The 144,179-nt window shown below is 43.7% G+C and overlaps 1 protein-coding gene across 1 annotated transcript; it reads right to left on the bottom strand.

Annotated features, from left to right (window-relative positions):
- Positions 1-30,140: 30,140 nt before the first annotated feature.
- Positions 30,141-76,064, bottom strand: PLAC1 (placenta enriched 1). The gene is made up of 3 exons (XM_004587791.2): positions 75,947-76,064; positions 36,500-36,562; positions 30,141-30,930 (listed from the first exon to the last, which is right to left on the bottom strand). Exon 3 carries the CDS (start codon positions 30,873-30,875, stop codon positions 30,255-30,257), a length of 621 nt encoding a protein of 206 aa, XP_004587848.2. The 5' UTR covers positions 30,876-30,930; positions 36,500-36,562; positions 75,947-76,064; the 3' UTR covers positions 30,141-30,254.
- Between the last annotated feature and the right edge of the window lie 68,115 nt (positions 76,065-144,179).

Here is a 144,179-nt window from a genome sequence, read left to right on the forward strand (position 1 = left end):
AGTTAGTTCTGTCCCTTCCTTAAAAAAAACCATATCTTAAATATATGTGTGTGTGTGTGTGTGTGTGTGTGTGTGTGTGTGTGTGTGTATGTACTTGGCAGAGTTACGGAGAGACAGAGAGAAAGAGAGCGAGACAATCTTGCATTTGCTGGTTCACTCCCCAAATGGTTGTCATTCAGGGCTGGGCCAGGAGAGGAGGCCAGGTACTTGCAGCCATACTGTGCTGCTTTTCCAGGCACATTAGCAGGCAGCTGGATCAGAAAAAGGAGCAGCTAAGACTTGAACCAGTGCCCATACACAATGCCAGCACTGCAGATGATCACTGAACCCGCTGTGCCATGGTGCCAGCCTCATTTTCCTTTGTAAGTATGCAGATGATGTCTCTGAGTTTTTGTTACTTGCTTGCAGTTTCCTGTGCAGCTGAGTTTCCTGTTTTGTATTTGTTTGCTTATATTAGATGTATTTGAATGATGCCTTGGACAGACCAGGGCCTGGGGAGGGGGGGGGCAAGTAGAAGGGGCTGATGTGATGGTGATGAGATGAGGGGCTTTTTTCTTCTGGCTGCCCCTATGAGGCAGCAGTTCAGCTCATCCCCAAGGGATGGCCTTGGAATTCCCTGCCTACTCTTAAAATGGGCCTCCAGGATCTTCCAGTCTTTGGGGGGCATAATGGTGCTGTTTTTTTTTGCCTATGGCATAAAACCTACGGAGACACGGCCTGTGTCTTGCGACAGGCTGGGCAGTGGCTTTAAAGCTTCTTGTGCTGGAGAGTGGGTGGGAGCCCGAGAGGGTTAGCACACAAGGCTTTCCAGAGCCCTGCAGTGGGTATGTTCAGTCCCGAGTGACAGAGCGTGGATTGTTGCACAAGACTTTGTCAACGGTCTCAGTGTTTTGTCTTATACCAGGACGCATTTCTTCTTCTTTTTAAAGATGTATTTGTTTTTCTTGGAAAGGCATATATACAGAAAGTAGTATATGTATACATATATACAGAGAGAAAGATCTTCCATCCACTGGTTCACTTCCCAAGTGGCTGCAATGGCTGGAGCTGAGCTGATTCAGGAGCCAGGAGCCTCTTCCTGGTGTCCCATGCAGGTGCAGGGTCCCAAGGCTTTGGGCCGTCCTCTACTGCTTTCCCAGGTCACAGCAGAGGAGCTGGATGGGAACTGGAGCAGCTGGGACACAAACCAGTGCCTGTATGGGATCCCAGGTGTGTAAGGCGAGGACTTTAGCCACTAGGCTACCGCGCCAGGCTTACCAGCACGCATTTCTCTTAGGCTCTTACCACAAATCCTCTCTAGCCTCCCTGTGAACATGCTGAAGAAAACACAAGCGGAGGCTGCTACCAATTGTTACAATAAACTAGGTGTGAATCAGGACTGTCCCAGGGAAAGGTTCAAGAGGTCCTTCTCCCGGAGCCATGTCGGGCTCAATCCCGTCAGCCAGCCTGGAGGCAGTGCTGCACTGAGCCCTGTGCGGGGGTTTGTTGGAGAAACAGAATGTTACTTGCCCTCCTAGGGCTTTCTACTAAATTGTAGGAGACACACCTGTAACCATTTCCCACATTCTGAGCAAGTGCCTGGACATCAGACATGGCAAGAGTTCAGGAGGGGCTTGGCACGGGGGGTGGGGTGGGGCCGAGGAAGGAAGTCCTCCGGAGGAAGCACTTGGAATGGGTCCTAAAACATGGGGGCAATGAACCAGGGCGGGGCAGCCTTCCCTGGAGCTACATATGCTGTTGTCAGTAGCTTAGGCACTTCATGTGCGGATGGGCATTGGCAGTGGGGGTGGGAAGGAAGCCAATGCCAAGTGGCCTCCAAGGCCAAGCACTGGCACAGCACACAGGCCAAGGGCAAGCATGTGGAGTGAGTTGGGAAGGTTTAACTAAAGCTCTCAATGAAAGAGGTGGAGAGGGCCTGGAACACTTTCCGGAAGCACTTTATTTTAACCACTATGCCACCACGCCGGGGCCGGAAGCACTTTATTTTCCTCCAGAACTGGATTGCATCCCAGGCACCTGGACTCATACAGGCCATTTTCTTCACGAAGTGTTTTGAAAGACAGAGCAAAGCTAGGCCTTGGGTGGTGGCACTGGATCAAGCCCTGACTGCTCCACTTCCTATCCTGCTCCCTGCTAACAGCCTGGGGAAAGCAGTGGGGGATGGTCCAAGTGTTCTGCCCCTGCATCCACATGGGAGACCCGGATAAAGCTCCTGGCTTCAGGCTAACTCAGCCCTGGCCATTGTGGCCAACTGGGGCGAGAAACTGTGGGTGCAAGATTCTCTCTGTTACTAAGCCTTTCAAATCTATTTTGTAATGAAGCGAAACAGTCCCAGTCTGCACACTTTTTCCTAGTTCCTGTTCCAACCTGGGCCAGCCTCAGATCAGCACCTTCGTGAAAGCTCACTCGATCCCTCCGTGGGAAGATTTCCCGTCATTGATTGCAGTCCTTAGACTGGCATGTAAAGTCTTCTGTGGTCTGGCAGGCAGCACTGTTTCAGCTGCAAATGACAGGTGCATAACTCTATCTCGCATGAAAAGGTCATGCGAGCAGGGTCTCTGCCTCTTGTTCACTGCTCTATTTCCAGACCCTGGCATGACCCATGGCATTTAGTAGGTCCTTGGGGAAAGTGCCTGATGAATGAGACAAGCTTAAACAGAAAGGAGATGTGTTCCAACAACAGGGGGAAGCTGGCATCAGAACCACCAAGGTCTAAGGTCTCACCCAGCCAGCGGCTTTCTCTCCACCCCATCCCACTGCCGGTTTCCACACACATGAAATTCTTGTTAACTGCTGCTGGGCTTTCTCTAGCAGTGGGTAGTACAGCAGGCTGAGGGAGGGTGTAGCCACATACAGCTCCAGGTTTATCAACTGTAAAAGAAAGAGATTTTCTGCAGGGGCTGGCGTTGTGTTGGACTGAGTAAAGCTATCACTGGCGATGCCAACATCCCATATTAGGACTGATTCAAATCCCAGCTCCTCCATTTCTGATCTAGACCTCTGCTAATGGCCTGAGAAAAGCAGTGACAGATAGCCTAAGAGCGGACCCCTGCACGCACGTAAGAAACCTGAATGAAACTCCCAGCTTCAACCTTGCACAGTCCTTGCTGTTGGGGCCACCTGGGAGTGAACCAGCAGCTGAAAGATTCTTTCTCTCTCATTTTTGCTCTCTCCAGCTCTCTCGCTCTCTCTCTGTGGTGTAGCTCTTGCAAATAAAACATCTTTTTTAAAAAATAAAAAAGATTGTCTAATTCACATAGCATATTTATAAAAAGCAGTAACTCCTAGGCAAGTTCTCTAATTAGTCAGTCAGGGGTCACATGAGCTTTCTCTAGGGCCATCAATGTAGAAAGGAGGATGGGACAGTGTGATTGGCCTGGCCTGGGTCAAGAGCCTGGCGGGGGGCACAGAAGTTTCCTGTGATCAGCAGCCCTTCCAGAACTCCATGATCGAGGTGGAGGAGGAGCAGTTCACCGAAAAAGAGAGCCAGGAAGCAGACAAGGAGGCCCGGGTACTGGTAGGAAAAACAAACAAAAAGCCAAATGTCTAGAGACGAATGCATAAATCCTCCCTTGGAATGAAGCTGAAGTGGGAGGCCGGGACAGCCCAAACGAGCAACAAACTTGAAATGATTTTCAGATCTCAGTTTTATCTTTATGAATCTGTGTAGTTTTTATAAACAAAACAACACCACAACTTCCTCACTATTGAATCAAGTTGTGCTGTGTATATGTGGCTTGTGGCTGTTTGCAGCCCTAGGGGACACTGTCTTTTTACCTTCAAGGGGTTGCATGGCCCATGTTGAGAAGCAAGATTTGTTTTTATAATAAACTTATCTTTTCATTGCATTGTTACAAACTTTTTTTTTAAAGATTTATTTATTTTATTACAAAGTCAGATATACAGAGAGGAGGAGAGACAGAGAGGAAGATCTTCCGTCCGATGATTCACTTCCCAAGCGGCCGCAACGGCCGGTGCTGCATTGATCCGAAGCTGGGAACCAGGAACCTCCTCCGGGTCTCCCACGTGGGTACAGGGTCCCAAGGCTTTGGGCCGTCCTCGACTGCTTTCCCAGGCCACAAGCAGGGAGCTGGATGGGAAGTGAAGCTGCCGTGATTAGAACTGGCGCCCATATGGGATCCTGGGGCGTTCAAGGTCAGGACGTTAGCTGCTAGGCCACTGTGCCAGGCCCAACATTGTTACAAACTTTTTTGTTTTTAAAAAAGACCTCTTTGTGTGAAAGACAGAGTTACAGAGAGAGGGTAAGACAGAAACAGACCTATAGATCGTCTATCCATTGACTTGTTCTTTAAATTGTCACAATGGCTGACTTTGGGTCAGGACCTTAGAACTCCATCTAGATTTCTCAAATCAGTGGTAGGGGCTGAAACACTTGGGCATTCCTCCACTGCCATTCTTAGGTCATTATCAGGGAGCTGGATCAGAAGTGGAGAAGCTGGGATTCAAACTGGTGCTCCTGTAGGACTTTGCTGATGATTCAGGCAGAGGTTTAACTTGCTGTGCCACATGACTGACCCCAAGAAGCAAGACTGAACAGTTTCCTCCAGGTGAAGTCTTGCTTCACCTGATGACACACCAGCTTGCACCTGCTCGCCCCGGTGCTGTGTTTCCCTCCCCTGCCCCTGCTTTCTCCACCTCTCCTGGCCTCACTCGCCTTGGAAGGGGTTCCTCAAGCCCCATACTCTTCCCAGTCTCTCTGAGTCACTCCCCTGCTCCTTTAGCCCTTCTGTGCTTGAATGGAAAGAGACAGCCACCAAGATTCAAGTTCTAACATCTCCATCAATTCTCTGCAGGACCTCTGTGCCAGTTACTCCTTCTGTGACTCAGTTTCCTCTTTTTCAGAACGAAGGGTTGGCCCGACCCTAGCAGCAAAGCAATGCTCCCGGGTCCTTGTGTGCCTGTCGCCTCTTCTTGACACCCTTCTTGGCATACACCCATGTGTGCTTTCTTTGCTGGCCAAAATCTAACGCCTTTTCCTGACTCTCCAAATCTGGGGCTGAAGCTATTTTCATTGGTAAAAGATATTTAAGAGCAGGGTCTGGTGCGGTGACCTAGTGGCTAAAGTCCTCGCCTTGAATGCACCAGGATCCCATATGAGCACCGGCTCTAATCCCAGCGGCCCCGTTTCTCATCCAGCTCCCTGTTTGTGGCCTGGGAAAGCAGTCGAGGACGGCCCAAAGCCTTGGGACTCTGCACCCATGTGGGAGACCTGGAGGAGGCTCCTGGCTTCTGGCTTCGAACTGGCGCAGCTCCGGCCATTGCGGCCACTTGGGGAGTGAATCATCGGACAGAAGATCTTTCTCTCTGTCTCTCCTCCTCTCTGTATGTATCTGACATAAATTTTTTTTTAAGATATTTAATAACAGTGGTCAAATCAGGCCTGTTTCCTTTGCATCTCTGTGTCTCTGTTTCTCAAGTTCCATTTAGGACAGGATCCCTGCCACTCTGTTTCATAGTTTGTCTCTGAGGGGCCAGGGGAAGCCTGGCACGAAGGAGACCACTTGGGTGATTCACTTAGCCGTCACTTAGCTATCAGGTACTTTGCGTGATTGCCCAGGCTCACGTGACGGTCAAACACACAGCGTGAGCAAATCTGCAGATCTCCGTGCTCAGTGGCGAGCAGAGGGAAGGATTTGTGTGTCTATGGCCTCTACGGCTCAGTATCGGCTTACTCCTGCTTTTCTCCCATCTGCCTTTCACCTGAGTGACAAGGACAGGGCTGGGTACCCACCGAATACGCTCTAACCGAGAAAGTGCCATGGAGCAACATGTTTGCGAGCATCACGCATTTAAGCAAGAGGACGTGTTTGGCAGGACAAGGGCCCAGCATCGGGAAAATTGGAAGAATGGTCTCAAAGTATGTTGGCAGGTGTGCATTTTGGCTTCCTAACTGCAGCTTCTTCTTTAAGGAGTACCGTGGCTGTATTGCGAGTACCATGGAGCATGGATTTGCTGAAGTGTTCTTCTGTAGGGGAAGAACAGTTGCCCAGACTATTTCTGAAAGGAGGTGGGGTGGGACCCTAGCTCCTCTTTCAGGGTGATGTCTGTCCAGTGCAGCAGTGAGGTGACACTGAGACCCTGAGTTGGTGCCTCAGGACTCGATGGGGTGAACAGAGGACACCTCACTTGGGCTGTCACGCGTGTTCCCCAATACCCAGGTCGTCATGAGCTCGGCAGAATTTGTGGAAAACTTCAGGGACCCTTGTCTACGTTCACAAAAAAGTTAGCTCAAGGCAAGTGGGCTTTCCATGAAGTGCCATCCTGACTCGGGCATGTCTCAGACAGGCCGGTGTGTCTTCAGGCTGCCCTCCTGAACTGCTCCTAGAGGAAAAGGAACCTGCTCCAACTCTTCCATACTCCGTAAAGCATTACTTTGATTAGACAGCAGATAGCAGCCTGTTTAGCAATATTGCGATTTCTCTGTCATGATTATATTTTAAAATTACACTTTCTTTTTCCTTTGCCAAGAGCAAATGAAAATACATGTTGCACTGTGGATCCATCTGAAGGTGCAAACTGCTTTTCCCAAATCCCTCTGAAATCGATTCTAGGCCCATAGCTACCCACATAGGAAGTGTTCCCTCCTCCCCCACCTCAGGTCAGGGGTTCATACATATTTTTAAATATAAAAACAGCAAGCTCTTTTTGAAAACAAGTTTTATTATTTCTATAGAAGTAATGCATTTTGTGGTTTATACAAGTATTACTTTGGAAATACATAAAAGTATGCAGAGAAAAACAATCAGCTGTAATTCTAGAATACCAGGAATAACTATTAAGGTTTTGTTATATTCCTTTGTACACCTTGACAGATGCAAAATGATGCAAAATGTCCCCAGTGCACTCATATCACACAGTCGGGAATTTATCACAAAAGAAAAATACAGATACCTACTCTTGGGTCGTTGGCCTAGTTCTTCTATCATTCTGTCCGTACACTGACACAAAACTATGCATGCAAAATGTTCCCAATATAGTTATAGTGCATATTAGGAACATATCGCAAAAACAGTTTAGCATCTTTCTCTATTCCCCTATGGTGTCATAGCTCAGACACAACCATACAACTACCTTTAGACTTTGGGTGCTCTTCCTCCCAGCCTTTTGTCCGCATTATTGATACAAAACTATGAATGCCAAGTGTCCCCAATACAGTTACATTACATATTAGGAACACATCGCAAAAATAGTTTAGCATCTTTCTTTGACCATGTTACTACACTACAACTTAGAGATGACCACTGTAGTGTTCCTATATATTTCCTGCTAGCCTCTTACCTGCACACTGACACAAAACTATGCATACACGTTTTTTTGGGTGCACAGCAACTTGTACTCAATGGGTAATCTACAGTCACTACTTTACAGAAATACTGGGTCTTCCCTAGGAAGTGTGCACTCAGGAAGCAAAAGGCCACCATAAGACTGATCAGTTTAGGAGGGTCTCTAAACCAAACTTACTAGTTCCACTTCATTCCCTACCCTGCTCATTCCTGTGTAGCTGCTGCTGGACAGGTAATGAGGTAAGAAGCTGGAGAGTTCTGGAAACACAGGGCCCAGGGAAAAGAAGCAGACATTATCTTTTCCCTGTAGGAGCCTGTTTTCTCGCCTGTAATTGTTTTTCTTTTTTGACTGCCTGACTACTTATCTTTCAAGGGGGTTCAAAATAGTGAACCAAGAGCATCTGGAAAAGTATGTAAAAGCCCCTTATAAAGACAAGATGCTGGGATTGTTACGGCTCCCATGATTGCAGCTCTGTGGCCAGGCCTTGCAAAGGTCTGGTCTGGCTGGAAGGTGGGGGTTGTGGGAAGCAGTTGCCTTGGAAGGCGAGACCCTTCGGTGGGCCGTACCTATGATCTCCCCCACTCTGCACCTCCCCCAGCTCCCGCCAGTGGCTTAGACACCCATCAGTCTGCGCAGGGGAGTGCTCCAAGGCTAGAGGAACCGAAGTGGAAGTCTTCCAGGGCTCCTCCCTTAACGGCTTGGTTTACCATCCTCGCTGTGCTTTTAAATCTTTTTGACCTTGCCTAAGGGATCAGTTGCAGAGGACAGAAGGGGAGGCTAAGGTAGCACATTGGTAAAATATCATGCAAGAGCTAGCTAGCAGATCCCTGCTCATTTACTAATGTGGGGAATGAGTGAGGTATGGGGCTGGGGTGGCGCAGGGAGATACCTATTTATACAATTGGCGTGCATTTTTTAAGAGGAGTGTGATAAATTAAAATACAACCGCATATACAAAGCCCTAAGGTTATGAGAATAAGCAACATTGGAGGCCAAAGGAGAATAAATTTTTGATTTTCCCCAAACAGGCTTTGTGAGCCTATTTTTATTTGCATCTTGAAGCTTCTCAAGAAAGCTGCCTGTAACTCCCACCTTGCAGGATCATGTTTGCTCCAGGTGTATCCCTGAGCTCCCTAGTCTGGGGTTCAGGAAGCAATCCCAGGCCCGCCCCACCCACCCCGCCTCATCATCTGCCTTGAAGAGCTAGATGATAGGTGTGGTGTTCTTCAAAAAAAATCAGCAAAATAATTTGCACTGCAGAGTTCTTATTTTTTTTAATTGGACAGTTTCCTGTGTTAACGGAAATCAAAGCAGCATACAATCATTCAATCTCCCAGCACTGGAGGCTAGCAAGTTCTTTTCCTGTTTGGAGTTCTACTTTTGTCTTTAAATGTGCGCATAAACTTTTACAGAGTTACCACCACTGTGTCTTTCTGTGGCCCTGGTTATTGACATCTAGTTTTCCAAGCAACAGCAACATACATCTGTCCAATTCCATTGAGGTTCCCTTCACAACTGATTTCTTTGGCGGGACAAAACAGCATTGGGTATTGAGGAGTGACAAGCAAAAAGACGGAGTGGGAGAGATTCTTTTGACTTACACACCATAAAACATTGTGCAATAACACTTTTAAAGGATGTATATGAATACATTGAGTGATGCATTCTATTTGACCCCCTTTTCTGGACTGCTTGGGGTGGTTTGCAATACCTAGTGAGTTAAATATGCACAGAAATGACAGCCTTTGTGGGATGCTTGTGTTTTCGAGACAGGAGTCTTCCGTGTCCAGAACCCCGCCACGCGTGTTGATGTATTGTCCCTTCTTGGGGGGCCGAGGGGTCAGCACTGCGAACTGGAGAAACTGGATGCTTTCCAAAAATACTCCTGCGATTGAAAGTTTTAAAAAATTATATTCAATTCTAGCTTATCACAGTAACCTGTACATCTTGTCTCACAATTTACAGAAATGTTGAATTTTCTATTTAGAGCTAGACTAAGCTTCTTTTAAGGGCTGCATCTAATACACTTTATATAAAGCCACGTGCACACAGTTCCACACTAACAAATAACATGTGTGTGCCGGGGGGGGGGAGGGGAGCAAAAAATAATGAAAAGGTGGGTCGGTTGAAGTTGGCTGGGTCAGTTCACAGCCGATTCTCAGTTGATTTACTTTATACAAGTCTCCCACACATTCTGATGTACGTTTAGCAATGATGAAAAAAATTTGAAAAAGTACCTTAGGGAGTTGTTAAAGAGAATTTATAGTCTGGAACGAATTGCCATCTTCTTAACTGACACAGAAATGTTTGGCTAAAATATCGCTTCATTCACATTTTTGTTCTTGGAGGAAAATCTAGGCGGGCAAACAGCAACTTGCAGCATGTAAAGAAAAGCACAGAAAACATTTTAAGTCAGAAAGGGGGCTCCCATGCAGTCTGTGCCCCTTGGGGTTCACCCACCCAACCCTTTTGGGTCTCCAGCAGTGGCGCCTCACCTGGGTAATGCAGGCGCCCACAGTAGGGAGCCTGGTGGTGTGGGCTGTGGGTCCTCCAGCGCCGGGTGACGCGGGACTCCTGGCTCAAGGGGGAATCGGGAGGAACAGGGAGAAAGGGAGACCTGAAGACGCTGCAAGGCACAGGAGTCGGCTCGAGGTGCCCCTCCCAACCCCCAGCTGTAAAAGCAAGCCAGTTGCAGGAACCTGTTCGCCATTCGCATCTGCGGGCCTGAGGGGCCCTGGGTTGGCGGGGCGGGAGTATCCCGTGGGCGCCTAGGTAGCTACGGGAGCCCGGGAGCCGCAAAGGCTGCCGGGTGAGGGGCCCCTAGGAGCTGGAAGGGACCCACGCAACTTCCAAGCACTGCCTCCATGCAAGGCAGTCTAGGAGAGCAGGCGATTCGGGCAGCTAGAATCTGCCTCCTGGAGTACCAGGAACCCCAGGCCTCCCCAAACTGAAACGCTTCTGGGGGCCCACACGGGATCACCGGGAAGCCCAGTTCAACACTATTTAAGACATATGTGGTGTGTTTTCCGTTGTCCTTAAAAATGACAAAAGGAAAAAAAAAGATGCAAAGGACCCCACACTCCTCTTTGTGTTGGCCAATAATCTTTACCTGCCCATTCCCCAGATCAAAATAATCAAGTGACTTGCAAGGGCAAAGGAAAACAGATAAGTCAAAAGCCCAAAGCCACAAGGTGACTAGGGATCCCCTTTTGGCAGCACAGTCTCAAAAGCGCAGCCCAGCAAGGGGCGAAGGTGGTGTTGTCGGAGGGCGGTAAGCGGGCAGGGATAGTTACTTCGCAATCAAGCCCGCAGTTTGGGAGGCAAGGAGGACGGCCAAGTCCCCAAGTTCCTACCACTGGGGTTAAAGCTGCCTCGGAGGCAGCGCCTTCTGGGACCAGATTGAGGGGTGGGGGTAAGGACAAACAGCCGCTAGCAAGGCCGAGCCTCACCATGGAGCCACTCCCTTAGATCCCTGCGCTCCTGCCGGGCCTCAAATTCCCAGCAGGCAGGTCAGCGCCTTTAAGACGCTGGGTCCCTAAGCCTGAGGGGCGGGGGGGGGGGGGCGGACGGGGCTGCGCGCTGCACTTGTAGTGGGGTAAGGATCTCCCAAATCCTCTCTACCTCCCTCCCCGGGAGGATGGAGCTGGGGGTCTCCTGTTTAGCAGGAACCGCAGAGACTCAGGGGGCTGCACCTCGGCTGGCTTCCTTTTTAAATCCTCACTTCTCCCCCCTTCCTTCACTTCGCTGCTGGGGACTGAAGGCGGGCTACCACCTTTCTCAGTCACCTATTGAGACTGGACCTTTGACAAAGTCTAGCTACTCTACGGTGAGCTAGCGCCAGCGCGAGCACGCTTTGGACAAACTAATACTTTACCTGGCGGCTGGGCGCGTGCTGAAACCTCAGGCTTACCCTGGCAACGGAAACAATACTCCAGGATACCGACCTCACTGCAGTACTGTTCCCGCTGCTAAGGCACGGCTGAGAGTGGACTCCGGCTCCAGCCGACCACCCCGCGGGGAAGGGCTACTCTCCCTGGATTTTAGCCCTGTAAAGAGGCATTGATGGCCCTGAGACACTGGAGTTCACTGCCCACATACCTGCTCCCGAGCCTGCCTAGGCGCAGGAGTGGCGGGGGAGCGGGGGAGAAGGGAGTTGGCTTGTGGTCACGGGAACGCGTGTCCGCAGACTCCCACCTTCTGCCTTCCCCACAAGGGGATATAGCAGCGCCTCACGTTTTGAAGGAGTCATAACACTTCAAAACATGAATTGCTGCTGTACCCACTTGCAGTTAACGAAGGGGGGTCGCTCTCGAGTACCTGTGGGGAGGGGTTGAAACAAAGACTCCTTGATTGGAAATAAGCCCTGACCCGCCCCACCCCAGGAAGCAGAACTCTGGGCGCTTCTCTCCAAATGGGTGTACTTCTAATAACTTCGACCCTTCACATCTAGGATCTGCCAAGTGGACTGGAGGGTGTGGCTCCCAATTTTTTTTTTTTCCTCGAGGATGGAAAGTGTAGTAGTGAAAAAGCACAGCGTTGGGAAATAGAAGTCGGGGTGGGAAGGAAGTTAACTTGTACAAGTACATGAATAATAACAGTAAATAAATTGGGGCCACTTGGCAACACCTGGAGCACTCTTGACAGCTTCTTAGTCTCGTTGAGCCGTCGTCCAGCTGCATATTGCACGCCTCATTCACTGCCCCTGTTTTCTAAGATTTCTCATTTATTGGAAATACAGATGAAATATGGATTGACTGATAGGAACATCAGATATTCTCTACTTCACTCCCAGTATTTGCATGCATAAACACTGCACTTCAGATTATTAAGGGCAAAGAATAAGAGCCAACTATTTGTGCAGGATGGAATACCTGGATATTTACATGCTTAATTGGGCACTCAAATTCATAAATAAATTGATGTTTTGATAGCTGACACTGATAGACATGAGAAAGCTTTTATGCTTGATGTCAATTACTACTTCCTCTCTCAAGCAGCTCCATAGAAACTTTTATGTCCTAAAATGGCCGACACTGGCCATACCCCTTAATCATTAACTCATTAAATACTACTTTTCCTTTTTAAAATGGACACCGATTAGCACTAAGTTACATGTACTCCCTTTTCATTTAAGCAAAACACTCAATTAAGCATAAGGGGGGAAAAAAGCACCCTGAAGCTTTCCATCACAAACCTGAAAGTTAAAACAACACCACAAGGACAAAACTAGAACAGTTCTGAAAGTCAAAACACATTGCAGCACAAGTAATACATTTAAAGTACACAGCTCCGTTAACTGTTTTTGTTTCATCTGAAAATTTTAACATTTTCAAAACCAGGAGTGTTCTATTTATTAACAAAATGTGCATCATACTTTAATGAGGCTAATTACAACATTTGTAAAACCAACGTACTTTTCTGTAAGGATAAACAACGCCATTAGTAATAGCCCTTCTCCCTAAATTGGGGGCATTCAATGCCGCTAAATTCCATTTTGTTTTGATCACAAAATTTACAATCAACCTTTACACTGAGCTTTGAAAGTAATGGAGGAACACGCCGCTGGTTGCCCTTAAAAAGAAAAAGAGGACATGTTTAGTAAATGTTAAATTGTACTTTAGCCCCCCCTCAATTTCTCCCAGATAGTTTATATTCGCAGAAATAAGATGACCTCTAAAGTCACCTCCAGTTGAACATTTCTTCAGTTGTCTTTGAAAAAACACAGTTCATTTGAAATGGCATGACTGTTTTGTAACCTTGCTGGAACCGAATTCATGTGCGATTTGCACTTAACCTCAACCACTTATGTCCCTAAAGAGCCACCTCCCCGTCCCGGTTTACGTATCCGCCCCCCCCCCCCGAGCAAATTTTACTTACGAAAAATTAGTACAAACAGGCCTCTTGTCAATTCCGGAGAGGGTCGCTTGCTGACACAATACACAAAGATCCATAACGTTTTAGTCGCCACAGCCCCACCCCCCTGCTGAATTGCGCCAACAACGTTAGAGCCAAATACGTCCCTTTCTCTGCTTCTATTTTATAAAGTCTTTTTCATTCTGTAGGTGCCCTGTCACCCGCCCCCCCCCCCGCACCCTGAATACAGGCAGATTCAAGCCAAAGTTTCTCAATGTCAAGTTTCCCACAGTGAAAACAACCTTGAACATTTTCATTTGGGAGAGACAATGTCAAAATCAATCACACATTACCTTTCAAGACATATTTTACTGCTGGCAAATAAGAATTATGAAACCTGCATCCATACTCAGTTAAAACCAGTCACTCCCGACCCTGGTGAGGCTGATGGTCGCCGCCCCTTACTCAGTTTTCGCTTCTCGACCCAGCCCCGTTTCCCTAGAATTTTCCCCGCCCGCACTCAATTTGCTAAACACTTTAAAGATCTGTTTCGCCTCCACCCACAGCCCCAAACGCGATGTCACCACCGCAGCGCGACACAGAACTTTCTCAGAATCCCGCACGAGATTTTCTCAGTCGGACACAACTGAAGTTACAGTCAGGAAAAACGCGAGTCTGCAAGTCCCTTTTTAAAAAAATCTTATGTCACCTCTCGCTGCACTTGAAAATGGCGCCGAAATCGAAGAACTTCTTAAATTTCATTGTAAGCTTTTTGCAAAGGTTTCTGGGATTTTCCTGCGAAGTCGCTCCGCCGCGTTAGAGAGCAGCGAACGGGGCCAGCAAGCGGGGGGGGGGGGGGGTGGTAAAAGAAAAGAAAAGAGAAGAATGCGAGAGGGAGCAGAGAAAGATCGCCCACCCGCCAGCCAAGCGAGAGGGAACGGAACCTGGGCCGGCGGGAGGGCTGGGACCTGCAAGACAGCGAGGTTAGAGGGCGCGAGGTGGCGGGCACCGCGCCACCGGGTCGAGGAGCCGGGAGCCAGGGTCCGCGGCTAGGAGGGCGCGCTCTCTCTGGGGCAGCGGCCGAAACTCGGAGAGCAGCGTGGCGGAAGCAGAGCGGGCGGAGCGCTCGCAGCGACCGGAGCGGAGCGGAGAGCAGGGCTGGAGCTGTGCGCACCCAAGGAAGCGAGCGTAGCAGCCAGCGTCCAGCCGGTCCGAGGGGCCCTAGAAAAAGCCGCCCGGGGAGGGCGTGGCCAAGGCGGGCTCACATTCCCCGCCCTCCCCCCCGCCCTCGCCCTGCTCCTCCGGGGGCCCGGGGCGGAAGGGGGGAGGGGAAGAGAGGGAGCGGTTGGGAAGGAGGGGTGTGCAGGCGCTGGACGCCAGCCTTGGCTCACAGCCAGCGAGGGCCAAGAAGGGCACATGGGCGCCCAGAATAGGCAATACAGAGCTGAATAGGGGCGGCGGGGCTGAGGTGGGGGGTGTCAGGGAGAAAAAAAAAGGGCGAGTCGAAATGCCAAGGGCACAAGGTAGCACAGCGCACACCTAAAGAGCCGTTCCCTGGACGGAAAGCTGGCTCTCCGGCCCCCACGTAGTGTTTTTCGAGCTGCCAGCTGGGCGCAAGGTGGTTGTGCGAAGCCTCCAGTACTGTGCTTCGCTGGGGTGCCAGAAAAAGTTTGGGGGGGCTCATCCTACTCGAAAGTGTAGGTTTCCACAGGCGTTTGAGTCCCCTGCCCTGCCACGCTCTCCAGCAGAGGTCCCTGGTAGTGGTCAGAGCGATCCCTGTAGGCGCTGGCCCTTCGCTGTGGGGCGCCCTACACGGAGGGAGGGCAATATTGTTTCCACGTGTGCGCAGTTCAAAAAGGGAAACTGAGTTTCAGTGTGCCTTTCCGGACCATGCTGTGTATGTGAAAGTAGTATGGCGGGCAGATAGGGTGGTGTTGTTAGAAGATACATACAGAAGGGTGCAGGAGTGAAATGGCAATGATGTCTGCATTTTTCAAATGATGCAGTCAACATTTACGCGCGCGCGCGCACACACACACATTCACCCACGGGGAAGGCGGGGGGCGGGGGGAGAAAGTAATGTAGTACGTTAGCAGTTGTCTCATCATAGTATATGTGGGTGGGCGGGGGGATGACAAATGTTTGTACTACTGTTCTTTCAACTTTACTGTATGTTTGTAAAACATCATAAAAAAGATTGGAGGCGCCTATGAAATCCAGCCTGAACATTAAGAAAATGAACGCGACTTCTTTTTCTCCCCGTCCCGGGTGGGACAAATCTACGACCAACCAGAGATCAAACCCGGTGGGCTCTGGGCAGGAGCAGCACTGCGTAGCGCTTGCCTACAGTGGCCACAGCCTGGGGCACTGACAGCTGGCCAGAGGGGGCCAGGACACCTCGGGGCAGGTGGGCAGCTCGGGCATCTGGAGGTGTGGTGGAGCCGCGGGGAGCGCTCGCCCAGGACGGAGGTAACCCGGGACTTCCCAGGCAGGATTCAGCCATGCACCCGCCACACTCGATATCCGTATCACTATGGAGCGAGGAAACCCGAGTGCTCCGGGAGCTGAGCTGCGCGCCCGCCGCTGCCACCGCCCCAGCCACCCTGGTGCCCTGCACTGTCCGAGGGCGGCCGAAGTTGTGTCCTGTAGGCTGCCCGCAGGATAGCAGAGAACCGCTTGCGGGCGCCGGAGGGAAAAAAAAAAAAAAAAAAAACACCACCACCACAGATTAAGTGTGGTAAGAAAGAATGACCACAGCTGAAAAACACGCACACACAAGCACGCTCACACTTGTGGAATCAGTGTGTAAAGTAAAATACAACCCTGGCCTCCGCCGCACTCGGCGTTGGCGTTCCTTGAACTACTTAACTCTTGAGCGCATTTTAAACTGTGATTTCCCTGCCGAACTGTAAAATCCTAAGCTGAATTTCTCTGCCTCGTGTCGCAACCCTGCAGCACAGCCTTTCGCTGGCTGTTTTGGGGGAGGAAGCTGGTGTGGGAAGGAAGGAGAGGAGAATTTTCTAGAGTCTGCAAAGCTGTTTGCGAAAGTTAAAGCCAAAATAGTTGTACACGTCAAGGGTTTCTTTTCAGGAACTGCTTTGGAATGGCCGCTACTTGTAGGGGCGTCATGGGCAATGAAAACTCTTAACACTAAGCTTCGCTTTCCTTCGGAACCCTTGCTAGACAAGGGCCAAGTTTGCCAGGCTGGCAGACGTGACTGAGCAAGCTTCTAAGTCCTCAGCTAGGTCATTTATAAAACTCCCGAGTCCTCGGGGGTGAAAGGCTTGCAGGGCCCTTGGAGACTTGGTTTCTTGTGTTCCTTTGCTGGAGTTGCTGCCTGGAAGCGTTCTTTTTCCCTCCCTAACTAAATTAGTAGAAGGGTAGAAGATTCCAGGGCTATAGGGTGAAAGTTGAGTTTGTGGCGAGTGTCCTCTAAAGAAAAAAAAAAAAAAAACAAACAAATTGCAGCAGCTTTCTTTATTAAACTCCTTTTTGCTACATCAGCAAATTAGAGAGCCAGTTGAATATTGATGAATTCTTTGAGGGTGAGTAATATGGCTACGGGGCTGGAGAAAGTGAGGGAGGGCCGCTTAAGTATTTACTCAAGTGAACGGTGTTGAAATAGTTTTCAAACAGGGTGTCTCAAGGAGTTTCTGAACACCTCTGAAACAAACCCTGATTCTACAAATGGTTTCTCATTCACTAGGCCCTTCCTGATTTGACACATCAATTGTCCTTGGGAGTGCCGAGACTGCTCCTGGTTTAGAAGCAGGGCAGAACTCAGCCCCTACCCCGTGGGAGTGTCTGGGAGGCCTCCAGTTAGCAGCCTGGCAACTTTGGGCAGCTAGGAAGGTGGAAGGAAATAAACACCACCTATTGTTGTCACTTGAAGGATGCTATTTCAGAGTGGGTTTTTTTTTTTTTTTTTGAGAAAAATCGCACATATTTTGCTTCCCATTTTCTTCCGTGAACCATTCAGAAATTACCTTGATAAGAAATCATTAAAGTCAGCAGTGGGAGGAGATGTTCGCAATGGCTTTAAAGCTCCGAAGGCGCAGCTGAGAAAAATCAATCAGCCCAGCACTGGACATAGCAAGGAGGTTATGCCTAATGAGATATTTTAAATGGAGTCAGTTTTGGAAAGTGCTTTCTGCAAAAGCAATGGTCAGTGCAGCTCTGGAAATAGGTAGGAGGACATCCTTTGAACTGAAACTCTTGTTTTGCAAAATTAAGAATTTCTAGAACTTCACCTTTTAATTGTAAATAGAAATGCCCTTTATGAGTTTAGTTTTCATGAAGGCCTTGAACTAAGGAAATCAGACTTTCCGTATGTTGTAAATATCCACAAGTCTTCAGAGAGATAAAATCAGGATAGGGTTACAGATTTAACAGAGAGGAAACAACTGGAATTGTGTTATGAAGCTTCTAGTGTGGTGTTTGTAGAAGCCGTTTTTCAGGGTTCAAGTAAAGGCTAGTTGTAAGTAATAACCAACAATCCTTGCCCCGTGATCAGGTTGAACCAAATGTATTTTTGTTTGATTTTAGGAACTTATGCTAAAAGATTGCTCTTTGCAAGACTTCGAACTTTGAGGGGGGGAAAAAGTGCTTTCATCTTAACGTCTCCCACACCATGATGTCATCAGGAACCAGGAGAATGAATTAGTAGTTTTCCTTTCTGCTGGAGAGGAGCATAGTCAGCGATGACCGCTGCTTTTATTTCTCCATGGCCCTCCCCCCCTTGAAGGTGCTCCACTGCCCCCGATGCTGCTAGGATTTCTTCTTTAAACACAGCATGTTTTCCTTGTTGGTGTGTGCTAGTATTGTCTCCATTATCTTTGGATTTCGGCCCATTAAATCAGACGCTATCTCAGATGACAGAAATGACAGAAGTTTGTGAAAACGAGGACCAGGAAGAGGTGGGAAGGGGCGCAGGCCTACTTTATTCTCTCTTTACACCGTGCCGGGCCGAGAGTGACACTGGCTTATGCCTGAGCATGACTTGCTGTTCTTTGCAGTGAGTGTGCACTGACAGACTAAAGCATAAAGATAGGGGCTTGCAGATGGAAAGCTCATCCTTTGCATGCCTTATAGGCATAATGGAAGTTCAAGTGTAGCCATCAGTTTCTGGGGTCATTAGTTTCAAATCCTCCACTTATGGCAGTTTCTTTGAGCTTCACATACGTACAATACGCCTGATGTAATCATGGTGAGGGAGGCTGAAGTGCATTAGGACAGGTTCCATTTGTATCCATAATAGAAACAACAACAACCTCAAAAGTCACAAGCACCAAGGAGGTTCTATGAAAAAGAACAGAACTCGGCCAAGTTCGAATGCATGACATCCTTTTCAGGCTTACTGTATAAAGGGGCAATGCTCCTGGGGGTAAATGCTATCTTTAGAGCTGGGTCGAGGGCTGGGAAGGGAAGGAAACTGAGGGATGCTATCTTTGCTTAAAACCCAGCAAGGCTCTGTGTTTTCCAAAGCACAAAATCCTTTGTTGGAGCAGAAATGGGAAAGCCAATGTGTGTAACAGGAACACTTATATGAAAGGTGTTAACACTGAATTATCCAGAAGTCACTCGCAGTTCTTGTTCTTGTCTTCATCTAGAACTGGTTGCATTTTAAAAAACAAAAAGGATTTAACAGGCAGAATTTCTAGGATGGATGGAAATGCACATTTTTAAGCCTCCTGTCACTTAAAATATTTCTTGGAATGAGGTGGGGTTTTGCAATAGTCACTGACCAGAGTACATCCCATCCCTTGGCGGCATGAGAAAGGAAATGGAAATCTAGACCCAGTTGTAATTTTTGCCTTTGTCCTAAATTTAGGACCCAACAACTTCTTTAGCTTAGAGTTCTCAGGGATGCTGAGACCACAGGCATCAAACAGCAAAAGGAGTAAGGCAGAGGGAAAGGGACACGGTGAAAGAAAGAACAAACAAAAGAATAAAAGGAAGGCACAGGAGGAAAGAAGAAAATGAAAAGTAATTCCTTCTATTCCTACTTTCAGTTGCTGCCAAGTTCAAACCCTTCACTTAGCACTGCTGGATCATCAAGTTGATGTTTTCAGGGCTTCTCAACTGATCTGTCAATGGGGTTTTGCCCCTCTTTCTGCGGTTCTCTGAATTCTTCTTGGAAAACACAATTTTGATCATATCAATTAATATGACAGCACAATTTAAAATTTTTAATTTCTGAGTGTGACGTTCAAGACCCTCAAGGCTCCAATCTGTCCCTCCAGTTACTCTCCAGGCACACTTTCTCAATGCCTCCACATTTGAAGTATCAACGTCTCCTATTTCCTCATTCCTCAAGGTCTCACTCAGCAGCCATTACCTCCAGGCAGCCTTCTCAGATGGCTTTAGGGTTGCAGTTCTTGACTCTGTCCTGTTAGGACAGGACACAGCTCTTGAGTGAAGCTAGTTTATTCTGAGACTGTCCTCCTAGTAGACAGTGATCTCCCAGAGAGCAGGAATGTATCTACCTATTGGGATATTCTCACTTTGCATAATCACAAACATCAGTCAGTGACCAATACCTTAATTGTCAGATGAACGCATATCTGAGAATGGAATCAGAAACCAGAGGGAGTAGGGACAAGGTGGTGTGCTTGGGATAGAGATGATGGCTACCATCCTCAACCTTGGCTTGGGTACCCTTCACTGCCTTGCTGTCCCTGAAGGCTATTCAATGCAAATGGGCCATCCTGGTTTATCTGCAGTTGGTCTGGAGCTGACCCTTGGAGAGCATCCCCTGGCATAAAAGGGAATTTAAATTGCTTTTAAATTAGCTGCTCAGTACAATGAAGATTCTCTTGAAAAATCATCACCATCTTGTTATGCTTCTGCACTTCCAAATGAGGGCAGGGTTTGGATGGAGGGGGACAAACAGCATTTTCAGAAGCCTGAAGGTGGAGAGGAGGTAGGCAGATTTTTTTTTTAATTTTCCAAATATACCTTTTACATTTTATGTACTTACTTACATTTTATTTGAAAAGGAGAAAGAAAGAGAGAGAGAGATAGATTTCTCTTTCAAGAGATCTTCCATCTGCCTTTTCACTCGCCAAAGGCCTTTAAGAGACAGGCAGGGCTAGGACAAGAACCTCATGCAAGAACTCTGGCAGATGGGAACTTAGGTACACCATCATCTGCTGCCTGCAGGGCACACATTAGCAGGAAGCTGGAATCCAGCGTGGAGGAACAAAGACTCAAACCCAGCACACCCCTATGGGCTGTGGGCATCCCAGGTGATGACCTACCTACCTAACTGCTGTGCCCTGAGCAGAACACTTCTACAGGAGAATGAGGTGGAGAGAGCTGGGTAAGGAGAGTGAGGTCAGACCAGGCAGTGGTGTAGAAGTAGGCACAGGGATTTGACACCAGATGCAGATTGGGAAGGAGTTTTTTTTTTTTTTAAGACTTATTTTTTTTCTCGGCCTGGTTAATGCCAAATTTGTGTTAACCAGTGTGCCAGCATAGTTGCTTTTTATTTTTCCCTTTTAAAGAAACATATGTGGGGGGCAGATGCAGGTATACCCACAGACATCTATAGGGAAAATTACAAGATCTGTGGTCTGACGGTGGAGCACATGTGTCACAACTGAGTCTCCTCAACTGTTGAAGCCTGGGCAGTTTTCTGAAATTGCCATTTAATATTTTCATGTAATTCTGACAGCACTGAACGTTACTTGGACAACTTGGCTCTTCCCTGAACTTGCTGTAACCTGAGTATCTCCGTGTATTTGGGGCTCAGGTGCATGGGACAATTGTTCAAAGAGTGTGATTTCTTCCCCTTCATGGAGCAAAAGTGAAGCAGATGGGATATGAAGTGAAAATTATTGTTTTGTATTTAAAATCATAAAAGAGAAAGCTGTTTGAAGAGGTCATTTTTTTTTCTGATTGTTGACTGTAATTCATTATAGGCAGTTGATGTCAAGAATATTGATGTTTACTTTTGGATCAGTCTGTTCAGAACCTGACTTACCCTTGATCATGGCAGGGAGGGGATTCGGGGGATGAAGGAAGATTTATTTATTTTCATTGGAAAGTCGGATATACAGAGAGGAGGAGAGACAGAGAGGAAGATCTTCCGTCAAATGATTCACTCCCCAAGTAGCCACAATAGCCAGAGCCAAGCTGATCTGAAGCCAGGAGCCAGGAGCCTCCTCCAGGTCTCCCAGGCAGGTGCTGGGCCCCAAGACTTTGGGCCATCCTCAACTGCTTTCCCAGGCTACCAGCAGGGAGCTGGATTAGAACTGGTGCCCATATGGGATCCCAGGAGTGTTCATGGCAAGGACTTTAGCAGCTAGGCTGTAGCAGCAGGCCCAGGGGATTTTTTTTAACTCTAAAGGAATTCAACTTCACTGTGGCTTTAGGACTTGACTGGCTTTTCCCCACAGGAGGTTTCCTTTGGAGCTTTTTCATGTAAATGCAATTTAGAAAATAGGATCTATATTCCAGGGGCATTACTTGGAAAGGAAACTTTTAAAGATGTGTTCTTGCCTAAGTTGCAGACAGACCTGAAAATAATTCTTGGTAGAAAGCAATATTTGGCTAAAAGTAACTTTAAAAGGTGAAGAATTTAGTATGGTGTTTACATCGTAAAGCGTGTGTGTGACACAGTTAAAACACACTGAAAATAACCTGAGCTCTTAGATACTCCTCCTTGTACAATTACCCTCAAATGGTATAGTTGTAGACAGCTGGCAGGGATCTTTTCAAAAATGCTCCTTTATGTTTGAAAAGTGTATTAGCTTTACTTCCCATACTCAAGGCAATCCCCCCTCCCTCCCACCTGTCACAACATTTCTACAAATGAATACTGACAAAGCCTTGTAGCTAAGGGCAGGCCTGTCACTTCCCTTCAGGAAACCTGTACTCTCCCACTGCCTCGCCATGGCCAAATTAGCCCCTTTCAGCTACTAGTGTCTCATAATTCTGTAAAGTATTTTGATTGCATGCTTTTTGCTACAGGTAGGTCACATGAACTTCACCAATGGCCAAACCAGATGGGTATGACTTGGATAAAAACAAAGCAAAGTTAACAGTGGTGGGGAGCAATTGAGTGTCATTACATATTGAGTGTCATTACATATTTTCCTGCCCTCCACTGCTGCCCACATTCTAAATTTAAAGGATTGTCAATCTGATGTGAATGACATTACAGGATTCTTAAAGGGGTTTAGCTGATCAGTAACATGAGCAACATTCAAAAGAACATTAACACCTGTATCCAGTATCATCATTTACATTATTTCTCTTTTGGCTTTACATCCATGTCCTCTTATACAAATCAAAGCTTTCTGTGGATGGATTTCACCCATTAGTCAGTCATTTAACTTGAAACTTGCAAGACTTGTTTATCCAGAAGAAGGAAAATGTAAATGATCAAATGATCGAGGTAGTTGAGTCAGTGGTAGGTTTCTGGAACTTACCAGGCATGTTTCCACCCAGGCTATGTTCGGGCCATGGATTGTATTTACGTAAATAAGCTGAAGAATGCTGTGTACTGCCTGTTTGTCCATACGGTAAGGGTAAGATGGAATGTAGGTGGGCAGCCTCCATGTGGGCTCAAGTGGGCCTGGCTTTCCCACAGCGTGCAACTCCCTCCCCTAGGGTAGGGGCTGCATTCTCCAAAGGAGTAGAATACAGCAAGGGGTATGTCACTTTCAAGTCAGGGGCACAAAAAGCCTGTGGCTTCCCACCTGGGCCTTGGGGTCCCAACTCTCTCCTCCTGCCCCTTCCCTTTCTCCTTCCCTTTCTCCTTCCCCCTTCCCTTTCCTCTTCCTTCTTCTTTTGCCCTTCCTTCCTTTCTCTGCTTCTGAAGGAGACAGGAATGGAGCGAGCTGCCCTTCCCCCAGCCACTCCAGTGAGCTTGGAAGTGGATTTTGCAGTTCTGGTTGAGAGCTGCTGCTGTCTTTGTGCCTCTTGAGAGATCCCAACTGTGTTGTTTGGGAGTAAATTGTTGTTGTTGTTGTTGTCCAGCAGTAGATAGCCACTACAAATATTGTAATTGTATAACCAAAGTGAATTTAGAAGCTGAAATCTGACCTCATTTGTTTTTTTCTGAAAAAGTTGTAAAAAAAAAATCACAAGACTGGAACTCTCTGCTCTCTGTGTCAGGAATAAGCAATCATAATCACAATTTAAACAGGATAAACACTTGCCCATTGATAATACATTTCTTATGAAGTGTGTGTGTGTGTGTGTGTATGTGTGTGTGTGTGTGAGAGAGAGAGAGAGAGAGAGAGAGAGAGAGAGGCCCTGTGTTTAGCTTATTGCTCAATCTGACTTCTATTATTGGTGGATAAGTGGAGGGATAGGAGTATTTTTATGTGTCTCCAAAAGGCTAAAATTAGGTTTAAATTATGGATAGAGGATTTTTTACCCTCCCTTTTTGATTTTTTTTTACTCTTAACATTTACAAATACTTTAATGTTTTTGGTTTTGTTTTTAGTGTTTAAGGCATGATTTATTTAGGAAACAGTGAGAAGGAAGGCTGCTACCTTAGTGACAGGAGGGGGTCCAAGGGAGGAAGTGGTGGAAGTGGTCTCAGGGAGGGGGTTCAAATGAATCAAAGGGCAGAAAGAAAACTCATTGGCAATGGGCAGCCATGTATATCACCTGGTCCAGAGTGATGGGAAGGGTTACAGAGCTCTTTGAGAGGCAGAGAAAGCTCCAACCTGCTGCTTCCTTCCCTAGATTCCCCTAAGGGCCATGGTTAGGCTAAGGCCTCCAAGTAGGATTTGAGCTCAATTCAGTTCTGCCACATGGGTGGCAGGGACCTAAGCATTTGACCCATCACCACTGCATCTCAGGAAGTATATTAACAGGAAGCTGAAGTCAGCAGCCGGATTTGAACCTAGGTACTTTGTTATGGTGGGAGTTTCAACATTCTAATTGCTAGGCCAACTGCCTTCTCATCTGGCCTCTGTTGCGCCTGAGCGTTTGGGGGAGTTACCCAGTAACTCTCTGCCTGACATGTAATAATAATAAAAAGCCTGGTTGGTATTTTCAGGACACAATAATAAAATCTAAATATCACTTTGAGTCTCCATTTATGGATGAAAAATCTCATTATGACTCTAATTTTTAAATATTTGACAAGCCATTTTTATAACAAATGGTTTCAGACATTTTTGGCTTTCCTACTTTCACTAAGATTGAAAGATGAAAATGCTGATTCTTTTTCAAAGCAGGAAAGCACTTCTGAATATTAACATGAATATGATTAATATTGTGTTGTGGGTTTTTATAAATCATATTATCTTAAAACATAAATGAACATTATCACAATAAAGGAGGAAAATACACTTTTGGGGTGGCATTTCAAATGCCATTTAAATCAATTCAAAACGCATCTTTTCCCCTTAAATTGTCTTTATCTTCTTATCCCTGCCCGCTGACTCCCTAGTGCTTTCTTAGCACCAGTTGGACTGAGTACATACAGGATAACTCCACCAAGTACTGTAGTAAGGGAAAAGCAAAACAAATAGGAAACAGACTCCCCCAGGCTCAAGAAGCATACACTTGAGTTGAGAAGTTAAAACCTGCACCTGAAATGGTGAAAGTACATAGCTACTGAATAATGGTATAATATCCAAATCAGCAAGTGTGGAGTATCATCAAATTTTGAAAGTGAAAACTATTTATATTGAGATGTTAACTCATATAAACTACGATTCATGATCAAAATATTTCTTTTCATCTTTTCTGTTTTCCCTTTGGCTAGAATGTTCTTCATCATTTTCATCTCACTAAACGCTACCTCTCATTTAAGGTCAAATTCAGAGTCCTGAGTCCACGAGGCCTAAGTTTACCCCATCTTGGCTTGTATGCTGCCATGGAGACCACGGCCCATCTAGCTCTTCTCCCTAGAATTTCAAGAGACACACTTCTTTCTGTACTTCTCCTACCATTTTCCTAACGATGCTTTGGGGACTGAATGTAAGGGATTTAAAATATGCGGTCATAATTACCTGCATTCATGTGATTCCTCCAAGGCTTCGTGTCCCTGCAATTACCTGTTGCTTCAGCTCCCATTGCATTTCTTAAGCTGATTCCTATCAACTCAAAATCAGCAGGTCCTGGCTAAATTCATCTTTTCTCTGGGCTCTGTCTACCTTCCTTACTTAAATTCTCAGTTTACCTTGTCTTTGGAACTTTCATGCCTCCGATGCTGAGTTAGTCTCTTGTTTTTCACATGTATACAGTCAGACATATCAGAGTAGGGATTAAATCTTAGGTTCTCCAGAATCCTTCTATCTGCTCTGGGGTCTAGAGCATTCCATGCTCCGAATCTGCTTGCACTACCTCAGTTTATTTCTTAAAATTGCATTGAGCTGATTCCTGGAGGCATGAATGAATGAAGTCTTGTTTTCCCCTGGAAAATGGCTTTCTTTTCTGTCTCTGCCTACCCTGCTCCCCCGCCCGGCATCATGTGCCCTCCTTATCTGCTCCTACCTGAGTTTCAGCAAAGCCCACAAGTATTGTGCCTCCGGCACCGTGCATTTTCTCAGTGCTTGTCTTCAGAAAATGCTCGCCTTCCTCGCCTCTATGTCATCAGGTCTTTTGAGTTTGGGGTTGTTGCTTGCCTCTGTCAGAAACCTTCTCAGATCTTCCATCTCTGGGAGGGAGTATTGAATATAAAGTGGGGAAGCGAACTCTGGAACTAGACAAACCTGGGTTCGAGTTCCTGGCAAGTCATTCCTAACTGTACATCTTGAATTTCTCTGAGCCTCCAACTCCTCATCTATAAAATGGGATAAATATTTTTAAAAAAAGATTTATTATATTTCACACAGGACATGATAGCTCAATTAGCTAATCCTCCCCCATGCAAGCGCAGGAATCCCATATGGATAGCAGTTCATATCCTGGCAGCTCCACTTCCCATCCAGCTCCCTGCTTGTGGCCTGGGAAAGCAGTGGAGGACGGCCCAAAGTCTTGGGACCCTGTACCTGTGTGGGAGACCCTGAGGAGGATCCTGGCTCCTGACTTTGGATCGGCTCAGCTCTGGCTGTTGTAGCCAGACTATTTGAAAAAAATAATTTATATTCAAAAGTCACAGTAACAGAGAGGAGGGACAGAGAGAGGGGGATCTTCCATTCCTTTGAACAGTGAACCAATATAGGATGCCAGCATCGCAAGTAGCAGCTTCACTTGCTGCACCACAGCCTGGCCTTGGAGCAGCTTCAACAGCCCCCAGCCCCTAAGCTTCCTGACTCCCCTCACCCTCGTTAGGCTACATTTGTCGTCTTTATCACTGCATCCCGAGTAACTAATGGAATGGCTGGTACATAGGACAGAAGCAATAACAGTTTGTGGTATGGTTATCCTGTTTTTCAGGACTAGTTCCCATGTCCTGTAAGAAGGGACAGATGAGTAGCTATGCTTCTTCAGTTGCTGTGACTGAATATCTAATATCTACTCAGCGACTGAAGACATAACCCATATTGACATGAGCAAACAGAATGCCGAAATCATACTGCTTTTTAAAAATCAACGTATTACTACTAACAGAATAATTCTCTGTGTTAATCACATATAACGTGATGCTTTAAAAAAAAAGATTTATTTCTTTTTATTGGAAAGGCAGATCAGATTTACAGAGAGAAGGAAAGACAGAAAGGTCTTCCCTCCGCTGGTTCACTCCCTAAATAATCACAATGACCAGAGCTGAATTTTGATCCAAAGCCAGGAGCCAGGAGCTGTTCCAAGTTTCCCACATGGGTGCAGGGTCCCAAGGCTTTGGGCCGTCCTCGCCTGCTTTCCCAGGTCATAAGCTGGAAGCCGGATGGGAAGTGGGGCAGCTGGGACATCCCATATGGGATCCCGGCGCATGCAAGGCAAGGACTTTAGCCACTAGGCTACCATACTAGGCCCAAATATATATTTTTTTAAAAATGACAAAACAGTCTACTGCTTAAAATGTATGTGGTCTTAGATAAATCTCCCAATTCACTGGACCTTACTTTTCTAATCTGGAATATGGGCATAATAAGATTATTTTCTTTTTTTTTTTAAAGATTTATTTATTTTATTACAAAGTCAGATATACAGAGAGGAGGAGAGACAGATAAGGAAGATCTTCCGTCTGCTTTCCCAGGCCACAAGCAGGGAGCTGGATGGGAAGTGGAGCTGCCGGGACTAGAACCGGCGCCCATATGGGATCCCGGGGCTTTCAAGGCGAGGACTTTAGCCGCTAAGCCATGCCGCCGGGCCCAAGATTACTTTCTAAAAGGATTGTTGTGTGAATTAAATGAAATGCTTCTGCTAAGTGGAATGTTTTCTCCAGGCCATTCCAGGTCTGGTTCCTTTATCACATTCAAGACTCAAGTAAAATGACGAATACTTAGAGACCTTCCATAACTACTCTAACCCTTCTTCCTAGTTTCTTTTATATCACCTTTTAAAAATATTTATTTTTATTTTTTAAAAATATATATTTTTTATTAATTACATTGCATTTTGTGACTCAGTTTCATAGTCTCTGGGATTCCCCCAACCCCTGCCGGTACCCTCCCCCCATGGTGGATGATTTATTTATTTTTATTGGAAAGTTAGTTATACAGAGAGAAGGAGAGACAATGGAAGATCCTCCGTCTGATGATTCACTCCCCAGGTGGCCACAATGGTCAGAGCTGAGCTGATCCAAAGCCAGGAGCCCAGAGCCTCTTCCGAGTCTCCCACACAGGTGCAGGGTTCCAAGACTCTGGGCCATCCTCGACTGCTTTTCCCAGGCCACAAGCAGGGAGCCTGACGGGAAGTGGGGCTGCTGGGACTAGAACTGTTGCCCATATGGGATCCTGGCATGTGCAAGGTGAGTCTTTTAGCCGCTAGGCTACTGCACCAGGTACTATATAACCTTTTAAAAAAAGATTATTTATTTGAAAGTCAGAGTTGCAGAAAGATAAATAGATAAGAAGAGAGAGAGAGAGGGCCCAGTACAATAGCCTAGTGGCTAAAGTCCTTGTCTTGAATGCGCCTGGAACCCATATGGGTGCCAGTTCTAGTCTGTACGGGATGCTCACGTTCTAGTTGGTGTGTTTACGCACTAGTCCACAGTGTGAGTCCCTTATATATCACTTTGTTAAAGTGGTTCATAGCATTTGTTACTACCTGAGTTTGTCTATGTTCACTAACTATGTGAGCTCCATTTCTCTTGAGTCCTCTTCTACTCATGGCTGTATCCTTGGTGCCTACAGCAGAGCCCAGTGCACCGTAGTAGTTGCTTTGTTGAACAATTCACTTATGTTGACCCCCTGCACACCCTTGAGAGAGCAAATTGGGCAGCTAAATTTGTGAAGTTTTTCTGATCATCTATGAGGCCATAGCAAAATGTGAAAAATGGAATTAAAGGCTTGAGGGTTTTTGGTGCATAATTTGAAAAATCTTGAAGAAACTTGAAAAATCTGCATCATGAAGCAATTATGCGTAAATTTCAATGGTTTTTGCACCAAAATAAGCTCAATTTTTTCTGTTTAAAACATTTTTTGATTGCATGCTTTACATTTACATTATAGTTAAAAATGTTCCACTAAGTAAAATAGTTTGAAAAGTAAAAAGACAACAGTTTAGCAGGAATCCAAGCAAGGGCTATAAACAATAATCGAATGAAAACCTAGCCATTTGACTCAAATACGGTACATTTTAAAGTATTCGCAGATCATTAAACTATTATACTATATCATTCTTAGGAATTTAAAACTCACATTTTTGACTTTTCCTTGGATTTTTTGAAATACTATATGTTGGGGCAGGGCTGGGGGCAGGGATTCCTTTCAAAGTATTATCAGACTGGAACTAACCTAAGATTCAGCTGCTGGCCTCAGGAGCTCACCCTTTAGCTGGTACAATGTGGAATGTGACTTGAACCATTGGTAGTTTATAAATCATAAGTGCAGCCTATTTTTTTTCCATGCACAAAAAGTGGTAGAGCCATCTACCTTCAGACCAGAGATGGTCTCACCAAGAAACTATTGAACCTACCAGGACAATAAGATGCTGGGCTGTATGCTTGGTAAATACCTCCAATGAAAGAATCTCAACTGAATTTGAACTATGGAAATGCAATAAGGTGGAGCAATCCACCGTGGGGGAAGGGTTTGGGGAGGGGTGGAGGGAATCCCAGTGCATATAAAAATGTGCCACATAAAAAAAAAAGTGGTACAACCATAGATCAAGCTAAAAAGGCATGCAGCTGGGGTCAGTGCAGTAGCCTAGTGGCTGAAGTCTTTGCCTTGTACATGCAAGGACCCCATATGAGCACCGGTTCTAATCCTGGCAGCCCCACTTCCCATCTAGCTCCCTGCTTGTGGCCCGGGAAAGCAGAAAAGGTGGGCCTTAAACCTTGGGACCCTGCACTCACCTGTGGGAGAAGCTCCTGGCTCCTGGCTTCGGATCAGCTCAGCTCTGGCCGTTGCAGCCACTTGGGAAGTGAATCATCAGATGGAAGATCTTCCTCTCTGTCTCTCCTCCTCTCTGTATATCTGACTTTGCAATAAAAATAAATACATCTTTTTAAAAAGAAGGCATGCAGTTATGTACTTAGTAGTGCAGAGCATAAGTAAAATGGAAATACAGACAGAGCAATTCAGTTGGGGAAGGTTATTTTTGGGGGGGCTGTAAAGGGAGAGAGAAATGTGCTAGAGACAAGAGACCAGATACTAATATTTGCAAACCACTTAGTACAATGCCTGACCCACAGTAAAACGACACATGTGTTTATTAAATCGAAATGCCCAATAACTCGCTTTATTCCTTTTGAGTTTATTTTCTTCTCAGAAACATTGTCTCATGTATTAACAAAATCTTTTTTTATTAACAAAATCTTTATTGTTGACATTGCCATAGACCATCCCTTCTCCAAAGTGCTCCTAAGAGAGCTACAAGAGCAGCTCATTATATGACATGTTTAAATACGATATAATAATTCTAGAAACATCATTTTCATGAGACCCTCTCAAATGCAAGGACCACGTGGGCTCTCAACAAGGTCGCATAGGAGACAAATCCTCTGATCTGTCAGTCAACATGGTTAAGCACTGGTAGATATGACAGTGACAGCATCTTCACGACGCCCCCAAACACAGGAATCAACTTAAGTAATGACGAAAGTCCTTCCAATCATCATCAAAGGGAGATGCCTGCATGGATTGGTCCTCCTCCATGTCCAGTTGGTGATGTGGGGCCTGGAACCACTGCTGTTCACTGAAGATACAAGGTGGACATTTGTCATCAGTCATGCAGTTGCTGTGGGCTAAGGTGGACACCTTGTAGCCTGTGTTATTATGGTGGACTGCTACACCATCTTTACCGGCTGATCTCGCAAAGGCAGGCATGGGGAGCCATGGGGAATGCCGAGGAGCAGCACAGGTCAGTGGTATTACATACCTAGAGGATGTGCTCAGAGAAGTATAGTGTATCTCAGAGCTGTAGACAATTACATCTTCATAGACAGCCTTGACCCTGATGCCACATTCAGTAACACGGTAGGTGAAGCTGTAGGCATATGTCTCCACATGATTGGCAGGACACCCAGTACCCAGATGCACCTCATGAAAGTGAACATACACATCATTGTTCAGCATGTAGGGCTGGACCGTGACCATGAACCAATCTGTGGAGCACAGCACAGTCACTGCATTTTGTCCTGAAGAGGGTGGAAGCACACAGGCCAGGAAGGCTACCCCTGCTACCAACTGGAAAGCGTTCATCTTGCAGCAGGTCACAGAACGGCACAGTGCAAAGAGAAGTGTCCAATGAAGGGTTCTAGAGCACAAAACACACACAAGACAAGTCATCCTAATTCCTGTCAGACGGTCAAACATGACCACCCCTCGCCTTTTTTTTTTAAGGCAAAAGGCTAATCTTCAAAGCATTAACAACAGGAAAACATTCTTGTGAGAGGGAATTGGATTTGAATCTCATCATTGAAATTCCTGTGTTTGCACATGTCTGAAAGGGCTTCTTTAAGCTACTTACCATGTTGTTTTGATATAAAACACATATACTTCACATGCAAAATGAGAATTCATATGGATCAACAGTAGTTACACCTTTGTACCAACATGTACCAAAATAGGAAATAGGAGATAGTTTATTTTTTTAAAAAGATTTTTTTCCCCTTGGGGCTGGTGTGGTGGCACAGCACACTAATCCTCTACCCTGTGATGCCAATTCGCGTCCTGGCTGCTCCAATTCTGCTCTCTGCTTGTGGCCTAAGAAAGTAGCAGAGGATGACCCAACTGCTTGGGCCCCTGCATCCATGTGGGAGACTGAGAAGAAACCTATGGCTCCCGGCTTCAGGTTGGCTGAGCTCTGGCCAGTATAGTCACTTGGGCAGTGAATCAGTAGATGGAAGACCTTTTTTCTCTATCTCTCCTTCTCTCTCTCTGTAAAATCTGCCTTTCAACTAAAAATAAATAAATGTTTTTTTTAAAGATTTATTTATTTTTATTACAAAGTCGGATATACAGAGAGGAAGATCTTCCATCCAATGTTTCACTCCCCAGTGAGCCGCAACGGGCCGGTACGCATGGATCCGATGCCTGGAACCAGGAACCTCTTCCAGGTCTCCCACGCAGGTGCAGGGTCCCAATGCATTGGGCCGTCCTCGACTGCTTTCCCAGGCCACAAGCAGGGAGCTGGATGGGAAGTGGAGCTGCTGGGATTAGAACCGGTGCCCATATGAGATTCTGGTGCATTCAAAGCGAGGCCTTTAGCCGCTAGGCCACGCCGCCGGGCCCAAAAATAAATAAATGTTAAAAAATGATTTTTTTTTGTACTTGATCTTAGCCAAAAGTGAGACATGATTATTGTTTGTTTACTTGAAAGTCGGAGTTACAGAATGAGAAAGAGAGATTTTGCAACAGCTGGTTCACTCCCCAGATGGCCACACTGGCAAAGGCTGGACGAGGCTGAAGCCAGCAGCCAGGAACTTCTTCCAGGTATTCCATGTGGTGCAGGGGCCTAAGCAGTTGGGTCATCCTCTGTTGCTTTCTCAGGCCATTAACAGGGAACTGGATCAGAAGCGAAGTAGCCGAGACTCGGTGCTCAGATGAGCTGCCAGCAATGTAGGCAGAAGCTTAATTTGCTATGTAACAGCAGTGACCCCATTTGTTTAATACTTCAAATTTATTTTTATTTATTTGAAAAGTAAAGAGATAAGTAAAGATAAAGGCAGGCAGGAAGACAAAGATCTTCCATCTACTCTCATTTTCCAAATGCTCAAAAATGGTAGAGGCCAGCACAGGCCAAAGCCAGGAGCTAGAAACTCCAGCCAGGTCTCCCCTTTGGGTGCCAGAGCCCCAAGTGCTTGAGCTGCTGCCTCCCAGGGTGTGCATTAGAAGGAATCAGAAGAGAGTTAGGATTTGAACTCGGGCATTCCCAATATGGGTTGTGAATGTCCCGAATGGCATCTTTATGGTTGAGCCAAATGCCTGATTCAGGTTTAATTCAGTCTTGTAACACTTCTCTCTTTAAGGGTTGCAATATTTTGACAGATAACCTTAATGAACTCCTCTATTACATTTTGCCTTTAAAAAAAAATTACTGATTTGAAAGACAGAGTTGATGGGGTGGGGGGGTGTCCTTCCACCTCCTGATTCACTCCCCAAATATCTACAATTGCTGCGTCGGAGCCAGGCCCCAAATCAAGTCTCCAACTCCAGCCAGGTCTCCCCCATGGGTGACAGGGACCTGGGTAGTGTGCATCTTGCGCTGTCTGCCCAGAATTATCAACAGTGAGTTATGCTGGAACTAGAGCAGCCAGATCTAACCAGCATACTGATAGGGGATGCCAGGGTTAACGGCCACAGCTGTGCCACAGTGCCCTCGATCATTGTCTTTTCTGTTACCAACATTTTCAGATCTTTTTTGGTAACTCATTTTTTCACATACTTATTACATGGGAAGAAGGGAGAAAACTCTCCAAACGTCTGCAGCAGCTCGAGCTGGTCCACGTGGGAACTGAGCCGGGATGGCAACCCACCTGCTCCTTCTGCAGGTGTGCTAGGGACTCACTCACTTGAGCTGTCCCTGGCTGTATCCCAATGTCTGCATGATCAGGGAGCTGGAATCTGGAGCTGGGACTTGAACCTGGGTACTCTGACATGTGACACCAGAAGTTTAACTGCTAGGCCGAATTCTATCCATTAGCAACATTTTTAATTAATTAAACATCTAAAAAGAAATAGTGACATGTTCTTGACAGTCAAATATTGATATTTTGCTGAGTGGCTCACTTCAAATGGTGAAATGGATGATTTATGTACAACAGCAGCAACAGCATAAATTATTGAGCAATTGATTTTTTGATATAGTCACTTGGGATATCTTGTAAAACAGTGAAATTGCAGATTCATAAAAATATGTTTTTGAAATTTTGCCATTTACCTTTTTTGGGGAAAAAGTTATTTAGTTGAGAGGCAGACAGAGAGTCCTCCCATTTGCTGGCTCATTCCCTCAATGTCCATGATAATAACCTAGACTGATCTCAGGTTAAAGTCAGGAACAGGGAACAAAACGCAGGTGTCCCACTTGGATGGTGGGGACTCCATAACCAATCTACGGTTACCTCCAGGGGTGTGTCCTGGCAGGAAGGAGCCTGGACCAGGACTCGAACCAAGTGTCTCTGCTATGCAATGCAGCTGTCTTAACCGCTTGACCAAATGCCCATCCCTAATTGTATATTTTCAACATATATTACGCATTTTAAAGTCCTCTGTTAAGGACTTTACACACTGATTAACAAGATAGCTCCCCAAATCATTGCTTGACGCTCTTCCTTTGTTTTTACCAGTTTATTTATTTTTTTCCTTTTTTAATAGGAAACTGTCTGACCACTTCCTAGAACTATTACTTTTTACTAATGGGGAGAAAAAATGCAATGTTAAAAATAAGTGTCTCTAAAAAAAAATAAATAAATAAATAAATAAACATTATCTTTTGATTCCAAAAAAAAAAAAAATAAGTGTCTCGGGCCCGGCGGCGTGGCCTAGCGGCTAAAGTCCTCGCCTTGAAAGCCCAGGGGTCCCATATGGGCACCGGTTCTAATCCCGGCAGCTCCACTTCCCATCCAGCTCCCTGCTTGTGGCCTGGGGAAGCAGTTGAGGACGGCCCAATGCATTGGGACCCTGCACCCGCGTGGGAGACCCAGAAGAGGTTCCTGGCTCCTGGCTCTGGATCGGCACGCATCGGCCCGTTGCGGCTCAGTTGGGGAGTGAATCATTGGACGGAAGATCTTCCTCTCTGTCTCTCCTCCTCTGTGTATATCTGGCTGTAATAAAATGAATAAATCTTTAAAAAAAAATAAGTGTCTCACACAGGAAATCAGAAGCCATTATCTGTTGCCTTCCATGGTCTGCATTACAGAAGATAGAAGCCAGAAATGCAGTGGGGACCTGAACCCAGGTACTCTCACAAATAAAGAAGGAAGAAATGAGCAAATTTAGGGAAGGATCAAAAGAACTATAAAAGAAAGAAGGAAAGAATCAAATGTTCAACTTGGCTTTCATTTTTTTTTTTTAGAAAAAAAAAGCTTTATTTCTATTGGAAAGCAAGATTTACAGAGAGAAGGAGAGGAAGATCTTTTGTCCGTGGATTCACTCCCCAAGTGGCAGCAATGGACGGAGTTGCGCTGATCCAAGGCCAGGAGCCAGGAGCCAGGAGCCTCTTCTGGGTCTCCCATGCAGATGCAGGGTCCCAAGGCTTTGGGCCATCCTCTACTGCTTTCCCAGGTCACAAGCAAGGAACTAGATGGGAAGTGGAGCAGTTGGAATATGAACTGGTGCCCGGACACATGCAAGGTGAGGACTTGAGCCACTAGGCAAACATGCAGGGCTTTCATAAGACAAGGTCAGCTCTGACCATTGCAGCCACTTGAGGAGTGAACCAATGGGCGGAAGATCTTTCTCTCTGTATCTCCTTCTCTCTGTAAATCTGTCTTTCCAAGGAAAATAAATAAATCTTAGGAAGAAAGTGAAAATGACATGAATAAGGGGAAAATTGCCTAAAATTTGGAAGGGAATGAAGTTGCGTAAGTGTAGAGATTCACTTTTGTTCCCCACTGAGATATGTAACCCCTACATAAATGAGTTCATTCTTTGGCTAGTATTTTTGACAGCTTAGCATATGCATAACATGAAGCTAAAAAGCATCCAAACACGAATCACTCCCTCTGCCCCTTCCCAAGAGCAAAAATGCAGTTCCTTCTATGTCTTTGATAATGGTGAATTAGCTGCGTTCTTTGACAGGAACCAAGGCATAGTGGGCCTCTACAAAAGTGTGCCTGCCTGGAGGAAATGCTTTGTTTTTGGGTAGTACAGATGGCTCTCCGGGGCTCTCACCCTTTCCTTCCTGAATTCTCATTCTTTCGGGGATGCTGGGGGATAGAGACACCTAAAGTGGCTGCCAGGCTCCTTCCTCTACTCTCTGTTCATTCTAAAATGTCTCTCTTAGGAACACTTTCTTATTCTTCACTCAGCAAATTTAGAAGCACCAGCAACACACCAACAGACCAAACCGACCTTGTTGTCTACCAACATCCCCCACACCAAAGTAAAACAACAACAAGTAAATCAACAAGTGACAATCAGCTCTTCTTGGGTGGTTCAACAAGAAAATTCTGGAACAAACTACTTGCTCCCAGATAAGGCATATTTTCTGAGGGTCTTTCTGGAAGTTGAGCTAACCGTCCCACCACTCCTCTACTACTATTTCAGTCTCAAGAACAGCTTGTCCCAAACATGTTTTCTGGTTCCTCCTCCTCCTTCCTCTTTGTTCTCTTCTCTCCATCTTTCCTTAACATACCCTCATAGCTTGGGCCTATTACCCTGAACAAAAACAAACCAAAAAAATTCCTCCTCTTTCAATTGTTCCTGAAGCAATCCCTCCACTGCAGTTTTCTTGTTCAAACTGCAAAATTGAGACCCAAATTTAAGGCTGTTCTTGTCCAGGCAGTTAAGCTATCCACCTCCTCTCCCTCCCTCAGACACTTGGCTGTTCTCCCTCTCTTTCCTCCCTGGTGGATAATCGAAACAAACAGCCTAGGTTCTCTGAGAAACAGGACAGAGGCCCTCCACCCCCACCCCTACCCTTCCCCACGCCCAGCAAGAAACCATTTTAGATGACCTCAGCCCCATAAGCACTTCTTAAATTACATGGCACAGAATCCATTTTAAAGGAAGGGGTTCAGTAACCTCATGGAGCAGGGGAGTGGATTTAGAATAACTCTCCAAACCTGGGCAGGTCAGAATATGCTCCCCCTGCTTTTCTGAAAACCAGGAGCAGATTGCTAAGTGGAGGGAGCAGTAAGGACCATTGTTCTTGCATGTAATACCTTCGAGCCCAGCTACAGCTTCAAGAAGGAAGTCAGCGGAGACCCTCATTCAAGGTCGTGTGCCTGTAAAGTGAGAGGGAAGAGAACAGAATGAGTTTTTGCAAAGGTCTAGTTTCATGCCATACTTTGGGACTTGTTTCCTGCTGTTGGACATGGATCATCCAAATGGGCCAGATGCTCTTCCCGCTGCTGCCTGCCATTCCCAGGGAAAGGGAGGGGGTGGTGTGTGTGTGTGTGTGTGTGTGTGTGTGTGTGTGTTGGGGAATGGCTGTAAGTAATTCCCAACACAGTGTGATTTCACCACGTCAGCTGGATTTTCTAACACCTAGCTGAAATGTGCTGGGTGAATGGGCTCCTGGACCGCGGAGGGACAAAGTGGACTCTAGTTAATAAGCACAGAGGGAAAAGAAAGCCAAGGGGCTAGAGATGGGAAGGGGATGCCAGAACACAGGGCTGTGTGTGTGCCAAACTGAAAGGTATTTTTAGCTGTGGTTGAGGCACAGCATAGGAGCTGTGGACAGAATTCTATTTAAAGTCTCCAGAAATCTTCTGAGCTGGGGAGGGTGTTGAGGACTAGGACAGAAGGAAAGGCATAGGAGGGAGAGCTCACCTGGGGGCTATGGTCCAGCTTCTGGCTGAGGCTCCTGAACTGTTAGAAAGCAGGTCTTGGGTTTGCTTTACCACAAGCCCCCCTTGACTGGTGGGAAATTAACCCTATGGTGCTCTAAGATCAGTGAGTTTAGATACATTTATATAAGTACATATTGGTCCAGATCATCCCGAACCTGGCTTCAGACACAAACGGCAACACCCTCGCCCTAATAACACATGTCTGCAAACAGCTTGTTTTCCTTGCACCCTTGAAGTACAAGTAGCTTTCTGTTTTTCCCTATGTGCTTTATGCATTTCCCATTGGCTCTTTTAACTGAATTTTCTCTTTCCTCCCTTTTTTTCAAGAATCCCCTAATAAGCCTAATTCTTAATAAACCCTTTACATGGAAAAACATCATCAAACTTTTGGCTAGGGACATACAAACTCTATTTTTTTTCCCTATGGAAAAAGAAGCTCTTATAATATGTTCAGAAGAATCCAAGTGCTTATGTTTAAGAGATACATACCTACATCCATCACCGAGAAGGATAAAATTAGATTAGCAAGGCAAGTCTGATATCCGAGACAGCCCACTTCGTTTGCTATATACAGGAATGGAATAGATTGGCCCAAGCGAGCACACCGGCAGGAAAGAGAAAAGAGCTTCTACGTAACTCCCCATCTCCACGTGTGTGTGTGTGTGTGTGTGTGCGCGCGCGCATGTGGAGGTGCTTTAAATGCTGCATATAAACTTCAGCTGCTGATGTTTTTATATGCAATTGTCCTTCAGTATCTGTGGGGAGCTAATTCTGGGTCTCCCCTCAGATTCCATAACCTGCAGGTGCTGAAGTTTCTTCTGAGAAACTGCAGTATTTGCATTGAGCCTACACAATCCTCCCACTGAGTTAAATCATCTCTCAATTACTTATCATACCTAACACAGTGAAAATACTATGCAAATAGTTTTATACTGTTGTTTAGGAAATAATGATCCCAAAATTCTGTACCTGTTCAGTACCGATGCAACGTTTTGTTTTGTTTGGAATCTTTTCAACCTTTGATTGGTTAAAGCTATTGATGAGGAACTCCTGGCTAGAGTGCCAGTTGTGTTTCTGTGATACACTATGATGTGTGACTTAGGTATGTATGGTGGGATGACTAGCTAGAGCCCATGAACATCCACACCTCACGTGCAGTCTAGACCTGGAGGGACACTGTTGATTGCCACAGACTTCTGGGGGCGGGTGGGGGGAGGTGAGGGCCTTGGTCAAAAGGTACACACCAGAACAGCGTGTTCTAAGGCTCTAGTGGTCGATAGAACAGCCTGCTGACTGCTTCAGACTAAGGTATATTTCAACACTGCTCAGAGTAGATTTTAAATAGTCTCACCACAAAATCTGTTTTAAAAATGGCTTCTGCGAGATCCGGGATTGGTTTAAACACAGAGCCTTTTTTAATGTGGAAGATTTTCTGTAAGGGAGACAAAAGCTGAAAGTTTAACTTAGTTTGGAGAGGTGGGTGAGGTGGAGGGAGAAGGATAACAGAAATCGCTTGCAAGCAGCCGGGATTTGGCCTTCGCCATCACCTCGGATGTCGTTAGAGACATGTATGAACTCTTTGCATGGAGCATGGGGAGGGGAGTTAGCTAAATATTTCCACATCTGGTTTTAGAATAGTTTGAAAAAAGAACTCACTCCATAGGTTCCTAGAAGCTTTGGGGACCGACAGTTATTTATTTTGCAAATTCAGTACACTCATGACAGCGTAGTTATCATTTGTATATTGTTTTCCCAGAATCTTGTTGTCAAAACAAAAGGAAACAGGGGGGAAAAGGAAACTCCGAAGCAGCCTGAAATTACCTCGGGGAAATATAACTGTCAGGCCTTTGATTTGCAGCAACAGTTTGTAGTTCCCTTGCAGCTGATTTGAAGGAAAAATGGATCTGAGTCGGAATACAGATTCTGTCCGAAGCCAAAACGGGGAAGAGAATCCTAACACGTTGTGAGCTGTTTCCTTTAGAAATTCAAGTTTGTAACACCCTGCCTTTGCTCTGGTAACTATCTCAAGGGTTGAGAGCCTTTTGACACTGGGGTTTTTTTTGAAGCCAGTTTTAAGGAATTAGTTGGTTCACTGCTCTCACAGAAAGGGGGGCTTGTGATTAATACTAATGATGTTGAAGATACATTAAAGTGAGTTGAAGAAATGAAATAGCTGCTTTTCTGTAGGATTTACATTCATTCTAAAGTCTCTGGGACCAGTTCAGCTTTCCAGCCCCATGAAGAACGGCGTTACAGTAACCGCACATTATTCATCATTTTGCATGGAAGAAGAATTATGAACTGCTAATGCTCAACAATGGCCATTTTCTCAACACAGGGAAACACCTTTGGCTGTGCCTAAGACCCGGCTTTGTGAAAATTAAACTGAAAAGCAGTCTTTCAGAATTCTTTTTCTGATCCCAAATGCAAATGCAGAAAAATTGGGAGATATGGAAAAGAAAAAATAAAACAGTAAACTTCTCAACCCCCACGTAACTGCTCTTACTCTTTTGACTTATACACGTCTACTCTTGGGAGGGGGGGGAGTGTATGCACATATGTATGACTCAAAGTCATTTGTGGAAAAAAAGTCAAGGCTTTTTGAAAGCTGTTTTTAATTTTTGACATTGAATTTGAAAGCAATCAAAGCATCATTTTTGTTTGGGCCATCTGGTTTTGTTCTTATAATCTGTTAAGCTATCAAGCACAGCTTAAATGTCATGGTTCATCTGATATACAAATAAAGGTTGTGAAATAAAGAAGAACCCAAGCTGCTTGTAAGAGAAATTTTCATTGGGTCACAAATTTGGTTCCTAAAAGGTGAGCAGTCCAGTGTGAAATCCAACCCAGGCTGCAGAGAACGGGGCTAACCCTGACTAAGTAAATACTGAAAGCTGTAAGGGAGAACTGCGAACAGCCAGTCAACGGAGCTCTCTTGCTTTCGTGCAGGGAAGCTGGGCTGGTTTAATTTCAAAGTTGAACAAAGGGATGCATTTCAGCATTTCCTCAAAATTTCAGAAAATTCTCAAATGCACCCCAATTCAGCTTACTCTTAATTTAATCATCTATTCGAACCTGGTTTTTCCAAAAACTACACCCTTTGCCACAAACGCTCCGGAGTCCCTTCAAGCTTGAAAAGACAAGGTGGATTTGTGTCCATCAGAGCATTGAATCCGATGCTCCTTCAAGGGCTCTGCCACCTCTTTGATACACCTGTGTCAATAAACGAGCGCTCGAGATGGCTTCCAAAAATGGTCAGCACATTCCTCGTGGCCTTTCAAAACTGGGAGTTTTGGGTACAGGTTTTCTTAAAGTGAGGTGCATGTACATGGCCCCTGAAGCGTGGCCTGAATCCAAATCAAACCGCAGTTGACTTTATAGGCTGTTTGGCTGATTTTTCCCTGGCCTGCCCAGTATGCATCTTTCCAAAACCCAAAGCTACCTTGTGTGTGCTCCACCCAGAGTGCGGCCACTTGGTGCGTGTGTGCACGCCCTGACTGGGGCCATTCACTGTCCCTTGGCTCCTGAGAGCTAGAAGAGGTTTAGAAAAGCTTCCTTTGATAGGAGGGCTATTGGTCATTTTTAGGAAGCCATTTTTTCTTGACTATAAATGTGTTTGTATATGTATATATATTATTTTATATAGTTTAATTTTTCCCTCCAAAAATACATTTGAAGTCTTAACCTCTAGTGTTTCAGAATGTGACCTTATGTGGAAACCAGTCTTTCCAGAGGTAATCAAATTAATTTAAAAAATTTTGTTGCACCTATATCATAATTCATTTAATAGTATTCTACAAAGAGGGCAATTACAACAGTTTAGTCACCAAAGCATTTTACCAAAATGAGAAATTTTAGTTTTCTCTGATCAGTTAAATTGTGTTCTAATTTTTTTTTAAAGATTTATTATTATTGGAAAGCCGGAGATACAGAGAGGAGAAGAGACAGAGAGGAAGATCTTCCGTCCAATGATTCACTCCCCAAGTGAGCCGCAACGGGCCGGTGCTGTGCCGATTCGAAGCCGGGAACCAGGAACCTCTTCCAGGTCTCCCACACGGGTGCAGGTGTCCCAAAGCTTTGGGCCGTCCTCAACTGCCCTCCCAGGTCACAAGCAGGGAGCTGGATGGGAAGTGGAGCTGCCGGGATTAGAACCTGTGCCCATATGGGATCCCGGTGCGTTCAAGGCGAGGACTTTAGCTGCTAGGCCACGCTGCCGGGCCCAAATTGTGTTCTAATTTAAATAGTATTTTATAGGTGTCAGCATGGTGGCCTAGTATGCGAATCCTCCACCTGCAGTGCTGGTATCCCATATGGGTGTCAGCTGGTAATCAAGTTAAAATGAGATCACTGCGGTGGCTTCTAAACAAATGTGATTGATGTTGTAGAACAGGGGAATTGGGTCACAGACAAACATAATGGAGACATGTGAACATACGGGATAGTCTCATGCTTGGAGTGATGCATGTTAGAAACCATACGTATATGCAGGGGTTACTTATACCAGTCTTCTCGTTGTAGTCCCACAATGTTACGGAAGACTCAAAATTTGATACACATGAGTTTAGATAGCAGTGTCCACCAGGGGCCTTACTTGACAGGTTTTGGTTGTGACTGCATGTGACAGTGCATTGGTAATTGCAAGGGGACAGCGATGGCGGAGAAAGGAGAGGTGGGTCATGGTACTGAGGACAATACTGGCATAGGGGTTTCCTGCCCAGCCCCAAGGTGGGGGCACTGAAAGTGGCCCCACCCCTCCCCACTGCGAGGGGGCCCACACTTCTTACATCAGACTGAAAAGTTGGGGCTTCACTACTTGGAACTGCAGTGTGTGGGGGCTCTCCCGTAGCTATGGGGAAATACTCAGAAGTATCAACACTTTTAAAATGTTATCTAGAAAGTAATAGTAGCAAGGACCTTAAAAGTACATTTTGGAAAAATTAAATTATAGAATTCATGGATTTAAAAATATTCATTTACACTTAAGGGTCCATATGAAGACAAATTCCCCAAACATGACACCCCCACCTTTTTTTTTTTTTTTTGCTTCAATTTAGGTATTTTTAAAAATTTCTGCAGAGAGTCATTTCCCTAAGAGAATGCACTCTTTCCTGCTATCCCTCCTGGTCCTTGCAGTTCTCTTGTAAGGTTCCCAAAGGCAGGCATCACATGTTCAACCTGTGCAAATAGGGGACCAGCAGGTAGAGAGCCTGGTCTAAGATCAAGGTTGACTAGGTCACTTTGAGCCTCAGGCCTTTCCACCAGCCTGCCCTGCTTCTCCCCCCCACCACCCTTTCGGATGCTTACCCAAGTGCAAGACATTATTATGAGTTAATCATTGTGAAGGCAAGGGAAAGGCCTGAAGTGGCCCGGCCTCTAGATTCCAACCCCATGCTGCCAAGGGAACCCTGCTTCGCTGTGTGGCAGCTGAGTTCTCCAGGACAAGGGGCAGAACCGACTCACTGGCTGAGCACAGCAAAGCACAGAGAGGCCCAGGGGGCAGCTCTCCCATGCTGGAGAATGTGGGGAGAAACACCAGGATGGCAGCTGGCGGGGAACAGGAGGTCAGAAACTTTCTAGAATAGACCAAGACTTCATAAAGGAGCAGGAGAGGAAGGAATATGTGCAGGCTTTCACACGAGGTCTGCAGCACGGGTCAGAGGGCACTGCAGGCAGAGCCCAGCTGAGGCTGCACTTTGTGCCATGCTGGAGAGCTGAGCCTATTTCATGGGAAACAGACGTTCAGGAATGGAAGATTCCCTTGAAGGAACGTAGGACAGTAAAGGCAGTTGCTCAGCCTTGGGGGTTGCCACATGTGCAAGAAACGCAGATGAGGAGTTGATGCTGCAGTGTTGTGGATTAAGCTGTGGCCTGCAGTGTCAACATTCCATATGGATGCTGGTTCATATCCTGGCTACTCTACTTCCCATTCAGCTCCCTGCTAATGCCCTGGAAAAGGAGTGGAAAATGGCCCAAGTGTTTGGCCCATTAAATCCATGTGCTCCTAGAGCTTTGTGTACGTGTTTCTAAACCTGCTCAACTTCTGCTACACATGGCAGTTCCCCAGGCAGGTAGCAGTTATTGAATCCATTTTACTGTGCCCTGTAAAGAGACACAGAAGGGCTGACAAGTTTCCCACAGGACCAACTTCTGTCAGCGTGGGCATCTTCGGCAGTGGAAGAGTAGAAGGGAGGGTAAGCAGATCTTTGGAATGTTGTGAAATTTGAATATTTTGTGTTGTCCAGCGATAAGAAACTCTTTTGTGTACTGTCAAAAAACAAAAACAAAAACAAAACAAAAACAAAACAAAAAAACCCACCTAACTTTAGAGGTCCATGTTGTGCAGGAGTAAGTTATGACTCTGCCTGTGGTGCCACGTTCCCATATGGGCGCCGGTTCTAACCCTGGCTGCTGCACTTCCCATCCAGCTCCCTATTTGTGGCCTGGTAAAGCAGTCAAGGATGGTCCAAGTCCTTGGCACCCTGTACCCACGTGGGAGACCCGGAAGAAACTCCTGGGTCCTGGCTTTAGGTTGGCTCAACTCTGGCTGCTACGGCCACCTAGGGAATGAATGAGCAGATGGAAGATCTTCCTCTGTTTTTGCTTCTCTCTGTAAATCTGCCTTTCCAATAAATATAAATACATGTTTATTTTTTTTTCTTTTTTACTCCAAAGTAATAGGAGTGAAGACAAACTGAGCCCACCCTACACAGGGCTGTTCTTCCGAGGCAGCTGCCTGATGGTAGAAACACATTCCTGTGTGGGTGGGCGAGCAGGAGTGCATCCCATTGAGGTGCTGTGCTGAAGGCTGTGAGTTCAACAGCTCATGTACTCCCTCCCGGGAACTCTGTGTGGCAGTTACTGCTATTTGTTCGCCTCCTTTTGTGGAAGAAGGAATGGATGACCAGAGTGTTTAGTAAAACTCTCTAAGGATACAAAACTAGAGCACTTGCCTTGTGGCACACCATGTTAGGCTGTCTGCAGTGCCGGCATTCCATATGGACCCAGTTAGAGTTCCTGCTGCTCCACTTCCAAGAAGATGGCCCAAGTGCTATGGCCGACACAGATGAACTGACTCCTGGCTTCAGCCTGGCCCAGCCCTGGCCACTGTGGCCAACTGGGGAGTGAATCAGCACTCTCTCTCTCTGTTATCTCCATTATTTTGCTTCTTAAATATATTAAACACACACACACACAAACTTTTCCAAATGAAAATCTGAAAGCTAGTAAGTGCCAAAGAAAGATGGAGGGAAGCATATACCATGCTTGTGGCACTTTTGTCGTATTCTTTCTAGAAAGGAAACACAGGCAAGATATCCAGAAAGGAGGCCATAAAAGAAAATCACAGGCTGTTCATGGGTAGCAGAGTCTAGCGTGAAGGGGGGAGGTGGAGAAGTTAATAGATTTTCAAGCAGGGGAAATAGAGAAAGAAAACAGGCATTAAGCTAGAGACAGACATTCAGAGGCACTTAGAGTAGATAATTCGGGATCACCATTTGTATTTTGTCACTCCTTATATTTTAGGCTTTTTGAGAGCAAGCCGTCAGCCCTTATTTCAATGTAACACGTTTATTCTGTGAGCTGTGCACATACGCAGAACATAATGAACCCCTCAGGACATGCTGTATATTCAGGCCGTCCCGATCTATTTTGACAAGGGAAATGTACATGGCTTCTGTTCAAAGCCACCAGATATGGCAGCCCCAAACTAAGGGGAACAGCCTGTCCACTCACCCCATAAATCCTCCTGGATAGAAGAAGGGTACCTCACATACTCAGGCTCTCACATTTGTTACAGAAGCAGAGAATCATAGATTTCTAATTTCACTCCGAGGACCATAATTGTGTCCCTTCCTGCCTTCATCACGTCTTCGAGAAGAATGCTGGGATTCACTTTCCAAGCCTGGATGTTTGGGACACTGCACACAGGGCTTGCAAGGGTGGGAGGGGTACGATACTGACCCTGAATGGTCAAGTCAGTGGGTGACTTTCTGTTGGTGCCATATTTTAAACAAGCAGAGCTAGGCAGCTCTAAGGCCCTAAAACAAGCTGGGTTTTCACAAACATCTTAGAACTTAAGGGAAAAAAATAGCTCACTTGATGAATTTGAGCAAAGCAGCACAGTTGAGGCCCTTCTCTGTCCTGGTCAAAGCTGCCAGCTTGAGTAGCTGCAAAAAGCAATTGAGCTCAGTTTCCCCCCAGTAATACCATCTGGTAGTTGCTCTGGCTCTTTGGGAAGAATCCTACATCGTTTTTGAGCCATGAACTTGGCTCCTAATAAGAGCTGAACAACTGTGGCACCCACCTGTTCGAAATCAAGCCTGGGGTATTAAAACCAGAAGTGCTGGTCCATTAAAAAGGGCCTGACCATGGTGCATTGAAGGCGAACCTCTCCTAAACCCAGGGATTAGCATGTGCACATTGGGACAGTAACTGAAGCAGGTGCTCATTCCATGGGTTGTTCAAACTCATTTATCTGACTGTGTGGAGGTAGAAGCTGAAATAGAGTAAGGCCTCAGAGGGCATGAGCCCAAACAGGGGATGGGGAGGTAAGTGAGACCTTCCTTGTACTTTGCTCACGGACAATGGAAAGAGAAATTCTTGGCACAAAATGGTGGCTGCCCTAGCTATTTGGCAGTTGTACAGTGGGGCTGGGGGGAAAAAGTTTGTTTAAGAAATAGGATTATGTTTATCAAGGGCCATGGACCTATGAAACACATTCTTACTCGTGTTCTAAGTTTAAATTTGGAGTCTCTAAAGAAGCAACAATTCCAGAAGGACCACTTTATCATTATTTACAAAATAAACTGATTTTTCAGAAAGAAAAGCCTTTTAGCCTCGCTCCCCCCTCCCGCTCCCTCCCCCGATTTAGTGACATTGCTTGTGGATGACTGTAGCCTGGGGAATGAATATAATATATTAAAAAAACACCCACAAGTGTTAAATGGTATTCCATATTTCTGAGTACACGGGTGATGGGTTGACTCCTGAAGATTCTGAATAGCTTGCAACTCTGGGCTGATAACATTCCTGCTTTGACCGCCTTTAGAGAACCTGTCCTTGGGACTTGCAGACTTGGCTAATTGGATATTGTAGATAAGAGGTAATCTTGGCAAGGAGGAAGGTTCCAGAGAAGACAATGACTCTATTCTCTTCATGGACAGCAATGGGTGCAGCTTCTATGGACAGATTTATATGGACCCGAGAAGGCTGCGAAGACAGTCTAAGAATTCTGGAAGGAATGAGGCCCTGGGGAGCTTGAGGCTGGATAACCCAGTAGCTGAGCTGCTTTAATATGCCACCAGGGACCTACAATGAAGCTGTATTGTTGGTGCTGGCTGCCTAACATTGGCTATTACTTTCTAATTGCTGTTGTCTTCATTTGGAAAATGGAGATAATAATAATAAAACATAATACTTCAATAAAGCTTCATAGGATTGCTGTGATTACTCAGACTGTGAGTATAAAACTGTCTAGTATAGTTCCTGATGTATAAGTGCTCAACAAATGTTAGTTATTAAGACGATTTTAAAAACTCGGATGTTGTAAACAAGAAAGTAGATTAGGATTTCTAAAAGGTTGCATGAGTTCTGTTTCTATGTGAAGTTTAGTCACTTCTGTTTTGTCAATAATTTTTCATAACTAATATTTCTTGAGCACTTCTCTGTCATTTAATAACTACAATAGCTCTACAGTGTGATGTTGTTTTTCCCCCCATTTTGCAAACGAAGAAACCAATGCTTAGAAGTTAACACCCGAGGTCACCAGTTTCATTCCAGGTCTCTCTTGACACATCAAAATCACTCAGCTACTAGACTATTTTCTTATGCCCCAGGCCTGTTAAAAACCCAAATACATTAGATATCCTGACCTAAGAAGGAATTGGGGCTCTGTCACATCTGAGCTGCATGACCTTGGGAAAGTCACTTTCCCCCTGGCCTCAGTTTCTTCCTATAAAACAGGGGCAATGATAATAACAACGTAGGAGGCTAGAGAGTTGAATGAGGGGTGAGCAACTGCACGTACAGGGCCTGGCACAGAGCAAGTGTCCTGTAAATGGAAGCTATAGAATAGGTCTGGGCAGACAGCCTGACTGCAGGGTGCCTCCTGCCCTACCTCCCTCCACGCCTTGGTCAGTCCTAACTGGAGTCCCATCAATCTGCCACTCTCCTCAGGGGTTGCCGGAAATTCCTGGCACAGATGTCTCCTACAGGGAGGGATTTTGGATATTCCTCCATCCACCCCTGTTACCACTGAATTATGGGGAGAGAGAGCAGGAGAGAAGAGCCATTGAGAGGGAGAGGAGAAAACAAACATCTTCTGTATACTCCTGCCCTGGCTAGCCCAGGCTCCGGCCTGAAATAGGTGTTCGGTAAATACTTGAGGAATGTATGTACAAGTGAATGAAAAAAGTGAGACGGCGGGCAGGCATCCGGGAAGGGAGTGAAATAAATGAAGGAGATGGCAAACTTTTCCTGACCATACCACGATGACATTCTCTCTGTCTCTCTGTTTCTCAGGGACTACCCCTGGCTATGGATCATGGCCCATCTCAGTTCTCCCTTTCCTTTGACACAGGTCACATGTGACAACCTAGCAGCCCCCTTTAAGGTGCCCAGCTGGAAGCTCAGAGGCATCCCACGTTGGGTCAAGAGCACCCGAATTTCCCAGCTGTGGGCAGAAAACAGCTTCGGCTTAATGTGAGGCGCAGGGCCATTCAGATTGCAATCTTATCTACTGTGTTGAGATTTTTTTCCTTGTCCTGAGAACAAGCTGTGGGGTGCCAGACAATGAAGCCTCGACTCCACATCCGATTCCCACTTCACACATGTAAGCAATATGCCTCCCAGGATCCACTGCAAAAGTTTTGCAAATGAGCGTAGGCCCACCTGTACATACAGGTGACTAAATGCAAGCATGGCTTGTGGATGAGAGCCAATCAGTGCAGAAAAGCTGAGGATTATACTTTTAGCGGGCAACATTTCCAGATCTTATGGGCTGTGTTTTCTCAGTGCCCTTCATAAGCTCAACCTCTATTTTGGCATTTGTTTCAAATAAGCTTTCCTTCCATTAAAATAGCATTTAGGATATACATGCATTATATGCATTTTGGTTTTTCTGGGTGCTTTTTTATTTGATGTGCTGATTTCATACCACATTGCTGGAAAATTAATCTACATTTAACAAGTCACCTGTGTAACAATCTCTTACCAGAGAAGCAACAGTGATGTGGATTCCAAATCTTTGATTCTTAACCTCTTGTCCCCTATGGACTCCTAGTTTCAATTTCATACCTGATCTTCTGTTGGCTTCAAATTCTGCAAGTGACATGAGATGGGCAAACCATATTTTCCCTCAAATAAATAAAAATAGCAGAAAATAGGGATCTGGGCTGTGGCATTGCAAGTTAAGCCGCTGCCTTTGATACTGGCATTCTCTTATGGGTACCAATTAGAGTTCCAGTTGCTCCACTTCCGATCCAGCTCCCTGCTAACAGTCTGGGAAAGCAATGGAAGACAGCACAAGGACTTGGGCCCTTGCCACCCACGTAGGAGACTCAGATGAAGCTCCTGGCTACAGCGGCCATCTGCAGAGTGAACCAGCAAATGGAAGGTGTCTGTGTGTCTCTCCCTCTCACAAGCTCTTGGAAATAAATAAATAAATAAAACTTAAAAAAAAAAAGCAGGAATCGGAAAAAAGAACATGAGAATTCTGCCCTTCACAGTGCGATTTAAAATGTTGAAAAAAATTCTAAAGAGAGTCACGAAGCCAGACGTTTCTAATACATGTACTGGCTTGATTGGTTCCATGTTCACATCATCTCTGACTCCATCTGGTTCTGAGGGTCTGAGTCAGCAAGCTTTTGTTTTATCTCATTCCACATGTGCTGAGAGTGAGGGTTATCTATAAGCTGGCCTTTTATTGTTATAATAAAAAATAAGGGTGAGATCCACAGCTGACTTCCAATGTGGCTAACCCCAGCTAATGGCCCAGCGAGTGAGCCGTTTATAAGGTTGTCGAGTAGAGACCCGGAGCTGGGGTAATTGTGGCCTAATGGTGGCCGATTAGGCAGCTGATAGAGAGCAGCTGCTGGGGGAGGACCACTTATGCTGGGGGAAGAATTTCAACTTGACTTCCTGTATGGCGCTGTTTGAGTTGACTTGGTCTGGGATGAATTCTCTCCCTGAGTCTATGTGAGCATCTTGGGCTTTCGCGCCCACTGTGCCGGGGCTGAGGGAGTGAATCAGGGTCAAGCAGAGCCCTGGCCTACTTTCTCAATCACAGCATTGCTAGGGCCTCAAGGCTGCAGTTCCTCCTTGTAACCTCCTTCCCCTCAATACAACGTTTTCATGGAACTTAGATGTGAGAATGTACCGCCAACAGGGCTCTCATTTACAGTTTAAAATGTCTTTTTATAACCTGGAAAAGAGGTTTGTATACATAGAGAGCTTCTAGGATATGCCCATTTCTGTAAAAAAAAAAAAAAAAATCTTTCCTGACTGTAAATTCCGTGCTCTGTAAATAATATTTGGGTCCAAGAAGACCAACAACTCGCATTTTCCTACCCCACTGCCTGCCCTGCTTTTGAAGCCCACAGCAAGCAGTGGGGAAAGGGCATGTGTGAGCGAGAAGATGACAAATGGACCCAAACACACATATTTATTGAGTCAACAAGCTCTTCGTCTCCTACTTTTTCAAAACTCACCATGAGCACATACAAGTGCAGGCTTCATCTGTTGCAAAAAAAAAAAAAAAAAAAAAGCAGCATTCCCCTTCAAGTGATCTAGTAATTGCGGGAACATTCCACCCAGATGCACAGAGCGGCACACCTGCGAGTGGCGAAACAAAGTCTCAGCTGTTAAAGCTGAGCAGCCGCGAAGCTAAGCAAAGCAGCCGTTGGACTTGGCAGCCAGCGAAGTGTGGCAAGGGAAGAAGATAGACGGCCGCCAGGCCCCGTGTTTGCAGGCGAATACGAGGCCCTCTTTTGCCACTTTGTCCCTGTCCTGGATGACACTGATGGAGCACTCGCTATCTGCCAGGTATTGCACCTAAGGGCTTGGTGTGCCTGGCAGCTTTGGGAGGTAGGCGGTGTTCTTATCCTCACATTAAGCGGAGGCAAAGGAGGCACAGAGCAGTTGGATGAATTGCCCTGGCAGGTTACACCCAAGTCGGGGACAGGGACTTCAGGGTACACTCAGCCGGCCCTAGAGTTAGTTCTGTGCACTACAGAAGCCAGAAATCTTCCTCCTGCCTGCCATCCCCGAGTCCCTTTTCCTCCCCTCCCGCTCCACCCTCCCCCGCACCCCGCCAACTCTGCGTGCGAAGCCTCGCCTCGCCTCGTGGATCCTGCTAAGCCACAGATGCTCCAGGGAGGGGTAGCGCTCTGCACCCCTCAGTTCTCCTGAACAACAGGGCCCAGGCACAGCCCGGGACATAGCCGAGGGGGAGGGGTGGCGCCAGCAAGATGCCTCCCCAGTTCTCCTTTATCTCTCACTTCATTCCCCTGCAATTTAGGATGGCCTCTGCCACGGGGCTCAGGCGTCTTCAGGTTATTTATGAGGGCTGCTGGGTTTCAATGAGGCAGGCGGGGTGGGGAGGGGATGGAGTTGAAAACCGACATTGTTGTTCTTGCCTTCTCCCTTCTTAACCTCCAAGCTATAAAACAGAGTAAGTTTGAAGCAGAATAAAGCAACTGTCAACATTTTTCTTGTTTTTATGAACTGGGACACTGCATAAAAACTGTGGTTGACCTTAGAAGAGCCCAATTTATACGGCTGTGCTGAGTCTTCCTTCCTAGAGTGCTTTGATAAGGTTCATATGTGAAGAGTCCACGCACAGGGAAGTACTGCACACTAGCCTTGGATAGATTTGCTGGGATTATGACACGCACAGCCAACCTCTGACTCTGGCTGTTTTGATAAAAACTACTTTCATCCTAATATTTGTATATGGCACACTATTTACATTTTATTGTATCCTTACAAAGATTTCTTTACTTTAAAGGACACAGGTATATATAGAAAGGGAAAGAAAGATTTTGCCCCTGCTGGTTCATTCTCTAAGTTGTCCCAGTGGACAGGGTAGAGTCAGGCCGGGGCCAGGAGCTTCCTCTGCGTCTGTCTCCCGTGTGGGCGCAGGGTCCCAAGGCTTTGGGCTGTCCTCTACCCCTTTCCCAGGCCACAAGCAGGGAGCTGAACGGGAAGTGGAGCAGCTGGGACACAAATAGATGCTCATACGGGATGGCAGGGTCACAGCGAAAATTTTTGTTGTTTGTTTTTCAGATTTATATTTTGTTGGAAAGAAAGACCATACACAAAATTAAGTCACCTGGGTTACTTATTTTTGCCAATTTTCCACCCAAAGCTAATCAACTGATTCTTGAGTATCCACAATAATGCAGTGGAGATCTTTCTGAATTTTGCCAATCAGGATGATACCCTTGCAGTCCATCCAAGTTGTTGCCTGTTCCTTTTTATCGTGCTACAATTTGATTCACCTGTCAAAAGAAATTTTTGGTTATTTCTCACTTTTTGCTGTTACAATTGAAGTTGCTAGAAACATTCATGTACAAGATTTTGTGTGGACTAAAGTTTTCAGTTATCTGGATAAATACCCAGGAGTGATTACTGAGTCCTATGCTAATTGCCTGCTTAGTTTTGTAAGAAACTGCCAAACTGTTTTCCAAAGTGTTGGGAGCATTTCACATTCCCACCAGCAATAAAGAAGAGGTCGATTTCTCTGCATTCTCAACAGCATTTGATATCGTCAGTTTTATTTTTTAAAAAAGTAATAGCTATTCTGATATGCAGTGATTTCTTATTGTAGTCTTAATTTCATTTCCCTACCTGTTAATGATGGCAAACATCTTTACCATACATATTTTTCCCTTCCTATCTTTTGACAATTTTCTAATTGGATTTTTTTCTTACTGCTCAAGTTTTTAAAATTCTTCATAGATTCTTAGATTTGAGTTACTTGTCCATTGTGTGGCCTACAAATGTTTTCTGCCTTTCTATATCTTTTCATCCTTTTAACAAGGTCTTTCACAAAACAAGTTTTATCTTTATCAGCTCCAATTTATTGAGTGTTCCTTCTATAGATTGTGCTTTTGATATCAGGTCTAAAAACTAGAACCAGTGTTGTGGTACAGTGGATTAAGCTGCGCTTTGGGATGCCTGCCTTCCCTATAAAATGCTGGTTTAAAAACTGGCTATTCTGCTTTAATTTAAGCTTCATGCTAATATGTCTGGGAAACAGCAGATTATGACTCAAGAACTTGAGTTTTTGCCATCCACCTGGGAGACTCAGGTGCGGTTTCTGGCTCCTGGCTCTGGCCTGGCCCAGCTCTGCTCAGCTGTGGCTGCTGTAGGCATTTGGAAGTGACCAAATGGATTGAAGATTTTCTCTGTCATTGCCTCACACTGTTACTCTGCCTTAAAAAAATAATTATTAAATCCTAAACAAACAAACAAACAAACAAACAAAAACTCTAAGCCCAAGCTGGAGATCCTGACCATTTTCTCTGTTTAGAAAGTTTTTTAAGTCTGAGATGCATTTTCTGTTAATGATGCATAAAGTGTGCAACTTAGGTCCAGATTTGCGAGGCTTAATTTTATGTGTCAACTTGGCTAGAGCACAGTACAAAGATTTGGTGAAACATGGAAGGATGGTGTTGTGAAGGCGTCTTTTTAGACAACTTCAACACATACATTGGCAGGGTTTGAATAAAGCAGATCACATTCTATCATGTGGGTGGCCCCCACTCAATTTGCCGAAGACCTGAAGTTAAAGACTAATCTCTCCGTAAGGATATGGAATTCTGCCAGCAGACTGCCTTTGTTTTCAAACTGCAATATCAACTTTTCCCTGGGTCTGTAGACTACTGGCCTACCTTAAAGATTTTGAACTTTCCAGTGTGCACAATCCCATGAACCAATACCTTAAAACCAATGCATCCATCTATATCTTAATATACACAGTGATACTTATATATGGATGATTCTTAAAACACAGACTACTACAAAGTGCTACTCGCCTCACAGTGAATGAGCAATTTCTCTATCATTTGTTAAAAGACTGTATTTCACTGATTGAATTGTATTTTTACCTTTGAAAAATTAGCTAGCATATTTATATGGATCTACTTCTGGGCTTCATTCTGATTGGCTGATTGATGTCTATCCCTCTGCCAATATCACACATTTTAATTAGGGTCAATAAATTCTTTCCATTTTATCCTTTTTCAAAATAAGGCTAGCTATTCTAGTTTCTTTTACTTTTTGCATAAATTTTAGATAAAATTTTATGTAAGACTTGCTGGTATGTTGGTAGAAATTATGTTAAACCTATGTATCAGTTTGTGGAGAATATTTTTTCTATATTGAGTCTTCAAATTCATGAACATGGAGTCTATTGATTCTGTTCATTTTGGTCTCTATTCATTTAGGTCTTTGATTTCTTTAATCATCAGTTTGTGGTTTTCAATGTGCAAATCATGCATATTTTGTTAGGTACAAACCTAAGGTTTTCTTTTTTTAAGTGACTGTAAATAGTACTGTATTTTTTTCTTAAGGGTTTATCTTATTTTTATTTGAAAGAAAGAATTACAGAGACAAGGACACACACACACACACACACACACGTAGAGATCTTCCATCTGCTGCTACACGCCCCAAATGCCTGCAATGGCCAGAGCTGAGCCATTCTGAAACTAGGAGCTTCCTCCAGGTCTCCCACGTGGGTGCAGGGTCCCAAGGCTTTGGGCAGTCCTCGACTGCTTTCCCAGGCCATGAGCAGGAAGCTGGATGGGAAGTGGGACCGCCGGGATTAGAACCAGTGACCATATGGAATCCTAGTGCATGTAAGGCAAGAACTTTAGCAATAGCACAAGACTACTGTGCCATGCCTGCCCATATGTCTTTGATAATATATAGTGACAGAATTTTTTCTCATTTCATTTTTTGCTATGTTCTACAATTTTTTAAATATTACATTTAAAATTTTAATTTTTTAGTTGAAAAACAGACACAGATGTTCTATCTTCTGGTTTATTCCTCACATGTTCACGATAGTCAGGGCTGAGTTGGGGCCAGGAGCCAGGAACTTGATCCAGGTTTCTCACATGGGTGACAGGAACCCAAGTACTTGAAGCATCATCCTCTGTAGCCTCCTATGGTACATATTAGCAAGAAGCTGAATTGGAAGCAGAGAAACCGGGACACAGAACCAGGTACCTCCATGTCGGATGCAGGCATCCCAGTGATGTCTTAAGCAGTGTACCACATGCTCATTCCTGAATTTAATTGAATGTGTTTAATAGTTTTCTCCTGAGACTTGCTCTTTGACCCATGGAATATTTAGAAATATGTTGCTTTGTTTCCAAATATTTAGACATTTTCCTGTTTCCCTTTAGTTATTTACTTCCAATTGAATTGTATTATATTCAGAGAACACTCTGTGCCTTTGTTTCATGGTTCAGGATGGGTTCTGTGTCTGTTCTGGCTCTTTGAAAAGGATGCGAATTCTGGTGTTGTATGAAAAAATAATTGATCAATGTTAATGAGACTGTTTGACATTGTTGAGTTATCGTGTATCTGTTGATTCTCTGTTTAGTTATTCTATTGATTGTTGAAAAAGAATGTTGACATCTCCAACTTATAATTGTGGATTAATTTATTTCTATAAGTTGTTACTTCACACAATTTGTTAAACAAACAAATCTGTTGTTTAGTGCATGTAACCTTAGAATTGCTGTCTTTTTGGTAGATTGAACCTTTTATCATCATGTAATACAGATCTCTGTCTCTGGTAATTGTATTTCTCTGAAGTCTTTCTGATATTGATATAGGTACCTCTAATTTATTTTGATTAATGTTTATATAAAGTATGCATACATACATATTCCCATCTTTTTACCTTTCTATATCATTATATATGAAGTGATTTTCTTGTAGACTGCATATGTTTTGATCATTTTTTCTTATCCCCTCTGCCAATACATCTTTTCTCATTGGTATCTTCAGACCTTATATATTTAATATAATTATTGATATACTAAGATCTAAGTCTGCCATTTTATTTATTTATTTATTTATTTATTTATTTATTTATTTATTTTTGAGTACTTTTCAGCCTTATTCCTTTTCTCTCATCCTGGGATTCCAAAGACATGAATGTTATATCTTTTGTAAACCCAAGGGTTTGTTAATTTTTCCCAGTTTGCTTTTGGTGAGATTTATATTTTAATATAATCAGTTCACTGATTTTTTCCCCCCTTTCTCTTCTTTATTTTTCTATTGGGCCCATCCACTGAGATTTTCATTTCTAGATGTATTACTTATGTTCCAAAATTATCATTTGGTACGTGCTCATCTTTTTCTTTGCTGAAGCTTTCTATTTATAAAATCTTTCTATTTTTGATTCAATATTCTTGAAGTATTTTTTAAGATTGGTTTTGTTCATTTGAGAGACAGAGTTGCAGAGAGGAGAGAGAGGGGGAGGGAGGGAAGGATGGAGCCAAAGAAGAAGAGCAAGTCTTCCATCCACTGGTTCACTCCCCAAATCCCAAATGGCTGCAATGGACCAGGCAGAAGCCGGGATGTGGGAGCTTCACCTGGGTTTCCCACGTGACTACAGGAGCCAAATCACTAGGATCATCTTTTGTTGCTATCCCAGGTGCATTATCAGGGAGCTGAATGGGACATGGGGTAGCTGGGACCTGAACTGGTGTCTGTGCTATGCCACAATGCCAGCCCCTCATGAAGTATCTTTATGATAGTTATTTCAAAAATTTGTCAGATAATTTCATCCACTCTGTCATCTTACTGTTGATATCACTCAGTGTAAGATCTTACCAGTTCTTGATGTGAACATGTTTTAATTGAATACTGTTCATTTTGGATGTTATATTTTGAAACTCTGGATGTTATTTAAACCTGCTTATTTAGTTAATGGTTTCCTGACATTGCAGTAGCAAAGGAAAGCAGAGGTGCTGTGTTGCTGCTGGAAGTTCAAGGCCACATAAAGAAATTTCAGGGAGCTCCATTCTTCGGGTCTGGAGGTCCTTAGGCAGTCCATCTTTTTCTTTTTAAACTATCTTGTTCTTCATATGTTTGTTCTACATATAATATCCAGAGGTTTTAGTGACACTCCAACTCTTTGGATCACAGCTCTGATTATTTATTAAATCTCATTATTTGCTCTTGAAGATATGGTATTAAAAACCCACATTTTCGGGCCCAACGTGGTAGCCTGATGGATAAAGTCCGCGCCTTGTACATCGGGAACTCATATGGGCACTGGTTCTAATCCCAGCAGTCCTGCTTCCCATCCAGCTCTCTGCTTGTGGCCTAGGAGAGCAGTTGAGGAGGCCCAAAGCCTGCACCTGCATGGGAGACCTGGAAGAGGCTCCTGGCTCCTAGCTTTGGATCGGTGCAGTTCTGGTCATTGTGGCCACTTGTGGGGTGAATCATCAGAGGGAAGATCTTCCTTTCTGTCTCTCCTCCTCGCTGTTTATCTGACTTTCTGATAAAAAATAAAATAAATCTTTAAAAAAAGCCCCATATTTTCACATGCTTTCTGTTGAGTGGATCATCTTCCTTGTAGTTTGTGGGCTGTTGGGACTGAATCATAGATGAGAGAGTCTTCAGAGTTTTCCAGCTGCAGAGTTGGTGACACCTTCTACTGAGTCTGTAGTGCTCTTGAGCTAGCCAGTTTTCAGTATGTATCCAGGGATAGTATTCTGGTGTATTGGATTAAATGGCTGCCTGCACTGCCAACATCCCATATTGGCAGTTTGAGTCCTGGCTGCTCCACTTCTAACCTAGTTCCTTGTCAACACACCTGGGAAAGTAGCAGAAGATGGCTCAAGTGTTTGGGCCCCTGTCACCCATGTTGGAGAATGGAATAGAATTCCATTCTCCTGGCTTTTGCCTGGCCTAGCCTGACAAGTACAGCCATTCAGGGAATGTACCAGCAGATGGAAGATCTCTCTGTCTCTCTGTCTATAACTCTGCCTTTCAGATAAATAAATGCAGTTTTAAAAAATGTTCCCACAACTACACTGGGTGTTTAAAATGCTGAGGAGATAACTCTCTCACATGATTTCATTTTGTTTGGATAAATTCTCAGCAGTGGGGTGGTTGGGTCATATGGTAGATCTATTTTCACATCTCTGAGGAATCTCCGCACTGCCTTCCATAATGTTGCACTAGTTTACATTCCCACCAGCAGCGGATTAGGGTCGCTCTTTCTCCTGCATCCTTGCCAGCATTTACTGATTTCTGTATGATAGCTGTTCTAACTGGGATGAAGTTAAACCTTACTGGAGATTTTATTTGCATTTTCCTGGTGACTAGAAAACCTGAACGTTTTTTCGTATGTCTATTAGGCATTTGAGTTTCATCTTTTGAACAATGCCATTCATGTTCATTGCCTTTCTTAATTGGATTGTTTGTTGTTGTTGAGTTTCTTGAATTCTTTATAGATCCTGGATGTCAGTCCTTGATCACTTACATAGTTTGCAAATATTTTCCCTTAATTAACAATAGCTAAGATATAGAATCAATCCAATGCCTACCAACTCATCATTGAATAAAGAAAATGTGTTACATGTACACTATGGAGTATTATTCGGTATAAAAAAGAAGGGAATCTTAATCTTGTGCAACTAAATGGATCAAGTTGAAAGCCATCATGCTCAGTGAAATAAGCCAGTCTTCAAAAGACAAATATCATGTTTCACCTGATCTATGATAACTAGTAGTACACAGAGTAAAAGTGTGATCTATATATGGGATTTTTTTTACATTTTATTATTATTATTATTATCATTTTATGATACAATTCCATAGGCTCCTGGCATTTCCCTTATCCCCTCCCCAAATCCCTCCCCCCACCTAGTTCCTCTATATCATTACTAACATATAGTTCTTCATACACAGTCATACGTCCATCATTGCAGGCATGGACAATGGCAGAGAGTCCAGCATCCTATTGTCAAGATATAGTGAACAGTTTCATTGTAAGTCCATCTTTGGAAGTAGAAATGCATACTACGCTGCATCCTCACATCTGGATGTTAGTCTCCATTTCACAGCTACTGTACATCCCCTCAAATGAAAAGTCATAATACAAAATCAACAATAAAAAGAAAAATAGAAATTTACACTGCCATGAAGTTAAATGACATGTTACTAGATATGACGGTCTCCATTACATAGCCACTATACATCCCCTTAAATGAAAAGCCACAAAACAAAATCAACATCAGGGAGAAAACAAACTAACAACACCATGAAGTTAAATAACATGCTACTAAATGGCTAATGTGTAGCTGAAGAAATGAAAATCAAGAACCTTCTTGAAGAAAATGATGCTACTGTATGATCTACGAGTCATTGGATGATTTAATCAGAAGAAAGTGTTTTGAAGAGATGAAACTAACAACAACAAAACCCATGTGATATAGTTTCTGCTGATTTTTGTTGGTAAAGTGTGTCTCTTCTAGATAATAAATACATGGGTTTTGTTTTTTTAATCCAGTCTACTAATCTATGACGTTTGATTGAGCTTAAGCCATTTACATTCAGGGTTAATATGTATGGATGGTACTTTGGTCCTGTCATTTTAGGAATCGGTTATTCGTTGCTTTAGTCTTCTGTTTTCATTTTACTGGGATGTTCTTCCCATTTGCCTTTGGTTTTGTTTGGCGCTATTCCTCTTCTCTGTCAAGAGAACATCTTGAAGTATCATTTGTAGGGCAGGTTTGGAAGAGGCAAATTCTTTTAATTTTTCTTTACTGTGGAAGAATTTTATTTCATTTTCAGAGACAAAAGAAAGCTTTGCTGGATATATTATCCTAGGCCAACAATTTATTTTCTTTTAGAATCTGGAATATGTCACACCATTCTCTTCTTGCCTGTAGAGTTTCCTGTGAGAGGTCTCCTGTGAGTTTAATTGGCATTCCTTTATATGTCAATTGATTTTTTTTCACGTGCACATTTAAAGATCTTTTCCTTATGTTCAATTGAAGAGAGCTTGAAGATCATGTGTCTTGGTGAAGATCGCTTTTGATCAAGCCTGTTGGGAGTTCTGTGCCCCTCCTGGATCTTGTTTCCCAATTCTTTCCCCTGATTAGGGAAATTTTCCTTTATTATTTCATTAAATACATTTGCAAACTCAGCTTCTCTTTCTGCACCTTCTGGGACTCCCATAACTCTTATATTTGGCCTCTTAATAGTGTCTTTCAATTCTTGAATGCTTTTTTTGGCCTGATCCAGCTCTGCTTCCAGCTTTTTGTTTGCTTCCCTCTCATGACAGGAAATATCTTCCAATTCTGAGATTCTTTCTTCTGCTTGCTTCATTTATTTTGGAGACTCTCCATTGTACTTTTAATTTGCTCTACTGTGTTCTTAATTTCTGATATATCAGCCTTGATTTGCTTTATTGTTTCCTTAAATTCTTTGAACTCTGTATGTGCTTCTCATTGTTGATCAGAATCTTTAAAGTGAGTTTTATGAATTCTGTGTGCCCCATTTTCTCGATGTCTTCCTCAGTGAACTCTGAGGTTGGCATAGGGTTTTGCTCCTTTGCAGGGGAGTTTTTGGTAATATTCATTGTGCCTTTGTCTCTTCTTTTGCTCTTGATCATTGTACTTCTGGTTAGCAGAGTCTTCTCCTTGGGGCAGGTTTCTAAGCTGTGTCACCCACAGGTCTGCAATGCGATTTCAGGTGTCCTATATAACTAGGTTGTTGGTGGCACTGATCTTGCTGGAACCTGAAGGACGTTAGGTCTGGGTGCCACACGGACCTATTTTGACCTGTACGATGCCACAGTCGGTATTATTTTCCTGCGGGACCAGTGCAATCCATGGAACTCAGTGAGTTCTCACGAGCTCAGCACATGTGCAATTCACTGTTGTCCCCTGCAGTCCTAAAGTTATTGCCACAGTGTACAAAATGGCGCCTGATGTAGCACTACTAGAGTTCTTGATCTGCTGATCGGCAGATCTGAGGGCTACCCAGACCTGCCCCGGGTGGAACTTGTAGTATGCCACGTTGCTGCAGTTCACTGAGTCAGAAATGAGTTCACTCCCAGCTCAGCGTATGCTCAGTCCTTTCCCATGCCTTTGCCTCCTTATGCAAAATGGCGCCCAATTCAGCTCCAGGGGGCTAACTGGGCTGTGAAATCTACCCTGTTATCGCACTGCCCGTCTGGGATCTGCTGTTCTGTCTCTGCTCCTGGTCAAATCAAACGGACCAGCAGGACGGACAGTTCTTTGTCTGGGTTTACCTCCCAAGCTCCCAGTGAAAGGCCCTTCCCACCTGGTTGCTGGTGGAGTTCTGGCTGCAGGTGGAGTTCAGATGGCCGTTAGCTGAATGTGGCTGGAGTATCAGCCACTGCAACACCACACTGTTGTGTCCACTGCTTTCCTGTGTCTGTCAGTCTCCAGGTACCCCTCTGCTGTTGTTCTGTCCTTTCCTATTTCCTGTAATATGCCCTCTCTGCTTCATCCTGATTAAATGTTTTTCTGTCCGTTTAAACGTGTCCTTACCCTATTCCACAACCTTGATTCTCCTATATATATGAGATTTTATTACAATCTTTGTCTATACTTCTGTCAGAGGAGGTGGAAACCTTCAGCAGCTAGGGCTAGGCCAGGCCAAAAACATTGGCCAGAGACTTAATCCTGGTCTCCCACATGAGTGGTAGGGACCTATCATCTCCCAGCGCAAGCATTAGCAGGAAGCTGGAAGTGAGCAGCAGAGCTGGGATTCACGCTTAGACTATCTGACGTGCAATGCAGACAGCATGAATGTTGTCTTCATGACTTCACCAAATCCCTGACACGAGAGATGTTTTTGGATGGAAAAGTTGACCTAATTTACACAGTTTTCCAGAGGTGAAAGAAAGCGAAAAGCCAAATGGAGTTTAGATCAGATCCTGGGAGATGAGGAGACAAATGGAATATTAGGCATTAACTTTTGTACCTGATTAGTTTTGAGCTGATCGCAAAAATATCCAAGCATAGGTGCCAAGTAAATTGTTATACTATCCTGAGCTGAGGGCAGAAAAATGCATCATTTCATTTGAGAGTCTTCGGATGAGGTAGGCACTAGTCCCAAGCTTTCAGTCAACAAACCATGTGGTTGAAGGCAATTTATACCCCCTCCCTGCACGTCCATTTCCTCATGTATAAAATGAGGTGCATTAGATTTTAGCATTCTTTTTTTTTTTTTAAGATTTATTTACTTTTATTGGGAAGGTGAATATACAGAGAGGAGGAGAGACAGAGAAGAAGATCTTCTGTCCAATGGTTCACTCCCCAAGTGACAGCAACGGCCGGCGCTGCGCCGATCCAAAGCCAGGAGCCAGGAGCTCTTCCGGGTCTCCCACATGGGTACAGAGTCCCAAGTCTTTGGGCCGTCCTCGATTGCTTTCCCAGGCCACAAGCAGGGAGCTGGATGGGAAGCAGGGCCCCCTGGATTAGAACTGGCGCCCATATGGGATCCTGGCGCATGCAAGGCGAGGACTTTAACCACTAGGCTATTGTGCTGGGGCCAGATTTTAACATTCTAAAAATTTATTTGGTGGGGGGAGACATACACATACACACATACAAAGAGGGAAGACCAAGGTGGATAAGGCTGAGAGACAGGGAAAGATCCCATATGCTAGTTCTCTTCCCAAATGTTCCCCAACAGCCAGAACTGGGCAGAGGCTGAAGCTGGTCTCTCAGTGCGGATCTCTCACGTGGCTGTCTGAGACCTAGCTCCCTGCTCCATCACCACTGCCTCCCAGCTGTATTCACAAGAAGCTGAGTTAGGAGTGGGAGTCAGGACTTAAAACCTTAGAACTCTAACTATAGGAGGTGTGTGCTAACTTCTAGGTCGAACACCGGCCCCGGTAAATGCTTTTTAATGAGGTAACATTTGGATCAGCACACTATCTGGTATTTTGAATGATCCTTATATATTTTAGAATATTTTCCTTATATGTCTGAAGGGCTATGATTTCTCTGACGTGAACAGTTTTTAATGTATTTACCTTCTATGGCTGGGTTTTTACTTAGTAGCTTTTGTTTGTTTGTTTGACTCCTAACAGAGTCCACTGATTTATGTTATGTGAGGCTAAGAATGTTGGAGAAGGAAGGTTGTACATGTTGTCTTAATCTTTCCAGACAGCCTGAGCTTTTTTCTCTTTTGAGCATTTGCAGTTTCCACGTTTGAATCATAAAAGCCTTCTTTAGGCCAATTTCAGCCCTCCACTCTGGGGAGTATAATGGGCTGGTGGCCATCAGTACACAGGCAGGGAGGGCTTTGTGGTATCTGAAAGTCATTGAATTTTATTTATTTCTAGTTTGCTCAATATTTGTTCCACAGATTTGGACAGTTTAAAATGGGGTGGGGATGAAGAGAGGGAAGGATGAAAACCAACGAGGCCTAGGGAGCAGGATGAACACATCTGCCTTTCAATGCCAAATGGAGGCACAGAGCACTTGAATCTGAAAAGATTTCTGGGCTTTATTTGGTCTTTCTGAAAATGAAGCACTGCCATGAGACCATCCAAGAGCAGCTGAAGAGCTGATTTTGTTGAATCAATGGCTGTACATGCTGTTCCCAGAATGGTATGTATGTAAGCCCCACATTGATCATAAACAGTATTTATTTTTTCCAAGTTAAAAATGTATTTTAAAGTAAGATAAGCGCATTATGAAATAAAAGTCATCCATAATCCCACAATGTAGAGATAATTATTGTTACTATCTCTAAGTATTTCCTTCCAGTATTTTTTTAATTTAAATTTTTATTTTTTCCCAGTACTCTTTTTTTATATACATGCAATTAGGGCCATACTGTATTCCATTTGTGTATCTTTCTGTCTTCCATTTAGTTTAGGTTCTGAGCGTTTCTTTATGTCTTTGAATATTTATCTAAAAATGGTTTTAAGTAACAAAGCAACATTTCATTCTACAAATGTTACTACGTAGGATGTTTTTTAGTACGAATAACTCAGATTGTTTCTCTAGTTTAAATGATGTGACAAGGAATTTACTAGTATTTAGATTTCTTATGCATATCTTTTTTTTTTTTAGAAGACAGTGAAAGGTCAAGGCTGTTGTTAAAGCATTGGCACATTTTGCCTTGTTGGACATGTAGGACAGTTGCACCAATTTGCATTTTCATTGGTGTTGGGAATGCTTAGTATACTGCGTGAATATAGAATACTTCACCATCATGTACATATGACAGTAATTTGGATTTTTCAACTCAAAGGGCGTTTACTGGGCACCTACTGTGCAGATACCATTACTAGACACGAGACTCTTAACGCTACAAGGTAGAGGATAACATCCATACCGAGTTGGCTAAAAATGCAAGTAAACTATAACAGCACATGGATCTCTGTGGCCAAGAATGACATCATCCAGCCTTTAATAACTACTTATTGGTGGGAAGGCATTGTGCTAGCTGATTTTTAAAAAATTAGTTTTGATCTTGTAATCTGTTAAAAAGAATGTATTACCGTATGACTCTTGTGCACAATGCCGTTTGAGTTGTGATCATTTATGTTGCATTTCTTTGAGTCAGAGTGGGAACAGAGAATGATATTACAAGCCCACAACTTAAAAAAAAAAAATCAAAAATAAGAATACCGCATTTGGGTGTAGGACAATTTCTCTTTTTGCCTGTCCCCTTTAGAAAGTTAACCTGTTGGTTATCAGGGAAGGGAGACAGAACACGCGGAAAGCGGACTTCTGGCAGCTGGGGATAATTTGTCATTCTCTTTTGAAATGTGGCTTTGTGCTCCCTGGTGAAGGCAGCTGGAACAGAAAAAGCACAGCAGACAAAAGCTGAAATCCACACGAAGAAAGGTCTTTTGCTGAAAATTACTGCCTGAGTTTGCAACGGTCAGAACAGAAAGTACATGTATATCTTCACAGCAGCTAGTGTGTCTGCTGCCAGAAAAGGGCTGCTGTGCTACTGGGGGCGTTTGGAAGGGCTGTAAACCTGAATAGGGCTTCTGGATAGTACTTAGTATTATTTTTTAAATTATTAACTTGTATTTTTCATGATACACTGCCTTAGGCTCAGGGGTTTCCCCTTCTATCCTCCCTATGACACCCCCGACACACACACACTCACACTGATTTCCCCCATGTTATTACAATAGTATATTTCTTCAGCAACAGTCATGAGTCCATGATTCTGATATTTCAGTATATCATGGCATTGTAGGTATAGACAGTGGTAGAAAGTCTAGCATCTGGATAGCATTTAAACAGACTTTCCATCCCCAGGAAATATTACAACTGTCAGTGAATTCCATCTAAAACAGAGGTTGAAAAAAAAAATCAAAGTGTCATGTTTTAAAATAGGGAAACAGCATTGACTGTGCTGCAGCATGCAAAACAGGTTTTAAGGATATGATTTCAAGTTAGAGAAACCGATGGATCAACTAAATACAGTAGCATCAAACTGGAAGCAGTCTAAGTACCCTGTCTCTGGTGAATGCAGACAGTGACAACACTCTGCACAATGGAGCACTATTCAACTAATCAAATGAACTGCTGGTCCAGGAAAGAAAGCAGGCATCACAGGTGAACGGGTCCATCTCCAAAGCGTTCTGGAAAATGCCAAGTTCTAGGAAAAGACAACAGATCAGTGGCTTTCAGGGGCAGGAGGTATATGGTTGGGATTGCCTATGTGTGTGCTTAAGGGAGTCTGCTGAGTAATGGAATCTGTGCAGAGATCGTGGTGGTGATATGACTTCACAGATTTGCTTGACCACAGAGATTAAACCAATAAAAAAGTAAATTTTTCTGTGCTGTTTGAAAAAGTGAATTGAAAATCTCATAAAAATACTACCAAACCCAGGCAAGGAGAAGAGGCAGCTGAAAGAAAAACACAGTGAGCAGAATCCTTGGCTTTAATAGCAGGAAATCAGTAGAGAAGGTCCAAAATGAATACTCAAGGCCTGGAGTAGAGGCATGAGGCTCAGAAGTGCGGGAGTAACCCGCAGTTGAATTGAAAACAGCATCTGGTAAAGACAGTGGCCTCTGGAGACGGGCCCTGGAAGCTCAGAGGAGTGGAGCAGATAACCATTGTTCTTCTTGATTACATTTTTACTTCTGTATTTGATAGTTTTCAAGCCTGTTCATGTGTTACTTTGATTTATAAGGAAGAGTGGAAAAATGAGCTGGTCTGGAAGTGTGGAAATCTGATCTCTAACCCTGATTCTGCACTCATTGAGCAAAGCCCTTCTGTGTTCTGTGCCTAGGCTTCTCCATCTGTACGTTAAAGGGATTGCATTTGATGCTTTAAGAGGCCTTTCATACCTAAAGAAAATTATAAAATTAAGATTGTTTGCATATCTGCAACAATTGTTTGTTGAGTGCATATCTAAGAAATAGACCTTTTTAATTTCATAAAAAAAAGATTTAGGAGCCAGCACCATGGCTCAATAAGTTAATCCTCCACCTTCAAGTGTTGAAATCCCAAATGGGTACCAGTTCATATCCCAGCTGCTCCACTTTGAATCCAGCTCCCTGCTAACAACCTGGAAAAGTGGTGGAAGATTGCTCAAAGCTTTGGGACTCTGCACCCTCATGGAAAACATGGAAGAGTCTTCTGGCTCCTGGCTTTGGATCAGCTCAGCTCTGGCAGTTGTAGCCATTTAGGGAATAAACCAGAGGATGGAAGGTCTTTTTCTCTTTGTCTCTCCTCCTCTCTGTATATTTGCCTTTCCAATAAAAACAAATCTTTAAAAAAACCCTCACTCTTTTTCCCTCCCTTTGTAACTCTACCTTTCAAATTAATAAAATAGCTCTTTAAAAGATGTATTTATCTGAAAGCCAGACATAAACAGAACTAGAGAAAAATAGAGGTCTTCCATTTGCCAGTTCACTCCCTAAATGGCTGCAGTGGCAGAACTAGGCTGGCCAAACCAGGAGCCAGGACCCTCTTCGGGGTCTCACTTGGACCATCTGCTGCTGCTTTATCTATGTGCATTAGCAGGGAGTTAGGTCAGAATTGGAGCATCCAGGACTCGAATCAGCACCCTTATAGGATGCTGGTGCCGCAGGTGGGGGTTTAACATGCTACATCACAGTGCCGGTGGCACACCTTTTCATTTGTAAAGCTGTGAAGCTGGAAGGGACTGAATGATCAAATTAGACCATTTGTTAAACACCAAAGAAACCAAGACATAGATTAGTTAAAGACTCATTTACAATGACAGTTAATTGGTGACAGAGCTGAAAATAGAGCTCAGGATTCCTTAGGGCTCTTAACTGGTGTACCACACAGCTTGTCCCAGGCCCGTTGATTCATTCTTGGGCAGCTGGGCTGACAAAAATTCCCTGGGACGACACCAGTGGTGTAATTCATATACTGACATGGTTTTATTAACCTGGGAGATGAGTCAGAGTTTTGGAAGTGGTCCCTGACATAAACATGTATGATGCAATACTGCAGGCATCCTGAAGCTGGTCAAGGCTATGTTAAAGTCCAGTCTGGGGCTCTGTTCCCTGATGTTACACTAAGCTGCATTTGGTGGCTACTGCTAGCCTACTGTACCCTCCACTTTAGCATGATAATACTTCCACCCCTCAGAGATAGCATTGTTCTCATTCTGATATGAGACAATGGGCTTATCCCCCTCATCAGCCTTTTATTTCTATAATCTCAAAGCCAATGTTGTGCTTCACTGAAATCCGTGAAATGTGACAAAAGCTAGCTTCACTTGGAAACCCTTATCAGCTATCAGCAAATCAAAGAAGTGTCTTGATATGGTTTAGAATTCCTCCAAAAGAAGAGAGTTGAAACAGACCCTTCCATCCACACTATCTTTCTAGGGAAGACCTTCCATGTTAACCAGCAAGCAAGCTAAAAGCATGCATGCGTGCCAAAACTTCCACCCCCCCTTTGACCGAGTCCTGCTGGCTCACTTGCCCCTCACAGCACAAGGTCTGAGGTTTATAGAATAAGGACCCCATTATGTGGGGCTATCATTCTTCTTTTTTTTTGGAAACAACACTGTCCTTTGTAAGCTCCCAGCCAACTTCAAAGGGTGTGGCTATCTTTCTGCACTTCAAGGGAAGTCTCCTTGGGAAACATTGCTCATAGTGCCTGTCTAGTTCTAGAATCTTCTTGAGCTGATAGTGAGTTAAAGCAGGAATTTCAGACAATCTCTCCCTGTTGGTGCTTTGTCTAGAAGTAAAGATTGTATTTTTAAAAACCTCCTCGGAAAACACTTGTTTGCCAACTTATGTGCCCTCCCTCTGTCAGGGCTTCCACACAAGCCTGGCTTCCTTCCCAGTTCTGAATCTTGCCTTACCTACTGCCTGGCGTTTACTTCCCAACAGCTGGCCTGGGGATCTCAAGTGCTTAGCCTCAGCTGCCAGCTTAGGGAAGGAGAGGCCCCCGTAGCTGAGCCAGGGACAAAGAGTATTTGTTCTCCGCCCCGATTTTCTTAGAGTCAACAACAGTGACAGGCTCCAAAGCGAATCATACCCAGTCACTGCCCACTTGCTGAGAACTCTGGAAGTTTGGGGATGTTCACACTTCCAGCTCTAATTCCCCTCACAATGCTGGAAGGTGACTAGAAACTAGTAAAAGCATTTCCATTTTCCAGTGGGGGAAAGACACATGCCCAGCAACTAGGAGACTCGTCCAAGGAAATGATGATCATTTTGTTGTGGACAAGAATCGAGATGCCTGGATTTGGCCAACATTGGCTTCCGTGATTTACCAGTTGTCTTACGTGAATAGTGCACTTAAGTGAACTTGCTCCTCACTGAGGGACCATGATGTTGCCAGCCCAGAAAGTTGAATGATTGAGATGAGATTATTGTGATGAGAGACATGGCTTAGGACAACGTATGGCAATGAGGAAATGTGCACATGTTCAAAACCAGCTATGTCAAGGGACATTGGGTGGCATTCCTGTCTTCCTTTCTTCTGCCAGCAAATGTATTAGGCACTGGGCTGACAGAGTCAGTTCAGAGATGTCCTTTTCTTCAGGATGTTGATAGTTGGCTGAGGGTATTGCTGGTCATGTGGTGGCTGGGCACTACAGTAAAGAATGAAACCCCAGCCTTGTGTGTCTCAGGGCTGGCCAATGGGAAATGGTATTTGTATAACTTTTCTAACTGTAGTGATGGGTGCACACTGAATGGTTTGTATTGATTCTCTTCCTTTGACAGTACAATCTATTTTGTCATGGCTACTTATAATGTTTTACAAATATAGACTTAAGATGTAATAAATGTCTTACATTAATTGATGTTGAGTTGATCGAAAGGGAAATTTTCCTGGGTAGACCTGACTGAATCAGATAAAAATCACTAGAACATGGACTGGGCCTTTCTTTAAGATACAGGCCATTGCCTGCTGGCCTGGAAAGAACAGGCTGCACTGAGGGGGACAGTCCCTAGGAGCTCGGTGTTCCCTGGGATAGAAGCAAGGAGCTTAATTCTGCCAACATTCTGAACAAGCTTGAAAGAGGATGCCAGTTTTCAGAGAGTAATGGCGCTTACACAACACCTGCCCTGAAATTTGTGACACCCTGAGTACAGGACCAAGGTGAGCCATGCCCAGATTCTCAGTTATGGAAACAGCTAGTAGATGCATACTGTTTTAACCTATAAAAATACTAAAATATTTTTCATACATTTTGGTTGTTGGGTTTTTCTTTTCATAAATAAAATTGATGCCATTCTGTGGTTCCTCAAAATATTAAACATAGAATTACCATTTTGCTCAGCAATGCCAATCCTAGGCATCTAACAAAATTAAGATAGCTGCTCATACAAAAACTTAGGAGTGTGCATAGCAGAATGTCTCACAACAGCTGAAAACTAGAAACAATCCAGATGTCTGTCAACTGATGAATGGATAAGCAAAATGTGGTGAAAGAAGCCAAACACAAAAGGTCAAATCCTATATGAGCCCAAGACAATCTCAAGAATATGCACATGCACAGAGACAGAAAACCAGACTTGTGTAAAACAGAGAGGAAAGCATTGGGGAGTCACTACTTACTGGATATAGGATTTCCTTTTTTTTTTTTTAATAGTTTATTTGAAAAGCAGAATGACAAAAGATGGAGGAAAAGGAAGGTTTTTCATCCACAGGTTCACTCCCCAAATGCCCACCACAGCTAAAGAAAGGCCGGGGTAAGACCAGGAGACAGGAATTCCACATAGTTGCGGGAAGTAAAGTACTTGGGCCATCATTTGCTGCCTTCCCGGGTGCATTAGCGGGAAGCTGGATCAGAAATGGAGCAGTTGGGATTTCAAACCAACACTCTGATATGGGATACAGGCATCCAAGTGGTGGCTAAACCTGCTGTACCACAGTGTCTATCCCATGATTTCCTTGGGAGATGATGAAAATATTCTGAAACTAGATAATGGTGGTAACTGTACAATATGGCAAATATATTTTTTTCACTGAACTGCATATTTAAAATGTGATGCCATTCTTTTTGCAGTCAGTGTAATTTTAATCTCCACCATGGTTACTAGAACACACACACACAAGATCATGTACAGATTTTATATGGATAAATTCTACTTATCCACAATGATTCATCTTCAAGGAAACCGTCATGCCTTCATGGTTCCAGTTATTCAGATGTAACTTTGTCTCTGTACTTTTTCATTAGAATCACCTGCCAAGTGGAATTATATCATTATTGACAAGAGTGTTCGGTTCATGGCTGCCTTTTGCAGTAGACCATAGGCTCCGTGAAGGCAGGGATCATGCCTACCTTGCTCAGTGCCTAGAAGAGGATTTCATACATGGTAGACATTCAATGATTATTTGTTAGATATTTGAGAGGCAAGAGTGAGAGGAATATACATGCACAGAGAGAAAGAGAATATGAAAATACCTCCCACCTGCCAAAACCACACATTCCCCAAATGCTCACAAGGTATAGACCAGGTTGCTAGGAACTCAACCCAGGTCTCCCGCATGAGAGGCAGGAACCCAGTGGCTTGAGTCATCACTGCTGCCTTCCAGCAAGCTGGAGTCAGGAGCCAGAGTGAGGTATGGAACTCAGGTAACCTGAAGAGAACAGGCATTTCAAGAATAAATAAGCTTTTTAAGAATAAATAAGATATATTTAACACTGTTATCAGAGATATCTGAGAATAATAAAGCCATTTTTTTCTCTAATGCTTTTCAAATGCAGGAATCAGTTGAAATAAATGGACAGTGTTTCAGCCACTTCAGGCTGTCATAGCAAAAACAAACAACAACCATTTATTTCTTACAGTTTTGGAGACTGGAAAGTCCAAGTTCAAGGTGAAGGCCTATTTCGTTCCTTGTCTTGGCCCTCTTCCTGTCTCCTTGCTCAGTTCACGTGGGAGAAGATAAAGAGCTAGTTCTGTTTTTTTTTTAATATAGAACAGTAATCACATCATGAGGGCTCTCACCTTCCTGCTTTCATCTTAATCCAATTATCTCCCAACCCACCCCTGACACAAACACACACCATATTATCACATTCAAGGTTAGGCTGCAGCATATAGATTTAAAGGACACCAACATGCACCTACACCAGGCACCTGTCCTCTCTCATGGGAGCTCTGCTCTCACAACCTCATGTAAACAATTACCTCTCAAAGGCCTCATCTAATACCATGCCATTGGGGGTCAGGGCTTCAGCATATGAATTTGGTGGTGGTGGTGGTGGGGGAACAATTCAATCCACAGCAACTGGATTAACTATATTTTGTACATTAATAGAAGAGATCATATTTGTGGGCAAGATCGTAATCTTTTCACTGTCTGGAGGTACTCTGAAAAGTTCATGAAAAATTATTGTATGAAAAAGTTCTGTAATCCAAGTATTTTAAAAACATCACATGCATTTACATGATTTTTTGAAGGCATGTTTTAGCTTTGCCCCCCTCAATCCACCAGTGACGTGTGTTACCTTTTGTTTCTGCACCTCCTTGAATCTCTCCACTGCTGCAGTTCTGCTGGCCTTCCAGTATTGTTTCAAAGCTTCCAGGAAACCACCAGAGAAGAGCTTTGCCTGGTCCTTTATTTACACTGGTAGAGTTAAGTCCTCCCCAAGGAACTCCCCCAACTGATTCCTGGAAATGAGCTTGAACCTCCAACGGGAGAGGGCTCAGAATGAGAGGCTACGAAGCCTGGGGAACTGTGACACCAGTGCGGCTGCATCGAAGCTGCTGTCCTCATTAACACAGGAATGTTTCCTGAATATGAAAAGTTTTATCTCTTGTAAGTTCACACTGCTTGCAACAATTAAATAGGATTTTCTCATGGCTAGCTTCTAGCCAACAAAGTTTCAAAAATGTCACGACTTGAGTTTTAGCCCAGGGTTCCCACATAAAATCACAGAGCCATTTGTATATTAGGAACTCTCTAAGGAAACAGGTGATCTCCAGGCAATTCCTCTCTAAAACCTGGAACCACATGGTAAGGCAGGTCAAAGGCAACAAACCTCTCCTTTTATATGTTCTTTTAAAATTAGTGAAAACAGGGCACATTGCTTAGTGGCTAAACGCCTTGCCTTGCACACACCGGGATCCCATTTGGGTGCCAGTTCATATCACAGCAGCCCCGCTTCCCATCCAGCTCCCTGCTCGTGGCCTGGGAAAGCAGCCAAGAATGGCTCAAAGCCTTGGGACCCTGCACCTGCATGGGAGACCTGGAAGAGGCTCCTGGCTCCTGGCTCCTGGTTTCAGATCAGTGCAGCTTTGACCATTGTGGCCACTTGGGGAGTGAATCAGTGGACAGAATATTATCTTCCTCTCTGTCTCTTCACCTCTCTGTATATCTGATTTTCCAATGAAAAGAAAGTAAATCTTTTTAAAAAAAATACTGAAAACTAAATCTTCCTCTTCTTCCAGCCATTGTAAACGTTTTGTGCCTTAGCTCTGTCCTGCTCTCCAGCTAGACTCTGCTGAGCCCATGCTGAATGTGGCCTCTGTGGGCAACCTTGGTCAAGTGCATGGGCCCCAGGGAGTTCTGCCATCCCCTTTGTAGTGGAGGCACCCAGGCCAGGCACTTGAGAAGGAAATGCCCAGGGCAACCAGGAAAGTGAATCCCAACTCTGTTGTGTAGATCTCCCTTGTGGGTTTCTGAAGCTGAAATGTCAACAGAAAATGTTCACCAGGGGTCTGGGTTTGGGACTGAGCTGTGCTGGTAGAGAGCTGTGTTAGATCGCCTGACCAGGCTCACCAGACTGCTTATATCAAGTAGAGCCTCAGGCAGAAGCTGAGGCAGGGTGGTGGTGGTGGTGGAGTGGTAGGATGGTGGCGTAGTAGGGCAGTGGGGTAGTAGGGCTGTGGGCAGTTCTGCAGGTGGTTTGCCCGGCACTATCCTCTCTTGCCTCTCTGGAATGCAGGGCACATACTGCATACAGCTTAGGAGACTTGCTATGTCCAAAGACACTCTACACTCTCAGCTAGCGAACCATTTTGTGGCCTGAAGAGCCGTTTTTTGATGTCTCTGCTTCACACGTGATTTTCTTGGTTTCCTTAAAGCAAGGCATGTGCCTTGCCTAATTCTGGCAACAAACTTTATTTCCGTGTGAATCACTGTATCATCACCAAGTCCTACACCCCTCCCCCATTCAGATCTGCTAGTAGCTTTGTTGCAAGAAGTGGATATTCTGTGCCTGCTCTACTAACCTTATGTGACTGATTTTTAAAGATTTTTATTTTTAAAAGTTTTGATTAGGCTTGAATAGATTCAATATAGATTGTACGTACAACTTTAAGAATGCAGTAATATTCCCTTCTTCCCTCCAAGTTTTTAAGATAACATATTTCAAATTTACATTACAGTAAAAGTCATAATGCTTGAGCAAATAAAGCATTTAACAAGTAAAAAGTAAATAGACCCGAGTTTAGTGGGACTATAGACAGCACCAATAAACAATATTTGAATGGAAAAATAACCATTTCACTTATATGTGGTAATTTTTAAGATCCTCATAGATCATTAAAATTATAGTAGTGTAACATTATTAGCCATTGATTTGACAAAGGTAGAAACACATTTTTTAATATTTATTTTTATTGGACAGGCAGATTTACAGAGAGGAAGACTGAGAAAAAGATCTTCCACCTGCTGGTTCACACCCTAAGTGGCTGCAATGGCCAGAGCTAAACCGATCCAAAGCCAGGAGCCAGGAGCTCTTCCAGGTCTCCCATGCGGGTGCAGGGTCCCAAGGCTTTGGGCTGTGCTCGACTGCTTTCCCAGGCCACAGGCAGGGAGCTGGATGGGAAGTGGAGCAACAGGGACATGAACCTGACCCAGATGGGATCCTGGTGCATGCAAGGCGAGGACTTGAGTCATCAAGCTGGGCCCAGAAAACAAAATTTTAACAAATTGACAACAATATGGTATACACAGGCATTTCTTCTTTAAGACCTTTCTTTGGTGGTTTTTTTGAGGATCAAATAAGAACAAGCAAAGTCACTGTGATGCTGATATCACTTTTTGGCTAAAGCATGACTGAGAGGCTTTGAGTGGGTTTGACTGGGTCAGTTATTGTGACCCTCTGTCAACACAGCCTAAATCTCTACCTAGGACTTGTGGGTTTAGTAGTTGAACGTGATTTCACGGTTTCTCAACAGCTTCTTAGCAGAGGACAAGTGTTCAATAGGTCACACTCCATGATTCCATGCTTTGTAAAATGACAAATGTGCAACTTGTTTTGTTCTTAGGCACATGGATGAGCTACTGAACATTAAGACCCTGAGCAGCAAGGTAGCCCCCACTCAAGGCTATTGATGTCCTTGTAAAAGACCTTTGGACTTTCTTAAGGGCTTGGCTTCCCATCACAGCTACTGTTGGTACTGCTCTTAAGGGAACACTTACTGTGTGCCCTGCACATTCTGATTTCTCACTTACAGTCCTCACAGCAACTCTGTTATTACTCCCTTCTGTTAGATGAGGAAACTGAGATGCAGAGAGATTGACTTGATTGAGGTCACACAGCTGTCTGATTCCTAGGCTACCACCTGCAAATATCACAATGGCGTTCGCATAGGGTAAGATTCATGGACACAAGGACAGTTCCAGCTTTTGAAAATCCGAAGGTTCATAATGTTTTTAGATGCGGACCCCTTAAAGGACTTGAGGAAAGTCACATACTCTTTTCAGAAAAATGTCTCAATGTACACACATGATTGCGCTCATAATTTCAGGGAGATCCACCAAGCTTTCTGTATTTCATCCAAGAGCAAAAGGCCTCAGATTGAGGTCTGCTTTAAGCAAACCTACTTTTCTGATTTAAAAAATGCTAGATTGCAGAACAATGATTCCTTTAAATAATAAGCCATTCTAGTGCACACAAATTGGGATTTGCTTTACTGAAAATTTTGTTCTCAGTGCCTAACTGCCTGCATGAAGTATACTTGTAATAAACACCCCTATGTCCCACTAATGCCTCGTGTAGTTACAAATGCTGATGGCACAGATGACCATCATTAGAACTGGCCCCAACAGAGCTAGGAACTAAACCAAGGACAGGGGTGAGGTTTTGGTCACTGTAGTGTGGGCAGAGAGTCAGCAGACAGAAGCAGCTTCAAAGGCTGTGGCTGAGTACAGAACCTAAACAGCCCGTCAGCTCTATGAGTCCAGGGTTCTAACGACTCTGTAAACCCAGAAGATTCGGATCACACGTTTACTCCTATGCAGCTGATGATTTTATGAAGAGCCAGGCACCTGATGGGGGAGACTCAGTACATTCTTGCTGCCTCACCTGAGTCTAAAATCCATTTTCCAACACGGATCCATGTTATTCTAAATAGCAGCTGTTTGTTCCCTGCCAACTAGAGGCCCTATTGCTCTTTTACAAAAGTATTAGCTAATCCCCACCCAAGTCAATCCAAGGCTGTTCCCCGGCCAACTGTACTTTGCGTAGACAAGGTCTTTCTGTTATCTATAATGGCATTGCTACTAGTCACAGCTTGATACTATTTCTGGACCGGCCTTGAATGTTTAAGCCTGAACATAAAGGATGCCACATTGTAAGGCAGAGATCGGATGCAATGATCTTATAGCACTTTCAAAAAAAAAAAAAAGGTTTATTTATTTGAAAATCAGTTACAGAGAGAGAGAGGGAGAGACAGAATGTGAGCTTGTACTTGCTGTCTCCTTCCTCTGATGCCCATAACTGCCAGGGCTGGTCTAGGCAGCAGCCAGTAGCCAGGAGCTTCATCCAGGTCTCCCATACGGGTTTAGGGGCCCAAGCACTTGGTCCATCTTCTGTTCCCTTTCCTGGTACATTAGCAGGGACCTGGATGGGAAAAACAGCAGCCGGAACTCGAATTGATATCATAGGCTGCTGCTTAACTCACTTAACCACAATTTTGGCCCCAGCAATTTTCTCTTAAAAACAAAACAAAACAAAAAACCTTTTGTGGTTGTGTGGTGTGCCCAAAGGAGCACTGGATGCAGAGTCCTACTTTCATCATTTGTTGTCTTCTCACTTTTCAGAGCCTCATTTCCCATTGTCCGTTGGAAACAACCTTTAACCTCACAGATACCTTTACAAGACATCAGATAATAGTGTGATTCCAAACACCTTGTTAACTCTAAAGTATTCAGAAACACGAGAACTCATTCCCTTCATTTCGGTTGCAAACTAACACCACGAATTACACATATCCCTATCATTCAGTCACGTATTCATTCAGTTTTACACACCCTTGCTGCCTCCTATTCAGCAAACACTTATTACCAGGCACTGTGTGCCTCAGACTGAAGTGTTTGCAGAATTGGAAACAGGCTTAGAGAAAAGGAAAACAACATTTCCAAACTCACCCTTCTAGGTGGCAAGGAACCGGGACCTTCTTCCATTCCCTCCCCAGAGCAGTTTGTTTTTAATTGTTCCACATCATCTGTCCCAGAACATTCTCCCAATTGGAATAAAAAATTGTTACTCATTTATGAAAAATATATCCTTGACCCTCTCTAGCACATCCAGGCTAGTTAGTCTTGTTTTCTTGTTGCGAGAGGAAGGGTGGAGAATGGGAGGGGATGGGGAGAGGGTGGGAAAGGCCTTTTGAACTGGAATCCTCAATGTCCGAACTGTTGTTTGTACACGGCTTTTGAAACATGGCCGAATATGCTCACTCTCTTCTTTTCTGATCTGCAAGCTGTAGAGAATGCATGTCACATCTAAGTACCAGGTGTCTCTAGCCTTCTCATTGGACAAGGCCAACTCTTTCCTGGTCAAGAGTCTCGAAATACTTATCCAAATTTTGGTTTCACTGGACTAATGCCTGAAGCTGGTGAGCCATCCAGCTGAAGGTCAGTGTGCATTTCCCTGAAGTTGTCCAATGTCTCTGGGTGGTATTCAGATCTGAACATGAGAGCTTTGCTCCAGTTTTCACCCTGGGTAGATGGAAGCCAGCTCACATTATGTTCTGATCAGTCAGCATAAACCCTCCTCTCTTTTTGAGTTCAAGGTGGGCTTTGAGTTGAAACTCCCTTGAGATAAAGCAGATCAGCCCCAACTCACCCTTGTGGGAAAGCCTCTGAGAAGGGGAATGTGAGAGGCCCCTGCAGTCAGGGGAAGACATCCGCTTCTCTTGGCTTGCGGCTGTATCAGTTGGCAGAGGAAACTGCAAATGCTGGCCAGACCAACATGGTGCCGAGACAGCCACAATGTTGTTTAGGAAAAAAAAAATAGAAGAAGAAAGAAAGGGAACATCTGCCAACCCTGTCTTGGTGATGAGCAACAACAGCCTGCTGCTTTTCCTTATGGGCATATAGTGGGCCAGCTCCTGACGGATCGGAATGGTTCCCTGAAAGAAATGCATTTGAAAGATATTTTCTATCCCCAGCCCCCTCCAGGAAATTCTTGTGTTTAGTCATCCTTACATGGGCTGAGTCAGCAAGCTCTGCTTTAACCACAGCTGCTTTCAAATGGTAAGTTAAGAAGACCAGTTAGTTGAGTGAGGAGGCTTGGTTGAAATATGTTGACAGCCAGAGCTGCAAAATTGGATGGGTAAACTAGAGGAATTGTACTCTGGGCACTGCTCAATACCTTCAAGTCCTTCTGGGTGGGCCTCAATTACTTTTTAGTATGTTGGTACTATAGAGCATTATTCCAGAACTAGAAAGGATAGTGGTTTGATAGTGGTTTGATAGTGTCTTAAGAGATTGCTATGGCACAATGGCATGATCGGATGGCCTTAAAGATAAATCCTGATTCTGTGAATGATTTGATATATCTTTATTTAGTAAGTATCATCTTTCTCTGAGTCATAGAATCATTGTTCTTAAAATAAAGGCTTGAATAAGATGATCTCTACGGGCTATTCTTACTCTGTTGGTCTATGAAATAATCAAGGACAAATGGCTAAACACTTTTTGCAAAATTGTCACTCTAGTACTTGTCTTGGGAATCTGGCCCAGCATTTAATCCTTTAGTAGTAAAAATGTCTTCCTTGAACCTAACCAAATTTTTTTTTTTTTTGATTCTCTATAGACATGGAGAATCCCCTCCCCCCAGGGCACATTATTTTCTTTTTCTTTATTTTTTTTTAAGATTTATTTATTTTTTATTGGAAAGTCAGATATACAGAGAGGAGGAGAGACAGAGAGGAAGATCTTCCGTCCGATGATTCACTCCCCAAGTGAGCGCAATGGCTGATGCTATGCCGATCCGATGCCAGGAGCCAGGAACTTCTTCCAGGTCTCCCACACGGGTGCAGAGTCCCAAGGCATTGGGCTGTCCTCGACTGCTTTCCCAGGCCACAAGCAGGGAGCTGGATGGGAAGTGGGGCTGCTGGGACTAGTACCGGTGCTCATATGGGACCTCTGGGTGCGTTCAAGGCGAGGCCTTTAGCCGCTAAGCCACGGCGCCGGGCCTGTGGGGACATTATTTTCTAATGATGTCCTATCAACTTCAACAGCCTTCAAGTTTCCAGTGATGTTAAATCCCCTGCAAGCATGGCAGACAATTGTCTATTGGTGAGGTTGAAATGATGCTTTGTTTTTCACTTGTGAAGTCTTTATCACAGACTTGTGAATCTAGGGAAGGTAAGGCTAAGCCCTCTTTTGGACAGTTATCACTGTGGGAAGGAGAAAGTCATTTATTCCAGAGCAGATGCAAGTTGTCCTAGGCCACGGAGAGTTTGAACCCAAGAGAGAGGATGACTCTGAGTCACTCAACCTTCTCAGGTCCTGTGCCTCTATTTGGCTAAGGGAGTTCCACCATGAAAACGGTCAGTATTAGCTGAACACCTTACTATGTGTGTGCTTGACATTTTTTTCTAAGCACTTTTACATGCTTATTTGATCTCATCCTCATGGCTTCACTGTGCAGTGGTATGCTTGTTATTCATATGTTATCACTTAGGAAACTGAGGCACAAGAAGTTAATTAATTTGCTTAAGGTTAAGCAATTAAGAAGCAGGGGAGCTGATGTTCTAACCAGGGATTGTTGTCTCAGGATTCCCTGCTTTTGCCCGGAGCCAGGTTCCAAAACTAGAGGGCTAGAGATGGCACTGATGATTGTGGCTCCTGATGGGACTGGCTGCCCAACCAATCTCATGTGCCTGTATCCCTTCTTAGGTACAGGTGGCTAGCTAGCATGGCTTCCATACCCTCCTGTGTCTTTTCTTTGGAGGCAAAGGCCTTCTCAGAGCTGCCTAGCGTTGATTTCAGGACATTGAAAAAGAGCTGTCCTTTCCCACTTAAAAAGGAAACCTAGAAAAAGAACATGATATAAAATGGTTTCTCCAAACTAAAGGAAGTGTTGGAAAATGGCCACAGTTCTATGGACTGGTAAATCCATTTGATTGGTCAAATGTGAGAATTTAGGGAGAACTTATGGCTTGTGTAGTCAAGTCTTTCTTGTTACAGATGAAGAAATTGAGTTTGATGTGTCATTAGTGTATATAGATTGGGGATAGGGGGATCTTAAAAAGTAAGTAATAGATAAGAACTACACGCTTAGACTAATTTATAATTCCTCTGTGAGCCGACAAGAGAATCTGAAGAACACATTCACCACCCCAGAGTCACAACGTACTGCAGGGGGTGGTCCCAATCCCTCTGCATAATAGGGATTCCCTTAGCATGGGCTTCAAACGTAGTGAGATACCCAAGCAACTGTTACACTCCCATGATTAAATGGTAATGTACCCATCATCTTTTGTAACACCATTCTGCTTAGCAATTGGATCTCACACTAACCATCCCAAATGACTTTAGAGGAAACCAATTCTATTAAAAAAGAAACTGATCAAGAACTAGACTGATGACTATGATCCAAAGATACTTCTCAAATATTGCTATAAAGGAGATCTAAACTAAATCATCTTTATAGTATCAAATATGTAGATGTTGTTGAAATAGTTTCAAGCCAAGGGCTTGTAAAGTATTACTTTAAAATAAAGTTTATAGTAGTATAAATTTTCACTGGTCCTAATGCAGGAAGCAATATGGAAAAACTAAAAGAAGGACCTGGGCTTTGTGTGTGGTTAAAGCCGGCCAGGAATTGGCCCGAGGGAACAGTACCTTCATGGTGGTTTTCAAAGAAACAGTAGATCCTCTTGCATTCCCCAGTGTCAAAGCACAATGTCTTTTCCAGTCCCTTCCTCTTAAACGCCAAAAAAGAAAAGTACCAGATTTTAAAAATTAAAAGGTACAGAATTGGAGATCTAGACTGATTTGCCTATTAACCGAGCAGATCCACACAGTAAAACCTTATTAAATGTCATGTCTTGTAGGTGTAGCCATAGCCGGGCTTGAACGGACTGTTAAAAAAAGACCCACATCATGTTTCTTGGTATAGTTGTGCGTTACTGCCTGCCGAATTTCCCACATGGAAAGTCGGCCACACACCATCTTAAAAATAACCAAATGAACTCTCCTTGGTTTTATATGATGGCTGAAGTCTGATTACGTTTCACAACAGCCACCCTCCTAATTCATCCCAGGTTGCAGCTGGACTCCTGGAACATGGAAGAAGTTCGGTTTAGGAGGGAAGGCAGAGGGTAGGGGAGAGTTGGGGATTTGTGTGCAAAGGCATGGCCCTCAGAATCACTTCTGAAGATTTTTTTATAGGCAGTTGGTACTTTTAAGTTAGAAAAAATCTGCCTTTGTAGTATTAGGGGATGACATTTCATTGCAAAAATAAATGATTTGGTCATTACCATTTCATGGTTGCTGGCAACCACTCTCCTCTGCTTTCTAACAATTTCCATTTTAGGCCCTGACAAGCCCTTCAAAGTGATTCAGCCAAACATCCACCCAAAGTTGCGTATTTGGCAGTTTCAGACTGAGAAATCCGGGGCCTCTGGGCAAAAACGTCAGAAAGGGCTCCCTCCTTCTTTGTCAGTTGCGAAACAAACAGATCACCATAAACAGTCACTGGGGGCCCCTTGGGCAGCCATGCCAGAGGAAGGAGAAGAACGGAAGTTGTTGGCAGGGGTTGCTTCCTTGGCTCCAGTTCTTCCTCTCAGTCTCCATTGCTGCTTGCACTTTTTCTGAGGGTCAGCCCTGCCTCCCCTAGTTAACCCTAACCAAGTTGAGGCATAGCTCTTGAATGAACAAGCCATCAACCTCCCCCAACTCCTTGCCAAGAAATAGGTGAGTAAAAAATGGAAATCACTAAGACATGAATTCCTTTGGCCTGCAGGATTTAGGGCTCCTTTAGAGCTCATCTTGTCTGTGCTGGCTGAACCTGCAAACAGACTATCAGATGGGTCCTCATTGCCAAACCTCCAGGCTTGAGTCTCTGAGTCCTGAGTGTTTCCAATGCTGAGAGTGGTTTGCCCCGTGGGCAGCAAAAAGGGGAGCAACTCTAATGGAGTATCCTGCCTGACCAAAAGCTTCTGGAGCGTGAATACATCAGAACAGACTTCAAAACATTGGTGGAGGAATGGAATTAAAAGATAAACTTATGTCAGTGCAAAAAGTTTTTGACATCCATGCATAGTTTTTTTTTTTTTTTTTGTGGCATGCATTTCTGAAAAGTTTTTGAAGGCTCCACATGTGTGAGTTTCAAACAATTTTACATCAGAATAATCTTTTAAAATTCCATTTTCTACAAACTTTTTGAAGGATACTTGTATGTTTCCTCTCATTGTCAAATGCTCTCCCGTCTCTGTAAGAGACTGATCCCTCTCTCTTCATTCAGGGCTCATTCTAAATTACAAGTTACCTTGGTGAGACCATTCTGATACCTCAGCCCAAGCCTCACTTGTGTTTCTTCAGTTGCAAAGTAGAAAGGCAGACCCGGCGCAGTAGCCTAGTGGTTGAAGTGCTCACCTTGCACACATCGGGATCCCACATGGGCACAGTTTCATGTCCCAGCTGCTTCACTTCCCTTTCAGCTCCCTGCTTGTGACCTGGGAAAGCAGTCAAGGACGGCCCAAAGCCTTGGGACCCTGCACCTGTGTGGGAAACCCGGAAGAAGCTCTTGACTGTGGATCGGTTCAGCTCCGGCCACTGCGGTTATTTGGGGGAGGAAATCACCAGAAAGATCTGTCTCTGTGCCTCTCCTCTGTAAATCTACCTTTCCAATAAAAATAAAGAAATTTTAAAAAAAGTTAAAAAGGTCATAGCACCTTTTGGAATTGGAAGGTTTGCACATTAACTTGATGTTTACTGGGCATCTTATGCTAAACATATACAGTAATGCTGCCTTTTCCCCCCTGTTTCTCCAGTTTTTGTGAAGGCTCCTCCTCTCTCTCATACTCTAAAATCTGGCTGACATGTCTAAGTCCCCTGACCCATGACCTTCAGGAGTTTCTCTATAGACTTTGATCATATGACATCCCTTCGATGCCTTCATCTTCCCCAACTGCTTTGCTTTAATCTTTGCTGTTCAGCCTAGTAAGGCATCCTCCTAATGCCCTTGACTCTTTCCTGGCTTCATCAAGTCTTTCTTTGTGGCTGTCTGTTTTGCATTTCTCTTATTTTGGATCAGGTGCCTATTTCAGTCCATTAATTCGTTAAAACAAAAAGGGCTGTTCGCTGGTGCTGTGGAATGAAAGGGCACAGCAGTTTTCTTTTGGTTGTAGAATCCCAATTTTATGCCTCTGCTGTGAAAGGGTAATAAAGTTCTCTAGACCTCACTTGATTTCTGCCTCTTTCACTTAGTGGCTCCCAGAGAGGAGTAAGAAAAAGTAGGGCTCTTGACTCTGCCTAGGAATGAACTTCCTCTGTGAGGTTGGCACATCTGAGACCCTTGTGCTGTTTCCTGATCAGCAAAGAGAGTTGGATCATTGTTCTTAGCATGTCTTCCAGCTCTGATATTAGATTCATGATGCGGATACAGTCCTGAAAGCACATGGCTATGATCCTCTCTGCATGCCCAGTCTGGTGCCAGGGCTGGGCTCATTCAAGTTGAAGTCACCTATTCGGTGGGACAGTGTCTTTGGGATATATTTTTTTAAATGTGCATTGTCAAAAGAAGTGATTTTTCCCTTTTCTCCCCTCTAATACTTACCTAGCTCCAAGTTGCAAGGCTTCCTTATGCTGATGAGCTCTGATCTGATTTGATGGCAAGAAACATTTCTCTCCATAACCATCTCCATTCTCAGCAATCACCATTCTCACAGGTTTAGATCCCTTAATCTCTGATGGGCAAATGTTGACTGATTATTTGCACAGATGATTATGACATACCCTTGCTTGTGTTTTGCCACCAGAGTCTCTATGTTGAGAGTTGTTGTGTTAAACATACATTAAATCTCAAGCTTAATTTTTAATTAATCCCACATGAAGAACTGTTCAAATAATAACACACGAGGAACATCTGTTCTGCTTATTTGAGTTCAGAAAGTCCGGTTATTGTTATTATTGCCATACAACCTGACTGTTGATGATCAGTATTTGTTTCCTTCAGTTTTGTTGAACTTTCCTGCATACCATTCCCATTTGTGGATCTTTTAAACGTACATCCTGGAGCCTATAAAACAGTGGAAGAATTCCCATTTCCCTTTTCCTGAGTTTTGCTGCAAAACATGGGTCGGCTCTTGCTGTCTCTTGCACATGCCATGGGGACATGAGTGTCCCTGTCAGATGCAGCCAGATGTACAGTTCCAAAGGCCAGACGTGCCATTCACAGCATTCAAGGACATCTCATAAAGACCTTTGTTTGACACAATCTGATCCTCAGGCCTCACTGGGAATGTAACTGGCCTTGCAATTCACTTGCAAACAGGAACCAACTGATTTGAGTTCCACCTCTCTGGAGCCTGTAGTTGTGTTTGAACCAGAGGTTCTCATCTTTGATGTTGGAACACAGTGGTGCCAGTGACCACATACCACAATTTTTATATGATTTACTTTAAAAATGTTTAAGCAGATTCAAAGATTTCTTTAAATACCTCTTGCTAATATTCCCATATGGTCTCATGAGTGGGAGGAAGAGGGTGGGGTTCTAGTTAGCTCTCTGGCAATGAAAGAAAATATTGTGTGCATGTCCAAGGGTGTGTGAACATTGGGGCACTCATGCCAGGCGCCTGTCTCTGCTAACACATGGATATTGTCACAGGGATCTGACAAGATTATTTGTCTTATGGGAACTGTCACAGTGGAGATTTAAAAGCAGGCAAGATGGGGTGGGGAGCACATACCACGAAGGCAGAATTTTCAGAAAGGAGATTGGTTTCCCAGTAGGGCTAAGTATAGTGTACATAACAGTCGAACTCTTAACTATTGATGCAACCTGGGGCCACACTATTCAATTTCTCTGGGCCCCAGACTAGTCATCTTTGAAATGGGGACATGACTACAACCTATTCAGAGAATTGTGAGCATTATAGGGGATGGAGCAAATAAATTACCCAGTGTGTGGTGTTAAGTGAGTTAAATATTCTAAAAGCATATGAGGGCACTTCAGAGAGTTCACGAAAAAGTAGAATTAAAGGGTAAGTTTATTTTGGAATAAAAATGTTTGAAATCCATGTTTTTTTCCACACTATACATTTTCATGAACTTTCTGAAGATTCCGTATGAGTATGGATTACAATATTCTTACACCAAAGTAAACTTACATTTAGCAGTTATTTATTTGAAAAGGAGAGAGAGAGAGAGAGAAGGAGAGAGAGAGAGAGAGAGAGAGAGAGAATGCAGAGAGATCATCCATCTGCTGGTTAACTCTGAGACTTGGCCAGGCTGCAGCAGCCTGGGAGTCGGCCTGAGTTCCTGCCATGGGTTGTAATGACTTAGGTGCTTGAACCATTGTCTGCTGCCTCCACAAACAGCATCAGGACTCAAGTTAAGGCACTGAGATTTGGGATGCGGCCAATCCATGTCATGTCAACTGCTACACCAAGTGCCTAACCCTAAACTTCAGATTCCATTTTCCATGAACATGGTAGCCTCTGCTAGCATGGATGCATCTAAGGATCAATCCTTATGCTTATTATAGTGACTAGTACACAGTAGATACTCAGAAAAAAACCATACTGTCCTGATGGTAAAGACCACAGGTTATCCAAGTCCACTTGCGTACAATATTCAGGCAAGTCCATAGAGAGAAAGATTAGTGGCCTCCGGGTGCAGGTAGAGGAACGGGGTGGGGAATGATGGCTTAAGATGTCTGAGAGTCCTCTTTAGGAGTGGGAAAATAGTTCCAGAACTAGGAAGAAGTCTTAGTGGCACAAAACTGTGAATGTATAATACCTCAGAAAGTGCATGGGAAATATCTATTATATATATTTCAAAAATCCCATTTTCCAAAAGTGAAATCTGATTCATATATATAAAGCAACTGTGTATATTTCCAAATTCTTTGAACCCCAAAAAACCAATATTTTAATTCCATTTTCCACAAACTTTCTGAAGAATGCTTGTACTCAATACCACGGAATGATGCAATTTAAAATGGCTAAAATAGTTCATGTTCTGTGATTTGTATTTCACCACCACCACAAACAAGTCCCTGGATTGAATTAAGCACTTTCATCTCTTGTATATGCTTGTAACCCACAGAGACTTCTCATGTTCAGGGCCGGTAGGTAGCTACGTGCTTCTCTGCCCCAGGGCAGGTGGAAGAGACTCTTGTGAGGTACTTACACTGGGAAGACCCCCAGTCAAATGTGCCTGGGCCCTTGTCCCTCATCTCTTGTTACCTGGTAGCTCTGTTGACCTTGCTGCTCCACGCTCCCTCAACCCCGAGCAGCACCCATATAGGAGAAAAAATTATAGGAGGAGTAGAAAGGTACCAGCAAGGCCCAGAGGATTAGCAGAGGCCCAGCAGAAAGAGGTATGTTCAATGCAAAGCCAGTTGCTTCTCAAGCTGTTCTAACTAACCAGCCCTGGTGGAAGTCCTGGGTGGCTGTGCTGTGGGAAAGAGTCACTCTCCACACTGCTGCAGTGAGCCCCTGGGCCCCACCATGCCCTCTTTGAGCAATCACCCAACATTCTAAATGCCAGGATTCTTGAGCGGCAACCAGGAATGTCCCTGGAGTGAATTAGGTTTTTTTTTTTTTTTTTTTTGGCGGGAGGTGGGGTGTGTGTGTGCGGGGGAGGACTGGAGCAATGGGCTCCAATCAGGGGTCCAGAGATTTGACTGGGGCATTTGAAATTTGTTATCCAATAAAAATCTCTGCTAAGGCTCAAGACTGAAAGAATTCAGCCGGGCTGTGGGCTCAGCGGGGCCCATTCATTAGCTAACACTTCTCATCTGTGATAGTTACAGACAGGTTTTTTTTCATGGCCCCGAGATGGGCTTCGACACTGCAGCTGGCAGACAGCTGTGGCCGCCCAGTGTTTACACTACCCAGACTAATGCAGTCTGTGCAGGAGACAGTGAACGAATCTGATTGCACTTTTGGAAAATGGGATTTTTTTTTTTTTTTTTTAAGTTTCGTGGTTTTTCTCTCTTCCCTCCCCAAGCTGCAGAAGGACTGAAGGTGGAACGAAACAGGCATGTCTAAGAACAAGAGACTCTTGTGTCTTGGGCTAACACTTTTCTTCGTTTGGGAATTCTTTATGTGACACCTCCAAGCGGGTGGGAGCAGAACTGACAGCAGAGTCCTAGCAGGCAGCACGAGGTCTCCGAGTACTGGGCACAGCTGGCGCAGACAGCTGGCCAAAGCCCCTCAGCAATGTTCATCCCTTCCACCTCCAGACTTGGAGAGGATGGGGCTGAGCAATTCTGAAGGGCTCTGTCGGGCATACTACACTGCCTTATGGAGAACCTGCTCCATGTGCACAGCCATTTGGTGCTGTTTCCTCCGGTGAGAGTTAACTCAGGGTGCCAAGTCCTGTCCACTCTTCCTTCAAACTGCACCTGACATCTCCCCTTGCTTCTCTGTTCCCATTGCTGCTGCTTTAGATTTGGGCCATGTTTCCTCATATCCATAGCGGGACAGCATGCTTCTAAGTGACCTCTTCTCCCCATGTCCTCTCCAAATGGCTCTTTCATCTGTTGAACCTTCGATCAGGTCCTATCCTGTCCTGTCTGTCCCCATCAACAAACATTTTTCAAGTACTGACCAAATGTTAAAACCTTTGTGAGTTATTAGAGATACATAGACATATGTTCAGATCAAGGGAAAGAAGAAGTATAAGGGATTAGCAAATTACAAGAGAATGGGGAAAGTGGTATGAGAAGGACAAGGGGTGCTGTGGGAGCCCAGAGGAGGACACCCAACTCTATTTTAATGGGAGAGGAAAGAAATGGCTCCCTGATGTTTTGCTGTGGCTACTCACCTCCATAAAACAGCCTTACATTGACACACCGTCTCCAACTTTCTCTTGCTGCCAAACTTCCCACTGAGTTCCTTGAGAGAGATCTCTGTTCCAGAAAAACTGATCCTCTTACTATTATTCAATGTTCCTGAATTCTGGTACTTCCTAAACTTGACTCTTGCCCTTTGCCCTTCACCAGGGCTCACCTTTCTTTGGGGAGGTGGGTAAGACTCCTATTGAGTAGGCTTCCTTTCTCCATGGCAGCATGGTGCCTGGTATATGATGTCTGTTGACTGATAACCTACTAAGCATACTTTCCTTTCACTGTGAAGAGGATGTTGTTAATAATCAAGTCGAGATTAACAGTTTCAAGAGCTTCAGTAGGCACATAGTTGGATATATTTTCCACTCTGATTTAAATATTTAGCCTGATTTGTTTTTGGCTTTATTATCTTCTGTTTTGTTTTGTTTTAGTCCTGGGCCTGTTGGACAGGTCTAATTTGTACAGCTGCTTTTTCGTTTGGTTTCTTCCAAGAAAGCAAGAGGAAATAAGCTTGCCAGAAAATTTGCAGTTACCAAGGTTTTCCTAAGATGAATATTATTTTTCTCTTCTAATACTGCCAAATACAGTCTAAAGAGAAACATGTGATTATTCCGCAAATTTAGTTGTACCGGGGGTCAAATCCTGTATGCTGTCCACATCCTGACATGGGGAGACCTGAAATGCAGATTTCCTGGCCTACTATTTAGGAAAGTTGGACCAAAGTTCCCAAACTGTGAATTCACCCTGATTTTGTGCTTGACTCTCAGACTTGATTCCTGGATTTTAGCAGGAAGGGCTGAAGGGGCTGCTTTTGGTAGGGCAGGGAAAGGAAAGCATGGAGCACTCCCTGGAGTGGGAGCTAGAAGAGCCACATTCTGGTTCCTGCTCCATCACCGCTGCAACTGTGCGGGTTGGGCAACTTCTTTGAGCATCTGCTTCTGGGGGATTGGAGTAGATAACCTCGAAGGTCCTTTCTTATCACATATTTTAGGGCCACAGACTTTTTTCACTAAGATTTATGTATTTATTTGAAAGGCTATTATTTGAATTAGAGAGGAAGGTGGGAAGAAGAGTAAAAGGAAGAAGAAGTGGAAGAGAAATGTTTCATCTGTTGATTCACTCCATACATGGCAACAATACCCCCAATGGGGCAGGCTGAAGCCAGGAGTCTGGCACTTCATTGCGGTCCCCCACATGGATGCAGGGGCCCAAGGACATGGGTCATCTACTTCTGCTTTCCCAGGTACATTAACAGAGAACTAGATTGCAAGTGAACAATTAGAATGCTGGCATTGCAGGCAGCAACTTAACCTAACACACCAAGCCAGCCCCTGGATCATTGGATTGGATATTTCTATACAGGCTAATCAAGAAAGCTGCAAAGGCTTTGTGGATATTGACAGGGTTTCTGCCCAATGGTCTGCACTCAGGAGGCATCAGCCCAAGTTTGTCTCTGCTGCTTTCAAGGGAAGCCTGTGGAGAACTACGTGGAAGAACTTTGCACCTTGCCTAGGTATTGGGTCCTGCTCAAACCTGAAGTTCACAGTTTTCACAGTTTTCTTGACATAATTTTCATATTGTATAATTCACCCATTTAAAATGTGCGAGTCAGTGGTTTTAGTATATTCACAGAGTTGGGAGAGCACTATCACATTTGATTTAGAATAGTTCCATTACCCCTCAAAGAAATTCTGTACCATTCAGCTGTACTCCCCTCAATAACTGATTTTCCCTCCTTGTTTAACCCTAGGTAACCTGAGAATTTCTCTTTCTGTGGATTTGCCTGCTTTGGGCATTTAATACAAACTGAATTGTATAATGATATAGTCTTGTGCTATGGTTTTCTTTCACTCAGAATCATGTTTCCAAGGTTCATTTATATTGTAGCATATATTAGCTTGCATTGATTTCTGTGGGTGAATAATATTTTATTATAGGTATATACCACATTTTGTTTGTCCATTTTCAAGAGGTAGATATTTAGGTTTTTCACACTTTTGATTATTATGTATTATGAATAATACCACCATAAAACCCTATGCCTGGTTATGTGTAGGCACAGAATTTCAATTCTCATGTGTATATATGTAGGAGTGGCACTGCTAGGACATACGGTAATTCTGTCTAATTGCCCAAGAACTTCCACAAACTGTTTTTGCAAACTGTTGACATCATTATACAGTCCTCCCAGTAACATACGCAAGCTCCAGATTCTGGAGATGACTGCTTAATCTTGTCCCTTCAAGAATGTTTTCCAGGGTTGATAACTTGTAGGAATAATCTCTTCAGGATTATTCAACTATGCACTGCTGGTTTTTTAAGGAGATAATTTTTTATGACCAAGTTAACTCCATTTTGTTATATGGCAGTTGGACTCTGGGAAGAGATTACTTGGAGAAATCACTGTTGGCTCTTGAAAACTATATACGTTCAGTGGGAACCCTTCCAGGATGTCTGATAAAATGACTTGTGTCAAGATGCCAAGTGGGTTCACATCACTTTTAAACTTTTCAAGGCTATTTTCTATACTTTCTTGGGTAGAAGGAGTTGAATGGTTTTTAGCATAACCCCTTGCTCAGTCTCAGTGTTGACTATACTGCCCTAGTGTTAGGGTAGGAACAAAAGAAGTAATAAAATAACCTAGAGTTCTAGGTAGAGTAAACCTATGTAATGGTTTGCCCAGGATCATCCTAGTTTACGCTTGCTATCCCAGTGCCCCTTTCCCTCCAAAGGATCCCATCTGGGATGCTAAATTGGACAATCACCTTAGCCATAGGGAGCAAGCATGTAATGTCCAGTGGCACACACAACCTAAGGAATTTTATATTTAGATGAGCTTCTCTCATAGTGGGATAAAGAATGAATCTCTCAAATGTAGTGAAGGCTAGCTCCAAAATTGAAGTTGGAGACAGATCTCTAGAGACACAACACAGAGGAGATTGAAAATGTAGGGATGTGTACTTTGGGTGGAGTGTGTGAGGATTGTTTATTCAGGGAACACTTCTATGGATGAGGTGAAACTTAAAGGGAACTTGAATGCAGTACAGAATTTGGCTGCTCCAAGTTCTCTTACAGACTCAGGGTCTGAATATCCTTCATCCTTGTTCTAATTAAAAAGTATCGTGCTCCCTTGTGCTTGGGCAGACAATTCACATGACCTCCCAGCTCATTTGGCAGCACTTGGGAGAAATCTGGCCTTGCAATCAGACTAAATGATGTGTTACCCTACACTTAATCTCCACCATCCATCAAAATCCAGGGACCTTGGCCTCAGCCCCTTGACAAGAGGCCCACAGTACCTGGGTAGGATTTCATTCAGGGAATGAACGCAAAGCCCCTAATCCTTCATCCATCTCAGCTCTCTGTAAACAGTTAAAGACTGCAGCCAACAGCAAAAGAACTGCCAACCCAAATGAAAGCAGTGAGTCAGCAAAATAAAGACAGATGGCAATGGATTAACTGTAGCATAGGCAGCAAGATGCAGACCCTCCTTCATTCTGACCAGGTTGCCTCCTCTCAAGTCAGGCAACCCAGGGCTCACACAGGTCCTTGTGGACTGTCCTGGGGGTAGGAGAAGCACTTACTGCACATGGGATGTGTGTAGCTGAGAGTGTAAAAACACTGCTTCAATCCACGGTCTCTAGGTGACCCAGCATGTGGAGGAGAGCAGGACAGGACAGACAGGCAGAAGATAATAATCAGGCTTTTCCCCAAACTATTGAACCTCCCTGGCACCAAGTCATTATCTGGGATGATCCTATTTTCCTGTATTTTGCACTCTTGTTCCTTAACCATACTTACTTTATCAGATATTCTAGTCTGTGGACATAACAACATCATCACCATAACTTGCCCTGTTCTTCCTCATAAGTTTATTCCAGCTCCAAGTTTAGACATGATAAAAGGTTGAAATTATGTCTAAACATAATCTGAGGGATTGCATGTGAATTTCTCTGATACTTGCTATGCTGATGAGTCTCTGGCACTGCATTTTCCAGAGTATGGAAGGTGCTCAACAAATGTTTGAGGAATGGAATAAAGACTGGATGAATGTAAACTCTTACACAAAATTGGCCTGAAAACCATAAACTAGACAGGCCCTTGGAAGAATAACAATATTCTTAAGCATAATACCAGATGATCCTTGGATCTGGGCAGGAACATGGGTAGGAATATATACTTGACCTAGTAGAAAAAAGAAATGATCTATGTGGTGTGGGGTGTTGAAGGAAAGAGTTCTTACTCTATACCTACCTAGTTTATCATTTCCCATAAGCTACCTTATGTTCTAGAACCAGAATCAGGGCTTCTGTATCATGACTTTTGTAAAGGTTATACTATTAATATTTTTAAAATTACTTTCTGATGCGCAGGGAGATAGGAGACAGGGAGGAATGAATGTCTATACTTACAAAACTATGTTGTGGAGAACAAGACAAAAAACTAGAAGTATTTTCTGAGGGTCCAGCATGGTAGCATCGTGGCTAAAGTCCTTGCCTTGCATGAGCTGGGGTCCCATATGGGTGCCGGTTCGTGTCCTGGCTATTCTACTTCCCCTCCTGCTTGTGGCCTGGGAAAGTAGCAGAGCACATCTCAAAGCCTTGGGACCCTCAAAGCCTTGCACATGTGTTGGAGACCTGGAAGAAGCTCCTGGCTTCTAGTTTAGGATTGGCTCAGCTCCGACCATTGCAGCCACTTGGGGAGTGAACCAGTAGATGGAAAATCTTTCTCTCTGTATAAAAGCAAATAAATCTTTTTTTACACTTATTTTTTGAGGTAAAAGTAACATACAATTAACCATTTTAAATTGAACCATTCAGCATCATTTAGAATACTCACTTGTTGTATAACCATTGCCTCAATTTCCAGAACATGCCTGTCACTCCCCAGTAAAATCCTTTATTTATTAAGCACATTCCCTTCATTCCTCACAAACTCCAGAAATGCATCCTGTCACCATGGGTTTGGCTCCCCTGGACATTTTATATAAGCAGTATCATACAATCTATAGTCTTGCCGCTTTTACTCAGCATCCTATTTGAAGCTTCATTTTTTTTTTTTAAAGAACAGTGCTCCAATCCTTTTTATAGCTGAAAAAGATTCCATCATGTGAATACATCATATTTTGTTTATCCAATCATCAATTTATAGATATTTGGAATATTACTGCTTTTCTAAAAAAGATTTATTTTATTTTTATTGGAAAGTCAGATATACGGAGAGGAGGACACACAGAGAGGAAGAGCTTGTGTCCACTGGTTCATTCCCCAAGTGACCTCAATGGCTGGAGCTGCGCCGATCCAAAGCCAGGAGGTTCTTCCGGGTCTCCCACATAGGTGCAGGGCCTCAAGCATTTGGGCCGTCCTGGACTGCTTATGAAAATGTGTACATTTACTAGTTTAAGGCTCTGTTTTCAATTTTTGTGGGCTATATAAAGGGTGGAATTGTGGGATTGCATGCCCACTCTGTTTTATGGTAGTTCCTTTCTTATCTGTGGTTTCACATTCTTTCTTTTTTTTTTTTTTAAGATTTATTTATTTTTTATTACAAAGCCAGATATACAGAGAGGAGGAGAGAGAGAGAGGAAGATCTTCTGTCCGATGATTCACTCTGCTGCACCAATCCAAAGCCAGGAGCCAGGAACTTCTTCCAGGTCTTCCACACGGGTGCAGGGTCCCAAAGCTCTGGGCCATCCTCGACTGCTTTCCCAGGCCACAAGCCGGGAGCTGAATGGGAAGTGGAGTTGCCGGGATTAGAACCAGTGCCCATATGGGGTCCCGGTGCGTTCAAGGCGAGGACTTTAGCCACTAGGCCACCACTCCGGGCCCTGTGGTTTCACTTTCAACAGCTTCAGTCACCTGAAGTTAAAGGTAAGCATGATGTAGTAGGATATTTTGACAAAGAGGAATAGTCACATAACTTTTGTTATGGTATATTGTTACAACTGGTTCATTTTATCATTAATTATTTTTAATCTCTTAGCTGTCCTTAAAGTTTATCATAGGTTAGTATGTATAGGACAGACATGGCACACAACAGTATATCCAGGGTTCTGTACTATCCATGGTTGTAGGCATACACTGAGGATCTTGGAATATCCTCTCCAAGAAGCAGAGGATTGACTCTAAATACCTTCAAAAATAAACATAACATGAAAGTTCCTGGCAGAAGTGAATGTTTGACTAATGCATACGCTGAGAAGCTGCAGATGATGGCTCAAGCACTTAAGTCCCTATTACCTATGTAGGAGAACCACAGTTGTGGCTCCTGGCCTTGGTTTGGCCCAACCTTGGCTGTTGCAGGCATTTGGGGAGTTACGTAGTAGATGGTAGATCTCTGTCTCTCTGTCTTTGAAATAAAAATGATAGAGGTTCCCAGCAACTGGGAAGCTCATCTAGGTATTCCTGGGTTTTTGTCTCAAGTCTTTTGGGGCTTCTTCAGGGTTCTAGCTTCTTCAGATACATCTCAATTGGTTCTGCTGTTTCTGGGGTTTCTAGTTCATGGTTAACAAGGACCCATGCACTTCTTGGAGACTGGCTCCTGTGAAAGGCACCAGACATTATCTCTACTCAATATGACACATTCTAGGGCACTGCATGTAATCCTCTTCCCTTACATCCTTCTTTCCTCCTTTGTTACATCAATATTTATTTATTATTTGAGAGTTAGAGAGCGATCCAGGTCTCCCACAGAGTGGCAGGAACCCAAGTCCTTGAACCATCATTTGCTGCCTCCCAGGATGCTCATTAGTAGCAAACTAGAATCAGGAGTGGAATGAGGACTTGAAGCCAGCCACTCTGGTGTGGGCCGTGGATGTCCCAGCTGGGATCTTAACTGCTAGTCCAAATGTCTGTCAGTTCTGTTCTCCTTTCTTTTCTTCATCCATATAACAGATCTTCATTGGATGCCTACAATAGTTTCAGGATTGTGTGACATATTGTGGCACAGAGATGAATAAGATACAGCTCTTACCTTTGGGACTACTGTAAATGCTAAGAGGATATTGTGTGTTCAAGTCAAGTTGCCAGAGAGTACAATAACCAGGAGAGTACCAAATGTGGCCACTATATCCAGACTGTAGTAGGACTGCAAACTCCTCAATGTCACAACCATCCTGTTCTTTACCACATCTTTGTATTCCAACATGGTGCGTGGGAAAACATTCGCAGTGAGCAGAACAACTTCAAAAAGTTCAGGCAGCATCAATTCATTGCCTTTTCCAGCAGCCCTGAGGTCTACATGGTTATCCACAAACCATCTGAGTCACTTTCACTCTGTTTTAGGCAGATAGCACACACAGGGTCAGTCTGCTTTGGGTCCTGCATCATGTGGCTTCGTTTCAATTTCAGATTGACTTCTTTTTTTAAAAGGGCTTTTGTGTTTTTAGTTTTATGATCCCCTCCTCAAAGAGGAACCCAGATTACTTGAGGAAGTGAGGCCAACTTTCACAGGAAAAAATGCACAGTGAGCAGGAAAACCCCCAGTAAGAGCCTCAGTTGATTTTTGTCTCTTACCAGAGCCCCGGGTGGAGGTCAGGGCTGAGAAGTGGGCAGGAGCCTGCCCTAATGCAGATGATGTTCCATGATTTTGCTGTGCCTTTCTGTGAGTTCAGCCTGTATTCTGCTTTCTTTGGATCTCAGTGCTAACCACAGAAGTTTCCAGAAGAAAACATAGGGCTGCGATGTATGGGTATTGCCAATTTCATAAGTACTATTTCAGTTCACATTTTCAAAACACCTCCTGTACATCAGTAGTGTCAATGATGAATAAAAGAAAGAAATGGTGAATATGGAAGGCAGAGTGCTTCAGGAAAGATGGAGATGGAGAGATGGAGAGGAAGAGGAGTAGAAAGATGGGTGAAAGTCCTCTTAGCTTCATTGCAAGAAGGAAAGGGCCCTCCTCACGACAGCTCCTGTGAAATGGACCAGCCCTAGGGCAGTGTGTAGATTTGGACTCCAGTCTGTCTCAGCTCCCTTAGAGGTAATAACTCTTAGCCTTGGCTCCTTTGATGTTGAACCCCCTGGATCCCAACTGGAGCATGCAGGCAAAAGGAAAGTGAATCAAGACACCTCAGGATATGACCATTGGAATGGCACATTTGAGAGGGGTTTGATTAGTTTAAAATGCAAGAAAATGAATTCGTCTAGGGGTGGGTGAGTTGCTGCCTCCAATAAAATTTCCATCTGAATTCCTTCTGGGGATACCAAATACTGTTTTAGGCATTTAGAGGGACAATCAGGAGCTAGACACGGTCCCTGCCCTCAAGGAATTTATAGTCTAAAAGGGAAGAGAGACAAGCAGACAGCTAATTACAACATAGAATGATGAAAGCTGGATGTTGCTGGGGAGGACAGAGGATGAGCATGTAAATCATTTCAGAGGGTCAGGGCAGGCTTCCTGAAAGACATGATGCAGAAACTGAAGAATGAGCAGGCGGTAGCCAGGAGAACGAGAAGGGGGAAAGGTTATACCAGATGGACAGGCTTTGCAGGAACAAGGTTTGTGAACAGAGATTAAAACAAAAAAACTTATACTGTACAGAATGAATACAAGAAAAACCTGACCTTTTGAAAAGACCATGAAAATGGACAAAAAGTTAGCAAATTGCCTTCCCCTCACCCTTCAAGTCACCATAAGAGAAACAGACAAGGAGGCAGAGGACCAGAAAGAGTGAGAGGGGAAGAAAAAGAGAAAAGTGAGAGAGAACTACATATAGAATAGATGATAACGGTAGGGGGGTAGGCGTCAGGCCAAGATGTTTGGATGCCTGCATCCCACACGGATGTGCGTGGGTTGAATCGTTGCCCCAGCTCCTGACTCCAACTTCCTGCTAAGGTAGACCCTGCAAACAGCTCCAGGACTTGGGTACCTGCCACCCACAGGAAAGACCTGACTTGAATCCTAGGCCCCCGGCTTTGGTGCGACTCTGCCTTGAATATTGCACGTGTTTGGGAAGTAAAGCAGCAGGTGGGAGATGTTTTATTCCATTTCTGTCTCTCATGCTTTTTTTTCTTTCTCCCTCTGCCTATCAAATAAATAAAAAAACTTTTAAATGGAAGTATAGGAGACTATTACATATTTTTAGTAGCTATGTAAGTCCTGGTATAGGTATGTAAATATAAATAATTGGCACTTCACATGAATATCTATATCAATAAATTTAGGATCTAGATGAAATGAACAATTTTCTAGGGTATAGTGTATTACCAAAACTGGCTTGAGAACAAGGAGAATCTAACTACACCAAAAAACTAGGCAAAAGTTGAAACAATTAAAGATGCATACACCTCTCCCTCCTGATATTTAAAAACAAACTGTATAAAAACTTTAAGGATCAGATTAAGCCTGCATGAAACAGCCTCTGATTATTGAAAGATGGGAAGTTTCCTATGGATTTTCCAAAGCCATTATTGCACCAATATTACATGGTTTGAGGATGGGAAAAATGAGACATTTAAAAATTTAGGATTTAAAAAATCCTAATTATGAACAGGGGTTGGTGGTGTGGGGCATCAAGTTAAATTGCCACCTGTAACACTGGTATGCCATGTGATTGTCAATTTGAGTCCCATCTGCTCTGCTTCTGATTACCTGCTAATGTGCCTAGGAGAGCAATACAAGGTGGCCCAAGTACTTGGGTTCCTCCCATCCCTGTGGGAGGGTGGGATGGAGTTCCTGGCTTTGACTTTGGCTAGATCCCGCTCAGATCATTGTAGTCATTTGGAAAATGAACCATCAGATGAAAGATAATTTCTTTCTCTCTCTCTCTCTTCCTCCCTCATCCTCTCTTTCTTGCTCCCTTACCTTAACTCTGCCTTTCAAATAAATAATCTTTCTTTAGAAGTAAATTATATATAAATAAAATCTTTACTTTTCACAAAGAGGACCATAATATAATTAAATAGAGCTTTTACCAGGAATCCAAGGCTGGTTCACTGTTAAAAACCAGATTAATGTAATAAATTATATTTACATATTGAAGGATAAAATATCATGATTATTTCAGTAAATGCAACAAAATAATTGATAAGGGCCCAGCGCAGTAGCCTAGTAGCTAAAGTCCTCGCCTTTCATATGCCAGGATCCCATATGGGCGCTGGTTCTAATCCCAGCAGCCCCACTTCCCATCCAGCTCCCTGCTTGTGGCCTGGGAAAGCAGCCAAGAAAGGCCGAAAGCTTTGGGACCCTGCACCTGTGTGGGAGACCTGGAAGAGGCTCCTGGCTTCAGATCGGCGCAGCTCCAGCCGTTGTGGTCACTTGGGGAGTGCATCAATGGATGGAAGCTCTTCCTCTCTGTCTCTTCCTCTCTGTATATCTGACTTTCCAATAAAAAAATAAATTGATTTAAAGTTACTCTGCATTCCTAGTTTTCCTAGAGCTTTTTTAAAAAGTGAATTGGTATTCAATTTTATTACATTTTTAAAAAAGATTTATTTTACTGTCAATGGCATCGCCACTCTCCAAGTAACCTAAACTTGAAACTTTGGAATCCCTTTGGACCTGGCCATTTCTCTTACCCCCTGCGTCCAATCACCTACCTTGTTGAATTCTTTTTTCCTCTGTAATATTTTTCAAATGTAAATGTTTTCAATTCTCAACCTCATGTCTCTAGTTCAGGCTCTTAACAAGTCATGCCTCAAACAATGGAGATCCCCAAATTGCTCTCCTAGCCAGTATGTCCATGACTGGCCAATCCTCAAATTATTGTGTTGCTGAAAAAAAAAGTCTTAGATGGCTTTTCACTCCCTGTCATATCAGCCTAAACTCTGGTGCTTACTGGTTTTTCACCATTAACTGTGTCCAATCTGGTAAAATGTATTTTCTCTTGGTCCCTTAATATGTCCCCTCTGCTTTAGCAAGATTTGTATCCTCCATATTCTCACCCACTTCCTTGCTTTTGTTTAATTCTGTGCCTGGTATTGTCCTCTCTGTGCAAGTGTTTCTACATCTTTCCTGTTCTTTACCAGTCACCTTTATGGGCACCATGATGATACCATTTATTGAACATTTAGCTGTGTGCCGGATACTGTGCTCATGTAATCTTCTCAGAAACCTTATGCGATAAGTCTTTATTATTATTTTTCAGTTGTTTAATGGATCAGTAGTGATTTGCTCAATGTTCACACTGCTAGTAATCGTGGATCTGGGGTTCAAAGCCATAGTTACCTAAACCCAGAGCTCATGCTCTTAAGGAGCCTTCTGTAGTGATTCTCTAGGCTGCCTCCCCTGGCTACATCAATCTTTCCTGACTTTCTTTTCGTTCTGTTTTGACTTCTGTGCTTTTTTTGCAGCGTAAAGGAGGTTAGCTTTGAGCAGAACTGTCCGCTCTTGGAGGTCAAGACTGCTTGCTTTTCTGTGCCCCTCTCTTCCAACTTAGGCTCTCAACAGTATCAGTGAATTCATAAGATTGATTGAATGTAACTGATATATGGAAATTGGACCTTAGGATCCAGTCTTCAAGAAAGAATGTTTGAGTAGTTTGAGATTAAAGCTAGCCTTCCTTGTACAAAAGTCTGGGCTTTAGCTCTAGGAAGGGAAAGGAGGAGTAGCATTACTAAATTTCCCAAGATGACCCCACCCTGTCACCTCCCGATGATCAGGATTTTCTCTGCCTGACTGAGGTCAGTGTTGTATGACAAATATTCCCTTTACATAAGGATTGGACCACGCTCTGTTTTGTTAGCATGTGAAAGTGGAGCCAAACCTGTCAACTTAAAATTGCGTATAATGTGACTTGTGGGAATCTTCCAGAAGTGAGCCTTGAGGAAACCTAATAGTTGTCCTACCTACCTCATAGGGTCATGGTGAGAATCAAGTGAGATAATGAATATGAACACATTTTGGAAACTGGCAGTGAGTGAAAGGCAGCCTGCTTTTTGAGCCCAAAGGGGAAAGCAACAGGAACTCTTTGGTTCTATCAAGACATTAGCCAGGTGAAGGGTGGGGGCTCTTCTAAAATTCTTGGCCTTCCCATTTCCCAGTGGTGGCAAGAGTTGCTGTCTAGAGGTTTTTTTTTCTTTTTTGAGAAATATACATTTTCACAAGATTTCTTTAGCTACATGTGAATTTATCCATGATGTCTCTTTTCCTTTTTGTAATTAGACTCACTTTTGCAAGTTCACAATACTCTGGGGGGTTTTTAAAAGATACGCGAACTTTCCCTGCTTTTGGTTCGTTGTGAAGATAGTATTTTGCTGATGTCTCCAATTTAGAGTTCAAACCTCTCTCCAAGGTCAAGAGCAAATGATATGGAGAAAGTACACCCTGAGACTGATGTGTTCTGCAGATGATGTAGAAGTGATAGTAGCTATTGGATACTTCTAATAAATAAAGAAAGCCTCTCTGCTTCCCCTGGAGAGACCATATTTCCCTAAAATTCAAGTACCAGAAGACTGAGAGAGTTTAGGGGTCTAGATGGGAAGAGGGTTAGAGGTTGGAGTTAAAGAAAATATTTTCATAAAAGAGAATGTTTGGTTCAAAAGAGCCCACTTCTGAAACTGAAGGGCTTTGCGGGGAGCTGGAGAAAGTGAGCACAGCTTGGGGAGAAGAGGAAAAGAATTGATTGGGCAGGGATCTTGGCCAAAGGGTCTTGGATCAAGAATAGACTGGGATTGCAGAGGTATCCAAAGGTATCCTCACCAGAGAATTGAGTGAATTGAGCAAGATTTATTGCCTAAGTTGGCCTAGACAGGACAGGCCTTGGCTTTAGTTCTGTTTTATGTGTTAGACATGCATACATTCCTTGGAGCTTTCAGATAATGAACCATCCCCGTCAGCAAAATAGAGTACAAGGAGAGACTGCTGCTAATGTGAGGAGTTGAAACAGACCAGAGAAACAAAGCTGTGGTGAGCGCTCCCATGCCCTTGAAGGTAGCCATGTGGGCAGGGGTTAGAAGTCCCCTTGTCTGTCTTTCCTAACTCTTGGGTCATGGGCTTTCTGTCTGAACAAAGGACTTTCAGACTTGGTGGCTGTCTAGGAAAAGTCTCCATTATTCTCTATTCCAAGGTCTCCTAGGCCACTAGCTTGCCTGTACTCTATTCCATTACTCCATATCTGGTTTCAGAATAACTGACTTTCTCATGATCTGCTACATTGAACTGAAGGAATGTTGTGGGTTTCTGAGTGTGTGTGCGTGTGTTGGGAGGGTGGCGTAAGTGGCCCCAACCTCAGCCTCTCTGACTGCAGGCTTCTTGGGTGCCTGTGCTCATGAACTTTGCTCTAGTAGTCTGCTGTGGAGGGAGAGATGAGTGTAGACCCCTGCTGGTTCTATCCCACACTCCCAGTTATGATAGGCAGTGAAGCAAGTCATTTGGGCAATTGCCTGACCTTAATGGAATAGGAAGGGCTCCTCTCTTGCTTGAACAGAACATCCAAGTATGTGCTTACTGTTTAGTTTTCCTGGAAAAATAATTTCTCTGGCAGTATAAAGAAGGTGAATTTGCCTTCAGAAAAGGATTGTGTCATATCCATAACTCTTGCAGCCTCTCTATCATTTCCAGGGTGAAAAGCTTGCATTCAGTGGAATAGCAAACTTCTGGTAGGAAAAGGTTTCAACTTATTACAAATTTTCACTTATTTATATGTTTTATTTGAAACAGAGGGGGTGCACAGGAGAGAGACTGACAAAGAGCTAGGTCATCGACTGCTTCACTGTTCACATGTCTGGGGCATCTGAGCCTGGGCAGCTGACAGCAGAAAACAGGAAGTCATCTGGGACCCAAGTACTGCCTCTCAGTATGCAGGGTGCGTATTGTGACACTGCCATTTTAGCACATTTTCAGGAAGCTGGAATAAGGAGAGGAGCCAGGACTTGAACCCAAACACTCTGTGATGTAGGTGTCCTGGGCAGCATCTTAATTGCTAGGCCTAATGTGCATCCCAAGGTTTTGGTTTTTATTAAAAAAAATTGTGCTGTATAAAAAGAAAATAGAGAAACATCACCAGGCAGCTCTTTATGGGTAACCCAGCAATCTACAGAAATCCCAAGATTTTTGAAGGATAATGCAAACATAGAAATTAGACCTGTCTGTTCAATGTTGTGATTATAGTAAGGATACCAAACTGCAGGTGTTGCCCCACTTCTTGGAAATCTGACTTTTAGAAATCCAGACCTTTGCATTTAAAAGACCTTATAAGTCTGCTGAAATCCTGTGTTGAAGAGTAAAACACTTCTGAGGGGAATCTCTCTTTAAACCAGATAAGCCTCTAACAGCTATCTCTCTAGTGAAAATGGAGAGATATAAGAATAGCAGAAATGGGATGCAAGAGTTAAACAAGGGGATGAGGGAATGAAAGGGGAAATGGAAGGGTACCAGAAAATGGCTCACAGGATACTCTAGCTGGAAGAAACATCATGGATCATGTACGCCAGGGCTTTTCAGAAAAGCCTTATAAAAAAAGGAAATATTTTATTCAAACCTAGAACCTCATTATGTGTAAACTGGATATAGACAGAGATACTCTCACCCATGGGGATGAGAGTCATGGGGCCTGTCTCCTCAGCCCCTGTTTCTATTATTAGCCAGATAGTGGGGACCAGTGACACAATGTGAATTCCCTGGTTTGGCTTGTTATATGCAGTAAGCCCTAAAATTAAATTACATAAACTTACAATAAAGTTATCCTTACAGACAAAGCTAATGAATAGCCAAAACTTCTTACCTCCCAATTATTGACTATGCTTATTACTGTTATCTGTGCTCATGAGGGCTGTTATGTAGAAATCTCTATAATGCTGGGAATATTTACACCACAGAAAATAGCATATATTATAAATCAGCATTCCCCTTTTGCCAACTGAGGAAGCCAATTATTAGATAGTTACCAAGCACACCATTCTATACTGTTTATGAGGACTTCAAAAAGTTAGTGGAAAATGGAATTAAAAGATGAATGAATATTTTCTTGTGAATATGTCTTTTTTAAAAAATTAATTGATTTATTTTATGATACAGTTCCAAAGGCTCTGGGACTTCCCCTCCCCAGCCCCATTGATTTCCCCTATTTTATTACAATAATGTAGTCGTTCAGAAAACAGTCATAAGTCCATCATTCTGCTATTAAGGTATACCTAGGACACATTTCTTAGGAATAATTTGCAGTGCCCTGAAACAACAGCCTCACTTCTCTGGAAGCCGTACTTCTGGCAACCTCAAGCACCGGGATGCATGCATGTTAGCACTGAAGAGAAGGGGGCAACACACCTGATTTAGGAATGATGGCCTTTTCTCTGTGACAGAAAGGCTTCCATCAGGCCCCAGCAAGCAAAGATGTGCTGAATGACATGACACATGAGAAGCAGCATACTGGGAGTAGCAGGAAGTGACAACCGCCTGGGGGAAGCCCCAGCACCTCGATCTTGAGTCTTTTATTCTAAGTCTAAACAACCCAATTGATTCTCAAACTCCTGTGCTATTGCCAAGTATGGTTCAAGAGGAGGAAATATCCATCCTGGGTGCCCTTCAACATGAGCTAAATCGTTGATACAGCTAGTGCCTACTTCAAACATCTCTGGTATTTTTTCTTCTCTTTCGTGCTCTTTCTTTCTTTCTTTTTAAATTTATTTGTTTCATTTATTGGAAAGGTACATTTTACAGACAGAAGGAGAGACAAAAATCTTCCATCCATTGGTTCATTCCCCAAATGACTGCAATGGCTGGAGCTAAGCTGATCTGAAGCCAGGTCTCCCACATGGGTACAGGGTCCCAAGGCTTTGGGCCGTTCTCTGCTGCTTTTCCAGGTCACAAGCAGGGAGCTGGAAGGGAAGTGGGGCAGTTGGGACGTAAACTGGGATGTCAGTGCTTGCGTGGGGAAGCCATCATGCCAGCCCCACCTTTCACATTCTGGTCTCTTGTCCCCGTTGCTTCCTGTACGCCCTCTTCTCTTCCTCTGTCCTTCTCACACCCTCAGCTCACCAGCCACCCTCCACTTGGTTCTTACCTGCACCTGCACACCCATTAGGCTACATCCCACCTGAAACTCCTCGGGCTGGAGAGATTCCTCCCCTTCATCCTCTCTACCCTCAGTCCCTGCGTCCAAGCAAAGAGTCTCTAGAACAAGTCTCTGAGTCCAGGCTTTACAAAAGGAATGTCATCTGAAGCCAAATCCTTCTCTTTTCTCATTTTTCAGTTTCTACTTGGTGTGCAAGTTTGTGTGTCCCCGTCTATCCCCCAAAGGACTGTACCCCAATCGCTTTAGGCCTGTATGATCTTACAATGTCATTTGGCATAGCTAGCATTTTTTGCTTTGCAGGGTATGAGCTAGAGTGTATTTCCTGATTTTAATTAAGCCTTTTTGGGTTACAGTGACCCAGAAGCAAGCTAGCTATCTTGTTTAGGCAGACTCTGAAAGGAGCTTAGGTTGAGATTGCTGAATTCACTAAAAGATTTTGTTTTGTTTTGTTTTGTTTCATAAAAGACCCAAATTGGCAGGCCATGTGGCTCAAATGGGATGGATTGTTGCCATTCCACTGTTACTCTTAGTGAGCTGACTATTGTTCTCCAGGTACACCTTGGTGTTCTTCTCAGGAAAGAATTCTGTGCTTTGTGGCCAACTCTAGCAAAGTTTTTATTTATTTGCGTTTCAGAGTTCTTTGGGCACTTACTCTCCCAGGTGAGTGGTGAGGTTCAATCCAGGTCAGACTGACTGTACTGTAGAGTCATCCTGGGTGATCTTATTGACAGGCAAATCTCTCAGCAGGGGAGTGGAATCAATAGTGAAAGACACGCTGAAAGTGAGTCGGAATTAACAAGAGGAAACTGGAGGGTCTGGGGAGCTGACTTGCAGAAGTTGTGCTGCTAGCTAAGTGGGCAACGTTGGCCATTTTGGATAAGCTCTCTGTGCCTCACTTTCCACATCTATAACTTGAGGTTGGTAAGAGCCACCTCACAGGAGTGTGGTATTAAGTACAAAAATCATATAACTAATGGCTTACTCTAGCTGTGGCATGCACTTTAAAAAGTGTGTGCTTGAGGAGTGAAAAGTGAAAAAAAAATAGGGACTTCTTAATAGACGTGGCAGAGCTGGAAAAACTGGTGCAAGATCCTTGGGCTCTACTCCCTCAGCTGTGAGGCCCATGGCCAACTTCTAGCATTGTGCTCCCTCCCTGCCACCGGAAAGTGGGGCACGTGCATATGTCTCTGGGCTAGCATTTTCACTCAGCAGGGTTAGGGAGTAGGCAAGCATTCTGACAGCTTCTCTATGCCACTGTCATTCCAGCTTGTATGAATCTGCGGGACCACATCAGAGAAGCATCCCCACCCAGGGCCCTGATGCACTTGTTTACTTCACCTCTCCTCCGGGCCTGTGGTTCACCTCCCTCATTCCTGAAGCTTCTGTGGGTGACTCAGGGGCTTGCTCGCCCTCCAGGCTTACAACAAAAACCAGAAAGACTACCTACCTCTATGGGCTCGGAATTTTCCTTTAAGTGAAAAACTGATCTTCCTAAAAGATTGGAGATCCTGTCCACATGTCTGAGATATTTTGACTTAGAGAAGATGGGAAACAGGGGTTGCTTCACACTGCATTTTGGGCAGTGTGGCAAGCCATTGAGGGCCTCTGACATTGGGGGTCCATCAGCTGGCTTTGGGTTGTACCTGATATCACAATTCAGAGGGATTTAGGTTCAGAGTTAGCTTTTTGAGAATGCCTGGATAGACTCATGTGGCTCCAAAGCGTGGCTTTATGGATCTGTGGATACTCAAGGCCCCAACAGACTGACTTTTGTCTCAGCATTACTTCTGAAACATTGTGACTGGGACTCCTAGAACTGCTACAAGTAGGGATTCAATGCCACAGATCTTAAAAAAAAAAAAGTCACTTACATATCAGGAATGATAATAAGATGGCTGCCTCCCAAGGTCTGCAAGCTATACAGGATTCAGCTGCAAAACAAATAAATAAATAAGCTAAGGAATCCAGTTCTTTTTAGTAATTTTGCCAATGCTTTTGTTTTTCAGGCAATTTCAGTTCAATCCCAGATCTGATTTCTGGAGTCACATTTTTCAAATCAGTTCTTCCCATTCCCAGGGAGGAGTCTGAAGTCCAAGTATGTGATTTGCATTTGCCCAGGTGCTGGCAGTTAGGGAGGGGGTTTTTGTGTTCTGAGCTGCACATGCTGTGGAAATGTGATGCTTGGGATTGCAACAGGAGGCAATCATCTTGGGCGGGAAGGGGCTGGGGTAGGAGCTCACGTGGGCCTTTGCAAGCTCTGTCCTTGGACTTCAGCATTTCTCTGGCATCTTGCCTGCTCTGTTTCTCCTCATGCCTTTAACTAGCACCATTAGTGCAACTCCCATCCCTCTGAGCAGTCCTGTCGCTGGGTCCCAGCCCTCTTGCTCCAGCTGCTTTATGGCAGCAGCACCCAAGCCTGGGAGCTGGTTAGAAAAATGCCCAAGTGGTTCTTATGATCAGGCAAGTTCTGGAAACCTAGGCCAGGTTATTATTTTTTCTTTCTATCCAGATGTCTAACTATCACCCAAAGCACAATTGATTAAAACCATACTTGTTTTAAAAGTAACTCATCCTAAAAAACAAAAAACAACAAACAAAAAAAAACTGTGCTGAGAGTATGAGGCAGATGTACACATGATCATATGGAACAGTCTCCAAAGTCTATGAAATAAATGAAGAAATAGCAAGTTGCCAACCTTACTATGAGAACTCACTTCACTGGCCTCTAAAGAGTCAGATCCCGGGGTTAAGAGATGATCTCCATTTTGCTCTGTAAAACACACTGATGGATGCTCACAGCATGCTGGATGGGCATGGCTGCCTCTGCCCAGCAGGTCCAGGCACTCCTTTTTTGTGTGTGTATTTGGAGTTTTTCATTTACTTTTCCCATTTTATTATCATTATTTTATGATACAGTTCCCTAGGCTCTAGAATTTCCCTGACCCTCTCCCAAAAGCCCCTCCCCCAACACACTGATTTCCCTTATGTTGTTGCAACAGTATAGTTCTTCATGAATGGTCATAAGTTCATCATTTTGGGCATGGATAATGGCAGAGAGTCCCGCATATTATTGTTAAGATATAGTAAACAGTTTCATTGGGAGTCCATATTTGATCTGAAAGTAGAAATGCATACTGCATTGTATCCTCACATCTGGATATGATAATCTCCATTACACAGTTACTATACACTCCCTTAAATGAAAAGCCACAAACAAAATCAACAATAGAAAGAAAAATAGAAATTTACAACACTATGAAGTTAAATAACATGTTACTGAATGACTAATGTGTCACTAAAGAAACGAAAAAGAAAATCAAGAATCTTTTTGAAGAAAATGATGTAACTGTATGATCCATGAGTCAGTGAAGAATTAAATATGAGAGAACTACTATTTTGAAGAAATGAAAATAAAAACCAAAACATCAAAATGAATGGGATGTAGTTTCCACTGGTCTTTGTTGGTCAGATGTGTCTTCTATAGGTAACAGATGAATGGGTCTTGCTTTTTTAATCCAGTCTACCAATCTATGATGTTTGATGGGTTTAAACCATTTACAGTCAGGGTTAATATGAATGGGTGGTAATTTGATACTGTCATGGGTTGCCATGTCAATAAGTTCTTTGATTTAGTCTTCTGTTGTTATTTTATTGGGATGTTCTTCACATTTGCATTTGGCTTTGGTTGGTGCTATTCCTACTCTCTGTCAAGAGAACATCTTGAAGTATTATTTGTAAGTCTGGAAGAGGGATAATCTTTGGGTCTTTCTTTACTGTGGAAGAATTTTATTTCATTTTCAAAGACAAAGGAAAACTTTGCTGGGTACGTTATTCTGGGTTGACAATTTTTTTTCTTTTAGAATCCAGAAATTCTCTTCTGGCCTGTAGAGTTTCCTGTGAGAGGTCTCCTGTGAGTTTAATTGGCATTCCTTTATATGTCAATTGATTTTTTTCACGTGCACATTTAAGGATCTTTTCCTCTGTTCAACTGAAGAGAGCTTGATGATCATGTGTCTTGGTGAAGATCGCTTTTGATCAACCCTGTTAGAGTTCTGTGCCCCTCCTGGAGGTTGTTTCCCAATTCTGTCTCCATATTAGGGAAGTTTTCCTTCATTATTTGATTGAATACAGCTTTAAACCGACCTTCTGTTTCTGTGCCTTCTGGAACTCCCATAACTCTTATATTTGGTCTTATAATAGTGTCTCTTAATTCTTTTTTTTTAAAGATTTATTTGTTTTTTATTCCAAAGTCAGATATACAGAGAGAAGAGACAGAGAGGAATATCCTCCGTCACTCCCCAAGCAGCAGCAGTGGCCGGAGCTGAGCCAATCCAAAGCCAGGAGCCTCTTCCAGGTCTGCCACGTGGGTGCAGGATCCCAAGGCTTTGGGCCGTCTTCGACTGCTTTCCTAGGCCACAGGCAGGGAGCTGGATGGAAAGCAGGGCCGCTGGGACCAGAACCAGCACCCATATGGGATCCCGGTGCATTCAAGGCGAGGACCTTAACCACTACACTATCGTGCCGGGCCCGTGTCTCTTAATTCTTAAAAAAATTTTTTTAGCTTGACCCAGCTCCACTTCCAGCTTTTTGATTGTTTCCCCATTGTGGCAAGAAATATCTTCCAATTCTGAGATTCTTTCTTCTGCCTCACTCATTCTGTTATTAAGACTTTCCACTGAATTTTTAAAATATACTCCATTGCATCCTCCATTTCCAATAATTCTGCTTGATTTTGTTTCAGTGTTGCTACTTCCTGTGAGAAATATTCCTTATATTCTTTGAACTCCAGTATGTGTTTCTCATTGATAAGAAGCTTTATAACAAGTTTTCTGAATTCTGTGTCTCCCATTTTCTCAATGTATTCCTCAGTTGACTCAGATTTGCAAAGTCTTTTGCTCCTTTACAGGAGAGTCTTCAGTAATACTCATTGTGCCTTTGTCTCTTCTTTTGCTCTTGGTCATTGTACTTCTGGTTAGCAGGATGTTCTCCTTAGGGCACATTTCTAATCTGTGTCACCTACAGGGCTACAGTTCGATTTTACTTGTTATGTTTGGTACCTGGTTCTTTGTTTGCAGTCACTTGTGCCACACCCTCCAGCTCTTTCAGGTCTGTGCTCTTGTATTAGGCTTCCACCAATATCTCTAAACCCCAGTTCCTGGCTCACCACTCTCTACCTCCTGTGATCCTATGCTGTGGTTGCACTCTTGTCTATGCAGACACTTCTTTAACTGCTTTATAATGAGCTGACCAACTATTCCTCCAATTGCATAGATGAGAGAGAGCCTATTGTAGCATACAAGAGTAACAGCATGAACTGATTTCTAAAAAAGATCTGCAGGGACCAGCACTATGACGCAGCATGTTAGCCATGATCTGCAATGCCAGCATTCAAAATAAGTGTTGTTTTGAGTCCTGGGTATTCCACTTCCAACACAGCTCTCTGCTAATATGCCTGAGAAATCAGTGTATGATGGCCTGGATTCTTTGGATCCTGTACTCAAGTGGGAGACCCAAAAGAAGCTCCTGGCTTTCGTCTGGCCCAGCCCCAGTTGCTGCAAGCATTTGGGGAGTAAGCCAGCAGATAGAAAATCTGTCTATATCTCTCCTCTGTAACTCTGCCTTTGAAACATATATATAAAATCTGCAAATTATAGGACCAGCATGATAGCTTATTGAACTGATCCTCTGTCTACAGTATCAGCATCCCATAGAGGCCCCGTTTTGAGTCCTAGCTGCTCCAGTTCCTATCCAGTTCCCTGTTATGGCCTAGGAAAGCAGTGGAAGATGGCTCAAGTCCTTGGGCCCCTGCAACCACATGGGAGACCTGGAAGAAACTTCTGGATCCTGTCTTCAGATTGATTTAGCTACAGTCAGTGTAGCCATTTGGGGATTAAATCAGCTATTGGAACATCCTTTCCCCCACCTTCCCATCTCTCCTTTCTTTAAATATGACTTTCAAATAAAAACACAGTAATTTGAAAACCTACAAATTACATACACAGACTTGTCAATGCAGGTAAGACTTCAGTACTTGTGGAAGGTGGTTAATCTGGAGAAGACATGGGGATCTGGAGCAGAAAGGTCTTCTCCGTGTCTTCTGTGCTGTTTTAATTTTTCAAAATGTTCATGCATCATTTTTCCACAATTTTTATTTTGAAACTTTAAGCATACAAGGAGCTCAAAAGAATAACACAGTAAACACATAATACCTGCCAAGATTCCATAATTAACATTTCTTTTTTGAAAAAAGAAAAAAAAGGTTTATGTGAAAGGCAGAGTTAGTGAGAGTGTGCAAGAGAGACATTCCATCTGCTGATGTATTTTCCAACTGCTTGCAATGGCCAGCAGGCTGAAGCTGGAAGTCAGGAATGAAGATTCACATCTCCCATGTGAGTAGCAGGCATGTATGTACTTGAGTCATCCTCTGCTGCTTTTCCGGGTGCATTAGCAGGGAATTGGACCAGATGTGGAGCAGTCAGGACTTGAATCACTGCCTATAAGGTGGTTTTGCCCTCTGTGCCACAGTGCCAGGCCCAACAATGAACATTTCAGGGTGTTTGTTGTATGGCTTTCTTTCTCTCTCTTCCTGGCTTCCTTCTGCCATTCCTTCCCCTTCCTCCATCTATTATAAAGCTATCTCTCCAGCTATGTGTCTGTCATCAATTTTTCTCTATTGAACTCCATAGAAGTCACAGTTAATCATGATCCATTTCCCTAAATTCTTCACAATGACTTTCCAGAGGAAATTCTCCCTCATAACTGCAAACTATCATTACACCTTGAAAATAAGCAATAATATCATCTCATTTATTATTCATATTCAAGTTGCTCCACTTCTCACAAAAGCATCTTTTGAAATCCAGAATGCAAAGTCAAGGTTTGTACATTACATTTGCTTGTGTATATCTCTTTAATGACATTTAATTCAGAGCAATGTATATGTTCCCAATTTGTATGTGACATGGATAATTTTTAAAGTTTGTTTACTTATCCTATTTATTTGAAAAACAAAATGACACAGAAAAGGGGAAAAATAGGGACCTTCCACTTGCTGATTCACTCCCACAACAGTTGGGGGTGTGTGGTTGACATTAGGAGCCAAAAACTCCACAAAAGTCTCCCATAGGGTAGGCATCCCAACCAGTAGGTTAACTCAATGCAGCATGATATCTGGCCTAATTTGTAAAGAATTCAGCCTAGTTGTCTTGCAGAATAACCCACATTCTGAGATCCTCTGTTTATCTCCTCATGGTATATATTTTTTAAAATAAAGTAATTTAACAGTAATAGAAAAAGAAAGCAGTTGTATTTTATATGAGGGGAATTCAGAAAGTTGGCAGAAAAACACATTTAAAATATTAGCTTATTTTTAACATTGGCTACTCATTACTATGTCAATTAATTCCATAATGATGTAAATTTTTACTGATGGTATGTTGGAGCTTTTAATTGATCGGGATGATACTCTGCTGGCTCTGTCTTCAAACCAGAGAGGGTATACCTAAGAAACCATTGAACTTGACTGGACAATAAGATGCTGGACTCTATGTTTGGTATATGCTTGCAATGGGGGAATCTCAACTGAACTTGAACTGTGGTTATGCAACAAGGTGGAGGAATCCACCATGGTGGGAGGGTTTGGGGAGGGGTGGGGAGAATCCCAGTACCTATAAAACTGTGTCACATAATACAATGTAATTAATGAATTTTAAAAAAAAGGAAAAAAATATTAGCTTATTTTGGTGCACGTTTTAGAAATCCATTCATAGCCTTTTTGTAGTATCTTCTTCCCATGAACTTTTTGAAGATTCCCTCATAGAAACAGCAAACTTAAAAGGACTTCATCCTCCTGATATTACATGGCATACTGCTCCCCCACGATAGCTCCCTTGACTCCCCCTAGCCTTCATTCTCCATAGCAAGTCAGCTTTCTAGTCTGTTTGCCCTTTGACGTGTCTCATGCTTTCATGCCTTCATCTACTCCAACACGCAGTGCTCCTACTTTGGGTTAGGACTTTGATGCCTCACCCCAAATTATTTTCTGACATCCCTTATGCTAGAATCTTCCCTTGAGTATCGGCCCCAGTGACTATAGAAGACACACTACCTTCATCATGCATGTCCTCTCAGAAAAACTGGAAATGGCTTTTTCTGCTTTCCAGCAGTCACATCTTTCCTCACAGCCAGCTTTGAGTGTTGACTTCAACATCAAAGATCTCTACTTAAATTTCAGCACTGCCTCTTACTGGCTGATGGTCCCTGGAGAAGCCGGCGTGTTTGACTGGCTTCTCTTCTCTTCTCTTTTCTTTTCTTAAAATTTATTTTTATTGGAAAGGCAGATTTTCAGAGAAAAGAGAGACAAAAAGCTGTCCACTGCTTCACTTGTGGCTGCAATGACCAGAGCTGAGCAGATCCAAAGCTACGAGCCAGAAGCTTCCTCTGGACCCCCCCATGCGAGTGCAGGGTCCCAAGGCTTTAGGCCGTCCTCGACTTTTTTCCCAGGCCACAGATAGGGAGCTGGATCGGAAGTGGAACAACCGGGATACGGATCGGTGCCCATATGGGATCCCGGCATGTGCAAGGTGAGGATTTAGCCATTGAGCCATTGTGCTAGGCTCTGGTCTTCCATTTTCCTATCTGTAAAATAGAAATACCTTTCAAGTTTCTCCAGTGCTTACTGATGGGAACTTCCACTGCTTCTAGGGAATATTTCAAATTCTGCCCTTTCTTTAAGTCACAGTGTAAACCTTGTTTTCTCCCAGAGAATGTCCCTTTCCCAGCAGCCCTCTCCTTGAATTTCCGTAACAACTTTTGGCCCACAAGAATAATTCAGTAGAAACTAGCTGTTATGGTTTGGATAGTTTTTCAGTGTCTCCTCAAACACCAGTGTGTTGGAGGTTTAATTCCCAGAGGCCATGTGAAAGCATTAGGGATGCAAATGATCCTAATAATGGTATTTGAAAAGTAGGATGTTAGAGTCATTAGATTGGATTATATTGTTTGTGATAGGGCCCCTATGATTGAAGAGTGGTGGCTTTCTAAGGACAGACCATATATAAGATGATAAACACACTTCTGTCTGTCTGCTCTGCTCTGACATGTGATCCCTCCTCTGCAGATGTTTCACCATCTACTGCCACATCAGATGCAAGACCAATGTGGCAGCCCAATCTGGACTGTGAATCTCCAAAAATGTAAGTGAAAAATGGGAGTTTGTAGCTGACAAGCTCGCTAGTCTTATTGCCCATTCATGTTTACATTCTGCTCATTAGGATCCATGGGGCTCTGAAATTGCAGGTGTCAACCTGCTTGTTGTTTCTCCTAGAGCTGAGACCAGAATCTAAGTTCTGTAAACATCACCCAGCTAATCATAGTGACTGTTGCAGCCCATACAGCATGGTTTTGTGTTGATCATTTTAAATATATTCTGGTTGGTTCAAATTTAACAGGTGAAGAAACAGGCTCAGAGAAGAAACATGAGTTACCTAGGGTCACCCAGCTATTATCTGTTGAAACTGAAAATTGAACTCAAGTCTGTCTTGTTACCCCAGCCTATATAGTTTTCCTGATACTTTTGTAGTAACAGTGACCCGTATATTGTTGTAAGGAAGAATCAGTTATTAGAACTGCTGTAATTATGGTGCAATTTATTCCAGTACTCTGCTTGAAGGTACCATTGTGTTACCAGTGGTGATACGATTTCCTCCTCTCAGAATCAAGGCCCCAGATAGGCATGCTCATGGGAGAGAATGTAACAAAATGTTCCATATTGTAAATGGATTTATGGTCCTCTGGTCTTTCTGAAATGGCTCTAAAGTAACTATGATTTAATGGAAACTCTCAGAGGGATAAAAGCAATGATAAGGGAATAAATAGATGAGCAAAGGGAAAAAAGCAGCGAGGAGATGGCAAATAGAGAAAAGGATAGGAAATCAGATTGGGAAGTAAGTATTTAGAAGAATCCCACATGAATTCCTAAAGAACATCATGTGCATTTGGGGAGTGTGTGTGTGTGTGTGTGTGTGTGTGTGTGTGTGTGTGTGTGTGTGTTTTCAATCTTTGGCTTTAAATAAAGAACAGACCAAATGTTTAGAGTCAAACTGCCTGCTTCTCAGCGGCCACCTCAGCACTTGCAGCCATATTTCTCAGCTTGGTTGTAGTAATTGCACAGCCAGATCTGGCCCCATCTGGGGAACAGCAGGGTCTTCCTTAATCGTCATGCACCTTGCTGGCTGCCAAAGCGTAAGGTGACCTAAGTGGAGCCTTCACACAAGGCTTGTTCACAGAGTCATAAAATCCCAAGAGAATGTGGCAACAGAAGCACAACTGCAGCGCCTGCCAAATTTCCAAAGGGAAGAAGGAACTCACTGCATCTCTGCTTGCCCCCAGGATTGGAAAAATGTATCTCAGTCACTGGAACTGAAGGGGAGTGGCCTTTACCTTCACAGGAGAGTCACTGTTTATCCAAGTACTGCTGATGGCCTGATATATGTGCATGTCTTTGTATAAATACAGCTAGACTCACTTTGCCAGATTACGTCAGCTACCTGCTTAACATTTGACTCTGGTGCTTGAAAAACAGCAGTCTGAAAAGCAGAATGATCAGTGGCCTCTGCAGTGTTTTCCACTTTGGTATTTTGCTTAGAGAGGTAGAAGAAACCCACATGTGGCACTCACCATTGAGACAGCCGCTGGCTGCATCATGCTTTCTGTCATTTGTTAGGGACCATATTCCTTGGACAGAGTTCCTTCACAGGAACAAGGAGTAGTGGGTCACATCACGGTGGTGATGCTCAGAGAAGCCAAGTAGTGAGCTGGCTGTTTGTAGTACTTGTTGCTGCCCTTGTGCTCTTTTTATTTCTTAACCCATTGGGCATATGTCAAGCATATCAGGCCCCAGGTCAAGCACAGGTAATACAAAGACAAAAGAAATATACCCTTCTTGAGAAATGTAGCCTTTATCACAGCTTCTCTCCAGCATTCTTTGGCCAAATGAGATGGAAATTCCTTCAGAAACTTGGGAATCAGTTGCCTGAGCTGCTCTTCTCTCATTCTAAGCACATTGTTGTTGTTGTTTTAAAGATTTATTTATTTTTTGTTGGAAAGGCAGATTTACACAGAGAATGAGAGACAGAAAGAAAGCTCTTCCATCCACTGGTTCACTCCCCCCAATGACTGCAACAGCCAGAGCTGAGCAAATCTAAAGCCAGGAGTCAGGAGCTAGGAGCCAAGAGCATCCTCTAAGCCTTACACATGGATGCAGGGTCCCAAGGCTTTAGGCCATCCTCCACTGCTTTCCCAGGCCACAAGCAGGGAACTAACTGGCTTGGAAGTGGAGCAGCCAGGACACTAATGGGATCCCATAGGGGATTCTGGCGCTTGCAGGCAGAGGATTTTCCAGTTGAGTCATGTGTCGTCCCCAAGCACCTTTTTAAAAATAATTTGAATATGTAGTTTAGATCAAAAGAAAAATAAATGGACTGTAATGCCAAAAGTGATGAGCAATTGCAAAGCCACTACAGTGACAGGATCTGCCACCACACAGGCACTTGACTAGGGGAATCTAGAGTGGATGTGCACCCTGCGTGTCAGATTTTATTTATATTATATTATTTATTTTTGGGGAGGGGGGATTTGGATTTTGATGACAGCTTATTGATGAGAGTGAGATCTGAGTTCCCATAGAAAACCAGCAGCCGGAAGGGATGGCCCACAGGGAAGATGGGGAAAACACAATTCAGAAACGTGCTGGCCTCTGAGAGGACAGTGGGAGGCGCCTAACCCGAGGTGCACAGGACTCCAAGCAAAGGCAGTTTCTGCTAAATCATAGTAATAACAATACCAACCAAGTACTCAATCATGTGCCAGGTACTGTCACACAGGCTTGGGTTATATTGATTTATTCTTTGAGTACCTTATTTTGCAAATACTTATGCTGAAGAGCTGTGTGATGAGTTTACCTAAGGCCACACAGATCCTAGGCAGGAGAAGCAGAATTCAAGCTCAAGCAGTCTGACCCACAAGTCTGTTTCTAACTACAACACTGAAGACAAATTCATTGCTTGCTCTGTCCATGAGGAAAGGAACTGCGGCTAGACTGGCATAGCCAAATGCGAGAATTCTTCACTTGGGAACTACATCTGAGAGAAAACTAAAGGGGACTTTAAAATAGCTGTGTTTCATGTATTAAAAGAGATTTTAAAAAGCAATGGAAACTCTACAACAAGAATAGAATGGTTTGAAAAATACAGATGGCCTTGAAAAAGAGCCAGAATATGGGCATTGAAATGGAAAAGAAGTATCCTTAAACAAAAAACCAGACATGATTGATGAGATGATGAGTGAACTAGAAGCTAGATTAAGGAAATACGCCATTCTCTCAAGAAATTTCTGAGTAAATGATCCAGAATGCAGATCCCAGGAATAAAGACATGGAGAATACAAAGGAGAGATTAAGCAACATGAAGGATGGAATGAGAAAGTCCCAATGTCCAATAGAAACTGTGGAAGGAGATAATAGGGAGGATGGGGAAGAGGCATTTTCCAGAGTTACTGAGAGCCATGACTCCTCTACCTTCTTGTCTTAATGTCAGGCTCTGCAGGCTCTGATACGTCATCAGTGCTCCGAGCAGGCAGTTGAAATTTTAGTACTGCCACTGCTATTAGAGAGTTCTAAGTTCTTTATTCAGGCCAACATTTCTCATCTCAAAAACGCTCAGAGTTGCTATTACCATTCTAGAGCTTTTTTGGACATTTTCCCAAAATTTCTACTCCCCAAGTGAGTTTGGTATTGAAGGTATACTGTAGAGCTATTTAGGTGCTGTGTGTATAGCGGGCATCACACTGGCATCATTTGGGAAGTCCCCGTCACCTGGGAGGCAGGCTCTTTGATTTCCTGTTGGTTCCTTCTTCACCTGGGTTTCTAGTCACCCTTCAGGTATCACGTCAAATGTCTAAATGTTGCATCCTAAACTCTCCACAATAGGCCAGGCCCCTAATAGTTGCTGATCTCTTGTAAGATACTCATGGAAAGTCAATAATGATGTGTGTGATTGTTTATCCAGCAAGGCCCAGGCCCTCTTGTGTTCTGTCTCCTTAGGGCTCTGCCCCGAGGCTGGCAGATGGCAGATGCTCACATAGCTGAATAAATGAATGACTACAATGAGTGGCATTACCTGAGCAGATGAGAGGAAAATCACAGCCTTGGGAGGGACCTTGGAAGGCTATTTTAACTCTTCCCCAGTGTATGAGCAGAACTATTGTGTAACTACTTCTGAAAGAGCAAACTATGGGCTTTACTTTAAACCACACAACAGTAGTTCCTTTTTCCTTTAAATAGTTCGCATTATTTGGAAGCAAAAGGTGGTCAGGAAGCTGTTGAGAATAGAGACAGACCTCTTTTTGAAAATATATAAAAATAACATATAAAATCATTTCCTATTTTAGAAGAACCAGGGAAACTCCCAGCTTCAAAGAAACCCTGTAGTAAATCCTTTTGTTACAAGGAATAATGGACAAAATTGAGTGAAGATTGTCTTTTCATCCAGCCCTTTCCTGCTCCCCCTCCCCCCCCAAAAAAACTAGGTCGATATTTGGTGCTTTGTTCACTCAAACTCATCAGAGCCAATTATTAATTTTGAGAACTGGTTGTTAAATACAGCCGTTAGAGCTATGCAATACACACTGGCAATTCCATAAATTAGTTTAAAAACAAAGCCAATAATTACTCAAAACCCATCCCTTCCTAATTAGTTTCTTACACTTTGCTATCATTCATGAGCTCAGTTACTTCAGTATTTTTAATCTGTGTGGTGGGAACACCATGTAATAATTTGTGACCATGTATTTCTTTACGGTTCCATGTTCAGTGACATCAAGTTGATAGGTTGCAATCAGCCAGAGTACTTACATCAGAGAAATTAGAAAATGGTATAGACTAGTGCTTAATCTGTTGTTTTGTTGATTCTCTTGAGAGGTCAAAGAACTTCCTCCTAAAGTTTGTTTTTGATAGCCCACAAGCTAAGAGTGTTCTTTTTATTTTTGTCAAGGGTTATAAGAAACAATGAGAAGAAATATGTGGCCACAAACCTACAATATTTACTACATGGCTCCTTGCAGCGTCTTTGATGACCCTTCTTCTGTGCTTCAGAAAATGATGGAGAATTGGGACTCTTAATTGACTGTGATGATATTCTGCCAGCTCAAACTTCAGACCAGAAAAGGTCTCCCCAAGAAACTGTTCAACCAATCTGGACAATAAGTAGCTGGACTCTATGCTTGGTATATGTTTGCAATGAAAGAATCTTGATTGAATTTGAACTGTAATACTGCATCAAGGTGGAGGAATCCACCGGGGGGAGGGGAGGGGGAGGGAGGGGGGGATTCCCAGAGCCTATGAAACTGTCACATAATGCAAAATAATTAACAATAAAAAAAAAAAAAAAAAAAAAAAAAAAAAAAAGAAAATGATGGAGAAAGAGTTCATAGCACATTTTAATGTAAAATTGTGTAGTGTCTCGAGCTGCTATCTCTTAAATAGCACCAAAATTGAGGCAACATTCTCCCAACAGTTTAAATGTACCTTCTAATGTAGTAAAGAACTCACTTATGCCATTGGCAAGTACCAGAGAAATTGTGACATATATTTTGGTGTCTCAAGTGTATCTTGATCTTTAATATAGTGCAATAATATTTCACACAATACTCATATCAGAGCTGCACTTGCTTGTTAATTACCACTTTAGGCTGGTGTTAGATACAAGAATTAGGCACAAACCACCTGAAACATTCAATGAGAATGAGTTGGACATATGAAATTTATAACAGGGGCTAGTGGATAATCAATTATTATCTAGTTTACCATTGTACACTGACTGAGCACATTTGAAGGATAAGCAGGAGTTTGCAAGGCAAGGGAAGGGATTACTTGACTCCTTGAACAAGTTCATGGTCTCATTTTTTCAGTTGGGCCTGAGTAAAGCTCCTAACCTGAAAATCAAGACCCATCTGAGTTCTCTGGAAGTGTTTTGAGCTACAGATACAGGCCCTTCTTGCTTCATCCATCACATGGGGAGATGGGAGAATGAGGCCCTCTACTCCCAGGCCCCAGTTGCCTGGGAAAGTCCTCAGGAAAAGATAACATTTTCCTTTGGTGACAAATTTGTTGATTTTACAGATAACATCCACATTTTGCCCTCGAGAAGCAGCATTCAACAAGGACATGGGTTATTATGTTTTTCTCTAAACAGTCATTAGTACAAATGAATAAATCTTTTTGTTGGGAAAACACTGGGCTATGTTTCATCTTTGTTCAGCTAACAGAGAAAAAAAGAATGCATTTCCTTGGGTTCAGGATATAAAGGAACAGGAAACTTTCAAGGGACCTGGCACATGCCAATAAGTCATAGGAAGGACACAGACCACCAGTCATGCGCAAGAGCAGAGCACATATAGTAATCTTAACTTTCTCTGGCAGTTGAGTTTAGAAAACAGATGTTGTCACACTTGAGGGCACATTAGATCACCTGGAGAGAACACAGATTGGAGGTCCCTCCACAGGCTCTGATTCACTAGATCTAGGTGAGACCTGAGAATTTAAGTCCCCCCCTTTTTTGAAGATTTATTTATTTATTTGAAACTAAGAATCTTTCTCTAACACACATGTAAACACACACACACACACACACACACACGGAAGGTGGGGAGGGGGAGAAAGAACACTCTGTTCCATCTACTGTTTCACTCTCCACATGGCTGTAACCATAAGTGTCAGGTCAGGCAGAAGCCAGGAGACTGGAACTCCATCTGGGTCTCCCATGTGGGTGGCAGAGGCCCAAGTACTTGGATTATTGTCTGGTACCTCCCAGGCACATTAGTAGGAAACTTGGTCAGAAGTGGAGCTGCTAGGACTTGAATCTGTGTTCCAATAGGGGAGGTGAACATTTTAGGTGGTGGCTTAGCCTGCTACACCACAATGCCACATCTAGAAATTTTAATTTCTAAACTGTTCCCAAATGAGAGTGGTAGCCATAGTACTGACCTAGGGACCATCCTTTGAAAAAGTTTTCTTAGAAGAAAGCATGGGGCCCAGCGGCGTGGCCTAGTGGCTAAAGTCCTCGCCTTAAAAGCCCCGGGATCCCATATGGGCGCCGGTTCTAATCCCGGCAGCTCCACTTCCCATCCAGCTCCCTGCTTGTGGCCTGGGAAAGCAGTTGAGGACTGTCCAATGCATTGGGACCCTGCACCCTTGTGGGAGACCCGGAAGAGGTTCCTGGTTCCCGGCTTCGGATCGGCACAGCACCGGCCGTTGCAGTCACTTGGGGAGTGAATCATTGGACGGAAGATCTTCCTCTCTGTCTCTCCTCCTCTCTGTATATCTGGCTATAATAAAATGAATAAATCTTTAAAAAAAAAAAGAAGAAAGCATGAATGTTCCAGCTGTCTTATTGTCTTTGTCTTCCTCCCTTGCTTCTTTCCTTCCTTCCTCTCTCTCTTTCTCTCTTTTCTTTTCTCTTTTGACAGAGATCTTCCATAGTCTATTTTACTCCCCAGATGTTCACAACAGTCAGATTTAGGCTAGGCCAAAACAAGAGATCTGGAACACCATCTGAGTCTCCTGTGTGGGTGCTGGGGCAGAAGCACTCAGGCCATTATCTACTCCTACATGCATCCCCCGTTCCTCATCTGTCACCGCCCCCCCCCCCCAGTGCTTTAGTAGGAAGCACAGGCAAAATTCAATACCAGATATTCTGACATAGGATGCAAGCATCCCAAGTGGCGGTTTAACTGGCTGTGCCAAAACGCCTACCTCCCAGCTGTTTGGTTTTGATTGTAATCTGCCTTAAGACATTTCCTACAGGATCATTTAAGCAAATGCCTTTTTCCACTGTACACACACAGCGAGAGAGAGAGAGAGAGAGAGAGTAAAAAGAAGCCTGGGTGCTCTGAATCTGGACTGTGTGAATGCTAAGGAGTTAGTTCAGTGCCTCTGCGGAAGTCCTTTGTGCCCTGGGTCGGTGTTTTGCCTTCTATAGAGGCAGAAGACTCAGTGGCCTTGGGTGCCTGAGCTGACTGGCCAGAGCAGGATTCAGAGGCCCAGAAGAGTTCAACTGCAGTATGGGGTGATGTGCAGATTAGAGTCCCGAAAAGGGGGTGCTCTGGCGCTTTTGAATCTATTTAAGGCAAGGAGTGAAAGAGGGGAAGGAAAAGCTACTTTCAAGAGGTGAAGTGATGGTGGAACTTGGTTTCTCCATCAGCCAAAACTGTATCCTACAGAGGCAGAAGGAAGCTGGAAAGTACAATGTGACACTTACAATGTCTCTTATGGTTATCTTTGGGAGATCTTTCCAGGTTTTTTTTTTTTTAGATTTATTTATCTTTATTGGAAAAACAGATTTACAGAGAGGAGGCAGAGAGAATAATTTACCATCTGTTGGTTCACTCCCCAAATGGCTGCAAGGGCCAGAGCTGAGCCAATCCAAAACCAGGAGTCAGGAGCTTCTTTTGTGTCTCCCATGTGGGTGTCCCAAGGCTTTTGGCTGTCCTCTACTGCTTTCCCAGGCCACAAGCAGGGAGCTGGATGGGAAGTGGAGCTGCTGGGATTAGAACCAGCACCCATATGGGATCCTGGCACGTTCAAGGCGAGGACTTTAGCCACTAGGCCACGCCGCCGGGCCCAATCTCTGCATTCTTTTAATTTAAAAAAATTAGCAGGTACATGTAGCAATTAAAAAATGACTCACCCTCACTTTTGCCTTAAAAAAAATGATTCATTTGAATGTCAGAGTTACAGAAAGAGAAACACAGACGGTTTTAAAAAATTTACTTGAAAGATATAGAAAGGGAGACACACATACACACACACATTTAGAAGTTGAGGGATTAAGATCTTTTACACAGTGGTCACTCTCCAAATGGCTGCAACAGTCAGGACTGGGCCAGGCTGGAGTCAGGAGCTTCATCCTGGTCTCCCACACGGGTGCAGGGGCCCAGGAACTTGACTCAACTTCTGCCACTTACCTAGGCTCATTTACAGGGAGCTGTATTGAAAGTGGAGCAGCTGGGACACAAACAGATACCCAAGTGGGATGCTGGCACCAAGGTCGGGCTTTACACTCATCTTTGCTGTTTTCTGCTTTATCATAATACATAAAGTACAGAAAGATCAATAAGCTTAATTGTAACCTTTGTGATTGTGTGTGCGCACATTCATGGTATCACACTCTAGACAAAGAACATTTCCAGCTGTCCAGCAGGCCCAGATCCTTGCCAGCCACTTTTGTCTACTCTTCAGCTTCAGGAAATGAAATCATACAGTATGGATTTTTTGTTGTTTCTGGTTTCTTTAGCTGTCAGTATAGTGCTGGTGAGGCTTTTCCAACTTGGGGCTGACTACATTTTATTGTGTGATCCTCTTGGTCAGTGTTTATCCATTCTGCTCTGGATGGGCACTGGCTATTTACAGGTTTGGGGTTATTGTAGGTAAGTATTTCCTTTAAAAGTCAGATGCAACAGTGGAAATGATAGATTCCCTCGTGGTAACAGCTCCCTTTGATTGAATGCCTGCTCTGCGTTAGGCATTTCACTCCAGTTGAATCCCCCTAAATAGCCTATGGGACAATGTCATTATTTCCTTCCGGTTGGGGAGGGGGATGGCAAAAGCTCTGAGAACTGTAGAGATCTGGGAAGCAGATGCTGGGACAGTTGGGAGCACGCAGGTAGGCCAGGGGAGCCCAGACTGCACACAGAGCTGTCAGATTCTGTTCCTTTTAGAGGAGTCTTCCATGTGCTGGAAGTGGGTTCTGTGTCACCTCCTGATCAGTCATTGGCTGGGGGCCACCCCAAGAACAGAGTGACCTTGGCTCCAAAGTTGAGGCAGACCCTGAAGGAGGTAACAGCTGGAGGCCATCAGCTAACCACAGTCCTCAGAGCTGGCCAGTACAGGGGATCTGAGCAGTGCCTACCCCAGCAAGTCAATGTAGACTCAGAGAAGTAAGCCATGTTATCTGGTGCTAGAGTCTGTCCCCTTTCCACTCTGGCACACTGCCTCTCCCAGGTCATGGAGCACTATTAGTCAAAATATAAAGAATTTCCACATGTCAAGAGCCAGGATCATTTGCACTAATTAGGACCAAAGCTAGGGGGAGGCCAGATAGCCTATCTATGCTGAGCAGTTGGCTTCAGCTGCAGGATGCTCATTGTCAGCTCCAGTCCTGTCAGCAGAAGTGGGAGGCCATGTCCAGATTAAACCCAGCACGAAGGAGAAAGGAGAGAATATTTTCCTTAAATGCATGCCACATGCTCAGAACAAGGAACAGGATCCACACTGCAACATGCCTTTCAGAGAAAGCATGGTTGGTTCTGGAATTCGTGTGTCTTTCTCTTGTGCTTTGCTCCCAGATTGAAGCATTAGATCTAATTTCAGTGACCGTCTTTTCCCCTGGCCAATGGCCCTTTTTCTGTAGTGTGGATGGAGGGATAAGAGCCCCCTGGGTGTGTTAGCCTGAGACATTGCGACTTTTATTGGCCCTCCAAATCTGATCATTTTTTTTCTGTCAGTTAAAAATTCTGTGAACCAGAAAGAAACCCTCACATTTATGGTCAATTTACTTTCAGCAAGAGTGTCAAGACAGGGCAAGAATAGTCCTTTAAACAAACGGTGCTGTGACAACTGGATGTCCACATGTGGAGAATGAAGTTGGCCTCTTCCCTTGCAATATCTACAAAAATTAAGTCAAAATATATCAGATGTCTAAATGAAGGAGCTAAAACAAAACAATTCTTAGAAATAAACATAGGTGTAAATCTTTCTGACAAAGGGAATTTCATCAGAATTAAGGACTTTTGTGTTTCAATCCTTATAATTAAAAAATGAAAAGACCACCATCACAAAAGGAGAAAAGTTTTGCAAATTATTTATCTAATAGGAGACTCATATCTGGAATATAGATGGAACACTTATATCTCTTTAATGAAAGACAAATAACCCAATTTGTTATTGAGGATATGAATAGATGGTCCTTCAAAGATGATATATATAGATATATCAGGGTCAATTGCCACTAGGACAATACAAGTCAAAACCATTTTACTTCGCTCCTGTTAGGATGGCTGAATAAAAAATAAGATGGAAAATTACAAGTGTTGGTGAGAGTGTGCAGAAATCAGAGCCCTTGTGTATCACTAGTGGGGAATGTAACATCATACAATCATTATGGCCATTTGGCAGTTCCCCAGCAAGTAAAACGTAAGGTTATCCTGTGTCCCTACTAATTCTATTCCAAGACAAATACATCCCAAGGGGATTTGTACATGTGACCACACAAAACGTTGTACATGGAAATTCATAGCAGAGTAATACAATAAACTAAAAGTGGAAATAATTTAAATGGCCATTGATAAACAAGTAGATAAACAAAATGTGGTTCATTCTCATGATGGAATAATATCTAACCCATAAACAGGAATGTAGTACTAATGCATTCCACAACATGAGCCGACCTTGAAAGCTTGATGCTGAGTGAAAGCAGCCAGTCACAAAGGGCCGCATGTTGTATGATCCCATTTATCTGAAATGTCCAAAAGAGGCAATTCCATAGATATAGAACACAGATTCATGGTTGTGGTTGCCAGGGGCTGGAGCAGGGGAAGAATGGAAGCCACTGCTTAATGGGCATGGGGGTTATTTTTAAAGTGATGACAATTTTCTGGATTTAGTGACGATGGTTGCACAACTCTGTGGATACACTATGGTAGGTGAATTATATCTCCATAAAGCTGCTATTAAAAAATGTTGTGGATCCCTAACCATGTGGCACTCACACCCTTGGCTTTCTCTGGAGCTACCCTGGATGGGTGGTCAGTTTTATTCAATTCTAAATTCCTGGGCCTGCAAAAACAGCCAAAAGTTTGGAATTAAAGTTGGAACTGCTTTTGTCTTTTGCTCCCAAGAAACATTTTTTTTTTCTGAAGATGCTAACATAGTGCAGTCTTTCTTTCTGAAGCAGCCACTGTTAGAAGGTGAATTTGGAAATATGTTCTTTGGACATTTTTCATCCTGAAGGTTAGTTCCTACTGCACAGAGTGTGCCTAGGATGGCTTCCTTCTTGAAGAGCCACATCTGGCTAGCTAGCCAAGGGCAAACTCCAATGGCTCCAATGACGTCCCATGTGTGTAGCAAGATAAGAGAAAACCGGAGTCAAGAACACACACTAAAACAGGTAAAAGATGATAACTGGGAATATTAGTATTTGCAAAGACATGTCACAAGTGACACTCTTATACATTGTTGGTGGAAATTTAAATTGGTAAAACAATTTTCATAATGGTTTGGCAATACCTATTAATGCTAAACAGATGACTGCTCCACAATCTAGCAGTTTCATTTCAATAGCAAGGCACAAACCACTATGATCCCCAAAAGACAAGCACAGGATCTGTGAAGCCTTAGCTTGCGTTAACCCCAAACTAGGATTAACTCAAATGTCCTTCGGCTGGAAAAAGTATGAATCACGATATACCCATCCAATGGAACGCTATGCAACAATTCAAGCATACTAGTGCACACAACAATGTGCAGATGTATCTCAGAGATTAAGTGTTGAACAAAAACCAGATATAAAGCACACTGTGGTGTGACTATGATTCCATTTACATAGAGTTCAGAAAGGGGCAGAACTATGGTGATGAAGGTAAGGACAGTGCTTACCCTTAGGTGGGAGTTAGAGGTTACTGCCTGGATGGGGGTACAAGGAAGCCTGGGACTTGCTGGGATTATAGGTTTTGATCCAAGTAGATTATGCAGATATGTTCCCAGCAGCATTAAGTGTAGCAATTCATGCATCAATGCCATGAGATTTGGACATTTTCACTGCATGAAGCTTGTGTCTCATTTAAAGAAATAGAATCAAACCAAGAAATAGAAACTAAGGTGGAAACAATCTGTTGTAGAAAGTGAGTGCTGCGAGGGACCCTGGGGAACCTTCTTTTATCAAGACAAAAACTGAAAAATAAGGACTTGCCCAAGGCCATGAGCTAATTGGTATAAGAATCAAGACTGATAAAGACAATCTGCCATCTTGAACATTTCTTATGTGTCTGGAGCTGTTCTCTGTAAGAAATTTAATACAATAACTCTAGGAGGTGGGTTCTTCTTCAGTTCTTCTTCTTCTTTTTTAATTTCTATTTTTCAGATGAGGAACTAACTGGAGGCACTACCAGTGTCGAGGAATGGGGACCACAGTTGAGGCAGTCCTAAGCCAGCACCCATATCTGCGGCCTCACAGTTGAATGCCCAGACTCTAAATTCAGTGTTCTGGACACTGGACATCACATTCCATTTGGATTATTCTAACAAATTCATTTTATTTGAAAGATAGAGTTACCCCCTCCCCATCCTCCACCCCACATTCACAGGATGGGAGAAAGAGAGGGAGAAACCAAAGAGAGAGAGAGAGAGTGAGAGAGAGAGAGAGAGAGAGAGAGAGAGAGAAAGAGAGAGAGAGATCTTCTAGCTGTTGGCTCCATACCAACAGGTTGACCAGATCACATCCAGGAGCCTGGAACCTGGAGCTTTTTTTTGGATCTCACATATAGTTGTGTGGGACAAGGGCTTGGGTCATCTTCTGCTCTTTTCCCAGGCATATTAGCAGGGAGGCCAATTGGGGGTAGAACAGCTAGGATTTGAACTTGTGCCCATATGGGATGCCAACACTAAGGTGGAGTCTTAACTCACTAAGCCACAACACTGGCCCTATTTTGATTTTTTAAAATTTATTAATATAAAGAGAACATATTTTATATGTTCCATGGGTACTGTTCTAAGAAGTTACTCACATTTCCCTTGCTCCCTTGCTCCCTGCTAATACTCTCCCCTCTTTTCCCCCTTTATCTGTTGTTGCAGATGTAAATTTATTCCACTCTATATCAACAGGCTTAATTTGCCACTAATCACAATACTCAACAAGCAAAAAAGCAAGAAGACCACAAGATGACATTACCTATTTTTACTTTTCACAAGTATGTCTATTTATTGCCTCAAAAGTGCCACTCAAAACCCAGCCATCATGGCTACCTCCTATGTATGTATAGGAATTCCACACAGGTGAAGTCCTCACACAAAGGCGTGGAAACTGAAGACAGAAAATTCTATAAGTAGGAAAGATCTCCTGACTTCTCCAAATCTCCAAGGAATTGGGGCAGAATTGCTAAGTTTGAGCCTCGCAAACAAAGAGGAACTAGGCCCTCTCCCACCCCACCCACTTCCCCTCAGTGAGCAAAGTACATTGTTGTCTCTAACCAAAACCAAATGAGCAGTTGTAGCTACACTGGGTGGCAATGAAGCAGACAGGTCCAGTGGAAATGGGCCTGTCTTGGGAAAGATCTCCCAGACACTGCCTCCCAAGGTGAGGCCTAGGCCATCATTCTGGCTTTTATGAGCCCTTTGTCAAATGCTCAAAGTTCACCTCAGGGGATGTGCTACCAGGACTAAGTATTCCCCAGGGGCAGGCGGGAGGTATTATTAGGAGCTAACTTTTTCTGGACCTTCTCACTTTTCTAGAATTTTCTCTATGAGCTTCACGCCCCATATAGTTCAATGAACTCAACACCTACCCCAAGAATTCAGTCATCATCTACCTTCAGAGTTCCTTTTTCAGTGAGACAGATTCCAGTGTGAAACAGCTTTGGTTCAAATAACTGGCCTTACCCCCTCTTAACTGTATGACACTAGGCAAATCACTGAACCTCTCAGTTTTCCTATACCCTCTTCAATCAAATCTGGGTACCAATAAAGCTGTTAATTCAATTAAAGGATTTAGAATAGTGACTCGTGCATTGTTGGAGAGGAGTGTGAGCCAGCATTTTTGAGTGCAAGAGATGTCAAGATTGGAAAAAATGCAATGGTTTATTGAAGCACAGAGAAGGCTACATTAAGACAGGACCAGAGAAGGATTTCTGGAGGAAGTGACATTGAAAGAGAGCATCGCAAGCTAAATAGGAGTTAGGGCACAGAGGTAATGGGGAAGAAGCTCTGTGGATAGAGGGAGAAGCACAAAGCAAGAGCTGAGAGGCCAGCACTGCTCGGCCTGAGCAGGGTGCTGGTGCAGTCTGAGGGGAGTGCAGCCAGAGACACAGGGCAGTGGAAAATGAGACGAGAGTGGTTGGAAGGTGCTGGGGGCAGAAGGGCCTCAGCAGCCTGGCTCATCTCCCACAAGTCTCCTTTGCCTCCTTCTCAATCAGCCCAGCCTGCTCTTGGCCATGGGACTTGCCCTGGAGCTCGATAGAACCTTGGCTGGGGTTCACAGGAAATGCCGAGGTGATGAGGATGGCCCTGCATGCGGCTAATGTAACTGTCACTCCAGTCTCCCTGCCCCACCCCCAACCCGAGAAACACATTTCTGCCTTTGTTTCTGGAAAACATGTGTGCAGGCAACGTTTGGCTGGGTGGCAGATGAAACGTTTGTGGACGACAGCAAGGCCAGTTCTTGCTACCTGGGGGCACATAGCCCAGCCTTATAGGTCCACCTGAAAAACAGGCTTGAAAAGGCCAACTCCCCTGTCCCATTCCTCCTTGGGGACTGTCCTTGATGCATGAGCTTCCTGCTGACCTTCCAGCAGAGATCCAGCAGGCAAGGGGGCCCAACTACCTCATGCTTGAGGAATGCCTCCGAGCCCTTCCCCCCGCCAGCCTCCTGGCTTCCAGAACTTACCAGCTCCCCTCTTTGGGGCCAATGTTTGCAGAAAATGTTTGCAGAATTCATAGCAGGTCACTTCCAGGAACAATTAGCAGTGAGACAGTCAGTCTTTCACTCAGCTCTTGTGAACAAAAACCTCAAGAAGATGGAGCTGGGTGGGGATGGAGGAGGTTGGTGTGTTTGCCTAAGCAATGCTTGCCAGCCTATGAAGCTGTGCTGCCTCAACCATGGAGCTCCAGTCTCTGAGCACATCACTGGGGGACCTGCTCGCCTGGCCTCTGAGGACACAGTCCTGTTCCTTCTGCTGGCCCCTAAACACCACATTGCAGTGTGGGCTCCAGTCCTGCCATGTAACTCAGACAAAATGGCCTCATTAATGCCCTTCAGACCAGGAGCTCCCTAACCTGCATCTAACAAATACACTGCTGGATTTCACAGATCCAACCCAACCACTGGTGGGCAGTTGGGGATTTTTCTGTGAAGGCTACAGTCTAGGCTACACTTTGGACTATTGCTCTGTGCTATTGTACTGAGCTGGAGGACACTGCAATCGCCATGTTTCCTTGTTCCTTTAAAATTCCAAGGAGTAAACTGGAGTTGTAACTCCAAGGAGTCAAAAACTACTGTGGCAAGTTGGTTTTCGTCAGGCCTCCCACATTTGGCTGAGACCCAGTTTCTCCCTATGATAATCCAGTGTCATATGTGCCCTTGAGCCAATTTTGCAAAGAACTTTCTACCCTGCTGAATGGGAAACAGGTTCAACAGACTAAAATGACCAAATATTTTAGCCAAAAACAAAAACAAAACAAAAGTTAAATGAAGGAAAACTCCTGTAATTTGGTCCAAACACCAATTGCACAAATACAAGCTGGGGGAAAACTTTCTCAATGCTAGACATGTAAAAATAGAGAGGGTGAGGATTAGGGGTTTCTGTCAACAGTGACCACCTTCTCAGGCCATCTATGATGTGGCCAGTGAACCAGTACACAAGCAATTTTAGCTTACATTCATAAAGGTCTTGGCTTTGGCATAGAGCAGCTCTTCCCTGGCCTCGCAGAGCAAGCAGAGCCTTCCCCAGTGAAGGGTTACAATTTGGGCCCCACAACTTCACGTGTTTCTAATGTGTAGAAGCTGACTTCCCTTCACTGTACATCTCCTTACTAGAGGCATAAGCTGCTTGCAGATGGCTGGTGGGGAGCCCGTTTGTTGCATCCACTGCAACATGTCCAGGAAATAGTACAGTGCCTATCATATAATACGTACTTGGTAAATAGAATGGAGAGACTTGAATGCATGGAAAATGTTTTTCATCAGAGACACCCAAGAAGGAAAATCATCTCTGGTGATGACATCCCTGCCATTAGAAGAGTACAGGGACAAGGATGAATAATCATTTGGTGGGAAGCCTCTAGGGAGGTGGTCAAGCACTGTTAGATGACCTGGGTGGCTCCTATCCACAAAGACCTCAAGAGTTTGCAATAACATCCATTTTTGGAAACCAGGGGCTGACAGGGTATCTCTGGTTGGTACTCATGCCCTAGCTGGCTGTGTGCCCAAAGGCATATGAAGCATAAATTTTCTGGACTTCCTTGCTCTCTCTTATTCTCTCTTCCTTTCGATTCTAATATTAACTGCTATCTTTAGAGTATCCTCTGGTAGTTGTACTAAAGCCAGGCAATATGAATATGAATGTCTCCATCTGCTGATTCACTCCCCGAATGGCCACAACAACCAGAGCTTGGCTGATCTGAGGCCAGGAGCAAGGGACTCTTCCGGGTCTTCCATGTGGACTCAGGGGCCCAAGTACATGGGTCATCTTTGGTTGCTTTCTCGTGGATAAGCAGGGAGCTGAATTAAAAGTGGAGTAGTTGGAACATGAGAGAAGAAGAGACAGAGAAATATCCATCCACTTTTTCACTCCCCAAATGGCTGTACCGGCCAGAGCTGAGCCAAACTGAAGCCAAGCACTTCTTCTGGGTCTCCCATGTGGGTGCAGGGTCCCAAGGCTTTGGACCATCCTCTACTGCTTTCTCAGGCCACAAGCAGGGAGCTGGATGGGAAGTGAAGCAGCCAGGATATGAACCGGCACCCATATGGGATCTTTGTGCATGCAAGGTGAGGACTTTAGCCACTAGGTTACTGCACTGGGCCCTAAGTAATATTTTAACTGCTAGGCTATATGCCTCGAACTAATACTTAGCAATAAAATGAGAGAAACCATTGCTACACACCATTTGGATGGATCCTTGGGGCATTATACCAAGTGGAGAAAAAAATCGCAAAAGGGCATATACTTTATTATTTCACTTTTGTAACATTCTCAAAATGACAAAACTATGGAGACAAAAACATTGTGATTGTCAGTGGTTAAAGAGATTGGATCTGTAGGTGGGAGATCTTTGTGGTAATAGTTTTGTATCTTAATTATAATGGTAGCTAAGTATGTTCTCGTGTGATAAATTGACAAAAATATTTTTAAAATGTATTAATGTCAATTTATTGGTTTAGATATTATACTAAAGTTATCTGTAATATAACCATTGCAAGGAAATGAGTGGGGGCAATTTTTGCAATACATTTTCAGCTTCTTATGAATCTATACTTATTTCTGAATAAAATGTTCAAAATAAAAAGAGAATGAAAGCAATGAAAAGGAAAAGGAGGGGGAGGGAAGGAGAGTTGGAAGAAAGGAATAAAGAAGGAAGGAGAAGACAAAAAGTTGAGTGGGTTGTGACCCATAAATCTGTGGCTGTTTCTTTCCAGCCTGGAAACCCTACTACATGATTATAGTCCTAAGAATTCAGTTTGAGAAGTGGGGAGGTTTAGTGGACCAAAGCATCCCAAGTGAGGAGGGACTTACAATGCTGAGCAAGTCACCATGATCCCAGTGCCCACTGGCCTGAGATGGCTTGTGCAGACTGCTACCTCCTTAGCAGGGAGATGGTATTTATGGACAGTGCCAAATTCTGGGCACATTTGTGGCTGCCTTTTGATCCTCATCTTTAGAGGAAAGAATGGAGCTTGCCTTATTTGCTGACATTACTAAATCCCAGAGAGCCCAAAGAACTTTCAGCAACCTGACCTAGGTACTGTGGATCAATCCTCAAATGTGGCTCATTTGTCTTTTCTGTTAGTGAGGGAAAAAATGTGACTGTGATCTATTTATTGCAGGACTGGGCAGCAGTGTTCACACAGTCTCTACCGATCTTGGAGATGAAAGGGGAAATGGTCAACAGATGGGTATTTCTGAAGTACCACTCTTGGCTTTCTTTTCCTTTTGAAACTACACATCTATTGAGTGTGATTAAAATAACTCTATAGGGATGAAATATAAGACTCTTGCTTTGGACAGTAAAATCTTGCTCTAGTAGTTTCCTTGGGAGCCATTTAGGATATTGGTGATATGTCACAGATTTAAGCCTATGGGATGACATCACTGATGTCCAATGTGATCTGAAATACATCTTTTTCAGGAATGCTAGTTCAGTTTAACAGGCTGTGAAAAAAGATATTCTAAATTCTAGATCCTAAAACTCATTTTCTGAATCTTACATCTCAAAGTCTCTTGGGAAATTAAAATCCATATGTACAGACACTCTTACTCTCTGTTAAGCCAGGAGAGCCCCATCTAAAAGGTCATTAAAGACTGAAGTAGCAGTGCTGCACTAGAAGGTAGGTATGTTTCTAAGTCTTCAGTAGATTCAAACAAGAAGAGTTCACAATTCAACAAAAGATGGCGAAAGTGAAAAAGAACCCAAGGCAAAATAAACTTGGTTCCTTCATCATTCAACCCATAACCTCAATTACATGCACAGTGACTCACAAGCTTCTGTGGTTCATGGAAATGGATCACTTAGAGCTGTAAAAAATAAGTACCAGGAGCTTCTCAAACAGTGGTTGACTGGGTTCCCCACTTTCCTACTGGCCTTGTTGGTTTCATGTCCATGTGGCCCAAGACAGCCACACTAAATGCTTGGTTATTTCCAGGTTGTGGAAGAAAACTATTTTGGAGCATTCAAGGAAAATGTGCCAATGTGTTCCATCATTTGGTTTCTCACTCCTTGCTCCTCCTTTCTTTGTAGCTGGCAACAGAGCTCAGACCCAAACTTTCAGCAGAAAGAGGAAAAGAGAACTTGACAAAAGTTCTGCTTTCAAGGAAATATCTACAGGACAGGAGTGTGGGAATATTCGGGAAGAAGAAAAAAAAAATGACCAAGGAAACACTCACTGTCCACTCGCCTTAATTCTTAGCTGAGAGTCTTTGGACAATTGCCTAACCATCTGGACTCAGTTGCCCTATCCCTAGTAATGTGTAAGACAATAGCACCGATGTGTTGGGGGAAGGGAGGCAGAAGCATTAATCACTTGAGGATACATCCAACTCCAGGATTTAGGATCAGTAGCCCATGGACAACTCCATTGTCTCTGAGCTCTGTTCATGGCTGAGTTGGTTTGTAATCAGTAAGAGAATGTAAGCCAATCATACCTGGACAGAACCCGATAGGACCACTGCACCTCTTCTCCCTTTATTTTTTATTTTTTATCATTTTTTTGAAGATTTATTTTTATTACAAAGTCAGATATACAGAGAGGAGGAGAGACAGAGAGGAAGATCCTCCATCTGATGATTCACTCCCCAAGTGAGCCTCAACGGGCCGGTACGCGCCGATCCGAAGCCAGGAACCTGGAACCTCTTCCAGGTCTCCCACATGGGTGCAGGGTCCCAATGCATTGGGCCGTCCTCGACTGCTTTCCCAGGCCACAAGCAGGAAGCTGGATGGAAAGTGGAGCTGCCGGGATTAGAACCGGCGCCCATATGGGATCCCAGGGCGCTCAAGGCGAGGACTTTAGCCACTAGGCCACGCCGCTGGGCCCCTCTTCTGCCTTTATTTCACTAGAATTCTAGACAGGGCAAGTCCAAGATGGAAGTTAGGTTTGTTTGTTTCCTAAGACATCTCCTTTTAAAAATGTGGCCCTGAAAGCAGCAGAAGTGGCCTTTGCCCCCCATACCCTGCTACCCAGGTCCCAGGGAACAAAAGCCTGGTTGGAACTTACAGTGTGGGCAACCAAGACAAAATCTGAGCTCATGAGATCCATTCTGGGGCAGAGATGGAAAGTCTGAATCTCCAGATAGACAAGGTTAGCACAATTACTCAGCCCACTGCTCTTTCGAGCTAGCCTGCCCTTCTCTCTGTCTCCCTCAAAGGTAGACTCCACACGCTTAGCAGAGGCAGGAGCCAAAGGGCAGGCAGGGACAATGCAGTCTTTCTTTAGCAGAGTGACCTTCTATAAGTCACTTAACCCTTACATGCCCCTTGCTGTCATGTGACTGAAGTAATAATTTATTGGTTATGAATATTGAGTTGCTCAACGAAAAGTAATGGAAAAAGGGTGAACTTCTACAGTCATTCTACTAAGGAAACTTTGTCCATTCAAAGTCAGGTTACAGAGTGGCCTTTATTTTAATTAAAAAGCATCTGGAAATTGAAAAGCCTGTTTGGCCCAGGGCCTCCTTGCAGAGTAAGTGAAGCATGTCATTTGGCTGGGCCATCCTGTAGCTCTCTCAGTGGGGGCTGGTGAGGGAAAGGGGTGGGGGGCCACCAAAGCCTGGGTGCATTTCTTGTGGTGGGAGCTGACACACTCTACTGTATGTGGTGCTCCCTTGGCTGACAGAGGCTGGTTGCATTGCGTACTATTCTCAACCCATCTGGCATCTGCATCCTTCCTGACTGCGCTCTGAAGGACAGGGTCTCTGACTCAAAGCTCATTTTTCGTGAGAGATGGTCAAGAGAACTCCATGCCAGAATGCCATCCCGCATTCCTTGACAGCCAGTGCCAACGGCAAAACCATTTCTAGACAACTGTTTGAGCCTGGCTGAGTTCAGGTCCTGCCCCTTACAGAGCCCAGAATGACTGGACAGAACGGAATGCTCACCAGAGGGGGAGACACAAAATCTGTTCCATCCCTGATTATAGCCATGAAAAGGTGCATTGTCTCGTCGAGGCCTCAGTGTCCTCAGCCCAGAAAATAGCAGTGAGGAAGAGCAGTGAAGAGGATGGACTGCCTGGGGTTGAACTCCACCACTTCCTACCTGGGACAAGTCACTGAAGCTCTGTGGGCCTCAGTTTCCTCATCTGTAAAAACAATATTAAAATTATTGTGAGAATTACATGAGTCCATATTTGTAAAGTACTTAGAAAAGTAGCATTATTTGCTAATTAGGGGATGCCACAAACTCAAATTGTTAAAAATGTAGATCTCTGGACCCTGTCCCAGAAGATTTTGATGTAGTATGTCTGGAAGAGGCCCTGGCAAGATGGATTTCTAAATCACCCAGTTGAGAGAGAGGTTTATTTGCCTCATGTTCTAATGAAGGGACTACTATGTGCCAGATGTGGAATACCCAACAGTGAACAAGTCAGACATGATCCTTTGGGGGCCAGCATTCAGGCGTATCAGATTAAGCCATTATCTGTGACAACAGAATCCCATCTGGGCACCGACTCAAGTCCTGGCTGCTCTACTTCCAATCCAACTCCCTGCTAATGGCCTGGGAAACGCGATAGAAGATGGCCAAAATGTTTGGGCCCCTGCCAAGCATGTGAAGGACATGGATGAAGCTTCTGGTTAGTGGCTTTGGCTTGATCCTGTCCTGGACATTGTGGTCACATGGGAAGTGAACCAGTAGATGGAATATTTACTCTCTATCTCTCTCCCTCCCCAACTCTTACTTCCAAATAAATAAATAAATCTTTTAAGAAAAATGATTCTTCTAGTGGGTAAAGGCAAATATTAAGCCAGCAACCATATGAATAAATAATAGACACATACCTAATATAACTTTAGAGTGCAATAAATGTGCTAAAGAAAATAGGAGAAGCTAGCACTGTGGTTTAGTGAGTAAAGTCTCTGCATGCAATGTCAACATCTTCTATGGTGCCAGGTTCATGTTCCTGCTACTCTACTTCCAGATCCCTACTAATGGCCTGGCAAAAACAGCAGAAAATGACACAAATGCTTGGGCCCCTGCATCCACATGAGAGAGGTGGATGATGCTCCTGGCTCCCAGACAGCCTGGCTCACTGCTGGCCACTGCAGCCATTTTGGCAGTGAGCCACTAGAAAGAAAATCTCTCTGCCTCTCCCTGCTAAAATCTGACTTTCAATGTGTGTGTGTATATATGTATATATACACATATATATACATATATACACACACACATATATAATATGTTACAAAAGAAAATAGGAAAGAATAAATAGGATGGGTGTTGTCAGGGTCTCATCTTCATGAAAGTAATCAGGGAAGTGTCTTGGTGGAGGTGGCAACATTTGAGAAAGCCATATCACCACATAGGCATGGGTGCGGATCTCTTTTCCTACAGAGGGCCATTTGAGTATTTATAACACAATTTGTGTGCCATACCAACTTATCACATTCAAAATTAGCCTGCTCTGAGTTTATTGTGGTTGATGGATTGGTACCTCAAGTCTTACATGACCTATGGGCTGGACATTCTCCACATGTGATGTAGGGAACAGCTAGTGCAAAGGCCCTGTGTTACAAACAAGCTAAAGGAATTTAGGAATGAAAAGAAACCTAGAATAGCCTGAATGTGAAAAGAGTCAGATAATGAAGACTATGGTGGAGTGCTGGAATGTTATTTTAAGTGCACAGGAAAACCATTGAGGAACTGCATATCTTCCCGACAGCCAGGGGAAATAAGTTTTGATTTTGGATTTAAAATACATTTATTTGGCTGCCATGTTGGGGATAAACGTGGGAGGCAAGGGTTAAAGCAGGGAATCCAGTTAAGAGACTATCCTAAGTGGTCCAGGCAAGAGATGACAGTGGCTTGGACAAGAATGGTAGTGGTGGAGGTGGTGAAAAGTGGTGATTCCAGATATATTTTGATACGAAAGCAGCAGGATTTTCTAATAGATTAGATGAGGGGTGTAAAGGAAAGGGTAATCCTGAGTGACTTGCAGGCTTCTGGCTTGAGCAACCGGGTGGATTATGACAGCACCTCTCCCTTTCCCGGCACTGCTCTCCTCATCCACTCCCTTGCCTTGCTGCGGGGCTTTACTCTCCAGACGAGCTCAACTGATCCTTTCCAAACCCCAGTCCTGGTGTTTAGGCCCTTCCCCTCTGCTGGCCAGCCTCAGCCTCATAGTTTTCTACCACGCTTAGAAGTCTTGCACGGTGCACAGTTCCCCGTGTGCTCTGGCTTCTGCTAACCCCCTACAAGTCATTTCCTGTCACTGTTCTTGTCCTGTCCTGTGCAACAGTCACTTTGGCCTCCTTGCCTTTTCTCAAACATGCCATGGGTGAGCCTTGCAGCAGGCCTTTGCACTTACTCTTTGCTCTGTTGTAGACGCCTTTCCCCGGCCTCCATGTGCTTTCCGGCAGTGCTTCGGTTCAGTGCTTGAACGGTACCTCTTCCAAGAGAGCTGATCACTTGAGCACTCACTCAAAAATAGCAGCCCCTAAGATGTTTTTTTTTTTTTGTCTTCTTATTCTGCTTGTTTGCCTTCCTCAGGTTTATCACTACCTGATGTCATATTGTGTGCTTGTCTACTTATCTCTCTACAATGAAATTTCCATGCAATCAAGGACTTTGCTTTGTTTACTGCATCCCCAGCACCTATACCATTCTTGGTACACAATGAGAGTGGTGGACTGAGTGATGGGCCCTAAGAAAGTACCAGGATCTTCTTTGGGAAAGGGTCTTTGTAGATGTAATTGTATGATGTCATCCTGAATTATGTGGATGGGTCCTAAACCCAAGGATACATGTCCTTATGGTAGACACATGAACGAGAGGCTCATGGCACAGGGGAAGAAGAAAAAACCATGTGATGACAGAGGCAGCCGTTGGAGCTGTGCAGCCACACATCAAGGAATGTCTGCTGCCATCAGCAGTTGGAAAAGGCTTCCCTCGCAGAGCCTTTGGAAGCAGCACAGCCTGGGTGACAACTTGAATTGGGACATCTGTTCTCCACAACTAAGTTGAATCCATTTCTTAGGTTTAAGCCTTTCTAAGTTTGTGGTAATTTGATATCGCAGCTGCAGAAAACTAATACAGTAAATCTGTAATATTGTGTAATGTAAGAATTAATGACTGCGGGCCCGGCGGCGTGGCCTAGTGGCTAAAGTCCTCGCCTTGAAAGCCCCGGGATCCCACATGGGCGCCGGTTCTAATCCCGGCAGCTCCACTTCCCATCCAGCTCCCTGCTTGTGGCCTGGGAAAGCAGTCGAGGACGGCCCAGTGCATTGGGACCCTGCACCCGCGTGGGAGACTCGGAAGAGGTTCCTGGTCCCGGCATTGGATCGGCGCGTACCGGCCCGTTGAGGCTCACTTGGGGAGTGAAACATCGGATGGAGGATCTTCCTCTCTGTCTCTCCTCCTCTCTGTATATCTGGCTTTCCAATAATAATAAAATCTTAAAAAAAAAAAAGAATTAATGACTGCAGGCAAGAATCATTTAAAGGAAGCATGGAGACAGGACTCGCGAGTGTAGGGAGTAGATGTGCAGCATAGTAGTTTAGGGACCTACATACCACACTGGAGTATCTGGGTTTGATTCCTGGTTTAATTTCTAATTCCAACAAGCTCCTGCAAATGCAGGCCTTGGGAGGAAGCAGTGATAGCTCAACTAATGTGCTTCCTACTACTTCCATGGAATACCTGGATTGTGTTACTGACTCCCCCCTTTGACTATTGCCTAGCCTGAACAGTTGTAGACATTTAGGGAGTAATTCAGCATAGGGGATTCTCTCTCTCTCTCTCTTTCCCCACTTCCTTCCCTCCCTCTTTCCCCCTTCTAAGTAAATTTAAAAAATAAGAATCGAGAGCTCAATAATAGATAGATTGTCTATGAGGACTAACACATGGTGAGTAGGCAGTGGATATATGATACAGGAGTGGGCAGGAGAGGTAAGAGTTAGAAATAGGCACTGAGAGCCATCAGCAGAAAGTTAAACTAAAGGACTATACTACTGTGAATTTGGGAGTAAAATGGTGGGAGATGAAAAGAGAGAAGGGGAGGGGAGATGGAGTGAGGAACCCGTATACCTACCAAACTATAGCATGGAAAACAACAAAAACAAAGAGGAAAAAGAGCAAGAAACAAACCTACTGTTCACCATGAGACCATAAGCGATTTTCTGAAATTCTGGCGTCTTTGAGTGGTTATTGGTGAATTGGTGAAGGGGTAGAAGGAGGGTGGTTGAGTTCACTGCTCTCTGAGCTTCCTGCTGGGCCTTAGTATCTGTGTGCCTCTATTTTACCCCTCCACTACCCGCCCCCAGAAGAAATAAGTTTCCATTTGGTCAAGCCACTGAGCAGAATTTCCAGATTAGTAGGCAAAGAGCACAGTGGAAGCTACCTCCTTTGCAAATACTGAGATTTCTAGGATAGCTCCAATTTGAAAACCCGAATCCCCACAAGGCCATGTTCAAATCTAGACATCTTTGTCTTAATACTGAGAGAGTACCTAATAAGTGCCAGACACTATTGTAAGTGCTACACATACAACCCTTCATTTAAGCCTCACAACTTCCCTGTGAGGTGGTACCTTCAATGTAGTCAGGTTTGACTATTAATGATGAACACATTCTGAAAAATAAACAGGAAATCTTTCTATCATGGGAGCATTACAGCATCCACTTAATAAATCTCAATGGTATAGAGAAATCATTAGATGTGACCTCAGTTCAATCAAGAGTTATGTATGAGGTTGCTGCTGGCAGAATGCAGCACATCATTTTGCAGTATACTTACGTTTTATAGAAATAGGAGGAATACACTCTAAAATACAATAAATACATAAACCAATGGTGTTTTCACATATTATCATTATCAAATGTAGCATATTATATGTGTCTGTGTTATACTTTTATGTGACTGGCAATGCAATGGGTGTGCTCACACCAGCGTCATCACAAACACATGCACGCACGCACGTACACATATGAGTAATGCATAGTTCTATGATGTTACCTTGTCTTTGAGGTCACTAGCTGATAAGAAGTTTTCGTCACTCTCCTATAAGGCCCCAGGTATATACAATCTGTTGTTGACTCAAACAGTGGCCTGCAGGCTGGGACTGTATTTCCTTTACAGATGAGAGAACTAGGGACTAGAGGTGAAGGAACGTGACTAAGGCCACATAGCCTTGAAATAACAGGGCTGGAATGAAGCCCTAGGTGTGCCTGAGGCTACAGAGCGCCATCTAGACTATCATGTCACACTGGCTTTTACATCACAGGCCAATGTGCCCTGGAGTGGTTGTGCTGGGAGGAGAGAGCATAGGAGGAGAAAGTCCTTTCTGAAATGCTGTCCTTGTCTTTGCCTTTGGAAGGGCTTCTGATTGAACAGAGATTCATTTGTATTTTTTAGAAGGATTTATTTTTTTATTTGGAAGTCAGAATTACGGGTATGATCCATTGAGCAGGTGTGTGGGGATATAGAGAGATCTTCCGTCTGCTGGTTCACTCCCCAGATGGTCGTTATGGCCAGGGCTGGGCCAAGACATTCCTCCAGATGTTCCATGTGGGTGGTAGAGGCACACAAACACTTGGACCATCTTCCAGTGCTATTTCCAAGCCATTAGCAAGGAGAGGTATTGAAAGTGGAGCAGCTGGGACTTAAACCAGCACCTACATGGGATGCTGGCATTGCTGGCAGAGGCTTTACCTGATATGCCACAATACCAGCTCCCATGAGTCAGGATTCTAGCAAGAAAAAATAACTTTCCCCCCGCTTTCTGCATCTCTTGTGTGTGGTCTTTCAAGAAAATTACACAGCTGGGGTTTAGAAAAACAGTTCTATATGTGGAGAACTGGCAGTAATGCTAGACTTTTCTTTTGGCTGCCTTAATTAGAAGCCATATCTAAGTGGCTATGCACCGCACTTGTGATTAGAGCAGCACAGAGTTGGTTGCACTAAAAGCTATTTGAGAGGTGCTATATTTTCTCAAATGCCCTGGCTATTTTCTCTTTGTCTAGAGTCAGAGGAATCAAGCCTAATAGGTGTAGATAGAAAATTGCAAAGGCTGTCAGTACCCAGAGGTGTACCCTACCATCACACAGGTGACTATGCTGATTTTTAAAGGCCAAAAAGGCAAGTCAGAGCGAAGAATCACCTTCAGACTCATGTGACCAGGCCAAGATGATTATCATTTGCCAAACCTCATCAGAGAAGGGCTGCAGTGTCCTTCTCTTCTTAGGCTGTAAAATTGCATTAGCTGCTGTTTTGTTAGGATGTTAGCCTTCCTTGGAGGAATCCTTCCTGAAATTCATCCAGAATTAAGCAATCAAGGGTCATCCCCAGGAACTCACAATATTGTGTGTGATGAAATCAAATGAATTGTAAACTATGGTTGTTCAGAAGTGAAGAACCTCTTGGGAAGCCATAATTGAGGAAAAGGGACTGTCTTAATAGATAATGAGAGAAACGGAAGATGCAATTCTAAGTGTGTGTGCTTGTGGTGGGAAGAGAGAGAAAGGGAAGAGCTTAAATTAAAATGTAATGTATGTGCACACTCATTCAACAACTATTTTAAAAGTATTTATGCTGTACCAGGTCCTAACAATATGAATGTGTGTGTGTGTGTGTGTGTGTGTGTGTGTGTGTGTGTGCGTGCATGCGCAAAGGACCACAAATTTAAAAGTTTAAAATAATAACTACTCAGTACCAAGTATACTGTCTGGCACATAGTAGAAACTCAAAAAACCACTGGGTGAATAAAAATGAGAGTATCATCAATAAGACTGGAACTGGAAGATGTGCGAAGATGCCATAGGGAAAGAGCTCGCGTCCCAGGGTTTTGTTTGTTTGTTTGTTTTAGTTCCTTCATGCTTGGTCTCAATTTCCCAATTTCTTTGACAGGGTTCTTGTCTCTCAGCTTTTTACTGTAGAAAGATATTATAAAATATTCTGTCAGGGAAAGAGCTGGCGTGGATTGGCTCATGCCTCGCTGGGTGGGACACAAAGATTAGTTACTCCTCACCATGGTGTTGAGGATTTCCCTGCACACCCCTCCCCCAAAAAAATGTTCTGCACCTTAAATGTCGACAAATATTTTGTTAGAGTTACAAGCAAGTCTAGATTATCCTAAAATCTGCCAAGATCAGCAAAACTATACTTCAACACAACAAATGGCTAAATACTAAAATGAAATAGACACGAGACAGCTGAATGGTACCTTATAGCCATTTTAAGGTATATAGCAGCCGGTCCTGTATATAAACTAAAATTGAAATGTCAATGAGCTAATCATAGGCTGTGGTTAGGACTTGCTTTTTTTTTTTTTAACATACTGGTTACTCAAAACCATGTCAATTCCATAATGTTGCAAATTGCTGTTGATGTTATATTGGGACTCTTAATTGACTGTGATGATATTCTACCAGCTCTAACTTCGGACCAGAAATGGTCTCCCCAAGAAACTGTTCAACCCATCTGGACAATAAGTAGCTGGACTCTATGCTTGGTATATGTTTGCAAGGAAAGAATCTTGATTGAATTTGAACTGTAATACTGCATCAAGGTGGAGGAATCCACCAGGGGGGAGGGGAGGGGTAGGGGTGGGGGAAATCCCAGAGCCTATGAAACTGTCACATAATGCAAAATAATTAATAAAAAATATATCTATATAATAAAAAAAATATTCTGTCAGTTCATTATTACGTGATAATAGGAGGCATGTAATGTAAGTTTGTTCCCTTATTGGATAATTTAGTACTACTGTTGGGTTTGCAATGTCAAAGGTAATAGATGTTTTTACAATGGAAAGTGGTGCATATGCTATCATGACTAAGAAATCAGTGTCTTGTACTTTATAGTTCCAGAATGTACTTACAGTGTCTAAAGTCATTGTGAAGTTGATTTTTCAAAATGGTGTCAAATTTCTATAATTTCATGTATATTTAATCTCTGGCATTCTTTTGGACAATGTGATTTTTATTTTTTAAAGATTTATTCATTTTTTTCAAAAGACAGATTTAAAAGAGATAGAAGGAGAGATAATGAAGATCTCCCAGCTGCTGGTTCAACCCCCAAATGGATACAATGGTTAGAGTTGAGTTTATCTAAGCCAGGAGCCAGAGGTTTTCTGGGTCTCCCATGGGGGTGCAGGGTCCCAAGGGCTTGGACCATCCACCACTGCTTTCCCAGGCTGTAAGCAGAGAGTTTGATCAAGAGTGGAACAGTTTGGCCAGAAACCAGGATCCATATAGGATACCTGTGCCTCTGGGCAGAGGATTGGCCTGTGGTGCTACCATGCCAGTCCCAACCTGATTGATTCTTTCAAAGTTTATGTGATTGATTGTTAAGGCTCTAATTTAATTTGGTAGCCAGCACAGTGGAGAGTAGGGCTTTTGTCAAATGCAAGCCTTCCCAGGACAGTTGCGTGAATCACAAAGGCTTGGATGCTAATCTGATCTGGGAGGCAACATGTTCAGGTAAGTTTCAGGGCCTCAAGGAGAAAGGCACAGTCCTCAGTCCAGGAGACTCTTGTTCAGAGTTCTGGAATCCTTATCTTGCCACGGGGTTACTCAAGTGGCTCCCTGTCTGCTCTTCACTAGAGAAGATGTAAGCTAATCAGAGAGCTTAGGAAAAATATTCCTTTAAATCTAAACTGAGATAGCGGAGATAAAGTAAAAGAGCACAGAAGGTCTTCACTTGTGAAATCAAGACGTCAGTTCATCCTTGTCCAGTTCATAAACGATCGAGATAAGCCCAAGAAATATGTGCAACACCACTTTTTGGGTGATTTAGTTGCTCAGTGTTAATGTTTTCTTCATCCATGCTTCATCTCCAGAATTTTCCATGAAAACTCATTACAAAAAGAAAAACCAACGTGGTATGTGACGTCAATGGTGTCATTTTTTCCCCTGTGTTGGAAGCTGCAAAGCTGATTTGAGGGGTGTGAGTTGAGCAGTAAATGGGGTTTGGCTTAGTACAATGAATCTTGGAATTATCTACTTCTCCCATGATTGTTTCTGCCTCCATCTGCAGGAATCCCAGAAATGGTAGCTATAGAACCCATTCTTTGCCTTTGGGGCTCTACACACACTCCTTCACAAACAGCAAAAAATGGAAAGATGACTTTCACAAACAGGTTCAGACAGGCTACTTTGAGGAAGCTAGATCCAGAGATGGTGGTCAGCTCTGATCACCTGACAGCACAGAGATTTGAGTGTTAGGAGTATTTTTCCATCACTAACTGTGAGAGGGTTTAGGTATTGTGCTTCTTGTCATTTATCTACCTCTGATTCCCACCATGGAGTAAGTTAGCTTGGATCAAAAACATATAATAAAACTAGCCTTTTGTAAATTTGGGGATGGAGGTCTTCCAAAGTCCTATCCAATAAATTGAGTACCAAAGTAGAGTGTTTTATGTGGCTTAAAAACTAATAGGAAATCATTCTTACTATCGCAGCACAGGCTTCGAAGCATAGTTACCCTTCCATGGAAAGCCTTTCGCTTCTGGAGTTGCCACAAAATCAGCACTAGTTTTATGTCTAATTTCTGCTTATGCCAACATCAGTCTTTGTGGTTACCATGCATAAAGTCTGAAAGATGAGTTGGGCATCTGCAGTCATGTTGGACTAGATCTCAAGGGAAAAAAAGCTAAATTGGTATGCTCACTATAGGCAAGGCAGCAGAATACTCTTGCACACTTCTTGGTTAAACTAATCTGGGTTGAAAGGCTGAAGCCCAGTTATCTCCTGATGGGGAGAGGTGTGGAGTGGGAGAAGGAGATTGAGGACAGGACTGCTATATGGATTGGAAGAGATTGAGAGGCTTATCAATAGTCTAAATCAAGTTCCAAGGGAAAGAAGCCCACCCGGCTCTGAGAATTTCTCCTCCAATTCTAAATGGAAGGACAATATTTTGCACAGTTCGTGTTGAATTCCAACTACATGACAGTGAATCAAAATCCCTCGAAAGCTTCTACTAGGAACCTGGAGCTGGCACCATTGTATCATTAAGAGTTCTTGGGATTCAGTCTCATTTTTGTAACCAGAACATTAACGAGTGCTCTGCCCTTTAAAGAGTAAATAAACACTCTAGTTTGTATTGATTTAGTGTGCCCTTATTTATACTTCTATCTGCAAATCTGTATTTTCAGTCATATCCTAGCTACCTATCCCATCACCGTATTAAATACAACTTTTCTTTCTAGGCCACACCATGCAAAGATCATCCATTAAGAGATGGACCAACTGTTGCCTTTGGGTCATGTGCCCATCTGTGACCTGAGAAGTCACTACTGCATTCTCAAAGAACAGTCTCTTGTTATTTTCCTCAGCAAGGAACTGTAAGACATGAAGTTTCCTTTAAACAGAGATGGTGAAAATGGCAGTTTCTGTGGCTGACATGTGTGATCTAGGATTTTCAACAGCATAAGGACTAGAGATGAGAGATCATCATTAGAACCCTATTCGACAGCCTAGCCTAGGCATAGTTCTCAGATCCTATCAAGTACACACAGGTCCACCCTGAGTTAAGCTATGCAGGAGACAGACAGCCTTGCCCCCAAGTTTTTCTGTTGATGGCAAATGGTGGTGGTAGAGATTAAATGGCTTGTCCCCTTCAGAGGGCCCCAACAGAGCAGCTGGCAGCTTCTGTAGAGCAGTAACTTTGGCCCTGCTAAATGAGTGGCCACATGTCAAGTGTCCTTCCTGAAGAACAT

Source organism: Ochotona princeps, chromosome X (assembly GCF_030435755.1).
Source record: "Ochotona princeps isolate mOchPri1 chromosome X, mOchPri1.hap1, whole genome shotgun sequence".
NCBI lineage: Eukaryota > Metazoa > Chordata > Mammalia > Lagomorpha > Ochotonidae > Ochotona > Ochotona princeps.

Excerpts from the sequence above, each read along its gene's own strand:
- PLAC1 (XM_004587791.2), bottom strand. The coding sequence starts at position 30,875 with ATGAACGCTTTCCAGTTGGTAGCAGGGGTAGCCTTCCTGGCCTGTGTG.